Genomic DNA, 142,015 nt, shown 5'->3' on the forward strand with positions numbered 1-142,015 from the left:
ACACCCGGGGAGTTCGTTTGGCCACTTTCCCTTCTTGTCGGAGAGGGATTTCTTGAGGCAGTTGAGAATCATCCTGTTGGATGCTTCGGCCTACTTATTGCCTTGAGGATATCTAGGCATGGACATATGCTGCTTGATGCCATATTTTTAGAAGAACTTCGCCAATTCTTTGCCTACGAATTACAAGCCATTGTCAATGACAATGGATTGAGGGATGCCAAATCGGTAAATGATGTTCCTCTATATGAAGCGCTCTATGTCTGCCTGAGTCGTGGTTGTCATAGGCTCCGCTTCTACTTATTTGGTAAAGTAATCAGTTACCACGATCATCATGCCTCTGCCTCTAGTAGCAGGCGGCATTGGCCCTACCATGTTGATTGCCAACTGCATGAACGGTTAAGGACTCGTCTGTGGGTGTAGTTCGCTGACAGGCAGTATGGGTACCGGCTTGTAGCGTTGGCAGCAGTCGTACTTTTGTGCTAATTCTTTAGCATCTTGATGCATGGTAGGTCAGTAATAGCCTACATTAAAAGCTTCATGTGCTAAGGATCGGCCTCCAGAGTGATTTCCACAAACGCTTTCGTGGATTGAGCTTAGAACCTTTAGGTCATCGGGAGGCCCTAAGTAACGAAGATGTGGTCCAGTGTAGGATCTTCTGACTAGAATGCCGTTCCATATATAGTAGCATACTGCCTTTATTTGGAGCTTTCTAGACTCTAACTTTTTCGTGGGGAGTGTATCATTGACCAGGTAGTCTATAATAGAACTTTGCCAGTTAAGAGTTATACTAACCTGTGACACTTCGGCTGCCAGCTCCGCCTCTATGCTTGGCTTGTATAGTTAGTCCACCAGAATAGAGTGTTTGAGTTGGTGATCGAGGACGGAGCCTAGGCCGGCTAGTGCATCTGCATGGGCATTGTCTGCCCGCGGAACTTGAGTGAGGGTGTAAGTCTGAAATGCCTAAAGTTGCTTGCGTACCTTCTCTAGGTAATACACCATTTTTGGATGTTTTGCCATGTGACTTGTGAGCTTTTTCACCCCCAAGTCTCTTGCCATTTGAAGGCCTGCTATCAGGGCTTCGTACTCCACTTTGTTGTTGGATGCTTTGAAGCTTGGAGTGATCACCTGCTCAAGCATCGAACCGTCTAGGGTGACAAGGACCACGTCTACTCCTGAGCCTTTGTTGTTGGATGCGTCGTCGACATGCAAATGCCATAAGTTTACATTAGGTGGAGTAGGCGACGCTAAAGTGTGCTCGGCTACCTCCAGGGCGTTGTTGGGCCGCTCTGTTATGTTGCCTAGGCTATGCGTGAATTCTGCTAAGGTTTGAGCCTTTATCGCCGTGTAGGGTCAGAAAACTAAATCGTATTGGCCAAGTTCCAACACTCATTTCATCACTCGTTGAAAATTATCCAAACCATGTAAGATTGATAGTAGAAGATATTGAGTCATGAAGTATGGTCTGAGCTTCTGAGCCGCAACAACTAGCGCCAAAATTAATGTTTCAATCTTGAAATATATAATTTCCTCATCGAGAAGAGCTTTAGAAGTGTAGAATACTGACAACTGGGCCCTCAGCTCTTCTCATATGAGGACAGAGCTCACTACTACTTCTGAGATTGCCAAGTAGATGTATAAGTCCTCATCTGCTTCCGACTTGGATAATAAGAGATGTGATGTGAGATACTTCTTCAAGTCTTGGAAAGCTCTTTCACATTCATCATCCCATTTGTCTCATTGTGCCCTCTTGAATGCCTTGAAAAAGGGTTTACATCGATCGGTGGATCACGAGAGAAAACGATTGAGAGCGACTGCTTGTCCGGTCAAGCTTTGAATCTCCTTCAAGGTAGATGGAGATTTTATCTCTAATATCATTCTGATTTGCTTGAGATGTGCTTCTATTCCTCGTTGGGTTACTAGGTACCTTAAGAATCTGCCTGAAGATACTCCAAATGTGCATTTGGCAAGATTGATTTTCATCTTGTACTTTCTAAGGATGTCGAAAGTTTTCGCCAAATTACCGATGTGATTTGATCGCTGTTTGCCCTTCACCATGATGTTGTCGATATAGACCTCTATGGTTACTCAAATTTTCTTTTTGAACATTATGTTTACTAATCTTTGGTAACTGGACCTTACGTTCTTGAGGTCAAAGGGCATGACCTTGTAGCAGTAGGTGCCTTGCTCGATCACAAACACAATATTTTTCTTGTCGGGCTCGTACATGGCTATTTGGTTGTAGTCAGAGTAGGCGTCCAAGAAACTGAGCAGCTGGTTCCCAGAAGTCGAATCTACTAATTGATCGATTTGGGGAAGTAGATAAGGATCATTTGGGCATGCTTTGTTAAGGTTGATGTAGTCTACGCAAACTCTCCACTTGCCATTCTCTTTTTTCTTCACCAGCACGACGTTGGCAAGCCATGCTGAGTACGCTACCTCTTCTATGAATCCGGCCTCTAGTAGCTTGTCAATTTTCGCTTCGATGATTACCACTCGCTCGGGTGCAAAATGTCTTATCTTTTGGATCACCGATTTGGCAGCGGGGATCGACGTGCAGCTTGTGGTAAGCTAGCTTGGGGTTGATGTCGGGTACGTCGGAAGGTGACCACGTAAAGACGTCACGATTTTCCTTAAGGACTTCATTCTCTACTAGATTCAATCTTTCAGACGTAAGCCAATTCTAACTGTCTTTTTTGGCTGCTGGGTTTCCATTCTATCTCATATGCTGTCGCATTGGTTTGGACACCATCTTCTTGATCCGCTTGCTATAATTGTTATTGAGTAGCTTCGTCATCCTTTCAGACCTTGGTAGCCTCTATGGGGGTAAATATCTTCTTCTTTGATTTCTTCAATACTTGTCATCGAGATATGGCCTGGTCAGACTTGATTTCTCTGACTCCTCATCCCAGGATGCGGAATCAGATTTTTTGATACTTGACGGAAGTGATGACATCCAGCTTTATTAGCCAAGGTATTTCTAGAATCCTATTGTAAGGAGACAGGTTGGTTACTATTGTGAACGTCTGCTTTGAGACAACTAATGGTGTTTTCACATCAAGTGTGATGTGACCAATGACAGTCGAGATATGTCCGTTGAATCGGGTGAGTACCTCCGCTCAACGTATGATTGTGCTTTCCATGCGCATCTTCTGAATGAATGAGAGTTGAAGTAGGTTGACTGCATTTCCATTGTCAACCATCATTATGTCGACTATGGCATATGTTAGTTGGACAGATACCACCAACGTGTCGTCGTGCGCAAAGTCGACACCTTCGGCAGCTTGCTCGGTGAATCCAAAAATAGGTCCAGGTTGGGTATCGACTACTTGGACTTACGAGACTAGTAGAGCCTGCTGGATCTTCCGCTTCCTTGAATTGTTGGTAGCCCCCAAGTGTTCAGATTTGGCGAAGATGTCGTTAATCCGAATCGTCTTGTTGGGCGGTTCTTCGTCAGCATCTGCATTCCTTCTAGGCTGCGCAGTTGGCTTGTCCAAGTACCTGTCGACTTTGCCTTCTTTCATGAGCTTCTCTAGGTAGTTCTTCCAAGTGTAGCAATCGTCAGTTGTGTGATCAGAACCTTGGTGGAATACGCAGTACTTGGTGTGATCTAACTTGGAAGTATCTCCATTTGATTGTTTCGGCAACTTAAACCATGGCTCGTTCTTGATGTCACGAATGATTTGGTGGATCGAGATTGAGAACTTAGAGTAGTTCTTGATAGTCGGGCCTTCTTTGGTCATAGTTCAATCCCCACGCTTGGCCTCCTACCTACTTTTGTTATACTGTTTCCCTACCTTCTTCTTTTGAACCACTGCTGACTCTTTTCGAGGCTGCTCGGGCGCATTGTCTACTCGCTAAGCCTCGTCCCAAAGTGCGTGTTTCTCTGCCAGAGCGAAAGAGTCTGCCAGGGTTAAATTCATGATCAATTCTCCAAACAGTGAGTGGTCTATTAGGAGTTTTTTTTGGAAGGCTGTGTTTGCTATTAAGTCGCTGTATCCGACTATCTTCGCCTTGTCTGCTTTGAACCTCTTCACGAGTCACGAAGCCACTTATTTGAGATCTTCTTTACGTTAAACAAGTGGTCGGACTTTTCTTAATTGAGCGGTAGGACGAGTATTCTTTGGTGAAAACCAAGGAAAGATCATCAAAACTCCAGATAGATCATGGGGGTAGGGTGTGGAACCAATCTTGCGCATCGTCTTGTAAAGTGGTGGTGAATATCTTGCACATAAGAGCATCATTGTTCCGATAAAGGACCATCGTGCTTTGGTAATGCTTCAAGTGCCTTTCCGGATTTCCATCTCCTTTGAAAAATGTGAAATATAGTATGCTAAACTTACGTGTTCCGTCGAAATGCTTAGTTGGCGACTTCGTTACTTTGGAAATCACGCAATCGCTCGTTTAAGAACCTCTCTACCTCTTTCCGAATCTGCCTTTGTTGGGGTAATGAAGTTATCGGCTGCCCCCGGTCTTGACATGCTAGTCTGGCTACTATTCAATGTGTTCAGCTCGTATACACTGCGACTGCGGTGCATATGGTTTGTTCCTAGCAGGCGAGGGAATCCCTCGTAGGTTGCCGATTGAACTTGAGTCAGATTGAGTTACTGCTCTTCTCCGTCCGTTGTGTTGTCTACTCCGTTGTGAGGTAGAAGATACTTCTTGCGGGCTTAGCCACAAATGAACACTTCGCCTTGAAGGTTGCTCACGTTGATTATAGGAATATGGCCCCAATCATGAATGTATACTCGTCTGTGGGCCTAGTCGAGGGTGCACGCTTATCCGCAAGCTAACACGAGAGTATATGCTATCTCAAGGGCCCAGTCGGGAGTGTACACTGCCCAAACACTTGGTTGGTGGCTGGTCGAGTGGCTGCTTGTTGGGACGCCACTGGAGAGGTTCTTCATCTGCCCTTGTCTTACTTCGGGACACCTCGTATGGGGCACGTTGCATCTCGGTGCGTTACAAGAACTGATTCACCAAGGTCGTTTGCTGTGCGAGGGTACTTGTCAACTCTATGACTTGTCAAGACAAGTGTTGTTCTCCATTTGGGTTGAAAGCGCTTGGAAGGAATACGTCTGCTTAAGCAGTGGAAGTGTGGTAGACTCTGAGCATGAGATTTAAGTTGGGGAATGTCAAATCTGTGGAGAAATAAGGTGAAAATGCCCCCAGTTCAATTGTCGATCCAGAAATTTGGAGCTGGGATGGTTGAACTAGTCTTTGACTGATTTGGGTTGCTTAGAAGGCCACGAGAGTGGGTTGGGCCACGAGAGTGGGCTACTCGGCGTGCAGCGTATGTGGGTACGAGGCTAGGGCTCGGCTCGACAACATGTTAGCCTTGTGTTGGGCTTGAGTGGTTCGGGTTGGCTCGCCTTGAGCTTAGGCCCGTGTGGGCTTAAATGGCACGGCTTGGGCCGTGGTTGTGGCACTGTGGACCTTGCCAAGGGTGGCTACCATGGTGGCCATCATGGTGGTTGCCATGGTGAAGCCCCGTGGGGGTGGTGTCGCTCAAGTCATCGTCATGTTGAGTCTTGTGGATCACCATGGTCCTATTTCTTGAACATTGGAATTTCCATTTGTCGAGGCTTCTGAATCTCTTATCATTATACTTCTCTTTTATGTTTTATCTAAGAATTTTTATAAATGAAAATTCCAAGAATAACAACATACAAAAAATCTACAAATGAACAAGAAAACGAAAAACCTTGAATGTGAGAATCTTTTACGAGTGTGTGACTCAAACTCTCGATGAAAGCACCAATTTGTGGATGCAAATTTCCGCTTTCTTCTTCTTGGACAAAATTGCACCTACAAAACAATTAACACCTTAGGTCAAGGCCAAGAGCCTCATGAACCCACGATGAATTTTGGGGGGGGGGGGGGGGGGGGGGCTTTGGCCGAAGAACCTCCGATGCCAAAGTTAGAATTTGAGGGAAAAGTGTTTAGAGAAATTGGGGAATTTTGCAAGAGAGTTAGGATTAGGTTTTTGAAGAAATGAGCTGGTATTTATACGGGTGTGGCCGGCCCCTTTTGGAGAGATAAGAACCGGCCACATTTGGTGGTTTTTGGGTGTAATTGCAAGATATTATGTCAAAATAATATCTTACAATCAATTAGAAAATTAATTAATTAATTAATTAGGAAATTAAGCAATTAATTTAGGTAATTAATCCTATTTTGAATAAATAATTTGAAGGTTACCTTGTGGGGAGGATTTGATGAGGATTGATGAAATATGTTTTGAATAAATACCTATTTTGACCACTTTTGACATTTATTGAGTCGTGATTGTCTGCTGCTTGTGCGTAGGAGTTCATGTATGCCTCAAGGGTAATTTTATATTTTTCACCCAAGAATCCATGTGTTGTCTTCATATTTTTCTTGATTATTTTATGCTCCACATGGTAGAGATTTCAATAATAAATATATAAAATATATATATATATATATATGACTTGGCTGCGTTGTGCAGCATGTGTGTGTGCGCGCAGAAAGGGCAGCAACCTTCCAAAAGGTTCTGTTTTATTCAACCTTTTAGGGTTGTACATTTTTTGAATGGTTGCAAGTTTTGGTTAAAAGACATGATGCTTACTCAAATTATATGAATAGAATTAAAAGATATAATTAGTCAATATTTATTTTCTGAAAATTCTAAATAGAAAACATGTCTTTTGGATCAACACTTTTAAGAAGAGTTGTATATCTTCAACTAAAATGAAAGGACTCGATGAACGGGTGCCTTAATGCCTATAAATACTTATTGTGGCATAATGTTTCACACACAATTTCAGAAATTTGTTTCTACATTCCTTGCTCTCTTTTCTCTCCGTCACATTCATACAATTTCTTTCTAGTTATTTCTAAGGGAATACAATTTGGTTTTGCTAATCGAATATTCTATACTTTGTTGTATCCTGAAAGTGATTTGCCAATAACCCTTTAGCAAACTCATTCAAGTGGGGACAAATAACACTTTAAGGAAACAATTCAAGTCGTACCTCAAAGTCATCATTCGAATTATTCTCTATATTTCTACATTTACTCTAACACCACAATATACTACTAATTGATTAATGTACAATGAAATCTCAGCTTTCTTCTTTAAAATTATATATTCGAATATCAACATTCTGTGGTCAAGGGCAAACAAATTTCCATGGCCTTTAGCTCATGTGGGATAAAACAAAACGACAACTTCCTTCCATGTTGCCAGGGCCGAGAGCAGACAAATTTTCCATTGCCAATATTTATCAATGTACGTAATTAAATACAAGATGCAGCAATCGATCAAACGTGGTTTATTCTCTTTTTATTTGTATTAATCATTAATTTAATATTGATTAGAAATGGTAAACAATGGCGCACATACGAGGGCTAGCAAGAAAGCCTGCAGGCAGCTCAGCTGCTGAACGTGTTCAACATATATATGTTCTTCTAGATCTTTTTCAGAATCTGAGAGAGTCAGATCAAAGATTATGCTATTTTTAGAAGCTTAAATATTCAGATTAAAGATACAAAATTTTATTTTATGTGCACATTCTAGTTTATGTGATTAATTTCTATATTTGCCCACGTATTTATAAGGTAACCACCACGACTTCCTTATGTGTAATGATCTATACATCTGCTGAGGAATATTGAGAAGGGTTATATAAAACCAAGTTCTGTTTAAATAAGAACTACAAAGGGGGTCACCTTGTCGAATACCCCCTTTCTAGTTTCTGTTTGTGTTATGTGCGGAAGGTTTTTCGGCTCTTTTTTATGCTTGGGAGAAGCAGGGACGGATTAGAGTGGTCAAAGTGTGTAAGGGCGCTCCGGCTTAAATCATCTATTGTTTGCAGATGATAGTTTCATTTTCGCCCGGGGCACAATTCAGGAATGCCTACAGGTGAAACATTTGTTGAAAACAATGAAGATGTATCAGGACAAGCTATTAATTATGCGAAGAGTTGTGTAGCTTTCAGTGGAAACTTGACCGAGTATGATGGACAGTTGTTGGCAGATTGCTTGGGTATGCCGCGGGTAATATTCCATGATCGCTATCTTGGTCTACCAGTTCTTGTGGGAAAATTGAAGAAGAATATGTTCGCATACATTAAAGATCAATTGTGGAAAAATTGAATGGTTGGAAATGAAGCCTTCTGAGTAGCGCCAGGAAAGAGATATTGATAAAAACTGTAGCCCAAGCTATACCACTATACACCATGCAAACCTTCATGGTACCAAAAAACTTTTTGTGATGAGTTGAATCAAATGGTGGCACAATTTTGGTGGGGAAAGGAACAAGGGAAGCGACAGATACATTGAATTCGGTGGAAAATTTTATGTAAACTAAAGGGAGAGGGTGGTCTTGGCTTTAAGGATATCTATGCCTTTAATCTAGCTTTGTTGGCAAAGCAAGGGTGGTGGTTGATACATGAACAATCCTCTTTGGCATCCCAAATTTTTAAAGCCAAGTATTATCCATGAACTGATTTTCTTTCGGCACCGATGAAGACATATTCATCTTATGGTTGGAGAAGTATAGTGGAAGCCTGCAAAGTAATTAGGGCTGGAGCTCGATGGAAAGTGGGGGATGGTGCATCCATTAAAATATGAGGGGATAGTTGGCTACCGAGGAAAAGTTTCTTCAAAGTGCTCAGTCCTATACCCGTGGGGATGGGTCGGTCAGACACGGTGTCTAAGTTGATCTCACAAGAGGAGAGCGTTAGTTGGAATCTGGACATTATAAATGAGTTATTTTGGGAAGTGAAGCTCTCTTGATTCAAAGTATTCCCCTTAGTACACGGAAACCACCGGACCGGTTGATTTGGAATGCAGAGCCGAATGGGAAATTTACAACAAATGCGGACCGGTTGTTCATGGATGAGGTGCATGGTCAAGTAAGTAGTGGATCCTCAATTACCGTAGAAATTAATTTTCTATGAAAGGCCTTGTGGAAGGCTCAATTACCTGAGAAAGTGAAGATTTGTATTTGGAGGATTTGTTGGAATGCTTTACCAACCTGTGATAACCTAAGAAAAAAAGAAAATCACCATGGACGATGTGCACATGTTTTGTAATAGAGAAAATGAAACTTTGGTGCATTTGATGCGAAATTGTCCAAGAGCGGCGTCGGTGTGGTTGTCTTGTCCGTTGGGGCTATGGAGTCGGACGAACACAACAGAGCATATGATGGATTGGATAGGTAAACTTGCAGGTAAGTTGTCAAGAGATAGTTTCGATCTATTCCTTATTCTTCTTTGGAGTATGTGGAAAAGAAAAAAAAAAAAAAAAAAGAAAAAGAAAAAGGAACTCTTTTTTGTGGTAAGAAAAGGCACTCGAACCGACAGAACTAATTTGTCGGGCAATTAGTTGGATGAAAGAATTCCAAAATTGGCATGGGAAAAATATGAAAAACGCAGCTGTAAAGTTTCTCAAAAATGGACGAAGCTGGGAGAAGGATAGTACAAGTGTAATTTTGATGCGGCTTGGGATGAAAATAGAACTATTGGTGGCGTTGGGGTGGTGATTCGGAACGATATGGGTGATTTTGTGGTACCCTTGGCAAAGAGGCATGATGCTATTCTTTCCCCTCTGCTGGCCGAGACTGTGGCAACTAGGGATACGTTACTTGTGATGGCAACTCTTCAACAGGATGGTCAACATGATCACTCGCCATTTGGAAATATTCTAAATGATACTCGCTCGATGATTCAGGCATTGCCCAATGGAAAGTTGTTTTTAGTGGTAGGGAGACGAATAAAGTGACGTACATATTAGCACGAATGAGTCTGAGTTGTGATAATCCTATTCTTTGGTTTAAAGAACCTCTTGATGTAATTGTGAATCTTCTCTTTGAGGATAGTAATTCCTAATTTGTTTGGTGCTGGACACTCTTTTTCCTTTCGATCGGTTTGAAATTGCCGGCAAGGTTTTATCGAGGCCCATTGTATGCACCCTATCCCCATTGATTGTATGTATTTCTATTGTTAATGAATATCGTACATTTTCTCAAGACAAAAAACAAAAAAATTTAAGAACTAGGAATCAGCTGAGGCAAAAAGTACTATTATTCAAATTTAAAAAAAAATAAAAAATGATCTAGGGTTCTCCTTTCGGTTGAATATGTACAATATTATTAAGGGAACTTTAACGAAAAACTCCCGGTACTGTTCACTTTAATGAAAAATCATATTTTTACATTAAAAAGTCATTCCTAGTACTATTCACTTTACCCTTTATTTTATCCTTATCGTTAAAACTCAAAGTTTTCATGTCATTTTCATTAGTTTTCCTTATTAAGAACCCATATTACAAGTTGTTATTAAATATATATATATATATATATATATATATTATAAATTAATTATAATTAGGGAATGAATGATTTTGCATTCATTCTTTTTTGCTCTTCTTGTAGATAAGTTTCTCAAACTGTATTTCGTAATAAACAAAAAAGGTTTAAAATAAAAAACCAGTTCGTATAGAAAGCCCCCATTTCCAACAGTTGTTAGATGAGGGTTATTTTTGTCTGTAATTTGATCCTGAAATGGTTAAGTGCTTAAAAGCAACAGATTTCTGCTGTGTTGCAGAACTAGAGAATTATGTTAAGATCATTTAATCATTCATACGTAGCATCATAAGATGGTAATAAAGAGAATAACTAGTTCTGATTATAATTTTTAGACGGTGACAATTTATTAATCGTAAAGGGGGACAAATAAGTTCTCCAATAAAAGACACAAACATTATCCTTTTAGATTGTCACAGATCTAGCTACTTTTTTCATGTAGCTAAAGCTGAGGGAAGACAAACGTCGCTTGGCATTGATCCACATATATATACTTACATGCAAGATCAGAAATATATACCAAGTTTAAATTCCCATCTCATAAATATAGTGAAAGAGAAAAAACACAAATGCCTTGCTCTTTTCATCTTCTCACAGCAAATGATAACCCTAGATTTATTCTTTTTTGTAATTGATAACCCTAGATCGATTCTATTTTGAATTAATTAATTACATTATTTTCTTTATTAATCATTATCGTTGACTGTCAATACTAAACAATGTCGCACGAAGCTAGAAATCCATCTGCCAACTTCCAATGAACTGTGCACTTTCACATATGTTTTGGATCTTCATCATCAGCATCTGACATCAAAGATTCTATTCTCAATATTTATGCAAATTAGAACCATTAACGTGAAGATAGTTATTAAATATAATTTTATTGTGTATCCAAGGGGTCGCATGTCTTAACGTTCAGTACATCCGAGATTTTTCATTGTGCCACGAACATGGTTCGGTACATAAATTGTAATAATATAATATGTTGAAAACTTGATTAAATAACCAACTATATTATGATACTTAGTGTATCGGCTGTATTCTCGACACATTGAACAATTTTTCCACCCTATAATGCTGAGGATCAACTGAGTCCATACATGGTCATAAAAATCTGATCAGAGGATTTTCCTCGTGATCGAAACTGGAATTTATTTAACTTAAAAACCCCCATTACAAAGTTAGGGAATTAAATTAATTAGTATACATTCATTATGTTCATATATATATATATATATATATATATATATGTCGATAATAATTAACAACTAGAAAAAAAATGAAAAGGGAAAAAAAGAGGTAGAACAGCTTCCTGCTGCTGCTGCTGCTGTGTCATAAAAGTGGAGAGAGCTTTTGCAGGTCGAGAGCAATATCCATTCCATTATAAGCAATGGGAGCATACATCCACATATCATCTGAGCTTAAAAGCTGCAATATACAACAAGACAATTAATTAATAATCAAAGCCATATGACGAAGAAATTTTACAATTTAGTAAAAGAGTAACGTTCAAAAATAAAATCGGTTACAAAATTTTTAATAAGAACTATAACCTAAATAGATCATAAACTGCATGTAAACGATGAATTAGTAGTGTTTTATTGCCTGTCTAGTATCCTCATCTAGTTCTATTTTTAATTAACAGTTTGTCACTTGTTCTGTTTGTGCATGAGTAATGTTATTCTTACCATAATTTTATATCATATTTCTTTACCATTTTAGGTGGCAAATGAGTTGGACAAGCTGCATCATTTAATTTCAATTTTTTATTAAATAAAACACTTAAATAATCTTAGGTGATAGAAGAAGATTCCCCGTATACCACAATCATCATTTAATTAACAATCTTTTTATTAATTATTGATTAACATTTTGAAATTAAATGCTAATTAATTTAGATGATGCGGCTGTCCACATCAGATGGCACCTAAGGTGGTCTACAATTGTGGTACAAAAATATGGTAAGAATAACATTATTGGTTTGTGCATGCTTCCGTAGTTAAAACATAGAATTGTAACAGTATTTTTTAATTATTACCTTGATTTGGAGCTGCAAAAACTTGACATAGTGAACTGCCTCTTCAAGCATTGTGCTAATGTCAACCTTTGTTCCATTAGGGACAAGATGCTGTAGGGTTCTTAGTCTCTCATTGATTCTCTCTCTTCTTTTCTGCAAGATCCAATCAAAACTTGACTCGTAAGAAACTGTATAGGCATGTTTGGTAAACATTTCGTTTTTTACTTTTGAAGATATTGCGTATTACTTACCCTAGCATAGAGGCTCTGGGGATCAGTTGCAGACCCTCTATTGGCTCTGGTCTTCCCATTCAAGTTAAGGGTAGATGAAGCTTTGGGGTCTGAAGTTTCTCCTCCATTGATCTCCAGAGAACCATTATCACCCTCAGAGGTGCAAGAACTTGTGCTCTGCAGCCTCTCTTCTTCATCTTTGAATTTCACATCTGAATTACCCTTTTGCCCCTTCTTTGACCTTACATTATTTTTCTTACTTTTTTCTACCTGCAATGTGTGGAATTCACAGTTAGAAAACTGCTTCACAAATACTAGCCAAGAAACAAGTTTTTATCAAAAGTTTGAATTTTTAAATGATGCTTACATCTTTCGATAGACGAGGCTTCTTCTTCGGATTGCTGTCGGATGTGTCGTTGCTGGATTTTTCCGGCGCATCATGCACCCTTTTGAGCTGCAATTCCTTTTCAGGAACCGGAACAATAGCCGGCTGGCTATCACTGCCCGAATCCTCTTTGTTGCACTCACTTCCATGCATCACAATGTCGGAAAAAGCCGGGACGAAGGAGGCGAAACTCTTCCCATCACGATTCATATAAACATCCATGGATTCAGAGACATCAATATTACCCACTGGGAAATTGCAAGAATTACTAAAGTAGCAATTTTCCTGGTTCAAAATGGTAGTAAAAATGCCATGATTATGGTCACCATAGTTACAACTTTCTTGAGAAGAAAGATAGTCCACATTAGAGTTGGGACTCTCTGAAGAAGGATGGTGAAAAAAGGTTTCAGGTCCAGGAATATTGGGGTAAAAAGATTCTCGGGTTTCAAATCCCATTCCCTCATTGTGCTGGAAAGGGAATGAATTTCCCTGGGAAAGAAAATGTGGTGTGAACTCAACCTCTTCGGAAGTAAACAACCTGCTCAAGGATTCCCATTCCCCATCAGCAAAAACACCAACAGATTCCATTTCTTTTCGGGAGAAAAGGAGGATCCCAACAAAATCGATGAAACGAAAAAAGAAAGAAAGAGTAGTGGACTTCTGTATATTTTTTTTGCTCAAATGTTTGCACTGAGGACAAGCAAAGGAGTGGAAACACTTATATACTCAACCCTAGAGGGGGGCCGTCACAAGAGAATTTGACTTGCAATTGTAAAATGTAATTGTTAATTCCCAATTATTGTTGTTTGGATGGGGGGTTGGTGCTATCAGGAGTTCACTGTGGGCCCACAACCAGGCAAATTACAGCTCATGAGAAAGCCAAGTTCATGCAATGATGTGATTAAAATAAGAAGATGGTTCAATGGGATTAAACCACATAAGACCACGAGAAAAACTCAAAACTAGCGTCATTAGGAACAAAAAACCAGTCCAAAGCAATGATTTGTTTAATTATTAGGTTAAGGGTTCTCTAAACTAATATAAATCATACATGTACACTAAGGGGTGAGGGATTTAGATTAAGCTACATAATGAGTCAATCACAATAATTTGGTTTTGAACTCATCATCTGCCGGAGTTTAACTTAAGACCTCTCACTTATAAATAGAGAGTAATATCGTTAGATTGTAATACGAAGTGGCCACATCAAACAATTAGGCTATCCAGTTTAGAGTTCTCTAAACTGAATTAAGTTGTGAGAATGCTTAAGACTGAATTGAGAAAGTAATTAAGAACAGCATGCGTAAAATAATTAAACAATCAGAACGTGGATGGTGTCTTGCTGAACATTATAATACAATAGAAACCATTGGATTGGCGGAATAAATTAAGAAAAATATGGAGGCAGAGGACGGCCGATTTTGGAGAAGGACATCGTGGGAGCTGAGTCGGACATTCTCTAAAGCATTCAAAATCCCGACAAGGGAACCGCCGAACTCGTTCTTTGTCTTCACCTCGTAAACCCTAAAAAACTCACAGTACTGTATGTATATATCTAATCTACCGCGTCAAGTTAGCATTATACAATTAATCTGTGAAGTTAAATATCTGGTTACAACTCATTATCATCTCTTCCATATCTCTAAGTACTTCAAAAGTCAGCATGTGTTTTTGGCCTGCCATTTGATCTACTGCTTTATATTAGCTAGGTCTTATCATTGTTCAAAATTAGTGGTGGCTTCAGAAATTTTTCTTTACGAGAAAAGATATAAAACCCTAGGAATGAGTGGCAAGGATCGTAGGACCATATATGAGGGTTATTAGCCACACTGCCTCCAATGTGGATTTGCCAATGATCACAACCTTCAAGATTTTGAACTTGGTTGCATTGTTTAAGAGCTTAATCAATCCTTGTTAATGTTGGTGGAAATTGGAAGCAGAATGATTTATTATGGAAGTATTCTTTTACTAAACTGTCTGACACATAAAAATGCTCTCTTCTCACAATCACAGCTTTTGTTTTCTTAATAGAATGTATGGCAACATAAGCATTTTACTTTAGGAAACCATATATGAATCAAAACTATCGACGAAGTTAAGTCTTATCTGAATGTGTACACATGACCAAGTTTGCTACATAAACAAAAGATACGATAAAATTAGCATGATGTTGATTGGGAAATTATCAGAGAGGTAGCCAACAACATATATAATCCAGTATAACTCGATCTATAGATGCATGGTTCTTTTGTATGTAGACATAGAGTTTTACTTTCAAGATTCGATTAAGCAGACAAATGCAAAGCCTCTAGGGTTTGGGGAATGAACAGAGAGCTCGTACCCACCTGTCCCTCACTAAAACTTTTGTCCAGCTGCGAGTCTTGCGCTCGAGTTCTCAAGTCTCACGCGTCAGAAAGAGACCATTTTTCTGCATATATTATTTGAAACTACATATCTGTTGTTGGGCGAAAGTTCGATAAGGTCTTCGTTATTCTTTGGAAATTTGGCACCGGCCATTGCACGACCTTCGAAGAAACAAAAATAAAAACTTTATACCCTAACACATAAGCAAAGCAATTGTTTTGGGGAATAAAATCTACACACCCATATTTTGAAAACACCCCAAAAATCTGATTTTATTCCTTAATCAGAGATCAATAAAACTCTGTCTGGCCAATGCATTCTCCTCCTCCCACGATTTCAAGGGTTGGAAGTTTACCTTCTCTATCGCATTAATCCAAGGAATGACAACTATATTATCTTGTTATGTTTCATCAACTACCAAACTAAACCTAATTCATTCATGGTTTTTGTCCTAAGCTCAAGCCACGTGACCCTTGCATGCCAATGATTTCATTTTTTTGGGAGTGCATTTTAGCTCACCCTCTTAAGTGGTGGTAACGTTCACCATCCTATTTATCATTATTTAATGAGTTTAAATTTTAAGAGTTGTGTTGATCCACTGCACAAATCTCGAAATTTATACTCATCTAATAATCATAAATATGTAAGCAAAAATATTTCCCTTTTTTTGGTTTTTTCTCTTTTCATTTTATGAGAGAGAATGATAAAATTGTAAACTTGCATTAGGATTTACCTAAAAAACAGGCATAACCATTAAGCATCTTGGCTTGGTCATATACTTCTATCAACATATGTTTTTAGAACGGATTAGTGATTTCTACACACCCTTATTTTCTTCCTACACATCTATTCTATATCGATTTCTCGTAGTTGGATTGAATAAATAAAAGAATGTGTTGAAGAATAAATATGACGTTTCCTTTTGGAAAATATATAGTAGGACTTCAGTTAAATGAGAGGAAATTGTCATCTATCTTCAATTAAACACATAGGGACTTTAAAATAAAAAATCTGTAGTGAGTAAGATATTTCTTGTAGTGGCTAAAAAATGGTTTCACTATAATATTTATTCTGTATATTATATATGTACACATGATGTTCGTGATGAATATATTTGTGTTCATGATTGATACCATTTTAATGCCAACATGGGAACACCACGTTGCTGTTTGTGAGGAATTTGTGTTCATTATTTGACACCATTTTAATGGTACTTATTCACTTATTATAATTTGAGAGAACCATGCATCGTATCGCATCATGTTATTACTTAATATTTATCATATTTAATGTTACTTATTCACCTTTTATAATTTGAAAGAACAATCGTATCGCATCACTTGATGGTACTATACTATTACTTAGTATTTATCATATTTAATGTTACTTATTCACTTATTATAATGTGAGAGAACGATCGTATCGTATCACTAATATTAATGACACTTAATATTCATGATTGTTTACAACAAATTGCAATTTGATTCATTGATTCAACATCATGAACTGTCATTTGATGGTTTCTGATTTAATTAGGTCATTATTTGCATGCATAATCCTTCAATCGGTAATTGAAACTAGATTAGTCAAATTATTAAATTACAATGAAAATGGATCCTATGTCTCATATTTTTAGTTACCACTTAAATGTATTACTTATAAGTGTGCCAAATGTTGAAATGAGTAGACATGGTAGTCCAAAAGAAAAAGTTACTCGGATCAAAAGACAACCAAGTGTCCCAAACAATGAGCATCTAGTATCTACACACACCCAATCGACTTGAACATGTATGATATAACCAATTTTCTTCCAAGGTACGTACCACTAAGTGACTTAGAAAATTAACGATTACATTTTTGCATAAAAGGATCTAATTGATCTTTACAAACAGTTAGATCTTGCATAAATTAAATTCGTACTATCGAAATCTAATTAATCTTTACATAGTTAGATCTTGCATAAATTAAACTCGTACTATTGAATAATACGCATCATTGTAACCAAACCCTAATATTACTTGACTTTGAGCATCAAATTTCATTAACTCTTGGTTGGAGAAAAACATGACTTTGAGCATCAAATTTCATTAACTCTTGGTTGGAAAAATTTAAAGTATATAGACGTATAATGTTTAAGTAGCTTGTATTTTTAATTCCTCTAACCAGTTAATTAAGAACCACACGTCCATTGCACTTTTAGCTTGATAGAGAGTTAGAGACCTAAAACAACTAATGGAGACTTAAATTAGGAGTAAAGATGCACTAATCCTTCCAAACTAATCACAAGGATAAACTTTTTTTCATAAGGAAATAAAAAGATGCGTCAAAGCTGCACTAATCTTTTGTTTTTTGTTGCTTCGCCTTCGTATATAGCACATCAATTAAGTATCAAGGTTAACAGTTAGTTTGACAAAATGCAGAGTCACGGAGATTCTGGAAATATGAAATGTCAAACTAGCTTAGTCATCGGTAAAATGATAATACTTAGATACTGACTAGCCAGTAATCATTATAATATAGAACCTTTATGGTAGGAATGTAGTGGAGCTTACATCATATCGAATTTTAACAATCTAAATCATTTATTTTTCAAGTTGAACCTCATAGATCATCCTTCCAAAATATTAGCCAAATCAAAAATATTTGAGGCATCCAATTAAGTTGAAAGAAATTGACGAACACTATTTTCTACGAAACACTGAAATTTCATCGTGACAATTAAATAGGCAAATGGTTTCAGATTGAATTGAATTTTTGCAAAGATAATCTATTAATTGAGACTTATTTAATAAGATATTTGGATCATTGAAGTTCAATGTGGTGTCAGCACCACAACTAATCATTTTCCTTAAAGCTCTGCATTATACTATATTCACTTTGTGATGTGGCCACATTCACCTTTTTGCATAATAGAATGGTGATTAAGAAACCGATTAAGAAACCTGAGACCTCAACAGCAATTAATGGAGACTAAAACCCACCACATAACTTAATACATATATAATTAAGTTTACAAACACTATAAACACTTCGAAGTCAAAGACTATTCACTTTCTTATTTTGTGTTTTTTTTTTTTTTTTCTGGAACTTTCTCGCCATATTTAATTTGTACAATTGAGTAACAATAATAATCAACTCGTAATTAGTCATCAATCTTAACATACGCCTAATCATCTCCAATTTTTAATTTAACTTTAGGCCTAATTGGATAAATGGTCCTTGTGGTGACAAGGTAATCGGAAGATAGTCCTCATCGTCAAAAAAATTAGGATTTAAACCCTTGTGGTGTTAGTCTGTTAGCAAATTTAGTTCAAAAGTAATTTTTTTCGTTTAATGTCTGTTAATTAAAGTGTAAGTACGTACTTTAACTTGTGCACCTTCTTCTTCCTCGCCTCTCTAGTCTGTCTGTTACATACACTCTACGATTAGGCCTTAACTTTATACCAAAGTTGTCGTGCGTTTAAAAGAAAACAAGAAAATAAAATTCATGGTATTTTGTTTTCTTTCTGAAAAGGCAATTTGGCTGCTGCAAAATGCTTTGATTGGTTTGAGGAGCCCCTAATATTATTCAAAATCTCTTAGATCGATGGTAATTGTAATAGTTGAGGCGTGTGTGGTATTCTTTTTCTTTCATCAAGCTTTTTTCGTTATTATTAACTTAGGAAAAGTTTTAATGAGGCCAATCTTTTTCTTTCATCGAACATTTTCTCGTCTCGGATAAAGTTTAATGTCGTCACCTCTTTTGTATATGTGAGGTTGTTGTTGTTTATATTAGTGACCATTTTTAAGTTGGGCTAACAATACTCTCAAACCTTTGAATATATTTTTTTCTCTTTTCTTTGGGAAGTTTCAAGCATTTTCTTTTGTTTCATGGAAAGCTAAAAATAATTTCATTTGGTTTCTGTAATTGAATTTTAAGAGAACAATGAAAGACCAGTTCCAACTTCTAGATGAGTAGCAAAAAGATAAAAATAAACTTCTAGGTCGGACATAATGTACGAAAAACAATATTTTTTAATAGTTATAGATGGGCACAAGAAAGAGAATCTTTACTAGAGAATGAAGTGGAACAAAATCAATTTATATTAGTTTTTTTTTTTTTTTTTTGATATTTTGTTGCGTGTATAATGATACAAACTCACCTCGTAATTGTAAACACCATGATTCCTACCCTTTTCATTTCATTGGTCTCACTTGTGGTCACGTCGTTGCCTATAATGATTGTCAAAAGAGGAGCTGATGTTTACTTCAAGAAAAGCAGCATTCACTTATGCCAATCCAGTTGGTCGAGATTGATGATTTTTCATCAAAAGCTCATTGTTGTGCTCAGCCACAAGGAGTACTAAGATCAATTGATTGTACTTTATAAAACCACGCTCTCTTATTGCTATTGCATGAGCACATTAATGGCATAAAAATATTGAATGTCTTTCCAGCATGTATACTTCAGTAACATTCTCCCCACAAAGATTTATTTGGGAGTCGATCCTAAACATTGCAAAATTATACTGAGCAGCTAACTTAAAATCCTTGATTCGTAGGTATGTCCAGTCATAACAAGCTTTTGGGAGAATCACCACCTTCTAGTGATTATATCTATTTGTCAAGGCATTCTAGAGAGCCAGTGGGTCATCAACCGTTAGGTATTTTCAATCCTTCATGGATGTGGTGACGAATGATCATGGCTTTGTCAAGGCATTCTCCCCACAAAGATTTATTTGGGAGTTGATCCTAAACATTGTAAAATTATACTGAGCGGCTAACTTAAAATCCTTGATTCGTAGGTATGTCTAGTCATAACAAGCTCTTGGGAGAATCACCACCTTCTAGTGATTATATCTATTTGTCAAGGCATTCTAGAGAGCCAGTGGGTCCTCAACCGTTAGGTATTTTCAATCCTTCATGGATGTGGTGACGAATGATCATGGCTTTCGCCCAACCTTGGGAGGATGTAGTGCTTCCTTCCTTGATAGTGTCCCAAGATTGTATGCCTCAAGATGGATCTAGGCATCTACAATCCAGGTAAGGTAGTTCTTTTCAATGATGTCAAGGGCAACAAAATCAAACTTTGCAAGTTCACCATTTTTTTTTCTAAAAAAAAAATAAAAATAAAAAATAAAAAGGAGATATGCAAGAACTTGCAGTAATTTGGATTCCGGGGAGCGTAATGTTTTTTTTTTTTTTTTTTTTTTTTTTTTTTTTAACTTCTGGTTCTTACAAAATTTTCATATTTGATCTTCAAGTGAAAATGACAAGCACTCGAAACTTCGCGCTCAAGGTTTACTTAACTAAGAGATAAATTAAAAATGTTAGGTAGCTAATGAACAAGAAGGGCAATTGTATCGCATCATTCTAAAGTTAGCATTAAAATTAAATATAAATCTTGGGTTAGTAGTTAAGACGGTCCATTCAAGTTAGCAATAAAATTAACATAAATAAGTACTGTGTTAGAAGTTAGGAATTGCACCAAATAAGAAATAAAAGATATAAGTGGTTATTAACATGAGGAATAGGAGAATGCATGGTAGTAACAGATCTTCATTGTAGTGGTGAGGGATCACAAAGCAAGTGATGAAGAGAAGAAGAGAAACAATAAAATCCTTATGGGAATCATTTTATTGTAAAGGAAATGAAAACTGGTTAGAGTTTAGAGTTTTGTATTGAAAACGTGTTATAAATTGGCAAAAGAGAGATAATTTTTGTTAGAGGATGAAGTGGAATAGGATCAATAAAATTATTCTGTTTTTTTTTTTTTTTCTGTTACGATATTATGTGTACAATACGAACGTCCCTCTTCATATACAGGTTTTTCATAGACAAAAATGTAGCAAAAGTTTGAAAGCTATTTTCTTTACACAAAGTCTTCAAATGAATAGTGAAATATGAATTTAACGTGAACCGTCTAATTTTTTCAACACATTTTGTGTTTCCTGAATTTAAAATCTTCATGTGGACCATCCACACATTTACAACATCAATAATATGCTAGGTTGAACAAATTTGTAAACTATATAATGTGTCTTTAATAAGGAATAAATACGTTAATCAACACTTAATTAATAATCAAATCATCGACAATCAAATTATTTAGTTTACAAAGTTTGATCTTCCTAGCATTACATTTACAACATTAATCTTAATTAAGAACTTAAAAAAAATGTTGTCTCAGCCAGATGGCCTAAACCTAATATGCTTAATTCCCGATTGATGATTTAGATAAAAAGAATCTACCGAGAATGGAGGGATGCAATTCGAGAATACTAATTTTTTATCAAGGGTAGAAGAATATTCGAACTTGAGGTCTCTTTATGTCGGAAGAGAGAAATACGAGATAACCAAGATAATTTCACTTTGGTGATTTGATGTTTAATTCATCCGTTAACAAATATTACCAGATTTATAAGTGAAGACAGGAAAACAACTTATTTCAGCAACTTATTTCTGCATAGTATATAGTACGTACATATACCAAGTTTGTTTAGCTCTTCAATCACCCAACGTAAACAAACCGATAACAACCGTACGCCGCTGCTACCAATCAAGTTGCTCTTCTGAAAATCTGCAGCCCAACAGAAACCATGCTCATGCGTCTCCGCTAACTAGAACAAACAATGGTTTCTCCCCCAGTCGTTCCCGACCCTGAAACAATCCATATAAGCACATCAGTAGTGCATTAAAGTACCAAAAAATGCAACGAAATCCAGATTCCATCTTCGGCACCAACTAATCAAGGGTGTTTTAATGTCATACCTTTAGTTCTGGTAATTCAATTACACAGGCACACTCAACGACATGCACCCCTACACGCTCTGCAACAAAAAAAGCAGACATGTGAGTTGTGCAAGCCATAAGCATTTAGACATGAAGTTTGTGGTTTGATAAACTACCAAGTAGCTTGATGGCAGCACCCAAGGTTCCCCCAGTTGCAATGAGGTCATCTATGATCAAGGCACGTTCACCCGCTTCTACAGCTCCCACGTGCATCTCCATAATATCTGTTCCATACTCCAAAGAGTACTCTTCAGAAATAACCTTCCCTGCAGAACCATAAACATATGAGATTACATGCCATCTTGAGAATTATATTTATTGAAAGCACATCATACTTGATGGGTAATAAAATGTAAAATAAACTTCACATCCAGAACCACACTGTTCATGATTTCTTAAATAATTGGTGGTTAGGAAAAGCCATTAGATACAATAACACTTCTTACCATGCAAAGGAGCAAACTTTCTGAAGTAAAAAAACATATATTTAACACAGCACTCGTTATTTATTCGTTGTGATATTTTTAAAGCAACAGTGAGTTTTGGCGTCTACTTATTTGTTACCAGATTAACTTTCACTCTTTCAACCATTTCCTAATCTAAAGTCAGAACAGCAAAATTAGTGTAACTAGACTGAAAATCATAATATGAATGTCTGCTTTTGATCTAATTTATGCGCGTTGAGAAGATTACTCTTGTATTATCGAGAGTGCTGCAAAATCACTATTCAAGGGCATAAACACTGATTACTGGTACTCAGAATTTCTCAACATAACTGGGTATAGCACTATGTCTAACATATGGCTAAGAAACTAGCCTGTAATTGGATCAGTTAACATTTGCATTGTAAGGAAAGATGTATAGATGATCAATCCATCCTGTGAATTAAATAACAATCATGTTTTGAATTACATCACGAAGACTCTCTATCGAGATGGGGTAAAATGTAAATTAAACTAAGAGTTAGTTTAGCATTGTTGTGCTTTTTGAAAAAACTGATTATGCTGGTGTGGTGAAAATAAACAGCTGTAAAATAAGTTGTTAAGAGTTTGGTAAAATTTTTTTTTTTTTTTTTTTTTTGGTAAAAGTGCTTTAAATAAAAAAAATAACATCTGAGTGTTTGGTAAACTTTTATATAAATTGTTTTGAATATATTAAAAGGAAAACTAATGAAAATGGCTTGAAAACTTTGAGTTTCAATGATAAGGACAAAATAAAGGGTAAAGTGAATAGTACTAGAATTGACTTTTTAGTGTAAAAATATAGTTTTTCGTTAAATTGAACAATACCGTGAGCTTTTCGTTAAAACTCCATATATGATTAAAAAGGATATAGTATTAATGTGATATAATAATTGTTAAAGACAATAATGTAGGGGTAAAGATTATAATTTTGTAAAACATGTAAACGTAGACTTACCATTTTTAAATTCATTAAATGAGCATTGATTACTATGCTTTGAAAAAAAAATCATTTTTTTTAGAAGCAGGGTAGACCCTACTTTTGCTTTTCTACTTTCATTAACAACAGGTTTTTATAAAAACACTTTTTTTGTTTTACCAAACATATTTAATGTTTCAAATTTTTTAATAAGCTGTTTTTTTTAAAAGCACCACAATCTCAAACCAACCCTAATTCTCCAAGTAAGCCAGTCACTCACCAATGATTCCCTCGAATCCTGCTACAGTGAAACTTCTCAAAGCTCGAAAATTTATGCAGTTTAAGAGGAGGTAAAAAAAGGTGTGATACATTACCAGGCAACTTGTTTGGTTTCCTCATGGGCACAAATTTTGCGCCAATGGCCAAGGCAATAGGAGGGCCAAATATAAACCCTCTAGCTTCAACACCTGCATTATGTCATAATAAAACTTCAAAATATAAACATAAGAGATTTTTCAGTGTGATTAGAACACGAAATTGTGCACCATGTGTCACTATACCAATGGTGAAATATGCGTATTAAAAAGTTAATAACTTAAAAAATACAATTTCTCACCACTTATATAAAAATATGTAGTATACTATCCATATTCTCATCACAGTAAAAAATTTCTCCATTAACATAACCCAACATTCAGTATATACAACACAACGAAACAGTCACTAAATCAGTAAGAATGCGCAACTGAGCTTCCGTTAAAATTTTGTGAACATACTAATTCAGGATAAACTGGCTAAAAGTGAGAGAGCATGTATTTAATTACCTGCAACAACAGAGATTTCTTTGTCTTTGTACCTCTCAACAAACAAATCAATGGTGTCCTTGAAAGCCTTGGTATCCAGGAGCAACGTGGTAATATCATAGAACAAAATCCCTGCCATAATAAGTGAAGCCAAGCACAACTCACACAATCGAACTCACAAAAACCTCCATTCGAGACCAGAAATCAAGTAAAACCCAAAATTAAACACTCCCCAAATGACAAATTGGACCCAACAGCAAGTAAAAATCTCGAAAAACCGATTGAATCGAACCCAACAAAGAAAAACACATTTCTACTAACTTATCAGAAAGCAAAAACTAAGATAATGAAAATCAATGCAAAAGAAATTGAATACAAACAGCATATATGTATATATATATATATATATATATATATAAAAAGTACCTGGCTTGGGGAAGTCGGGGATGACTCTGATAGCAGATGAAATTCTAGCAAGGCGAGGATCCTGACCGTCTTCCGCTGCCATTGCTTCAACTTTCAGCGCTTCACTCTTACGCATTTCGGTCATTCCCAAATTTGGCGCATGTCTTATAGGCGTTTTGGCACCAAAAAAAATGTTAGCAAGACTCTCAAAAAAGTGAACTCTCAATGGATTCTCTGCTACTTAATATTTTTAAGTACAATGTGTTGTAATGTTGACACATAAAATGACATTAAAGTATGAAGTGATAAAAAATTCATAAAGAATCATACTTTAAAAAAGTTTCCTTAGCATTTCTCTCATTATTGGGATGATTTCTTTTAAGTTAACTATGTATTCTCACAAGAGAAAGTTAAAAAGTCACAATGATCGTTTAGAAATTAGGATACAACAGTTGTAAGATAAAGCATTTATCTCATTGTATGTGAGGAAGATTTTTTGTGACGGTAACGCTATAATGTGGTGCTATTAATAAAATGTTATAATATAAGTATATAATTAAGGTTCGTTTGGAAAGTGTTTTTAAAATGATTGAAAACACTTTTAATGAAAATGTTATTAGAGCCAATCCTTAGTATAATGCAAATGAATCTTGAAAAAACACTTAAAATGCATAATGACTTCTTTCAAGAAGCACTTCAAGACATTTTTTTCTAAAAACATTTTCGATCATTTTAAAAGAACTTCCAAATAAGTAGTTCGACTATACGGTTGATATGATAAATTAGAAACATATGATACAATATCTATAAATAAATCCACCTATTAAAATATATGTAAATTCATATTAGCTGCTTGTATGCAAAATTTCTCTCGAGAGAAATAAATGAACAAAATAATTGAGTTTGAAATTAAAAATAAAAGCGCTATTGTTTTAGTATGTTGGTTAACATTTAAGGGGAATTTTTATTTACACTAATCTAATATTTTTCTACACTTAATTTAAATTTAAATGTTAATTGTCTATTTTACCTTATTCTATAATTACTATTAAGTACAAAATGAAATTAATAATAAAAATCAAATTTATCAATAGACCCACATACTATAATTAAACCCTAGCATCACCCTTTGTTTACCTTACGTTTATTCCGACTAAAACCCTAATAGTTTTGATAGAGAAAAACAAGTTTTTCTATTGATGGATGGTGATTTCGAAGTTTTTAATCGTCCAACTAAGGTATGACTCGATTTATGGTTATTTTGTTTGTTTGCTTCTTCTTTGTATTAAATTTCATACTACTTTTTATATTATATTGTATTTGTTTTTCTTTGCCGTCTGTATGCGCCCCAAAATACGAATGCAAGGACTTTTGATTTGTATTGCAAAGACATAAAACTTGATTCTTGGTGCAAATAAAGATTGCTCAACCTTAACCACGAACTAGCAGGTGGCATGTCTTGCACCTTTTTTATTCGAAATAGCTCCAATTTGTTTATTTGTTTATTAACATAGCAGCAAAACACTCAGCCCTATGTCACTTCAAAGTTTCTTAAATAGTACATGAAAATACTCAATTTAAAAATGATTGAACTAGAGCTTGCATAACATTCTCTTGGTAAATTCAAGTCTATGGAATGATCTCTTGGATCCCAAGTCCATGGATGGGTTGTGGTAGCAGAAAGAAAAAAGCAACCATGGAAATGCTAGTCCTATACTGCATATGTAATTATAGAGGGGCAAATGACGCCTCTTTGAAAAAAAAAAAAAAATCAATTAGAGATGTTATTTTATAAAGGGAATAGGTGTGAAGATAATTTTACATTTTGAATTGGGTTTAAGAGGGTAGTTTAAATAATAAATTTGGGTTTAAGAGGGTAGTTTAAATAATAAATTTGGGTTTAAAGAGATATTAATTCTTTAATAAAAAAATAATATAGACGAAGAGAGTAAGTTAAATGTAGAAAGAAGTTAATGTTTTCAAATAAAATTTTCTAAATTTAAATATTAAAAGGCTGCCGTAAGTAGAACCGATAAGTGATTTTTGTCCACTTACTAATAAAAATAAACGGAATCGTGCAGAAAGTACACAAAATTGCAATTATGATTTCCACTATTACAAATGCCACTTGTGTGTGCTAACACTCTGGGAGATGTGAAAGACATGCCATCTTTACGTCTCACTTTCGATAGGAAGTAGCAAAACTGATCGCATCTATATGCAAGTTGCCGATGGAAAATGGTCTTCATAATTTAACAATTGAGTGTGATTCTCTTCAGATCGTGAAAGTTTTGAACCAGAGTTTTCCTAACATATACGGTGGGGGCATATTGTGAAAGATTCAAAGGCTTTGCTTCTCAGGATCATTGGAGCTTTGATTGCCCATATGTGTTGCGAAGCTAATGGTTTTGCACATTGTCTAGCACGCTATGCTCCTCACAACGACTCTACCTTCTTTTACTGGTTTGAGGAACCGTCCGATTTCATTTCGAGTTTTTTTATTGATGTGAGATGTAAGTGCAATGGATTTCGATCAAGAAATTAGGACTTAATTGTAATTACCTCATAGTCAACCAACAAGTACAACTCAATAGGCCCACCATGCCCAACTTAAAGGCCCACTTATGCAAATGCAAGGTAAGGATGAAAAGGGTTCAGTGTATGTAGCCAATGTAAGTGTATTAAAACACGTCAACATATCTCAAAGCAACCCTCTTTCTTAACTTCTTCCACATGCAAATGCAAGGTAAGGATGAAAAGGGTTCAGTGTATGTAGCCAATGTAAGTGTATTAAAACACGTCAACATATCTCAAAGCAACCCTCTTTCTTAACTTCTTCCACATACAAACCCACTATCACATGCTTCCAAACACACCACTATAACCATCATGGAGTAGTTTAGTAGTTGGAAATGATTTCAGGCTCGTATTTTACATGGGATGTTTTGAGTTTGATTTCTATAGCTAATAAATCAAATAACACTGGTGAGAGAGAGATTGAAATGTCTCTGAGTCTTTCCAACCCTTATAAAAATGGATTGTTGTATAAAAGACAGCAACTGGTCTTCTATTTTATAGAAGAAAAAAAAAACCACCACCACTTTTCTCATCACATTTTCTATTTCCTTAGTAGTTTACACTAGTAAGAAATTTTTTAAACTCCCCAATTTGTTGTAGGATGCCTTATGTCAATCTGAAGTAAATAAAAATAACGATATATTTGTTATAACTTTGATATTTAATAGGTTTTTTAGTTAAAATAGTTACTAAGATTATCCATCATCCATTATTTTGATCATTCCATTAAAAACTCTGCTAAGTATCTCGCAGTTCTTGATTGGAAGTTTGGACAATTTTTAAAGCTTCATAACTCAATAGTTTATTAACCCAATTAGACCCATAATATATCAAAATGAAGATAGAAAAGTGTAAAACAAGTTTGGACAATTTTTAAAGTTTCATATCTCAGTGACCATTTCTATTGATTTTCAATATCAAAAATCAAAATGATTTGTTATTCAAATCTCATAAATCATTTCATCTAAAAAACTTATTTAATAATATCATAACGTATTGTGACACTATGAGCGCATCGTAGACCTTTTTGTAAATTTACTGTTTACAAAAATGACTTTTAAGCTTTTGACATGAAAAGATGTCTGCCGCCTGCTATGCCAAACAACATCGTATGTAAGCAGTGACTTCACCTTGCGAGTTCTACCTATTCACTAGTCTTAACGCTTATCTTTGCAGCCTAGCTGGCTGGCTCGAACGTAGGATTTGACATACTGATTCACTATTTGTACTATTGCGGCTGCTAAAACTTGTACATTGAATTGGAAGTGGTTTAGGGAAAAGGATATGGTGTTATCTCACTTGTTCATTGTATATCGTACGATCAGAAATTATTTTAAAGTTTAAAATTTAAAATTAAATATGAATAGTACATAACTAAAATTGAGATCATAAGATCGTTCGGATCCTTAGGAAAAAGATTTGTATCGTGCGGTCAAAAATTATTTCAAAATTTAAAATTAAATATAAATAGTATCTAATGAAAACTGACCGCACGATATACGATGAACGGATGAGATCATGAGATCCCTAGGATCCTTAGGAAAAAGATCCGGCGAGGATCCTTTTCTGTGGTTTAGGATAAGGTGTGTTATCCACACATTTTTTTTTATTTCTCATACATCTTTGTTAATTTCTATCTTTTGATCTTTTTTAATTCATCGTATCCAACAATAAAAATTTTAAAAATTGTGTAAAAAATAAAAATAAAAAGTATGTGAATATTACATCTCCTTAGGATATTGTGGCAGCTAAATTCCCGATGCATGATTTGGATAAAAAGCATCTACCGACAATGGAAGGATGCAATTCGAAAATATTATTTTTATGTCAAAGATTCAAACTTAAAGTCTCTTTTAATATTAGAAAAAAAAAATACGAGACAACTGAGATAGTTTCACTTTGATGTCTAATTAGGTATAGTCCAATTTTATTTAATTATTGAATTAAGTCCGATGGCTCATCGTCCACATCAATTTATTGTTAAATTTTTATCAAAACTACCCCTTAATGATTAGTAAAATAATTAATACTATTGCTTAATTTTAAGCTTACTTTTTTTCTTCCCACAATTTGAACTTACTGTATTGTGAATTAATAATAATTGATTATTTATCTTTAAAATAATTCCCTACTTGTAGAATTAGTTTTAAAGCATATCTCTTCTTCTATAACTCCGGTATACAATTTGTGTTGTGTTCTCCTCCCCTTCTTCAATCTCCTTCTTTCTTCTTTTAAGCTCTTATGATATCTTCGTCCTTTTTGAAATACAAGATCACAATATCTTTTAGTATTCTTGTCACATCCCGGCTCGGGGCGGATCACTTCTCAGGTCCACTCCACCACCGTAGCACGATATTGTCCGCTTTGGGCTTACCATTCCCTCACGGTTTTGTTTTTGGGAACTCACGAGCAACTTCCCAGTGGGTCACCCATCATGGGATTGCTCTAGCCCCCTTCTCGCTTAACTTCGGAGTTCCTACAGAACCCGAAGTCAGTGAGCTCCCAAAAGGCCTCGTGCTAGGTAGAGATGAGAATATACATTTAAGGATCACTTCCCTGGGAGATGTGGGATGTCACAATCCACCCCCCTTAGGGGCCCGACGTCCTCGTCGGCACATTTCCGGCCAGGGATTGGCTCTGATACCAATTTGTCACATCTCGGCCCGGGGCGGATCACTTCCCGGGTCCACTCCACCATCGTAGCACGATATTGTCCGCTTTGGGCTTACCATTCCCTCACGGTTTTGTTTTTGGGAACTCACGAGCAACTTCCCAGTGGGTCACCCATCATGGGATTGCTCTAGCCCCCTTCTCGCTTAACTTCAGAGTTCCTACAGAACCCGAAGCCAGTGAGCTCCCAAAAGGCCTCGTGCTAGGTAGAGATGGGAATATACATTTAAGGATCACTTCCCTGGGCGATGTGGGATGTCACAATTCTACTTGTATTATAGATTAATTTTATTTTATCTAACTATATATCACAAATTTTTCTATCTCGAAAATAATTGTGTTATCTATAACAGCCCGTCCCTAAAAATGATGATTTTATAATTTTAATACGTGATTTTACGAAAATACCCTTTGAGGTGAGGGTGTTTGACTTCTATTGACCGTTCAAAGTCACAATTAATGTTTCCGATTAGATTTTGAAGCTACGAACGCATAGGTGAAATCCGTTTGTGAGTCCGGATTATAACGGTTTAACCACGAACATTAGAAATTGTTTCACCAAACTTTGGATTTAAAGGAAAATTAAATCCCACCATGTGGGAAGTGTAACCAATTAGAAAATTAGGGAGGAAGGAGTGGACCAATCAGACAAAAAAGGGAAATGACCAATTAGGAGAAAGGGGTGGACAGCCAATCAGGAGAGGGGATTTCCCTCTTCTCGTCAGCCACACCCACGCCCACGACCAAAACCGGTTTCGATCCGGTTCTAATTTCGGGTGATTTCCACCAAGTAATCCGACAAAATTTACCCATTCTCCACCTGGAAATCATCCCTTGACCTCACTTCTTCCATTTTCACCCAAGATTAGGAGGAATTTGGTGGTAAATTGTTCTAAAAACCGGCGGTGGGTGCCGTGAGACATTACTCGGGATTTACTAATTGTGAATCAATCTCCTTCAATTACCGCTATCAAAACACTTCCCTGGAACCCAGGAACAAAGCCCATACAGTGGTGGAGGCGTCGGAGCAAGTTTGGAGGTCGAATCGAACACACCCAAGTATAGGGTTTCCGACAGATTTTAACAAAATTGAAGCTCTTCCCGGCCTAATTGGCCTTGGCCACAGGTATGAAAGTTACTCTACTCATTGAGATATTTATTCCTGTAAATTTTGGTAATTTTTGGAAATAGTTGAATTTTCCAGCGAGTCGGGGCGGCCGACTGCCATCGGTGGCGGCGCGTGGTCAATGGGCCGCCAATACTATTTTTAGGCTATATTAAATGTCTTGAATTCAGTTTTGATATTTGAATGACATAAGTTGATCATTGGAACCTAAATTCTCTACGATACGTTATTAGGTATTTATGTGAATCGACGATCCGACTGTTGGGTCGTCACCAACCTTTGTTAGGAACTTACAGATTGGGAATCCGACGTACGGATCTTCCTAAATTGGATTTGTAAGTTAATAAAATAAAACGTTAACCGCTAATCAGTTTTGAAAATTGGCAGAGATCCGACCGTTGGATCGTAATGAAATTTTAGTATGTTATTCTAGAAACATGATGTGGATCTTTGGAAGTTTCGGATTGGAAATTTGATATGCGGAACTTCCGGATCGAGTTATACAAGGTTGTAAACCCTATCGACGGTTGACTTGTGGTCAATGAGTCTCAAACTATTTTAGAATGTCCTTGAGGATGTGCCTTATGTGAATTATGTATTCTATTAATAAGAGTTATGAGATGTGATTCGATAATTGTTATAGGCGCCAATCGTTCGGGACGCTTCGATGTGTGGGCTAGTGAATCATAGCGTGGACTCCAGGTGAGTGGATCTTTTCCTTCTTATCATATGTATATAACTGATAGTTCCACAAACGTTTCTAAATTGATTTATGCATGTCACATGCAAATAATTAATGTGAACTACGAATGGCTTGATCCCTATTTAGGGTATATAGGTAGTCTAATGAAACATTGGATGCTGCTATATAATAAATGAGACTAAATAATTGGGACAATAGCCTTGTTGGGGAATTGAGCAATGTGAGGGAGATTGGTGCAAAATGGGAGATTTAACCTTATGTTTTAGTGGTTAAATGTTGGTTATAAATCAATGTATGAAGAATCGAGAAATTGAAGTAAGGAAACATAAGTAGTGATAGTTAATTAAACTAGTGTCTAGTTGAGCTTATCACCAATAATTATTCCCAAAACTAAGTAGTTTAGAAGTGGGGCTTACAGATTATGCATTTCACGCTATGTTATATTATATATATTTGGAAACACTATGAAATATTTGGGTTTAGATTGTATCATGGCATATTCATATATATATATTACTTGAATCTAATTATTATGAATGCTTTGAAGTGCCAAATGATGCTGCGGATGCTCAGGTGAGATTCAGGTAAGTACACTTTGATGATAATGATGGTAGTAAGTACGATTGTGTTGAGATATATTAGAGCTCATAAACTTGCACCCTGGTGTTAGTGTTGCCGCCCGTGGCCAGGGCTAGTCTTTACATGATCGTTCATCTCCCGCACCACACACTCGTAGATGATTTGCGATACTTCGCATAGCCTTCACGTGATCGTAGCACTTAAGCGTATTTATTTACACCCAGTCTGTCATACAGACCACTATAGGTGGTTCTGACTCATGTGCAGGGATATGTGATGAGCTATGGGTTTAGCCTTATAGGTGACAAGAGGTGGATCCGGCTGACATATTACTGAGATATGAATAAGTCGTACAGGTCACTATAGGTGACTCCGACTTATATGCTAGCCATGATTAATGAGATATGTGATGAGATATGAATAAGTCTATGCTAACCATGATTGATGAAATATGTGATGAGATATGAATAAGTCGTATAGGTCACTATAGGTGACTCCGACTTATATGCTAGCCTTGATTGATGAGATATGTGATGAGATATGAATAAGTCGTACAGGTCACTATAGGTGACTCCAGCTTGCGTGCTAATATGGTTTATTAAGCACATGATTATTTATATTGCTAATGAGATGCTGAGTAGTATTATACTTCTGAGGTTACTGTTAGTATACTTTTGATTTCATACTTCTACGTAGTATGATTTGCTGGAAACTATTCGAGTTTTACGGCGAGGGGTTACTACCTTTGATAATGGAAATGATTTTGAAAATCATTGTTTTGACCACTCACACTTTCTATTTTTACACCCCTCCAGGTTCTAGTAGCATGGTTCCGTATCGACGAGGACATGTGGCACTGCCAGTTCTGGTGGCTTATATTGATGGTATAATTATTATCTTTGTTCACTGTACTTGTCTTATGCTCTGTATCACGTGTGAAATGAGTCCATATACGCTCACCGCGTAGTTGTGTATATAGGCACTTTTAAGTTTAAATTTATTCACACTTTACACATTATCACATTCTATGGCTTCGTCACCTTCCGGGTGTCAGCCAGCACAGCTCGATTCGGAGTCCTAGTGGACTTTCCGGGTCGGGGTGTGTCATTATCTACCTATACGATATGTTTTTGCTCATAGTGTATATGTAATTATGTCTCACAGATCATTTTGTATTATCTATCTATACGATACGTTTTTTATTCAGAGTCTACCTCTATCGTAGATTAATTAATACTATCTACCTACTGCACAATTTTTTTTTTTTTAAATTTTTTATCTACCTTGACAATGTTTTTTTAATTTTGATTAGGGTTATTATACAAAAATGGTCCCTGAGATTGTCTACCATCCATGATTTTAGTCATTCCGTTAAAAACGATTTTGGGCAATTTTCAAAACTTTGTAACTCAATCGTTTCTTAACTAAATTCGACTCATAATATATCAAAATGAAGATAGGAAAGTGTAAAATAAGATTATACCTATTTGGAAGCCCAATGGTTACTGGAGATGGTCGGAAAATAGCCTGAAATGTGACTGGAAAACTCGCCGAAAACTGGGTAAACTTTAAACGTTCATAACTTCTTCAATACTTAACCAAATCGAGTGATTCAAAAACGAAAATAATACTTCTTGACGAGACGAAGAGAATGGTACATTTTTCGAAGGCTAACTCACAGTGGTTTGGTCGGACAACGGCTCAAAAATGGCTAACCATTTTTGAGTTAGCCATTTTCAAGCAATTTTCCGGCCAAACCACGGCGAGTTAGCAGTAAAGAAAGATAATATTCTCTTCGTCTCGTCGAGAAGTATGATTTTCGTTTTTGAATCACTCGATTTCGTTGAGTATTGAATAAGTTTTGAACGTTTAAAATTTACCTAGTTTCCAGTGAGTTTTCCAGTTTTCCCGCAGATCAGTCACCTTTCAAGGTATTTTCCGGCTATCTCCGACAATCATTAGGCTTCCAAATAGGTATAATCTTGTTCTACACTTTCTTATCTTCATTTTGATATATTATGAGTCGAATTTGGTGATATATTATGAGTCGAATTTGATTAAAAATCAATTGAATTACGAAGTTTTGAAAATTGCCCAAAGAGGTTTTAACAGAAGGACCAAAATCATAGATAGTGAACAATCTCAGGGACCATTTATATTGATTTTCAATCTCGGGACCATTTCTATTCATCATGCAAATCTCAGAGATCATTTTGGATAATAACCCTTTTGATTAACTTATAAGATTTGTTGTAATGTATTTTTAAAATGTTATTAATTAGATAATGGGTAGATAAAGGTATTTGAAGATTAAAATTAAAATTTAAATATTTTAAATATTTTTTATTTTCAAGGAGCAAAACAGGTGTAATAACAAATCAAATAAAACTGGACCCAATCCAAAAACGGCTGAATTTTTTGGACATAAATCAAACTGAATCAATATTACCAGATTTATAAGTGAAAAGAGAAAAACTACTTATTTCTACATAGTACGCGGTACATACATCTACCAAGTTTGTTTAGCTCTTCAATCACCCAATGTAAACAAACCGATAATCAACCGTACGCCCCTGCTAACAATCAAGTTGCTTTTCTGAAAATCTGCAAGCCCCAACAGAAACCATGCTCATGCGTCTCCGCTAACTAGAACAAACAATGGTTTCTCCGCCAATCGTTCCCGACCCTGAAACAATCCATATAAGCACATCAGTAGTGCATTAAATGTACCAAAAAATGCAACAAAATCCAGATTCCGTCTTCAACATCAACTAATCAAGGGAGTTTTAATGTCATACCTTTAGTTCTGGTAATTCAATTACACAGGCACACTCAACGACATGCACCCCTACACGCTCTGCAATTAAAAAAAAATAAAAAAGCAAACATTTGAGTTGTGCAAGGCCATAAGCATTCAGACGTAAAGTTTGTGGTTTGACAAACTACCAAGTAGCCTGATGGCAGCACCCAAGGTTCCCCCAGTTGCAATGAGGTCATCTATGATCAAGGCACGTTCACCTGCTTCCACAGCTCCCACGTGCATCTCCATAGTATCTGTTCCATACTCCAAAGAGTACTCTTCAGAAATAACCTTCCCTGCAGAACCATAAACATATTAGATTACATGCCATCTTGAGAATTATATTTATCGAAAGCACATGATACTTGATGGGTGAATAAAATGTCAAATAATATTAGCACACCCAGAACCACACTGTTTATGATTTCTTAACCAATTGGTGGTTAGGAAAAGCCACAAGATACAATAACACTACTTACTCATGCAAAGGAGCAAACTTTCTGAAGGAATAAAGATATTTAACCCAGCACTCGTTATTTATTCGTTGTGATATATTTAAAGCAACAGTGAGTTTTGGCATCTATGTATTTGCTATCGGATTAACTTTCACTCTTTCTACCATTTCCTATTCCAAAGTCACAACAGCAAAATTAGTGTAATTAGACTGAAAATCATAATGTGAATGTCTGATTTTGACTTAATTTATGCGCCATGAGGGGATTAATCTTCTTGTATTATCAAGAGTGCAAAATCACAATTCAAGGGCAAAAACACTCATTCCTAGTACTCAGAATTCTCAACATAACTGGGTATAGCACTATGTCTAACATATGACTAAAAAAACTAGACTGTAATTGGACGAGTTAACATTTGCATTGTAACGAAAGATGTACAGATGATCAATCCATCCTGTGAGTAAAATAACATTCAAGTTGTATTTAACGAGATTGGGTAAAAAGTAAATTATCCTAATTCTCCCAGTAAGCCAGTCACTAACCAATGATTCCCTCGAATCCCACCTACGGAGAAACTTCTCAAAGCTCAAAATTTTATGTAGTATAAGAGGAGGAAAAGAAAAAAGGTGTGATATATTACCAGGCAACTTCTTTGGTTTCCTCATGGGCACAAATTTTGCCCCAATGGCCAAGGCAATAGGAGGGCCAAATATAAACCCTCTAGCTTCAACACCTGCATTATGTCATAATAAAACTTCAGACCATAAACATACCCCCAATGTTTAGTATATACAACTAAACAGCCACTGAATCAGTAAGAACGCCAGAATGCTGAAGACTATGCTCTGGATACGGTTTGATTCCAAAAACCGACTAAATTTGCAGATATATGACATACTTATCCATAAAAGTTTATCTCATAAGTGACCAACATAGGTGGCGCGCAACTAAACAGCCGTTAAAATTTCGTGAACAAACGAATTCAGGATAAACTGGCTAAAAGTGAGAGCATGTATTGAATTACCTGCAACAACAGAGATTTCTTTGTCCTTGTACCTCTCAACAAACAAATCAATGGTGTCCTTGAAAGCCTTGGTATCCAGGAGCAATGTAGTAATATCTTGGAACAAAATCCCTGCCATAAAAAGTAAAGCCAAGCACAACTCACAAAACCTCCATTCGAGACCAGAAATCAAGTAAAACCCAAAATCACAAATCGAATCGAACCCAACAAGGAAAAAACACATTGTGTGTGTGTATGTATATATATATATATATAAAGTACCTGGCTTGGGGAAGTCTGGTATGACCCTGATAGCAGATGAAATTCTAGCAAGGCGAGGATCCCTACTGTCTTCCGCTGCCATTGCTTCAACTTTCAGCGCTTCACTCTTACTCACTAACCACACAAGGGAAAAAACAGAGGCCCAGAAACTATAGTCACAATCTTGCATTTTTTTTGTTTTATATGAGAAAAATAAATAAAAATATCCACCAACCCCATAAAATTTATTTTTCAGATGACCAAATTACTCATTGCTTGACGTAAAAAGGAAAAAAAATTGGAAAATTTCTGAAATTTCTGAGAAATTACGATGCTTTAAAGCTTAGCGATCTACCCTTCATCACAACAAGACCGACAATTAACATGCAAAAATGTACATTTTATAATTCATCGACAGATTCAGGGCTGAGGATTTGCAGGGTTTATAACTTTACCAGAGCAGCGCGCGGGAGGGCGAGCGGATCTGTAATTTGGGAAACGAATGGAGGGCAGCGCGGCGGCGGAGGACGAAGTTCTAGCTGCGGGAGGGCGGAAGGCGACTGCGTGTGAGAAAGTGAAGGAATTTGACGAGAAAAGAAATGAGGTGCTTTGAAACATCATTACAATTTGGGGTGGTTCGGTATGGGATAGCAAACCAAAACTTAATGTCGATTCTCAAACCGAAATTTTTGGTATTTTCAATTTCAAGATCAATTTCAAATCAAATTTTTTGGAATCCCGAAATAGTTTCGGTATTTCGAGACAATCGGGAATCCCGAAATATTTATGGGCTTTTCGGCTATAATATTTGGCTGGGAAGTGAGCATTATATGAACTCCACAGGAATTGAAATAACATACATGAGGACCTAATCAAAGAAAATAATTGTTCTGAAATGCAATATGCCACAAGAAATGCAACTTTGTAAGGATTGTGAAAGCAGCAAAGCACCACCTACTAGAGGAATGACAACTTCATTGTATTAGTGTAGTCTTCTTCCATCCCCAACATAATCGACCCATAGACTTCAAATTTTATACGTTCATAGACAAGCAACCACTTATAACTCAAGAGGCTTAAATACAGAAGGTTCACAAGGACCAATAAGCGCAAACCATACACTATTTGACAACTCTGCCAACATCTTCTACAACATTCTAAAAGTTCAGGTCACTCTTTTCCAGTCTAGCCCATTGGCATCACAAATGTAGGAGACAAACAATTCTAATCCATATGCCTATATCAATGTTTCCTGATTACTTTATCCCAAGCAATGAACAAAATATATTACGACTAGGTTAAAAGAACAGACATCGAACATAAGTTCTAATCCATAAGTTCCTGATTACTTCATCTGAGAAATTTACCTGTTGGTAAATAAAACTCCTGCACAAAAGCTGCAGAAGCAAAGCAAAAAAGCCCAGTTCTTTCGGACCTTCACCAATCTATAAAAACCCAAGAACCATTAAATCAGTTAAATAGAATTTGTGAAACCAAACAAACCCTAATTGAAAATTAAATTTCAAAAACCCTAAAATTACAAACCCTAATCTAGAATTCATAAATTAAATTTCACAAACCCTAAATTAATTCCCTTATTTATTTACCTGTGTCTGAATCTGAGAGAGAAAATCACACGAGAAAGTCAGAGACTTCTGAGAAAGAGAATCGCGAGAAAGAGTCAAGATAGAGAGAATCGCGAGAAAGAGTAAAGATAGAGAGAATCGCGAGAGAGAGACCGATGGTGGCTGTGGCTTTGTGTCGTGAAGGAAGGGTCCACCGTCGGAGAGAGAGTGGTGGTGGGCCGGTGATTAGCTGGCCGAAATTGGATTTGAGACAGAGAGAAGGAGGAGAGGGCTCTCTCGGTGGCTGAGGCGCTGAGCTGAGAGATTGCGTCTGAGTGAGTAAGAAATGAAATCGAAAGTTCGAAACGACACTCGAGTCCTCGACGGGGAGAAGGCATAACAAGGAATGGACGACATAGATTAATTTGAAACAATCCAACAGTTCAAATTAACTCTAACTATAATTAAAAATAATAATATATATTATTATCTGTGTAAATATATATAATAATAATAATTAAAAATATATATTTTCGATTCAGTATGGGAATACCGAGATATTGGGAAGACAATCCTGATTCCCATACCGAAATTTCGGTATTTTTTCAGGATAGCATACCGAAAATTTTGGGAAATTCGATTTGGGACATTTTTGGTTTAGGATCGGTATTTTTTTCGGTTTGGTTAGGGATTTTTGGGAATTTTTTCACCACTAATAACAACACAGCAATGGGCCCATCAACTCTCTCAGGTCAGAAACCCAAGAGGCAGTCGCGAGCTTTTCGGTTGGACTCCCAAATTTGACACAAGTCCTATGGGCATATTGATATTAAGAGAAATGCTAAGAAAAGAAAGTGAAATTTTCTATAAATTTTATGTTATTTCGTATTTTTAACATAATATTTTATAATGTTGATATGGAAATTGACATTAAACTATGAGATGACAAATAGTATATAACGAGCCTCACTTTTAAAGTTATTGGAACCAGCCTCACTTTTAAAGTTATTAGAACCAATCCTTAGTAAAACTTTGAAGGAGAGTTCTCCTAACATGTCCGTTGGTGGCATATTGAGGAAGATTCGAAGGCTTTGCTTCTCAAGATCAATGAAACTTTGGTTGCCCACACGCGTTGCCAAGATAATGGTATTGCATGATGTCTGACATGCTATACTCTTCGCAACGACTCTAAATTATGTTCCTGATTCGAGGAACCACCCGATTTCCTTTTGAATTTGTTATTATCTGAATGTAATTGATTATGGCAATAGGTGAGATGCAGATGCAATGGGTTTCGATCAACAAATTTTGGATTGAATTGTAATTACATCATAGCCAACCCACAAGTACAACTGAGTAGGCCCATATGGCCCAACTTAAGGGACGACTGGCGTAAATGAAAGATAAGGATGAAAGGGCTCAGTATATGCCGCCTATGTAAGTACTGATTTGCTATTGAGTTGCTTTTATAAAAAGTGAGTATCAAAAAAGGCTAAATTTAAAAATGTGTTTGGTAAACACTTAAAAACAGCTTATTTTCACAATTCTGGGTGAAAAAAAAAAGTTGAAAACATGAAACAGCAAAAATGAGCTTATTCTCATAGCATAGCAAAAGCAGTTTTTTTTTTTTTTTTCAAAACACAGCAATACCAAACTAGCCCTAAGTGTATTAAAACACGTCAACATATCTCAAAAAAGCCCCTTCCTAACTTCTTCCACATATAAACCCACTATCACATGCTTCCAAACACACCACCAAAACCATCACAAAGTGGGCCAGTATTTGAAAACGAGTTTCAGGCTCGTATTTCAAATTACACGTTTTGGGTTTAGTTTCTAGCACAGGTAGATTAAACGACTGTAGTTAGGAGAAGGCTGAAATGTATCTGAGTCTTTCTAATCCCCTACAAGAGTGGATTGTTGTAACAAAGCCACCAGCTATGCCTCATTTAAAGGGAATAAAAAGCATCCCACCACTTTTCTCATCACATTTTCTGTTTTCTTCTACTGGTGATCACTAGAAGTTTCCCCTATTAAGATTTTTTTTAAACCACTCAGTTTGTTGTAGGAGGTTTTCTGTCGATCTCAAGTACATAACAGTAACGATGTATATATTTGTGATAACTTCACTATTTAGCAATATCGTAACTTATTGCGGCGCTATGAGTGCATCGTAGACGTTTTTGTAAATTTAGTCTGTTTACCAATAAAACTTCAAGCTTTTGACATGAAAATATATGGGCTGCGTGCTATGCCAAACGACATCGTAGGTAAGCAGTGACTTCACCTTGCGACATGGACCTATTCACTACTTAAACACTTATCTTTTCATGCCCAGCTGGCTCTATTCGTTTCTTCTTCTTTTTTTTTCCGTTTTTTCTGTTTTGTTTTAGATAATTGTTTAAACAAGTGATTAACCACATATTAACTGATGTTCTTATGTCTGGCTTTAAAAAAATAAATATAATTAATAATTCTTAAATAATTGCTAAACAACATCTACTTTTGGGGTGTCCCTGTATGTATGGTAGCTTAGCAACATCCGAAATGCAAAACACGATTTGAATGACATATGTCATCGTCCCCAACTCCGGAGAAATATGTATTTAACACCGGAAATTATTATTAATCTCATTTATATTATAACACGTGATTATAGTTTTATATATTAGAAAACTCTTTTTTCATCTCTATTGTAACAGACCAATTAGTTATACCGCACTTCAGGACGGTGCTCAACGGTTTCTTCCTAACTCATGGGTGTCAAGGGACTCTTTACTTGTACGTGTACTTTTATCTTTTTTTATAATGCCAAACTCTACGTCTTTGGTCTACTCTTACTCATCATTCTACTCACCTTAATCGTTAATCTAATCCTAGTAACTAATCCCACTTCTTGTTAGCCACAAAGCAACTTATTAATCATTTTGTTTTAATTAGACTTAAGAGGAAATTTAGATAAACTCAAAGGGTAGGCCAGTCCTCTCTCTGTTGAGTGTCCTCATTTTTTAAGAAAAATTAACGAAAATAACAAAATAAAGGTGTAAGTGTTCTTATTTTTTAAGAAAAACTAACGAAAATGAAAAAATAAAGGTATAAGTGAATAGTATATGAAGTGACTTTTCAAAATAAAAATATCATTTTCGTTAAAAGTGAACAATGCAATGCCGAAAGTATTTCATTAAGATTCTCTATTTTTTAGTGCAGTTGGCAAAAGGCAGCAACCTTCCGGGTCTTTAAGTATTAGGCCACATGGCAGACTGAATCCTACACACCTCCACCTAAAACTCTTAGGCGATAAGGCATTTATTTCTTTTAAGGCTGATGCTATCTATACCTTTATTTTACTTCTTTCATATTTTTTTGTTAATTTCTGTTGTTTGATTTTTTTTAATTCATTCGATCAACACAGTCAAAAGTGTGAATAACACCACCCTTCCTTCAAGTAAGAAATTCACACTACTCTTAACGTTTGATTATTCACGTATTCATCAAAATATAACCCCACATAACAAGACCAAAATAACTAACATCTCTTGACCATGTTGTTCTAAATTATAGTATCTGTGACGAATTGTTCTAGCGATGCGATATTTCCTTTAGCACACTCTGTTTCAAGTACAAATGATCTCCGCTTCTCCATTTAGTTTAATGTAATATTAATTGTGATATTAACCCTTCACTAGGTCAGTAATCCAGATGCTTTGCAGATGTTCTTGTTGCTTTCTAGCAAGCGCGAGAGCCAACCATCCCAGAAAAGCCGTCTAAATGGAGGAGTCAAATTCAAACATAATCAAAAGGTCCTTCCACAAAGTACAAGTGGGCGACACAAAATATATTCCAGGTCAACATAAAATTTGTGATACGAACGACGAATTAGAAAACTGTTGAGTGTTGAGTTAGTACACGACAATTTATGGGTCTTTTGTGCAATTAACTTAGCAAGTAGTTTAGGATATTGTGGCTGCTAAAACGTGTACATTGAATTAGAAAGCAGGATTTGACATACAGATTTACTAGTTTGTACTTTAAAATAGAGGCCGATGAAGTTGAAACACACAAACAAGAGAGTAAGTGATATATACGATGAAGTACCTTAACAACGTATAAAATTAAATGTGACGAGTCACTTAAATTTACATGATCGTTAGTAAAATTGTTTTTTATTTTATTCAAGATTGCTAAGTGGAATATCACACTATCAAACTATATCGGACAATCATGCCACGCCATCTAGTTATTCTTACATCCAAGACATAAAAGAACTTACAAATGATACTAACACTACGTATTCGGGCGCCATTCACTCACTTACGATCCAACTTAATGACTCTCGGCTTGACAACTACGTGGTACCGACGTCCAATTAAGAAGGCCTCTCATAAAGTGAACCAAATTTAACTTAATTCTTGAACCAAAATAATGCGGTAGTAATTAGAGACTGTCTCAAAGTGGACTAACCGTCACCTCATAGTTTAACGTCAATTCTCGTGCCAACATTATAAAACGAGAAATACCAAGGATACTCTCTAAAAGTGAGATTCCCATGAACTCTATGCCACCTCATGGTTTTTGACATAATATTTTATAATATTAGCATGAGAAGGGACGTTAAACTGTGAGATGGCAGAGAATCCATGTAGAGCCCAACTTTGAAAGAGTGTCTTAAGCATTTCTCTTAGAAAACAATGTGCCAAAAATATAAGATGATAAATATTTTATGTTAATGCGCACATGAGAGAATTTCATTTATATGATTCTAGTGTGCTCATTAGGTGATTGAGAAAATTAATGCGCACATGAAATACCAATCAAAGTTTAATGCTTCACAAACCACAGGCTAATTAAAGTAATGTGATATAAGAATTTTTGTAGTAATCAGATTACAAACCCCAATTAAAGGCAAAGATTTCCCCAACATTTACAAATGGGGTGCCTAAAATTAGGCATGCACAAAAGACCCCTCATCCGCAGTCTCTGTGCACCACTAGTTAAACACAGTCAATCTCCACCACACTAACTAAACACCCCACGGGATTAGGCCTTAATCACCCCTAATTAAGCAATGACGGTGGTGCTTTGACTGAGATTTCAAGTTGCCAACTTCCAATTTGACAAACCCATCTCTGAAGTTATCAACTAATACAGCGTGTGAAGGAATCGAAAGTACCAGGAAATGTCGCTGCGGTTCCTTGAATGTGGGGAGCAAATACAACGTCGGCTGCTTTCTGATTGGAAGTTGGAAATTAGATTGGACCCGACCGCGTTTACTCATCTTTTCCAATCTTATAAAGTAACAAAGTAACAAAATTTAAATTATCCTAATTTATGCTACAGGGATTCGAAATTGAGTGCGGTGTATATTTATAATGTTCTAATCGACCGCTTAGTGTTTTTTTTTTTTTTTTTTTTTTTTTTTTCCTAACAAACAATGTCTACATTAAGAGAGTAAGGAAGTAGACTAAGTCCCACAATAGACTAACAATAATATGGTTTAAATGTAAGGAAAACCAAAAAAAATGACTTGAAAATTTTAAATTTTAATGATAAGAACAAAATAAAGGGTAAGGTGAATAGTACCATAATTGACTTTTTAGTGTAAAAATGTGATTTTTTATTAAAGTGAACAGTACCAAGAACTTTTCCTTAAAGTTCCCTTAAATTTATGCTACAATGATTTGAAATTGAGTGCGAGTGTATATTTATAATGTTCTAATCGATTGGCTTAGTTTTTTTTTTTTTTTTTTTTTAACACACGACGTCTACATTAAATTCGCCTTCAGCGAGAAATCTCATACTTACAAATAAAAATGAATACCACTAAATTGTAGTATTAAGTGACATTGACTGACTTGGTTATATTTATTAATTTGTGAATTGCATATGTTATAAGACAATCGAAACAACTAAAGGAACCAAAACTAAAACAGATAAAAGTCGCAAAAATGTTTATACATCCCAAAATAAGGAAAGGGATCATCTTCGGATCTCTTCCTCCGAATCCACCAAGTTTAAGAATCCATACCATTGAAATTTGATTCAACGACTAAAGTTATTATAACTTTTAAAGTGAACCCCTATTTGTAATCGTTGGATCAAATTTCAACGGTCTGAATTTTCAAATTTGATGAATTAAGAGAAAAAGATCTGAAAATGATCCCTTCTCTGAAAATAAAGCATGAAATCGTACTAAGGCTTGGTTTGTTACTGAGGTGATTCTGAAAAAAGCTGGTATAAAAAAAAGCTGAGAGTTGTTTTTGTGTTTGGTAAACATTCAGCTTCAACTTTTTTTCACAGTTTTGGGTGAAAAAAAACAAAAACAAGAAGCTGCAAAACCCAACTTTGAAAAACCGGCTTTTTTTCACGTTTTACATAAGAGTTTACCAAACACTATAATACTGCTCTTTTTTTTCAAAAGCACTTTTACAAAAAAGTTTACCAAACACTCTGCTACTTTATTTCACAGCTGCTTATTCTCACAACACAGCAGAAGCAGTTTTTTTTTAAAGCACAGTAATACCAAACCAGCCCTAAGACATTATACTCGGTACAACTAAAACCCCAAAACAACACGTAAACCCGGACCGCGTTTGTTTGAGAAATTATAAAGAAGATTTAGAAAGTGTCCACTCTCTCTAGACCCTTGACTTTGAAACCGTCTTCGGTATTTGGGCCCCAAGTCTTCTGTAGTTAAAAAGTTAAATAAAAACCGAGTCCAGTTGTGGGCCCACACACCCAGGCGGTAGGCACCCCTTCCGTTCTTTGACCCACTCCAGTCCTCCTTGGCCATCAAGAAAACTCAACCCCCCACCCCACCCAAATATAAACGTGGTAAATTTCGTTGCCCTCAAGTCTCTCTTTTATTTCCCAAATAATTAAAATAAAATAAAAAGGAGGATATTTAATTTTAAACGGACACTACTACTTCCTCCCACTTGGACCGCAACTTCCCCTCCCTTCCTCATCGCTTTATATACCCCCTTCCCCTACTTCTCACTCTCACTTCCAACTCTCAAGTCTTTCACCTCTCCATCCTCTCTCTCTCTCTCTCAAAACAAAACAAAAACAGAATCTCTCAAATTTTCATTAGCAAGCATCAGATGGCTCTGCAAGCTCTCAACTCGCCAACACTCGCCGGATCGTCTCCTTTCCAGCTCGAGACCAAAGCCTCGAGCTTCAGCTATGTCGAGCCGTGGACCAAACGCAAGCGTTCCAAGCGTCCACGCCTTGACACCTCTCATACCGAGGAGGAGGAGTACCTCGCCCTCTGCCTCATCATGCTCGCCCGCGGTAATAGAGATGGAGACCTCGCCGATACCATGGCCACTAAAGCAACAACCTCCGCCGCCTCACACCAGATCATCACTCAATCCCCTTCTATGGAGCCCTCCACGTCAGCAGCGCCGCCGGCTAACCTGAGCTACAAGTGCTCTGTTTGCGACAAGAGCTTCTCTTCTTACCAGGCCCTCGGAGGACACAAGGCCAGCCACCGAAAAGGCTCTGCTGCCGGATCGGCCGTCGAAGGCCCGTCCACGTCCTCAACCACCACAACCTCCGCCACCACCACCGCCACCCCTTCGGGAAGGTCCCACGAGTGCTCCATATGCCACAAGTCTTTCCCGACCGGTCAAGCCTTGGGCGGCCACAAGCGCTGCCACTACGATGGCGGCGCCGCAGGATCCACCGCTACCACAAGCGCTATAACTTCCTCTGAGGGAGTCGGGTCAACTTCTCACGCGGTCAGCCACGGCCACCCCCGAGAGACGTTTGACCTGAACCTGCCGGCGCTGCCCGACTTCTCCCGCGACTTCTTCGTATCCGGCGAGGACGAGGTGGAGAGCCCACACCCGACGAAGAAGCCCAGGCTCCTGCTGATGGTGAAGCCCAAAATGGAGATTTCACAGGACCAACAAAATTAGGACGACGATTCAGACCGACTCCGCGAATCAGTTCCCGTAGGCATTAAATTAGGAAATTAAATATTTGAATTAATATTCGGCGTGTAATTTTCTTTTGTGGATTTGGATTATTTTATTTATGTATAAACATGCTGTGGAAGTAATTGGAATATTCAATTAATTATTTTTCCCAAAATTCTATCAGCTCTGCGGATGTTATTCATTTTTTTTTTTAATTTTGTGGCGCGTTATATACGTTTTTGAATGGGCGGCGCAACCGAGTCAAAACCGAGTCGGCGTGAGTTGGTGGCGGCAGAGAGCCAGAGAAGACCCACTTGCGCACATTGGTTTTGCATGTGGAGAGAAATGGCAGAGTGCGTGTTTCTGTGACGGTTTTTAACTGTAAAATATTCTACACGCATTTCACACTCAATCGTAGTGCTCACTGCTCACTATCCAGCTACAGTAGTTCACGCGCAAATTCTAATTCATCCCTCTGAATTTCTAACACGAGCTAATTTACTCACGTCATTAAATTTACCTTATTTTTGTGATTTCGATTCGCCCCTCTGAGTTTCTAACACGAGCTAATTTACTCTCGTCACTAAATTTACTTATTGGGATGTTAATAACTCTCCATTTGTCAAAAAACTTGTCAAATTTGAACTAACCGACACGTTTTGAAAGACTAACAAACGCGAAATGAGATGGAACGTTCATGAGCGAATTAGAAGAAGGTTCGATATCAAGTGGATGAGTCAAAAAAGTAAATGTCAACTGGCGGTACCAAAATTTTCCTTTTCTTCAATTCCTTATTATCAATGGTATTTTACTCCGGGGACACAAAAAGGACGAAGTTGTACATAGTCATAAAAATTAGGTAATGATTCTACCAAATATGTTATTTGTGAATCAAACTCAAAACGTAGCTGTTTCATTTTTCTAAGAAAAATATTAGAAAAAATATTTTTTTAGACCATATTTTATGAATTACATAATGTTGTAGTTGATGGCTAAAATTCCATCAAAAAAGATATTCTTACTATTTATTTGTACTATTTTTTTAATAAAGCTGAGACTCACATATGTTGATGAACTTTAACAACGTTAAGATTAGAAAAATGGTAAAAATAATGATACAACTTAGATAATAAACTTAACATTACTCGATTTTCATTTTCATTTTAAAAAAAAATTAAAATAAATTCACTCATCAACCGTCATATCATATAATCTGCTAAATATGATGTACAGAAATGACTAATACCCTTTTCAAATTATTATGAATGTTAAGGTTGCGAGTGGGGACTGACAGGGAAGAGATCAACAAAGGAAAAAACTAAGGATTGGATAAGAAGAAGGATAGAAGTTGGGGGAAGGTGGGGGCTTCGGATGTGCTCGCGTGTGGAACTCGTGGAATAGATTTGGATGCCAGGTGGACCTTACCTTACCTTACCTAAAATGCTTCTCTACATATTGTATTTTTCGAATCAGGCTTCTCCTCGTTCTTCGTTTCGAAGATTTCAGATATTCGTAAATTATATTTGTTTATTGAATATCATATGGTCAGAAATTATTTTAAATATTTTTATTTAAAATTAAATATAAATAGCATTTGATAAAAATAAACTGTATAATGTATAATAAACGTACACAATTTTCGAATTTTTAAGATCCTCATTAAGAAGGATCCAGGAAATATGCTGTTGGTTATTTTTCTTCCCAAATTTTCAGATAATACATCACAGAGTGACACCTGTTACGGTAAATGCCAGCAGAACTGCCACGACCACCGCCACATATACCTACATACCTCTTGACGCGTTTACCATGTGTTTAAAAAAGTAAACATTCTGTGCCGCGTTGCCATGCTTAAATCAATCTTTTATATTTCTGGTAATTAAAAAATATATATTTATAAATGGTGGAATGTTTCTTGATGTAATTGCAAACAGCAAGTGACCAATTGGCCACATTCATCTGTATATTTTACATGTTTATTTATTATGTTATATTTAGTTAGTTGCCAACTTCCCCTTGCTGTGGCGCGATCTGGCGCTTCCTAGTTGTGCCCATAAACATACGGGTATGCCTTGCCTAGGTGCAATGCAACTTTGGGCGTATCTGACTTTCTCTACGTTCAAAGCTACCAAAAGTCATATAACCCAATTGTCAACGGGAAACAGAGTGTAAGTAGCCATTTTTTATGGTTCTCTCTCCATTTTTTTCCTCTTCTTTTATCTTCTCATTTGTTTGAACTATTACGATTAAACCACATCAATATCAAAATGTTAACTTTTTTATAAAATGAAAAGTAGGTGATCGTGCAAAGACAAAGTGGAAAGTGTGGAAGAAAGGTAGAGAAGGGGAGGAAAATGAATTGAAGGGAAGAGAATTCTACTTCGTTTCTTATTGTGATTGCAATGAGATACATTTACACTGATATGGAAATACGCCTAATTGTCAAGAGGCGTGACTTTAAGAAACATGACAGAAGTTCTTGTGTGATCATCAGTCTAATAGAAGGCATTGTTAGGAACCTTATTTTCTATGTACATATGTGTCAGACAGTAATTTACACATAAAGATTAATGACGCTTTATTGGTTTTCTGAATTCTCTCTTTTTGAAAGGAAGAACGTGACATTCTTCACGACGAACGTCCCTGCTGATCGATGCAATTGGAGAAGAGCATATACAATGAATGTACCTAAGATAAAAAGATAAAATACCACTTGCGTACAGTGTTGGCCTAATTAAGCCAAAACTTTTTCAACCCAACTTTAAATTATACGTTGCTTAACTTGAGGAACTAACCGACCAAGGCAAATAACCGTAGCTTTGAACATGTTCTCTGCTCAACAGAGGGGAATAAGATGGAGAATAATCCGGAGTATGGGTTATATACGACAAGTAGCATTTGCGTGTGGGAGGAGAAGATATATTTGGATATTAATTTACAACATTATTTCAGTACTCATAATCTAATTATATATAATAACTGATATCGCATACTACTATTAAGGAATAATGTATGAAGGTCTCAGTCAACTTGCTAGTCACTAGTAAGTAAATATAATACTAGTGGCGGATCCATGCATGGGCCCGAGTAGTTTTGGACTACCTCGAAGTCTGAATAAGCACTTGTGAGGACATACAAGGACCACCTAATGGTCTGGACAAGTGATAAAAGAAAGAATACCATGATTGTGCAAATATTGTGCAATAGAAGCTCTGAATTAAGAAAAAAGATTTATTTTCAGATGAAGAGGAACGTAAATGATAAGTGCCTAGAGTACCTTAATTAAGACCACACAATGTTAGAATCCTGATCCGTCGCGGTATAATACTACACTTGTATATCTCCCTTTATTAAAAAAAAAGGGTCCGATTCGATTTAATTTACATCTCAAAATGCAACCGAACCAATGCTAACTTACTGTTGAAACTAGTAAAAGCCAACTTACTTGTTTGGATAGGTTTAATTTGGCCGGTTTGACAATTTAGATATTTTACATGTCTAATAAGTTTTCTAACTTATGATAATGGGGATTGCAAATAAATTATATAAAAAGTTAAAATATTGATCCATCAACTAGGATTTAAATCCCATCCGAATTCAAATTGCGAAGATCCTCATATTTTAGGTATTCATCATACATTGTGTGGTAAGAAGTTATTTGATATTTTTTATTTAAAATTAAACACAAATAATACCTAATAAAAACTGACCTCAAGATGTACAATGAACGATTTGAATATAGAAATTTCTAAGATCTCCACAAATTAGATCTAGAGATAATCCTCTTCCCATCAACTAACTCGGCAAAGGCCCCACTCCACTTCTAAAAAGCCCTAAACTCCTTGTGGCTCTTATCTCTTGCTCATGCAGTGTGTAGAGTTCAACTTCAACAGAACATGTCCACTTCATCACGCGAGAGGTGGTGAATTAATAATTTGCTAGCTAGCTCAGCTAATTGCTATCCCAATGATTTATTAGTTGGTCGGCTAACCTACTAGGCAACTAAACCGAAGTAGACCCCCTTTAGCTATTCTTCAATCTCGAATGGAAGACTCTCTTAAAAGTGAGACTATCTAACATTTCATATTTTTTATCCAATATTTTAAAATGTTGGTATAGAAGTTGACGTTAAAATATGAGGTGGTGGAGAATCCATGAAAAATTTCACTTTTAATAGAATCTCATTAGCATTTCTTTTAGGATATAACATTGAAGTTTACTATGCCAACCTAATAATAATGCTTTTTTTTTTTTAAACAGATAATAATAATGCTTTCAAATGTGCTGGCTGTGGAGTGGAGCTCACTAATTGTCAATTTTTCATGAAGTCCAAGACTAAGTTTTTCTCTTTTTCTAGACAATTTAACGACAGGTCGTTATACACAATAATAAGTCACAAACACTCTTAACTTAATACATAACTCACTACAATTATACATATACATGGACAATACTTCGCGTGTTTTCTTGAATGTAGGCATTCTTACATTCCTGTCATTCACAGTTTGACATGTAGGACTCAAAAGTCAAACAATGTGAAATTATCACAATGATCTCTCAATTTTAACCTAATTGAAGCAATGATCCTTCAACTAAAAATTTGTGACCATTGTCCCTTAATTCATCAAAACGTGCAACTATGGTCCTTTTCGTTAGTTTTGTAAGAACATTTGTAAAAATGAGTCATGTTAAAAGAACCATTGTTATAATTAGGTTAAAAATGATGGATCATTGCGCCTATTAAGTTAAAAATGAGACACCATTTCTCCAATTAGGCTAAAGTTGAGAGACTATTGCTACAATTTTCTTATTTAGTTTTTCATATTGCCTCTTAATTCAGCCTCACGCACGTGACACATGACTTATTTTTATAAAAGTTCTAACGGAGTTGACGAAAAATATCATAACTACACGGGATAAGTTAAGGGACCATTAGTCACAAATTTCCAGTTGGGAATTATTTCTTTAATTAGATTAAAGTTAAGGAACTATTGCTATAATTTTTTCTTTTATATATTACCCTCACATTATTGTGCGTTGAATTTAAATTTTTTTCTTTCTAAAAAAATCGAACGTCGTTAGACTAAATGGTCATGTATGTTAAAAAAAAAGTATTTTGGTTTGCCCGCTTGATGGCTTTGACTTTTGTTTTCTATACGTATGTAGACATGAGCAGATGACCTAATTTTTGACGTGTCATGGGACTGGATTCATGGGTTGTGCGTGTTGATGGTAATTAATAATCTTGTTGGTGTTGTGGTGTGCTGGGTCAAATTTTAGGAAAGAAAATTAGCCCAGTTCGTACACCTAAGCGTGTACGTTCAAACCGCCAAACGTTGGATTCTTCCAAGAAGCTTCATCGGGTCAAGTTCTTTGTATTATTTGATGACTGTAAGGGTAGACTTTTGAAGGTGAACGGCGTTCTTGTTTGGTAGGCGGATCACAGCAGTATCCAAACACCCCTCAACCCAGCTCCGTCGTCTCTTGTATGTGTAAGTAGGGTTACTGTCACAATAAACAATTACTCCGTCTCGCGTCAACGCGATATATTTATAAATTGAGAAACGGAAATATTTCATAATTTATCAAGAGTTTTTAACTTCTCACCGACGTAGGAAAAGTATTTATTTATAACGGATACACCATTGTAATGAAATCTCAAATTATTAAAATAAATGATATGTGAAAAAAAAAGAGTTAAAATTTAATTAGGTAACATTACGTTGTTAATTTAAAATATTAGCACAACCACGTACATTTAAGTATTTAGAACATCTCCAGTGAGGGGCTCTATATGGGGCTGGAAAAGTGACGGATATAGCCCATTTTAGAGCTCCGAGGAATCTTTAGGGCTTTATAAAAGAATCTCTCCCAATGAGGGGCTATATCTTTTGGGCTCTATATGGGGCTATATATATTTATTTATATTGTAATTTGATTAAGCGATGATTTTTTTTTTGTGTTAGCTTTTCTTAAATTGATTTTTGGACATGTTATCTTAAATTCTTTTTTTTGTGAACCCTTCAAGCTAAAAAGTTCAAATTGTGACAAAGTTAGATTTCATCACTTATGAATCGTTCGTTGAACTAGATTCCCTTGTCTCAATCTCATCCGTTGAAAGAAACAAGCCCCCACTTCGCCCTTTGAAATAATTTGATTTTCATGTATAACACAACAATTTACTTAGCACCAATTGGTAAATTGGTATCATACAATTTTGAAAAAAATTATTTGAAAATTTCACACATCAATGCCCATGAACGTTAAATCAATTTGAAATTTTAATTCTTATGGAATTTAAAACAATCATTAATTAGCCAAATTGCAAGAAAAATAAGTAAGAAAAAAGAATTTAAAAAATAATAAAAGGAGAGTATATGTGTATTGCAAGTGGAGGGAGAGTGATAGAATTTTGCTCACATGGGTTGCTACTTTGTTTGTGGAACCCACTGTTTTTTGGGACTAGATGTTGCCCGATTTTATACTACTCAATAAAGGAAGTTGCTAGCCCCAATGGTGGATCTAGCCCCATTTTTCAGCTCATTAAAGATGAAATTTCTTGCTAAAGCTAAAAATATGGTAACCTAATAATGATAAAATCTGGATTGGAGATGCTCTTAGTAACATGTCTTCGGAGCAGGACCACTATGTAGTGGGTTGTGACTCTTTTGGCACAGGGGAGAAAGTTCTATTGTTGCCCTTGCCCACATAGGATGGAACTAGAGATCTTTTCATCTCTGAGATGACACGTGGCTTCTGTATCCACCACCAAAACTGCTTCCCCACTTAGGAATTACCTCCAACAACCAAAATCCATATTTTATATTTTTATTTTTAGTAATCTGTGTGGGGTGAGGTGGATTTACCATGTAAGACTAATTTTTGGTATATAAAGTAGTCAAGAATGAAAGCAAAGTAATTTGAAATAAAAAGATCAATGGAAAATGATATTTTGATTTAAATATGGACAAAGAAATTATATTCCTTTTCTCGTTTGTTTCAGTGTTTTGGCGTGGGATGTTTGTTCATGATAAGGAGAGCTTTCGGGTGGACTTGATTCTTTTATTTGACTTGTAATTGTAGTATGTGCGATGCTCTTTTTATTTTTAACTATTGCTCTAAAGCGTATTGTCATATGTTTTCTTCGAAAAAGTTTTTTGTTGAAGCCTATTGGAGTAGTGGTTTGATGTTTATGACTGTTATAAATACTTACTTTCGGTATACTAAAGTAAAAGTGCATTCTAATACAAAAGTAAAATAAGGAAACAAGCACTAAAAGTGAGCCATAACAATGTCTAAGCCAAAAATCCAAGATATGGAAACGAGAACCAACCTTCTCCACCAAAATAGCCGCACCACCGGGATGAAGAACCAACGAACTCAAAGGAAGAATGAAAAATGGGGGTGGGCAAGCCACACATGCTAAAAGTGCTCCATAATCCTAACAAATGGTGCAAAGTGCACTTTAGCATCATCAAAACCCAAAACACGCCTCCAATCGAAGTCCATGCAGCAAGAACTCGAAGAGTTGAATAGCCGAACTAGATAGACCGTAGCTCGCGGCTACAAAAACATACAAAGAAAACATCTTTTAAAAAAAAAAGAAAAAAAAAAGAAGATTTTTTAGGGGTAAACATCACGATTATGATTTGATTAAAAGACAAAGAACACAACGATTGTGATTGTGTAGCCCAGTCTGACCCAACAATTGGATTGAACCGCGGGCCAACTTATTTCCCATCTTAGACCAGTCAAATGGACCAAACCTTTCCATTGTGATTGATGAATAAAGTTCTAAGCTCAGCCCATTTGCAGCTAAAACTTTGCATGCAAATTTCTACAAGGCCGTGCTGGTAAACTGAAGCTTCAAAATTGTACAAAAAAAACTCGATCTTCTAATCTTGAAGCCAGTAATTCTGTAGTCGCAACAAAAAACTTTAGACACCATTTTCGCTTGCCACCAAGAACAAAATGAGGAGGTGTACCTGTAAAAGACATTTTGACGTTCAAGTTAGTGAGCGTTTGTGATGATTGTTATAGAATTTTGAACACTTTTGTACCTCTTTTCTCTATCTTCCTACGCGAGTTGATTAAACCACAAGCTTATTCCGCCATGGCATGATAGTGGGATATTGTAGCATCTTGCTTGCATGATCGAGGCTCTACTTTCCCGAATTTAATTGATTTCTTGAGGAATAAATTTTGCTCCCACATTCATTTGCTTTTATTAGTTAGCACGACATTTATTTGAATTTTCTTTGTCAACAACCACCTCTTTCTAGTATAAACAAAAATTTATGTCGCTAAATCAAATAATTATTCGCAATATTACTATTGATTAGCCTATGGATTGTTCAAGTTTTTTCTTTTCATCATACCATAAAATAACCAATTGAATAATTATTAAAACGATTTCAAACCCGTAACTTGACGTTTGTGAGTTACACGATGATGGTTAGAAAATGCTGAAATACGTTTGTGAGTCATTTCGACTTCCGAAATAATGAATTGTTGTGACAAAGACACCTAGTTTCCTTTTAAAAAAATAAATTAGTCACGAGGCAAAAATTGAGGGAGTAAAATATAGGAAGGTGCGATTAGAATTTAGTTTAGTCATGTAAAGGGAGCGGGGGAAGGAATAAGGAAGGGTGTCATTGACCGTCTACGCATCGGAACTCGAAGCGTCTTGTGTTTCTCTCTGCCTTCAAAGCTGCTTGCGCCGAGTTTGCAGTTGGGCACCCACCCCAACACTTCTTCCTCAACCCACTTTAACAATAATTAAAAAGCGTCCGTGATGCTAATCCAACGGCAAAAGCCCTATCAAACCCCGCGATCCGACGGTCAGATCGGGTCAGAAATAGTCGCGGAAACACGGAGCCGCTCTGTCTCGCCCAGAGTTTGGAAGATATCGCCTCGACAGGACCCTCGTGGGTCCCCACCCAATGTCCACCGTCATATACAAAACGTTCGAGAATACCAAACGCACGATGTTTCGGTTTCAGAAATATTATAATTTGATATAAAAAACACACTTGATGTATGTTATATTATTAAATTTGGACATTACGATAACTAAGAGATGGAGCTAGAAACATTTTTAGCAAGGGCGACCAAACCTCCAATTATACTTGAGAGTTGTTTTTTATGACAGTAGAATATCTTCTGTACTTTTTTAAGTTTCATTAAGTTAAATTGTAGACATTTTATCATAATAATTGATTATTATTATTATACTGAATAATATAGCAAATACGTACCCTGCCCCTTCTATAAGCATGATGATCTTTAACTTGCACAAAATTTTAAGTGGGACATCAGTGGGCCTTAGCTGACTTCGTCATGAACAGTAATGGTGGTACGGGCGGAGCCAACCACAAGGCTAAGGTGGACTGTAGTTTAGAGAGTTTTTTTGTAAGTATAGTGCTATTTACAGTCATTTATATTTCTCACACATCCCTCTCAGTTTTCTACCTTTAGATTGAGTGAATTGACAAAGATCAACACAAAAAATTAATAAAGGTGTGTGAATAACACTATCATTTTTTAAACTCATGCTTTAATGGCTTATGTTAATGCATGTAGCCTATATAGCCCACTCAATTCCAATATAGGTTATTATTTAATGTATATTTATTTGAGGATATGTAACAAATAATATTTTTTATGCTACAAGTAATAAATTAGTTCTATCTTCCCTCCCCCTTCTCGCTAAAGAAAACGATCATTTACCCTATGCGATTTAGCCTCTGTACTTCTTACTCAAGAAAAGAAAAATAATTTTCTTTTAGTTCACAATTAAATCCCTATCTTTGCAATTGTTTACATTTCGTTGCGATTTTCTAATGAATGCAACCTTTGATATGTTCTTAATCGCTTTATTTACTTATTCTTGATTCATTTAGTAGGTTAATTATTCATATGGTCCTTGAAGTTGTCAGTTAGGATTATGATTTTAAGAATTGATTATATTCTATTGTTGTTCTTTTATATTGATTGTTATATAATTTTATATAACAAAAAATAAACATATGATTTTATGATACTAATTTCAGCTAGCCCATCCAAGAAAAAAGTCCTAGCTCCTCCCTTGAATGGTGGGTCCATTTTATACAAGTCATTTTTTAAAACATATTATATCTACTAATTAATAAAACACTCATTGTCAATCAAAATCCTATAAAATTACCAGTTTAACCCTTTAATTAAAACAGAACATAAATAAGCAATATGGGGCAAAAATGTAATTTCACACAATCAAATTTTACTTTTTTTTTTTTTCAAAAACCTCACCTACATGTAATCCTAACATATCTCTAATTAATAAAAAATAAAAAATAAAAAAAACTTCCAACTCCCACATTCTCTATCACTCTCTTCCTCTCTCCTAGTTCAAAAATAAAAAAAATTTCTTACACTCTTTGTGTGTGCCGGCATGCTAATTTATATTAGAGTAAGACATTTAGGCTAAGCCACATACTAGAATGAATTACTATAATTTTAGTGTCGAACTTATAATTCAGAAGAGAAAAAAATATCACGTATACTACATAATTTTGATATCAAACTAGTCAATCAGGAAAGAAAATAAATATGGTTAACTACTACAATTTGTTTTCATATTCTTGTTATATTATTTATTCATTTCAAAGACAAAATAAAGAGGAGGATGATGAAAAGCGAATGCGGAAAACATTCACTAAACTCCTAAACTCAACCACAGTTTCTTCTCTCTCCTCTCTCTCTCTCTCTCTCTCTCTCTCTCTCTCTCTCTCTCTATCTTCTAGTCTCTCTCTAGTTTCTTCTTCCTGCTTCTCTAAATACCAAAGCGCAGCTTCAAGACCCACACTCTCACTCCCTCCCCTCAACAAACTCAACAAACCAAACAACTTTCAACTCAGAGAGAGATTTCATCACTCACCTTTGATTTGATTTGTTTTGGAGGGAGGCCGATCGGGCGGTGGAGATGAGCTGCAACGGCTGCCGAGTGCTCCGGAAGGGATGCAGCGACACATGCATACTGAGGTCGTGCCTGTACTGGATCGACTCTCCCGAAGCCCAAGGCCACGCCACCCTGTTCCTTGCCAAGTTCTTTGGCCGCAGCGATCTACTCTCCTTCGTCTCCGCCGTACCGGAAAACCAACGCCCCGGTAAACAATCAATTAATTAATTAAACAATATTGCAATAATTTTACACGATTAATATTTGCCATCAATTAATCCATATTTTTCCTTTTTCTCGATCAGCTCTGTTTCAGTCTCTGCTGTTCGAAGCGTGCGGCCGCACGGTGAACCCGGTGAACGGAGCGGTGGGGCTTCTGTCGAGCGGGAACTGGCACGTGTGCCAGTCGGCGGTCGAAACGGTGCTCTGCGGCGGCGCTTTGAGGCCGTTACAGGCTTTCACTACGCCTACCCTCGACGAGTCTTCGGACGCGTTCAGCAGAGGCGCATGCACGCCGAAAAACTGCTACTATCCGTCGGCGTCGGCATACTACGACGCGGAGCGAATCCAGCCGTTCGAGGCGGCGGGGCTCTCTCTGAAGCCGAATCTCGTGGCGGCAGAGAGAGGAAGAGGGAGGGGAATGTGGATCTGCGTAAGTGCCGCGATGGATCAGCGGCGGAGGGATACGGTGTCGTTTGATTCGGAGGAGTCGGTGATGACTACGACAACGACGAGGACCTTTGAAAGCGGTGGCGGCGATCTGAAGGATCGCAAGCTTCTGAACCTTTTTGTCTAAGTACTATTAACCTATGAGAGAGAAATCTATGAGAAAGAGAGAGAGAGATTTTGTTCAACTAATAGCAAATGAGTACTCGTAATTAGAAGTGATAAGTGAATAATGTATTCCGAGAGGAAACACGATAATCGGAGCCGATCAGTTTTGCGTTGAATATTCCGGTGTTCTTCCTTCTTTTTTTATTTTTATTTTTAAATTTAAATTTTCAGTTTTCAATTATTTGTTTTATTTTTGGAGGAGTTGTCGATAATGGCAAGGGTGACGTGTCGGTGATTGCCGCCTCTCGACGCAGGTTTCCATGGGATTGTCCTGGCCGTACATCATCTGAGAATTACACCTGTATGATGTGCATGCACCCCCTGTCTATTATGATCCGTCTGATTAAATCACGATGATGACGACACGTGGAAATTTAAATAGTGTTTTAACTACATCATCTACAACAATAGTGTATTTGATTTCACACAACTTCATATTAGTCTAATTCGACATGAGATTGTCTTATTGAAGCTTGGATAAATTTCACAAAATTACTTTAATTATAGACTGAACTATATTTTATTCCTTGTATTTTAAATATTGTAATGTTATACATCAATTTATAAATTCATTGCAATATCAGATATCAATTAAAAAAATCTGTCAATTTTTCTATTAACCACTTACGTGGTAGCTAATAGGTCGCCTCACTCAATAAACTAGATGGATAAATTAATTCAATATTAAAAATTAAGAATTTTTTTAACAAAAAAATTAAAATATTGAATAGGGTCCCACCACTGAGCTTAGCACCTCATTCACCATCACCACCACCGTGCATTCTCCTTCTCCCACACCAGACGCCACCCTCGCCTTCGTAACTCCGGCGAAGTCCTCTTCCTTCTCCGGCCACCGGATTGTCCTCGCTGGCGTTTGATTATTTCTAAAATTCTTTTCACCCTCCACTGATTTTTTTCGTCCAGGATTTTTTATTTTTGAAGTTTCTCTTCTACCTCTCATTATCTCCGGCCTAATCCTCTCCCTCATTTCCCCTCAGAACACCCGTCGTCCCCCTCCGACTCCTCCCACAGCCCCGATGGGTCGAATAATAACCTCTTTTCTTTCCTTCCTCCTGGGTCTCTTCAATTCGAGCAAAAAAGCAGCAATCAAACTCATCAAATCCATCCCCGCCGCACCCGCATCTCGTCTGCAACCAACCACAACATCCACATTCGTTTGTCCCGTCAACCCAATTCTGCTCCTGCTTCATCCTCTCAACCGAGGCAAAAATTACGAAAAATGATAAAACCCATGAACCCGCAAAACCCAATTTTGATTTCCCCAAATGACAAGTCCCTCTGCCATCATTGTCGAATCGGTTTAATCTGGAAGAAACTCGAGCAATCCGAATTGGAGCTCGAATGAAATAGCTGCAATTATGCAACTCCGTGATTTGGTGGAGACCCGTTCGGCCACGACTCCGAGGAAGACGAGCGGGTATCAGAGCGAATTGGCGGAGACCCGGTTGAGAGGCGGAGTCGGGGTCGTTCTGGTTTCCAACGAAGCAGTGGAGGTGGAGGGTTCGGCGGAAATCTCGAGGTTTCCTGGGAATTGGTTTCCAGCGAATGGGGAAATGGATACGGGGGAGAGCAAAAGGGATAAGGGTTTTGGGGAAACCCTAGGAAATCGAAATTAGAAGGGATAAGGGTTTTGGGGAAACCCTAGGAAATCGAAATTAGAAGGAGGGGATTGGGTGAATCTGATCGCCGACTCTAATCTTCGGTAAGGTCGAGGTATTGAGGTTGGGGAGGTCGGGGAGGGTGGCGGGGAAGCGTTGATGAGGATGTTCTGGGAAGCACGATGGAAGGAAAAGAAGGTTCCGCGCCAACCTTTTTCATTTTTTAATTTTTAATTTTTAGTTTTTTTTTTTAATTTTTTTTTTTAAATTTGAATGTCAGTCCATGTGCTGATGAATAGAGAAGACAAACTAGAACGAATATGCGACGTCAGCAATTGACAGATTTTTTAACAGAGGTTTGATATTGTAATGAATTCATAAGTTGAGGTATAACATTGCAACGTTTAAAACATAAGGTATGAAATTGTGGTTCGGTCTATAATTAAGATAATTTTATGTAATTTACTCTTGAAATTTCTATTATTATCGTGGACTAAAACTTATCAATATTCTCAATACACTGTCGTGAATTACTAACAACGCAAACGTATTTTCATTTTTTGCCATAGTGCGTTGGTAGCGTTTGCACATGATATTGCGTGTTGAGTGGTATTTCAACGTGTGATAATGGCGTATCGAGATGTAAGAAAGTTTTTCTCGTTACCACAGTTTTTCAACATGTGACATGATGGCAATACTTTATGCGTAACTATGGGTTGATGGCATTCTACCACCTGGAAAACATGTGCAGCAACAAGCATATAAATAAAAACTTGAACTTGAAACAAAGGGAAACAATAATGGAAAAAATGATCTCAACCTGAAAAAATGCTTACGTAACAGGTGATAACATGTGGTCTATAATTTAGTCGACGTCAGATGTGCTTCTGATTTTGTTCGAGTAGAAATGTTAGGGGAGCACTCTCAGGACCGGTTTAGCATTGCAGATTTTTTTTTTTAAAGCCGCTTTTTAAAAGGGTTGAGATTAAAATTGTGTTTGGTAAATAAAAAAAAATATCTTTTTCAAAAGTATGGGTTCAAAACAGCAGAAACAACTCTATCCATACTTTAAAAAACAATGCTTTTTTCTTTTTCACAGCATATCAACCCCAAATTAGCTTTCAAAGCGGGACTCTACATGTAGTCTCTGTCATCTCACTGTTTACATCAATTTTCATGCCAACATTATAAAACATTGTGCCACAAGAATGAGGTGGTAAAGAGTTCCACTTTTGAGAAAATCTCCTTAACATTTCTCTTGTTTGAGATAACACAAAGATTGGGGAAATGCAAATGCCATGCCATTTGCTTTATCTTGTGCGTATTGATAGAGTAAATTATACTTTGCATCTTCAAGTTTGAGTTCAATTGTAACCATATACATATCTTTAAAATATTGCAATTTTATATACAGAGTTATTATTTAGCTGCAATGTCATATATCATTATATAATTTTTAAATTTGACGTTAAATCACATGTTAAGTGATAATGTAACGAGCCAACTTAGTACTACGTACGATCTACTGATATTCCTCTTATAAGTGAGAGGTCTTAAGTTCGATTCGCACCAAAAGCGAAGTTAAACAACATTATTATGATAAAATATTGTAAGGTTTATCCCACTCCCTCACCCCTTGATGTAGATACTATTGGTTATTAAAAAAAAATGATAATGTGACGAATATACAACTGCCCACCCGTCCCCAACAAGATTAATAAAAAGTCTTATATTCATCATAACTGATAAGCATCAACCTGATTTTTCTCTTCTTTTTTTTTTGGGTATTTTAAGATTTTCCATACAAAAAGATCTTTTTGCAAAGCGATAGCATTATATTGATAATTAGACAATTAATATAATCTTTCAAAAGAACAACTTGGATGAGATTAGGAGGTTCTCCAAAATAATAAAAAATCAAGTTTAAATATAAAGTAAACTTAGCTAATCTGTGGACCACAACATTAACTGAGTGTCGAGTTGAAAAACTTGAGAGCTAACATCGGTTGCGAAGTCATCAGCTGGTCCCATTTTAGATGCATTAAAAAGTGGAGAATGAGTCACAACGTTTTATAATAAGCTATTTTTTCAACAAGTTGTTAACACATCTATAACATGACAATTCAACTCCCTAGAAATATGTATCATCTTTGCATTCATGTAGTCAATCTCAAACCTTCTCTAACTAAGTAGAGACTGAATATCGCTAAATCAACAATTCGTATGTATACACTTCAACTTCATTGAACCATTCTCATCAAGAAAAAAACAAAGGTGAAGTTCACTCAATTTGAAAACGGTGATTTGTGAGTTGCATCGTTTTTCTATTATGATAGTGGTATATTTAGGTACAAAGAGTAGAAGATCAGAAAACTAACACGTGCCATCTAAACAAAAGGGTGGAGGTATTGTATCAGAGGCTGGCGAGGCAGGGATGGATAAATGGAAGAGAGGACCGCAACCGAAAGGAGAATCAACGGATGGATTTGAAGTGGGGGAGAAGTGGGACCCTGAAAAGCAAGAAATTTTTGACCAAAAGAAAAAAGAAAGCGAGAAATGGTGCGGTGCACGTCAGCCCCCATCCACGGGCAAAAACCTCCGCCGTTGGAAGTGGGTTCCTCGGCGTCACCACCTATAGTTTTTTTTTGTTTTTTTATTTTTATTTTTGTTTTTTTCGAAAATAAAAAAGGTAGACGTAGGAAAAGGACACACATCAACTATTTGTTCTAATCCATTCGCTTCGCCGCGTCTCTCAAAGATGCTGTGTGGGTCCCCCACCTACACTTCTCTCCATTCTTTTCTCTCGTGATTGGCATTGCGTTGTTCATACAACACGCGGGCACTTTCAGTTTTACAGATCATTGTTAATTTTTTATCATTGATTTTTTTTTTCAATTTTTTTGATCTAACGATCTAAAATTATGAAGTATTGGTGAGAAGTAAGTGTGGATAACACTAATTTTTTTGTCAAAGTCCTCCCTTTACTTCTAATTCATTTGTAAAATTTTTCTCATAAACTTTAGAGGAGTATAGTCAAATTAAGATTTGATAAGATTTCACAAGATTTTAATACAGATTTTAATAGACTTTCAGATCAGAGTATAGTCGATCAAGATTTTGAAAGAGTATTTTAAAAGACTTTGAAATCATAGTGTAGTCAAATTAGGATTTGAGATGATTTTAAAAATACATCTAAATCTATGGGTAGTCAATATAGATTTTGATAGGGATTTTTAAAATGATTATAAATCTAGGGGTATTAAAAAAATCAAGGATTTGACAGTATTTCATGAAGTTGTGGATTTTGTTGGATTTGTGATCACAAATATACATAACCAAGAGAAAAAAAACCCCACCTCAACCCCTAGGATTCTCAATCCAGCTTATTCACATTTTATCACTCCTTTCTTTCCTCTCCAACTTCTCTCCCAAACCCTAGCGGGTCGTAATATAATCTCATAGAACTCTTGCCATCCATAGATTTGATTTTTATGACTTGGGTTATGGGAATTGGATGAAGAGGTGTGTTTAGTTGGTGGGTGATGGGTATTTGAAAAAAGAGCAGCGGGGTTTGTTTAGTTGTGGTGAATTGGGTCCTCCAGGTGTTTGATAAAAAGCGCAAGAGGGTTTTTGGGGTTTTTGGAGTGGGAGAATGGGATAGAATAAGTTGAAGCGTGGAGAAGGAGGGAGTGAGAAGAACAAGAAGGCCTTGAAAGACCATGGGGCATGTGTTGGAGATGATGATAATTAATTTCTTTATGAAATATCTCAAAGAAATTCAATTTATGTTGATTTGGTCTGTTTGTATTGGTTTGATGATGCTTAAAAATCTTATGAAATCCATAATCAAAATCTACCCAAACCATTGAAATCTATAATGAAAATCCATATAAATCTGTCAAAATCGATATAGGATTGAAAAGTCTATTAAAATCCTTTGAAATCTATCACTTAATAAAGTCTATTAAAATCATCTGAAATCCAAATTGACTACACCCTTCTTAATCTCAGCTAATCATCCCGTACACTTTATAAAATATTGTTAGATTCAAACCTTATCGATGTTATCTTCAAAAGCTATTAAATTAAACAAAAATTAAAAGCATCACTGCACATATTTACACATATTTTCCTCTTTGGAATTTGGATCCTCTCCAGACCTTAGTGTCCAAAGCCTAAGAACCCGGAAATCCGAGGCATTGGTTTATGTGAGGTGGCCAACGGAATGAGTTAATGGAGACCGTCGGATTCAATTTGAGTGGTTCGGATTGCCTGATCCGAGATCCGGAGTAGATCTCTATACTTCCTCTTTACTTATGGATAAAGTAAAGGTGTATACAAATTAATTTGGTATTGACAACACAAATTTCTTGCTATCTATGCACGTAAACATCTCAATTCCGCGTAGTACCTTAAACACAGCAACAGGCATATTAGAGTCTTCTTCTCTTGTTTTCGCTTCGGCTTCACGGATTCGAAGGTAAAATTTGTGCAAAAGGAAAAAGAATCTGATGTTGATGTTAGCTGTTTAGGCAGTCATAATACGGTTTAGCTTTACACTTCCGCCGCGAGGCTGTCAGGTACGCGTTTCTGTTGTAAAATATGCGTCCTGAGGCTACATTCCTCCACCTGAGTATTAAAAACAGAAATTTTTGCAGATAAGATAAACAATGAGAAAGAGAGGACAGGAATGTTAAAAGGTATTGGAGAATAGAAAGCTGCACCACTCATATTCTACCCCTAAAATGATTGGTTACACTGCCTCCCAAAATTAGGCGAAGTTTTCGGGACCTTTGAGTTTCTAGAAATTAAACTGAGGTAGGAGTTTCCGTTATGAACAAAGTTTCATGATTGGTTTTGGATCGGAATAAAATTTGAGGTTGTAGAAGTACAGGGAATAATGCAATCGATCCGGATCATATTCTTCTACGTGATACTTTATGTCAAGTGGATAGAAATAAGGCACGAGGAATCTGAAAGAAGGCCAGTGTGCATTATTATAAACCACAAAATGTATCAGCACCGATAACGTCATATATTGTTGTCACATCTATCATTCTACCTTTACACAAAAACAATGGTACAGATTATAGAGCAGAATTGTTCAGGAATAACTTACGAGGGTCGGGTTTATCTCATGGTAAAATAATGGGAAAATTCACATCAATAACTACTAAACTGGTGTCTACTTCCTATCCAATGGGTGATTAGATATTGAAACCGAAACCAAATTCGAATCTTACCTGCATGGCTGCAACTGTTGACAATAGATCTCTGCACTGACCAAGCAAAGCATGCTCCTTCGCAGTTATATTTGCAAGTTCAGCCACCAAAAAGTTCACATCCCCAACCTATCAATTACATGTGGTTTCAGACCAATTGGAAAAAAAAAAAAATCAAAATTTTAAACAGGAAGTTAGATAGTTACTCGGTTAGGGCCAAATGCATTGTTATTGGACATGATTATTGGCTGCTCCACATCCAAAGAGAGCTAGAGCTAAATGCTTTGCGAGTGATATAAAACATTTTACATACATATCGCTCCATGTTTATAAGATCTTTCTAACCACTCGTATTGATAAGTGAAAACCCACGGAACCCTTTTGTTATACCCATTAGATTTCATAGTTGTCACGTGTGATTTATACTGTATTCTGCTCAAAAAGCCAGCACAGGTAGCAGCAATAATTCTGAATTTCTAAACTACATCGTTTATATCTACAACCATAGTAGGTCAACTATCACACTCTAGAATCCACATGGATTATGTCACAACCTCTATTTGCCGTCCTGGAAGGACTCTAAGCATAGGTTTTTAGAAGGCATGCACAATGAATAAAATTGAGGATAACAACAATCAACTCACCCTTCATCATGGTCCTGAACTAATTATAGATGCAAAAAACAAACATAGATTGCAAGGATTCCAATGATAAAAATAAAAGAAAGTCACCTTCGATAACAATAAGCATATTGATGATGCCATCGCTTGCATCACATCAACTGCTGAAGAAATAGCATCCTTCACATTGTGGACATCAGCCTGTAGCAATGAAGAGCCAAAAAAATGATAAATTGTTAGGCAATGAGCTGTCAGGGTATATAAGGAACTAACTAAAGAAGAGATATATGAGAGGTACATACCCTTGCTCCAACAACTGGAAGACGGAGTGTGCTAGCTTTCAAAGCTTCGATGGCCCCTGACAAAGAATCCGAGTAATCCCGATCCATAAGTGACAACTCTTCCAGATATGTCATCTGCACTCATCAAGATAGGGGATTAAACTCAACACAATGCATGCATCGAGGAGTACAAAACGGCCATTAAGACAAAGACGTAATTCTTTCCTCTAAAGAATAAGTAATTTTTCAGATTTCAGTCGATCTCTGTGCATGTGTGTAACTGAAAATTGAGCACTAGATGACCTTTAGAAGCAGAACTAACATGGACATGAACTGAAAATCATGAATAACCAGGCCAAAGATTGATAAGAAATAAAAGCAAAATGTAGTCAGAGGTCTTACTTGCCCCTTTAGGATGGATGTTATCTTCAAATGTTGCCTCAGCAGATGTAACTCAATCCGTTTTTGTCTTACAGATTCACAAAGTCTTGAACTCGTTACCCATGCATTATAGAGGCTTCCCTGATGGAAGGAATTTGAGACAACTAAAATTAGAGTTAAGAATTAAGTATAACACATATAACAAAGCAAGGAGAAGCAGTTAATCCTGAATTCATGCATCCTTCACTCATTCAATATTTATTCATGGTACTTTAGATTCCTTTTTAAAACAATAAGTTTTAATCAGTGGTAACTATCCACATCTATCTACAAATCACTTTCATCCCAAGTTCTGAAAACAAAATTTATAGAATACTATTCCTGCACAACAACGAGTTCCACTTTGATAGTCAAAACAGGAAAATAATTAATCTAGTATGTGTTTGGAAGAAGATTCCCAAACAAAAGCCTATTGATCTCATATGGCAATAATAATTCAATACAGCATTTTGCCACCAAGCTGCATGTTAAACTTCAATCATCATGCTTTTGCGGCAAGAAGCTATCAAGCTAACCACCCTAAAGGTTCTCATCAATACACAAATATGCATGACATGACAAGTAACTCCAAATGAATTAAAAGAATCCATTTTTTCGCTTTCCCACAAGTCACAACTTACAACTTAGCACCCCTGTTTTACGTCATTCATCCTCCCCAAACATGTTTTTAGATCAGAACACACAACACAGAATACCTTAGCTTACTTCAACATTGACTGCAAATACAAGTCTCCTTTCAATTTACGCATCAATATCCAACTTGGAACATTCGAGGGGATAACCGACAATATATTATGAACAAAACTGAAAGGGATGCCATATAATATTAAGAGACTCGAAACCTGAATCACAACTTAAATTTATGATGATAAATTCTACAACCAAGAAATGTAAAGGTGGTCAATTAAGAAAAAGAAACCCAAAAGCAGTCAAATTCCCCTATAAAAACAAAGGTCCCATATACAAGAAAATAGTTAACAAAACAAATCTATTCAATATGTGGAACCAAACAATAAGCCAGACATTAAGGATAAAGTTCAGAAGCTATACCTCTGCATTGGACCTCTGTGCAGCTAGGGCGGCATCAGCTCTTGCATTTACAAAACGCCACTGCAAGAGCCGGTTATGTAATAGCCTCACCACATATGCATCAACCATCCGGTTCTCTCCAACTTTTCCTCTTCGAACATCAGCAGCGAAACTTAAAACTGAAGGCACGCTCAAATTACTACTTGGAGTAGCCAACACTCCATTCCTCATCCGAGAAGGGCTCAATCCCCTCATAGGCGAAGATGGCACCAACGACCTGCTGAGCTTACTAGGCGAAGCAGGCCCAGCAGCTCCACGAATAGGGGATAACTGCCCCCTGCTATTCATAACACCTCGAGGAGATGACACTGGACTATCCATAGATAACCTGTTGCTCTCAATATGTTTAGGAGAACCCATATTTTTGGTTGCATTACCCTTATTAGACTCTGATTGGCGGCGCAATCTATTGTTAGTCTCTTGCCAAAACCTCGCAGGCACAACTATCCCTCTAGGCCGTGGTGCTTGTCCAACGCCAACGTAGCCATTGGTGCCGCCACCACCGCCACTACCAAGCTCGTGCGGTCCTGAAGTAGAACTGCCAAAAGACACACTATCAAAATTCGAACAAGCCTCGGTCTCAGACTCTGTATTACCTGAATTGCCCCCATCAACAGCCTTAGTAGCTTTCACTGAGCCTAAATTGCAGGAATTCAACCTCAATCTCCCATCAACATCATCCCCCATTGAGGTTTGTAATGCTCTAACCACATTGGCGCCAGATCCACTCATCCTCTTCCTCTCATCCGTGCAATCCAAGCTCCTATTCATACTATTCGGTTGTCGCAACCTCGCAGGCCACCGCTGCTGCTCTGTCGGCTTGGAATTCTCACTCTGATCTGTTCTAAACGGCGTCGTCGCCTTCCTCCTCTCCGGCGTGCCCTTCCTTGTACTCGGAGACGGCGCCGGTTTCGCTTTACTCACCTGGAGAGAGTACGACTCGCCCTGAAACGACACCGATAAGCTCCTCGTTGAAGTGAACAGTAGCTTCTGAGCCGCGGACATTTCACCGCCGCCAGCACCACCATTCCCGGTCCTCAAATTCAAAGAATTAGGGCGAGGAGTGACAACTCTCCTCCTCTCCACCGATTGCGAGCGCTTCACAGACTGCGACAACGGCGTCGCCGCCGTCGAACCGCCGGTTCTGGACGGCAACGGAGAGGGACAACGCCTCGAATTCGAACAAGTAGAGGAAGAAGTAGAAGATGAGGAGGACATGTACCGGGAAGTGACCTCCCGAGCTTTGAGGCGGCGAGGAACGGGGACGCCATTGTCGGGTTCAGAAGGCAGAAGAGGAGGCCTTACGGTGCCGTTTTGGGGACGACCTCCTCCTTGGGACGCGGCCTTGTGGTTCAATGTCGTCGACACAGCAGCTACCATCGCAGAAACACAAAATCCCATTCAAATCTCATCCTCCAAAAACCCTAACCCCTCGCAAATTAACAAAACTCCAGGGACCTAAAAGCAAAACCTCCGACTATCCCTGCGAGTTCCGCGGCTCTGAGAAAAGTAAACAATCGCGAAAAAAATGAAAAATAAAATTAGGAAAGCAGAGAGAGAGAGAGAGGGAGAGTGAGAAATCACAGAGTATGAAGGAAGGCGGCTTCACAAAAGTGCTTTTTCGGGGAGTGATCGGACAGTTGGGAATGTGGGAATATATGATGAAATATGACCGTTACGATTAAATCGGCGACAGAAGAAGTTGAATAGGCGAGATTTGGGAGTATAACTGTCGTGCTACGGTGGCTGTGGCTCAATTCAATTCCCTTTTAAATAAATATTTTTCTATCCTGGTTTTTTATTTTGGTCGCACGCTGGGTTTTAGGCAACGGGATCTTTTCTAATTACTAATCAACTTTAAATAGTAGGTTGGGACGTGACTGAGAAGTTGTTCAGTCTTAACCGCCTCGTATTATTTTTAATTCAATCATATTATAATAGGTAATTATTTTAGAGAAGTATTATCGGCACTCCAAAAATTTTATTCTACACTTCTCATTAACGTGTATTTTTCTTTCATAATATAAAATGTTTGGAGTGTAGAATGAAATATTTGAAACGTTAATAACAATTTCCTTATTTTAATTAATACTACATATGCAACAAATCAGTTATTTATTACATTATAACTTGTGAATTTTTATTACATTTTTTAGTTAAGATTATATTTTAAATATGCAACGTACTAATCATTTGTACTTTCTGTAGTTTTTTGTTGCTGTTTTGATTGATCTTGTTGGAGTCCCTTGGTCCAGAGCTGTTTCTTCCATCACTGCGAGTTTTATTTATTTTTATTAAACTAGCTCTGCAATTTAAGTTTCTTTCCTTTTCTTGTGGAGAAAAATTTAGGGGTATCGGCACTTGCGGCAGGTGATGTTCTCACAGTGAAAATTTCATAAGATATTTTTTACTTTCATTTTAATTAACTAAAATTAGGTGTTAAATTTTCACAGGTGAAGAACACCATTGGGGCACAAGTGACAGGAACACTTGAAAATTTCTCCTTCTTGTGTTGCGATCGTTAGGCATTGTGTCATGCTTTTAACCAAAATTATATTATTATAACATATAAACTAATAATGTGACATAGTTATATGGTCGCCGAGCTCAAAATATGTCGGATTTAACTTATAGCATGATATTATGCGCACTTGCATCATCGAAGATCATGTTTTATTTTCATGTTCTCATTTTTCACAATATTTTACCGATAAGCGAATTTGACGATGTTGTTACTTCAAGCATCGAAGTCGACATATCGTTATCGTGATTTAAGCTTATGAATTGCATCCACGAGGTGGTGCGTAATTTGTGTCGCCAGGAACAAAGGAGAGATGCGAATGAACGTAGAGGAGGAATGTGAATCTGTGAAGGAACGTTACGGTTACGCTATCCTTTCTTCAACGCGGGTACTAAAAATTAGGCCTTTTTTTGTCAATAAAAATTAGGCTATCAGTTGACCAAACGATTACAATATCTCGATTCTATCAATTTTCTTGTCATATACAAATAAAATAAAAACAGTTACAAATAAATGAAGAGACATCATTATTTTCAAAATATTTGTTTTCAAATTTATGATTTTGGTAATGATTTTTCATAATATTTACGGCTGACGTTCGATGAGATATGCAAACACAATTATGGAAAGGAAAATTGGTGTTTTCAATTCAATCACACGATAAGAAAATTAATTATTTGATATAATTCATATCTTCTTCTTTTTTTCCTTTCTTGGGTATAACGAATTAATATCCCAAAAACCTTGCCACTCCTTGAAGTTTTCTTTTTCATTTTATAGGGTTCCAGGTGGGTGTGTTATCATAAGCTAGCTCCATTTTTAGTTGTTAATTATATTTTGATTATAATCGATATTAAAGAGAGTGGAAGAAATTTTTCAGTATGTTGGAAATATGATCTGGTATACAATGCTGTATAATTTAAGTAGTTGAAATTTATTTTTTCAAGTATATAATCACTTGTATAATAACGTGTGGTATACAACTCTATGTTCCAGACACACTGAAAAATCTCTAAAAAAGGGGGTTGTGTTCTATCCCGATAGCTTTGAGCTAAACTTACAGTGAATACTTATAGCGGATTAAAGAAAAAAACTCTATCCACTATAATGATTCATTACTTGCTCAATTATGAAGAGTAAGTTACTATTATGGACTAATTGGTTTTCTAGTATTAGTATTGGATGGCTTAGCTAACTTTGAATCATACAAAAGTGAGAAGACAATCACATTCCTTCATGCTTTGTAACTCCACTTTCCTTAATCTTTCTCTTTTCTTTAAGTTAATTTTAAGTCATTCTAAATCTTGCCCTTTTAATGCAATGATATTAGAGCAAACCAACTCCCTTTCTTATCACAATCTTAACTATTTCTCGATTGTATGCGCATATGTATAGGTTGTTTAGAGCACTTATCACATGCTTTTTGTCTAAAACACTCATCCTGTAACTACTAACTATCTTTCTGTAATGAATGATGGGTGTAGTAGATATAAGAATGCTTATACCGTAGTTTGAAGACATATCCTTTTCCAGCCAACTTAAATCCCTACTTTTTATATAATAAAGTAATTACGATTACTCATCTGTCACTAAACAAACTTTTAGTGATGTGATTATCAATCGTTATTCACCAATAAATTGCATCGTTTTAGTCCACAACTTATATATGATATAATATTTTATACATCTTTTAAAGCTAACCTATGACAAAAGCACTTCATACGTTAATGACTCAAAAGGAATTAAGCATAATTAAAGACTTGTAGTTTTTAAAACAAACAAGTCAGCTGCAGCCAACTTTTTATATTATTTGCATGATGCCACTTAATTAACTAACAAACTTAATTATGCTAATTTTTGTTAATTAAATTATTAAAACCTACCAAGCCATACTTGTAAAGGAAAGGCCTGAAATATGGAGCGATACGTCACATGTTATTATACAATTGGAAAGACACTTGAAAACTAAACTTTTCTTCAATTGTATAATGACATGTGGTGTACCGTCTCGTGTTTCAGACACACTGAAAATTTTCTCTAAAGGAAGAGGGAGGTCTCTTCCAAGACTTAGCTTGCATTTTATCTCAAAAAAATTGCATCTTATTCAAACTTGGACTTCACTTCCATTATTAAACCTAGTTTGGAAGTTACTGCATATTTCACTGCTGTAAATTGCAGTAACTTCTATTTTCAACTTGTTATATCTCCTTTGTTCAAGGAACTAGCTCTATCACCCTTTCCTTTTTCTCCTTTTTCTCCTTTCTTTCTATCCCTTCTTCAACACTCTATGTGTTCGGATTTTTCTAAAGAAGAACAAATGCTGAGACCACTCAATTTTACGAGAAGAAATAACTTATATCTGGAAGATTCCGATCACTTTATTATAAACTAACAACGTATTGTCGTGTGAAAAAGTAAAAAAAAAAACACATGAAAATGTGTGATTGAAATGAGAACTGTCATTGTGATTGTTGATAAGTTTCCCTCCAAACTCATAGAATTTTTCTGCTTATGTCTTTTACGTTTAATAGGGTATCTCGTGCAAATTCAATCAAGTGTCGAGAGAAACTTAAAATACAAAAAAAATAAATGCAGAGGCAGAATGATGAACTAGTAGGTATAGAATACTAGTTGTGGGAAGCAATGCATTTGATTAGAGAGGAGAGAAATAAATACCTGCCTAAATTCGATGAAGAAACAAAAGCTAAATCGGATGCCCTACATTCCATTTCGTTTGTTGCTAAAGGACCACTCATGATCACTGTTTTATTGCCTAATCCAGATCAAACCCCTATTAGTTAAGGCCATCCCCACTTCTCAACATAAAGAGGGACAATCTTAGAGAAGAAAAAAAGGCGTCTTTGTAGGATGCTCCGTCCCCTCTTGCCTCTATCTTTCCTCCACTTTGCTTCGTATGCCTGTCTTTTCAGGGTCCCACTTCTCTCCACGCGAGTTTTATAGGAGGAGAAGAGAGACTTGCATAGACCCCAGTGCAGTGGCGGATCCAAAAAATAATATTAAGGGGCGTGCATAATTTTTTTTAACAGAAATAGCATGCATATTGTCATTTCATCGAGTCTTGGTAGGCTTAAAGTCATTTGGAAAGACATACTGCACACTTATTAATGTCTCATTTGCGTGGGTAACTAACATGTTCCAAGGCTGCTCCCATATGAATGCTTAACAAAAATAGCATGCATGTCGTCATTTCATCGAGTTTTGGTAGACTTAAAGTCATTTGGAAAGACATAATGTACACCTGTTAATGCCTCATTTGCGTGGGTAACTAACATGTTCCAAGGCTGCTCTCATATGAATGCTTAACAAAGAAACACACTTACCTTGAACACACTAACATTGTTTGATATCATTACATCTCATTAATATGTTTGTCCAAGAATGATGATGTTTTGTTATTCTCTAATATCACAATTTCATTTACTTTGCATTTTTAGATAATTTTTTACTTTGTTCTTTTTTTTGCCTACAATTGTAATCACAACCAACAAACAAGTCAGAGGTAAATAATATTAGGACTAGTCTGTAAATGGGCAACACCTCTCTAATGCATTTTATCAAGCAATTGAAGGGCATATATGAAGGGCAACTCCAACCTTTAAAGGGGCAGCATCCAAGTCATCCATGGACATTTACCAAAATTCGGAGAAGTTATCCTTGGACATTCACTGAGTTCGGGAAGTCAACTGACCTCCTGCCCCTCAATGCATCCGCCCCTGCCCGAGTGTAAATTTTTGTTGTTTATATAACATTCATCGTGGAATTTAATTGTATGATTGTTTTTCAGACGCAATTCGGTTAGACTGATTATTTGTAACATTCACCATTCATACATATTAGGCACAAATTTGAATAAATTAGCTCCCAATTGTTGGATTAAGACACCAAATTTGTTCACTAAGTTATACATAATAGAAGACGAGAGATTCTATGAGCCAAGACGTTTGAAGAAACATGATAAGTTGATAAATCCGAGATTAATACCTTAGGGCTTGTTTGAAACTGTTTTTAAAACGGTTGGAGTTTTTTATGAAAATATTTTTGGAATCAATATTTAGTAAAAATGCAAGTGAATTTTGGAAAAATACTTGAAGTGTTTTCTGCAAGAAGGACATAACTAGTGGAACTCAAAAACATTTTCTCTAAAAGCGGTTTTAGTCATTTTAAAAGCACTTCATGTCACTAAATAAGAAAAAGTCGAAGAAAATTAAATACAAGTGAGACATTAACGCATACGTTTTTAAGAAAGACAAAACATCATACAAAAATCTAAAAAAAACAAAACGTCGTACACAAAGCTAAAAAATACAAAACGTCGTACACAAAGCCAAATTGATTAAAACTATCTACAATTTATCATCATTTTGGACTTTTACTTAGGCTGGATGCACATGAATTTTGGTCTACTAGATAATTTTGGTCCATCATAGCGTAAAAATAGGATTTAGGACAAAAGATGGTGGTGCTCATCAATGTGTGGACAATGACTGAATATCCCACACTAAAAAGCCAAACTTTAATCTTCTGTTAAGTTTCCATCAAGCATATAAAGGGACTAAGGGCTGCAAATTTATGACGGATTGATGTCGTTTCAGTCGTTATTATGACACAAAATAATCTGTCACAAAAGACTAGCAACTAACGTAGACAAAACCTACTAATCTTGATCCACAATTTAGTCGCAAAAAGGATAGAAACAGAAACAATTTAGATGGAACAAAATTCTCATCTATGGAAACCTAATATCAATGTTTAACCAAACCCTACCAAATTTTCGGACATACGCCCACCGTACATACCAATTTATGCAACTAGTGGACATACATACCATCAGAAACCTACCATAGGCGGACTACCGGGGTACGATTTCGTTGATATATGATGGGTTTCGGAGATCGAAAGCAAAATGACTTGGGAAATACTACTTAATCCACATCATATAATTGATGTTAATTAAAGGAACTAAATGTGATTAGGTTAGGTAAACCTTCCATCCAAAACATGAGCTATATCTCACGTTGAAAGCTATATATATGTGGTTTTTTAGCTAAAATAGTATCTGAGAATGACATAACTCGTACTTAGTCATTGAGATTTAAAATCAATATAAATGATTCATGAGTTTGTCTACTGTCAATCATTTTGATTCTTCAGTGAAAAATCCCCTTTAAAAAAGGGAAAATGATAAAAACATCCTCAATTTTTGTCAAATCATTTGATCTCATTGTGTATTAAATTGAGGATTTTTATTTATTATTATTTTTTTTATCATTTTGGTCCTTATTTAACAAATATTTTTCATGAAAAGAACAAAATGATTGACAGTGAACAAATTCGGGGACAACTTTTATTGATTTCAAATCTTAAAGACCAAAATGAAGAGTTATACCAATCTGAGCAACCATTATGGCTAAAATTCTTATATATTTATGTACTCAAATGCTTAGGAGAAGTGATAATATTTTTCATGGTCCCATTAGCTTTAATCAATAAGATGCTCCTTTAATCTTTCCGCTCCCAAAGCCGGAAAAAGAGCTTGACAGTAAGGACAGCAATGGCTTAGTTTTCTTTTGCCTAACTCTTATTATTATGATACTCAATATTTTCTGCAACTTGCCTGCCATTATAAAATCACATAATTTCTCACCCAAATGATGTTTTAATTTTCGGCCCAATTCTTATCATTAGTTAATTAAGGACCCTAATTACCATTACAAGGACTAATCATTCTGTTTATTGAATCAGGGACAAGTGAAAGGTAGGAAGTAGAAATGAGGTAGGACCCAACAGGGAGAAAAAGAAAACAGTACAGATGGACCATCAAAAGCTTGAGAGAAAAGGTCGGCGGACATCTTTTATGTATTCTATTTTTCACTTATCATATGATGACAGAGATAATCATTATAAATATATAACCTAAGATAGCAATAGCATGTGACACGAAGATAAATAAAATGAAAGAGCGATAAATACGATTATCTCTCTTGTTTTGCAATGAATTTGTCTGCTGCCAACTAACATGTATTTAGTAACCAAAAGCTCTCACTTTACCCTCTTTTTTTTTTTTTTTTTTTTTTTTTTTAAATGAGACCAGCAGGTAGCTTTGTTAAGGTAATTCACTATTTTGAGGGGTCGGGAAGACTTATAGAAGCATTTTAATCTCCTTCTGGTCACTATCGTATGATTCACCAACGTTAGAAATCAAACCCAAAATATACCTTTTGAAATACGGGCTTGAAATCTGTTTACAACCACTATACCACCTTGTGGTGTTTAACCAAATGTTATTACTTGACCACCCTAATCTTTAACTAACATGATACTATTAGTTTATCTAAATGTCAACCCTTTTCCAACAAGACCTGACCTTAAGTTCTTAACTACCATACTATTAAACTTTCCTGAGCCAACCCCACTTATATTATAACAATTTGCAAATTAAAGCTTAGGAATGTCAAATCGTCCGAAAAAGTTAGGCTCTAAAGTCTAAAGCAGGTTCCTATGTATAAAATTTCAACAAAAATAGTAAGGCCTAGTTTTGTCCAACTAATACTTATTTATATAGTAGTTCTTTTATGATACAAACGACAATCTAAACTAAATAAATCTAAAGTACGGAAAGAGTGATTGAACTTACAGATTTTGAATTAGAGTATCTGAATTAGGGATTTTGAAATAGGGTCCCAAACCGTACCAAAATACCGAATTTTTGGTTCGGTTTTGATTTTCAAAATCCCATCCCGAAAAGAATCGATTCATTATTTGGTTTGTGTTTTTCGGTTCGGGATTCCAATCCGAACCACCCCTAGTTATTTCTGTTATAAGACACAATATATTCATATCATGATAAAACGACACAAGTAGTCTGAATTCTGAAATGTGCAAGAGCGTTACACACAAAATATGCATGGAAGGTTTGTTTAAACAACTTCGGAGTCGCAGATAACATCAAGATTCTAGTAATGAAAGGAACAGGTCTAAAGCTGGCTAAGGAGTACCGCCGGGATTGGGACGAGCAGGAGGCGAAGGCTTCGGAATGTACGGGATTATAGGCGCACCGTGCTCGATCGGACCATGTTTGATGGAAGCTTTCGAATTCGGAGAAGGATCAATGGGGCGGTAATCATCCAGATTCACATTGCCAGCACTGCCCTTCTTCTGTGTCCTTGGAGTGTAGCCATTCCCCTGCAGTTTGAGAAACAAAAGACAAATCCCAACATCACGAAGAACTCCTATTAGTAAGATGATTAAACAGGCAATAACGTCCTCTGAGCTAGCTTGTGAATAGTGTTTGACACGAGGACTTCCATGCAACGAAGATGCTATTGTGCACATAATATCTTCGGACTGACTTTCGGACGAGGGTGATGCATGCTTTTTTCAAAAGGTTTGTGCATGTACCTTGAGCTTTCTGTTTGTAACAATCATTTTTGGCCCAACAGCATGGAGGTTGAAGAGACTATCTGTAACAAGAAATTAGGATAAATAGTTGGTAACCAGAAATTAGGATAAATAGTTGGTAACTTTAGTCTTATTTAGAACAAAAATATGGTGATTTTCACTCCCATTAAGCAATGTTTAAAATATCCACGAAATTGTCGATATTTCCGTCCAAATATTCAAAAAGTCAAGAATCGATAAGAGAGGGGTCAAATTCAAACTTCACCCTATGTTGGTAAGATATAGGAAAATTAATGAATATCAATGCTATTTACCGACTTATTATTGAAATTTTGCCGAAACTCATTCCAAATTTCGAACTTTTGATTTTTTTGAGATATTTTCTCTAATTTCGATTTAATCTGAATGAGTTGATACACCCACCCCATAGTGAATTCCCATAATTTTCGTCGAAGGCAATAACCGATATCAATTGATACATCCATCGATATTTTCAGAAATTTGCATATCGATATTTCCATCTATATTGATATTTTAAACCTTGCTATTAAGCCATTAACAATTCATAATTAACTAATTACAAAATTATCACTACTTACATAATTCAAATCAGAAAATATAAAACATGGTAGCTCAACACATGAAAGTAAAGAATTTTCAAGGGGATTATGTATGAATTTTCTGCCCGCCATGCAATTATATAACAAAATGGTTAGTAGTGAAAAGCACTGGCCCTACAAATTACATAAGATTACCTCAAATGAGTGAGTAAACCAACTTATACTCAAAAGCCAAAAGCCAAAAGCCACTCTTTTTTACTACTATTTATAGATTTGAGAACACCATTAAAAAAGCATAACCAAATTCAACCCCAAAAAAGATTAAACTTTACCCGGAAATAAGGAGCCATTTCTGCTGCTGGAGACACTGAGGAAGAACACTACAACTATTCGGAGCACAAAAGGCAAAACCCAGAAACCAGAAGCCTTCATGGAGCTTTTTTACTTCTTTTTTGGTCTCTCAAACACCCGGCCTGCCGTCGCGCCAAGGATTTTAAGACAAGAACGAAGTCCACCACCAGGAATTCCGGCGCTAAGAAGAACAACTCATGTCTTTCTTTCTGTACTGCTTTTTGTTTTGTGGCGGTGACTGAGTGATAAAAAATATCATTTTTGCTTACCACTAGTCATCATATTTATCACCGTTAGATGAATTTAAATTTCAAGATTCATGTGGTGAATAAATATAAATTTCAAAATTCAAACTCATCTAACAGTGATAAATAGGATAATGATCATACATTATATAAATAATGGTGAATAAAAATGCATTCAAAATATAATGTGGGTGTCACTGACGTTTCATTTACTGCGTTTTCTTTCTAATAAGTAATAACAGAGAGTTCTTCAAAAAAAAAAGTAATAACAGAGCAGAGCATTTAAGAGCTTCATTTACTGTGTTTTTGCAGACACAGAAAGAGAGCAGTCTCGGGTGGGGGAATTGAAAGGCTTTGGTGTTCAAGGGTTGCCGTGGAATGTGAGCTTTTGGGCACGTCTGCTGCATTTGGCTGAGCCAATTTGCACGGTATAAAACACCCTTAAACAGTTATTTTAAATTAAAAGAATACTTAGCTATTCAAAGATGAATAGAAACTTCTACTCAAAATTTCTCAAAATTATTCGTTGTAAATTTATAGAACTTCGTGTTTATAATCAAAACCATTCATATTATAAATAACCCTATAAAGATCGCGTCCGCAAAAAAACAATTAAAACTAAAATCATTTAATCATCAAATTGTTTAAAAACAAATGAACGGTATTGGTAAAAATATTGCGAACCGTCTATGTATTTATCACGATAGATTGACTAAACGACCTTAGTTTTAATTTATTTTTTGTAAAGATAACTTTTACAATGTGATTCGTAGTATGAACGATTCTGATCATAAGTACAAAGCCCTGTGATTAAAACATTAAAAATTTTGAGTAGGATTTGCTACTCATATTTGACTAGCCAAATATTGTTCATAGGTTGATAAATACAGAATTACCGTTAATTGGTTAATTTCTTGTTTGGTCGCCGAGAAAACAAAGGAAAATGATCGGAAAAACGTAGCTTTTGAAAGATGTGAAAGTAAATTCCATGAATTTTCTTAAGAAACAAACAGAAAGTGAGTTGCATGACCATGAATTGACGGTTTATGGGCGTAACCTTTGCACATGACTCATCTTGTTTTAAATTCTTCTTCACCAAAAAGATGAGAGAACAAGAGTATGGACTAAAGCCAACTTCCGTATGTGCGTGACGACATCATTCGCTAATGACTAGCATCAAATCTAATCAAAACCTGTGAAGCAAGTTAGAAGATAAATGAAATCTCAGACTAAGAAGGAATGATAAAACCAAAGAGAGAGAGAAATACCCACTGGATAACAAGATTTCGATTCAACGAATAGTTTCAACAATGGCTCAGTCAACAACTAATTGTCAAAACTTTAAGATTATACTACATTATGGTCTTGGATAAGAAAATGAAAAGGTACAGAAACAATGAAAACGATCCTGAGCTCCATACTTCAGACAACTTGATGGCCAATCTGAATCAAGCGGTGTCTCCATTTAGCGGTACTGCAATGAAGATACAACGCAGCATAAGTACCCATCCAAATTCAAGACATGGACACGCACACACAAATTTATAACAAGCAAGATAGCTGTAGAGAAGAGGGGATAATTCTAAATATCAAAAAATTCTCAGACATCCAAGGAAGGATAAAGCAGCATTAGCTCTCAAGCCTGCCGAAAGGCGAAAGCTCTTAGGCGGCCACTGCGAATGTTCTTGAGAAACAAGCCTCAGTTTTTGTCATCATCGATATTTGTAAGATAACGATTTGATTTATAACAGTTGGTAATAAGATCTCGAATCACATCCACATCAACAAAACTCAAAGTAAAAGAATTTCAAAATATCAACAAACAAAAGGGAAAGTTCGACAAAAATAACCTATTCCATCCAACAATGATCAGCAAGTCACAAAAACAAAAACAGCTGACAAAGTGAAAGGATGGAGGTAGGTTGCTTTCATGGACTTGTACATTCCCAAATCAATCAACCGCTGCTAAGGGGATAACGTAAAGTCCGAAAACTATATAGTATATTGTCTCAGTCCGTTAACAAAATGAAGATACAGAACAGAAGTACCGAAATCAAATACAAAAACTGCAACACACACTAAAGAAGAATAATCAAGCTGCTTCACAATGTATTAAAGGTCTTTTCAATCGAGGCAGGGAACCAGGGAACCAAATGCAGATTATACAATCAAAACAGAAACAAAAAAAAAAAAGACAATAGAAATTGAATTCATACCTTGATGAAGCCAATCTCCTTGGCGTTGCTGCGGAAGCACTGCCTGCAGCACATCAGCGCGTACTTCCGGATCAACCCATGAGGGTTTCCACACACTCGGCTGTTCATATTAACAAAAAAATCACACCCAAAAAAATACATAACAAAACCACTAGCAGCACATAAGTATAAAAATATGCAATACACAATAGATCCAGACCCGTGATTAAGATTCTTGAAAGTGATTAATTAAGCTAATACAAACTCAAAAACTCCGGTAATACAGATAATATTTTACACATAAATCGGACAACACAGATATAATACCAAAAAAGTAATTGTTCATACATAATCCAAATCTCAGGAAAAGAAATGGTGATTAATTGCAGATCAACATAAACGCAGAATTTAAGAAAAATAAGTGAGATTTGGGGATTAAAATTCATACCAAGTGCGGGAACCAGGGCCGTAGTTCTTGGGGTGAGAGTTCCAGACGTTCGAGTGCCCCATCTTGAATCACGCTAGGGTTTTCTTTCTGCGTCGCCTCGGCAGCTGCGGGAATACGATGGAGATCTAAAACCCTAATCCTTGTGGCTCGCATTTGCGAACCGTCGTTGCTTATATAGTACCAGGTACAACGCTGCGTTTTGGTCGTTCTTGCCGCCACCGTGCAACGCTGCGCTTCTTCCTCCAACCGGCACGTGCTGTTGCCAACCAGGCCTTCATTTGGGCTTTAGGAACCAATCCTTCGAGGCTCTGTTTAGAATTTGAGTCCATATGTTATGTTGGGCCGAATAAGAAGAGAATTTTTAGTAGTGCTCGTGCCACATCATCTATCCACCCAAGAATTGAAGGCACACAAAAGACGATCACTTAGTATTACGAATTTACAATTTAGTGGTATTCTTCTTTACTTATAAGAAATGTTTTAGGTTTGAATCCATCTGAAGGAGAATTTGAACTACTTTATTGCTAGCCAATTGTCACATCCCAGCCCGGGGGGGACCACTTCCCAGGCCCGCTCCACCACCGTAGCACGATATTGTCTGCTTTGGGCCCCGACCATGTCCTCACGGTTTTGTTTCTGGGAACTCACACGAGAACTTCCCGATGGGTCACCCATGCTAGGAATGCTCTCGCGCGCTACTCGCTTAACTTCAGAATTCTTACGGAACCTGAAGCCAGTGAACTCCCAAAAGGCCTCGTGCTAGGTAGGGATAGAAATATACATATAAGGATCACTCCCTGGGCGATGTGGGATGTCACAATCCACCCCCCTTAAGGCCTCGACGTCCTCGTCGGCACACCACGGCCAGGGTTAGACTCTGATACCCATTCCTTTTAGCCCAACTTAGCTCACTCAATAAGAGGCCCATGTTTTGAAGCCCAAGATAGGCCCACCACAAGAATGTGTGACCCAATTCGCTGATTCCTTGAGTCTGAAAATGAAGTTGAAATAGTGAATCGAAAAAACCTGATTCTTTGAGTGAGTGGCTGACCTGACCACGACGTGAAAAGATTATTTTATGGGTCCGATATACGGGGTGATATATCATTTATTATTACATAAGCGATTAGATTTTTGTGTTAAAAATTAATAACATAAAAAATAAAAGTTTTTACTATTTATATAATAACACATTGTATACCTTTGTGATATGAAAACAACAAAAAATTTCTCCACGAGGTGTGCAGAAAATAAAAAACGGTAGCAACAATGCACATGACGCCACCAACTATTATTAAATCTACAAACACCCACGAATCGCTGACCGCCGTCACCGATTTGTCTGGACAGGATAAGAATGAAAACGCATCACAAAATGAAAAATTTAACTTCCAAGAAAGCTTAACCAGCTCCACTATAGATTTTTAGATTAGACTGATTGCACGATAGCCATTAGTTGGGCGGTTGACTGAAATTTAATACTTAGGCAGTTAGACAAAGTTTAGGAGAATTTAAGTAAATTTATTATACACAGTACAAATTAGTTTTTATTTATAGTTAAAAAAATATACATGTACTCAAAAGAAAAAAAATATACATAATTGTATTGAAAGATATAAGTTACAAAATAAAATGAACTATAAATATAATGAGCGTTTATTCGAGCATTAACAAATATCTTATATTTTATTGAAAAAATAAAATGAAAAATGAAAGTATAACTTTTCTGTATATGTGAGAGTTGCGACTTATGTGAGACTAGGAGGTGCATAAGTAGGTCTTAACGTCATTTCTAAATTTTCAAATGCATAGGAATTTAATTCGGACTGTGACTAGCGGCCTAGCATCTAGGCAGATATTTTTAGAACATGCTTACATGAAATACGAATGTAGAAATAGTTATGTAGCATACTATTAATGCAAAGAAAATCTCAATTGAGTTATATTATTTGTTTGAAATGTGACGAAATTTCAATTGCGTAAAAATGTATTATATTATTAGTTTGAAACGTAATGTGTTGGTTGGGGGAGGGATCAAATTTTCTACTGCTACACACTTATTTTAAATGCAGAATATTTGATCTTGTCTGAGGGTCGAGGTCTTCGAGCGGGGGACTGTAAAATGTAAATGCATGGACCATTTGAGGACGTCCAATAGGAAACGGAAGTGTGTCCGTCAGAAAAAGTGACGCAAGGGCAAGGCAGCAGAAACAGCATTAATAAAACATCAGAATATGCTTCGCTCTGCTCTGCAAATATCCCTTTCTCTTTGCTCACCTTTGATTATTATTTTTAATTAACTTTTAAATTCATCGCCCAATCGCTTTTAATCTCCCCTTGTTTTCATCCTTCGATTTCAATTCGCTGTCCGCAGAATTTTGGCCTCTAGGAAATTAAACACCATGGACCTCTTTCAGGACCTGTTTCTGACGGCGTCGCTGGCTCTGATCCTCTCTTTTCTCGTCGCCAAGCTCGTCGCCGTGGCGGTTGCTGGCCGCGAGTCGGAGGCGGAGCTCGGGGAGGGTGGGAATGGCGGCGGTGAAGGAGTTGGTGTGGAGGAGGTGAGCTTCGAGGAGAGGAGGCTGAAAGTGGAAGGGCCTTTCCGCGGTCAGAGTCAGAGGAGGGTAGAGCTTGAAGGAGAAGTGAAGGATGTCGTTCGTTTCGAAGGAGAAGCGGTTCATCAGGCTGAGGAGATTGCGGAGCCGCTGCAGCAGCATCGACAAGGTCGTGGATTGACGGAGGAGATGTTGGAGGAAGAGTCGGTGGCGGTTGTATTGCCGGAGAAGTGGTCAGCGGCGGTAGGATTGCTGGAGAAATGGTCGGATGGCGGGGAATTCGAAGGGGAAGCGGTTCATCGGGCTCAGGAGGTTGCGGAGCCGCTGCAGCAGCATCGAGAAGGTCGTGGATTGACGGAGGAGGAGTCGGTGGCGGTTGTATTGCCGGAGAAGTCGTCAGTGGCGGTTGGATTGCCGGAGAAGTGGTCAGATGGCGGGGAATTTGAAGAGGAAGCGGTTCATCGGGGTGAGGTGATTGTGGAGCCGCTGCAGCAGCATCGAGAAGGTTGTAGATTGACGGAGGAAGAGTTGGTGGCGGTTGTATTGCCTGAGAAGTCGTCTGTGGCTGTAGGATGGCCGGAGAAGTGGTCGGATGGCGGGGAATTCGAAGATGAAGCGGTTCATCGGGCTGAGGTGATTGTGGAGCCGCTGCAGCAGCATCGAGAAGGTCGTAGATTGACGGAGGAAGAGTCAGTGGTGGTTTTATTGCCGGAGAAGTCGTCAGTGGCGGTTGGATTGCCGGGGAAGCGGTCGGATGGCGGGGAAATGGAGAAAGCGAGCGAGTTCGATCGCGGAAGCTCGGAAAACAGAGAAGCGGAAGAAATTGGCGCGAAGTCAACAGGAAACGACGTCGTTGCCGAACAGTCGGAGGAGGTTAGGGTTGTGGATTACGAGGAAACTAAGGAGAAGACACACGTGGCGCCAAGTGAGGTTAAATCGGGAGATTTCAGTGACGAGGATGATTGGGAGGGGATCGAGAAGAGTGAGTTGGATGATGAATACGCTGCGGCGGTGAAATCTGACGGACACGATTGATGGGTCGGCGAATGTCGGTGGCCATGTGCAGGTATCCAACGGCTCTCAACACTTGAGAGCGTGCCAAGTGGTATTAGACTTCCTATTATCTCTCTGTTAATATAATTAATTTGTGTAGCTATCCATATCTCTGTGCTTGTTTTTACTTGGTCTCAACTCTGAAAAAATGTGAAAAATGTGGAAATACAAGGTGTTGAAAACAGAAAAAAAGTAGGTAAATGCGAAGCAAGATATCCAACACTAACCAAGCTGGAAAAATGTGAAAAATGTGGAAATACAAGCTGGAAATTCCAGACTTGTATTCATATAGTACATTCTAGGTTCAATTTCTGTCAGTAGTGAATCTCAAAATAAAGGCTGAAACGATTTTGTGAGTCTTTACGACACTCAAAAAAGTGAGCTGCTTTGCCACCAATTGGCCCTTTTTAAAAATAAAAAATCAAGATATCTAACACCATTACCATACACACACACACACACAAATGGAATTTATAGATGGGAAATTTGAAAAGAAATCTAAGGGTGTATTCAGGTAAAGTTATATTAGAAGCAGAGGGCCTAGTCATTGTTATTTCTTATATTTTGTTGGGGGTAATGCTTAGGGGTGTAACTTGGGTTGGGCCAATCCGAACCTGCTCATGTCCAATTTGACTTTAAATCCAAACAAGCGGGGTTTTTTTTAGTTATAACCTACCCGAATCCAACCCAATTTTAACCCGTTCATTGATTGAGTTGAGTTGGGTTGATCATTTGCCCATCCATCCCCAACCCAACCCAACTCGACTAACCAAACCCAATCTAACCATATTGTAACCCATATCAATTAATGCTCATACTACACCCAAGTGAGCCAAGTCCAAAAACCAACGCCCTTTCTAATATTTTTTTTTAATAAATTACCATTTATAATTACTTAAACTTTTAGGGAATAAGAGGTTTTGATTAGTCAGCTCATACTGTAGTCTCTAAATCCTAAAGCTTTATGGTAGATTGATTTATGAAATTAAAGTTAGCTAGCTTTGATGCTACTTGGCATAATTCTTTTAGGAATTCTTGGAAACTAAGATGGTACAAGATTAAACTTGAAAAAGTTGAGCAACTCGAACCCAACCCAATTAAACCTGAGCCCAAATGAACCCGAGTGAAACCCAACTCGAACCAGACCCCGAATTGTAAAAGTTGGGCTAGGATTAGGTTGACCTTCCAACCCGCCCAACTCGCCCGAGTTACACCCCTAATGCTAGGATATCAGCTACTTAGACTAAATTTTGTAAACTATATGACGTGGTTGATGATTGGATTATTACTTGAGTGTTTGTCTATCTACCATTACTCTTTGTGACCGTCTAAATACATTTTATTGGTCTGCAATGTTTGCATTGTTCTGTTTTATTTCTTTCCCACTAAGTACTCTACCTTATGAGCAAGGGATTCGTTTGCCAACGGTCTGAGAAAACTACCTACTAACTCTGCTATCCCTCTCCATCTATGGGAAATCTCTCTCTCTCTGAGTCGGGCAAGTGATTAGGTCAAACAGCGTCATTTCTTAGTTCCCAGTACAAATTCTGTTCTGCATATATGCATGCATAGATGTGATTTACTCGACACTTTCATTTCCTTGTGATTGAAGTTAAAATTGTTGACATATATTTTTTGCAACGCGTAGTTGACTGTTTTCCGCAATCTTTCCTCTTTATATCAGGCTTCTAATTTTTCAATTTCTCATTGATCCATAGCATTACAGAACGGGATGTGTTACAATCGATCTAGAATTATTTCAGGCTTCTAACTTTATTACTTGTAACCGTAATACTAGGGGTGCAAGGGGAAGAGACTTTGATTTGTTTCCTAACAGAGTTGCAGCTTCGAAGACGGCAAAGTAAAGAGCTACAGAACAGAAGTAAGACATTTTATTTGGTTTTTCTTGCTTCTTGTCCCCATTGGCATGCTACATTGGAAAATAGTTATTCATCTTGCTCTAGTAAGATTAGGGAAGATTCATGGACCTAGTTCATCTTCTCATCATGACCATATTCTCCACCGCCCGCACCCATCCCACCACCATAACCTGGGCCTGTGCCTGCCCCAAATCCACCATCTCCTCCACCACCATTACCAAATCCACCGCCATTATGAAATCCACCACCATTCCCAAATCCGCCACCATGGTGAAACCCACCACCATTACCACCATATCCCTTGCCACCGCCATTTTCACCACCAAAGCCTCCGCCACCACCAGAGCCTCCGCCGCCACCAGAGCCTGAGCCATAACCTCCGTAACCATCAGCTGTCAGCCCTTGAGAAGCAGCAGCCTCTTCACCGTGCCAATTCTTTATCCCATTGTCCAAACCAAGTCTCTTGTCTATCAGATCCCTCCCTTGAATCCCTTCTCTGGTGGCTTCAACTGCTACATAACTAAAAATCCCCATAGCCAAGAACATTAGACTCCATGAAACTGCATTGCTCCTCGCCATGACTTTTCGTATTACCGTTGTACCTTCAGTAGAGGAGATGAACCTATGTTAGTATTCCAAAAGGAGAGAGAGAGAGAGAGAGAGAGAGAGAGAGAGAGAGAGAGAGAGAGAGGGATAGAAGAGCGCTGACCGTTAAGTTATGTGACGTCGTTAGTCTTCCGCTTTACTAGCTTTGAAGGGCCTTGATGATCACTGGAGCTGAGAGATTTAAACCGAATTTAAGATAGAGAGTGAGAGCTTTAGTCAATGACCCTAACGAAATAAGGTAGGTTCCTTACATTTATAAGGCCGTCTGTCATAGGTTATGAGTTTCTAAGAGCTGCATGGCAGATTGGCCGGGGGAGGAAGGTAAGGTTGCAGGTCTGCGTGATGACGATGACTCGTGCCAGCTTGATTCTGGTGGTGATGTCGATTTGCATGACCACAAGGCTTCAAAGTTGCTGCATTATAATTCTACTTCTGGAATTTTATGCTTCCTACTTTTATTGGGCTTAGTAGTCCATGGGCTGTTCCCTTTCTTTCCTAGAGGTCCAAAACGAACAAGAGCACAGAAACTGGGTTTTTCTTCAAAAAAACCGAGATGGATGGGCTTGAAAGATGCGAACTAAGAGGGCATTGGGTCGGGTTGAGGCGATAAATTAGATACTTGTTTTAAAAACTAATGTCGAAACATGCAGCTCGTCATATTGGTAGAAGCAGACGTGCTCCTCTTTGTGCACTTTGAGTCGAATCCCATTCATGTTAGTTTAAATATTTAAAAGTGAATTATCGTTTGTTTTAGAAAAGGTTGAACAAGTTTTATTGTCCATATAGGTTCCACACAGTGTCATTTTCGTCCACGTATTTGTAACTGGGCTTCTTGTTGCAAAATGTTCCTAATCCAAAACACTAAGACATGGAGAAGTCCGATAACGTTATTAGTACGATACCTCTCACTTATATAACGTTCACACTTGATTTCACTTTAGTCTACTCATAATGTAAAGGATTTGCAACACCTTTAAACATAAATATGACATTGTATTATTAGTATGAACGTTGTAGTACTCATACTCGTAATCATGTAAGTTTGCCTTTCTCACCTAAGACACGGTCACGCGAGTCGGACGATGGTCGTGTAGCGTTGAAAGAAGGGTGGTACGGACTGTTGCGAGTGATGTCGAGTGTTGAAAACTCCTGCAGTCCGACCCAGACCAGCCACATAATGGTGGACCCCACCGTTAGGGTTTCTGTAATGTTTCTACCTTAAGAAATAAAACTGGGATTATTATTTTTTTAGATAATTTGTTGAGCTAATAGACAAAAGAAAGTTGGGTTATTTCCAATTTGTCTTTACCTGGCTGCCAGGCCGGTTTTAAAACCCAGAAGAAAAAGAGTGTCAATCAACGAGGTGATGGTCCCATAATGTTGAGGCTGAGGCTGTGCCGCCCTACATAGTGACACCAATAAGAGAGCTGTATATTCTAAAGCTTACCACTAATCACACATCCTGTTTTGTTTTCTTACATTTTTCATACATTATATGATGGGGATGGACGTATGATTAACACGAGTATCCGTTATAATGAATGTAATCAGAAGAATTACAGCTTGTCTGGCAGTGCTTTTAAAATGACTGAAAGCGATTTTGATGACAGTGCCGTTGAAATCAATTCTTAATAAATATGCAAGTGAATCATAAAAAAAACACTTGAAATACTCCTTGTAAGAAACACACTTCTAGTGCAGGAAGCATGAAGCATTTCAAGTGCTTTTGAAACCCAAAAATATTTTGACCAAAATTGATTTCAGTGATTTAAAAATCACTTCCAAACGAATCCTTAACTAGTTTTTGGTTTAATGATACTTATCATCTCGATGTTGAAAGATGTCACAAGTTCGTTTTTTTTTTTTTTCGAGTTATAAAAAGCGTTGTGAACGCAAGGTCGTTTTAGACATTAAAAACGTTGTAACACAAGTTGGATTTTTCTTCTTATCATGTGATGGTTGTGTGTAGTAATCAGAAAAGACAATTCAACATACATAAGCATTCAAACAAAAATTGACTAATTAAGACCACCTTCAAATCTTCTAATTAATTATTTGGAGACATTGAGTGGGGGAGAAAATGACATTTCAACTACGATTTACATAATTGTTAATTATGCATGCCATGTGGCAGTTGCTTCCAGCACACGTCGCCCACCCGATTTCCAGTGAAGCTTTTCGCAGTTGGATTATCATATGTGATTAAGATTTTAATTACGTTTATATAATGCATGTAGATGGTTTTATATTTTATGGGAATTTGGAAGCAGTCCATTAAACTTAATTTTAGGGTTTATATCGCAATGGAAATGTTGTTTTTTTGTGACAAAAAAATCACGAGTTTTAATCGTGAAAACAATCTCTTTGCAAAGTATAAGGTGAGATTTCGTACGTACGATAGACGTTTTTTTTCCAATCCTCGCATAACGAAAAACTTTTTGGTTTCCGGTTGCCTTTTATATCGCAAATTAGAAGAAACTAGATGCCAATTTACTGGTAAAGATTTGATGGGACAATTATAAGGAGGCAAAAACAATGGAGTGGGCCGCAAAAGTAAGATTCCTTGAACAACCTAGCTAGATTAGTGATTCTTTAAGAACTCAATAGTACCATTGCTTGCTTTATCATGATATCATTGTTGAACATTATTGTATTATAACAATCTTACATTGGAAATATGACAAAATTAAAAACAATCGATACATTAGCTCTCGGATGGCCACATTCTTGTTGTTCTATTAGGTAATTAAATGCAAGCTGAAACAATATTGGTGTAATTAATATTGAGCCGTTCTGTTTCTTTGAAAATCTTGACAATCATCGCTAATTATCAACTTCAAAATTGATTAAACAAAGTTCACAATCACATTGCCTTCACATGTTGTCAATCATTTTGGCCAAAATGTGGACTCCATCGAATGCAATAAGAAATGATATAAACTCAATTAGATGCTTATGATCCAAACATATCTTCCTTGAAATCTGAATAAATTTCACATAATTCTCTATTAGCTTCAACTGGAAGTTAGCTTAATTAATTTAGAATACATCTATAGTCCTTAATTTTCGATTGGTAAAGAGAAGTAATTATATAGATAATCCAACCCTTAATCCATGTTTTATCGCTTAGAAAACTACTTACAAATGTGAAATTTTCCATCTCCAAACTTTGTTTTTTGGTGAACAAAAAGTTTAGAAATAGATCGGCTACTCTGATCACCAACGCGAAAACATACCCGAAACCTCAAGTCGAAAGAACACTTCACTATCACTCGTACACTAAACAGTATAAGGAGGAATCCAATGGGAGCTTCCACTCATGAATTATTAGTGGTAGGGTCCCTCTTCCAGCTAATGGACTAGGAGGTAGTCCAATCTAGCATATAAATACACAACGTGCATGTCTTTTTCTTCTATGATTAAATAATATAATAACAATTACCAATATTTAAATTAGATTCTTATGAAGTATGATCAAGTAATAGTATCAACTAGTGCATAATTTACACAAGATAAACTTTGATTCATATACGCTTTCTATCTCTAATCTTTACCACTACCATGCAGTACGCACGCAGGGTCACGTTTGACGGCCAATTTCAATATCTGATCATTATTGTGCTCATTTTCATGACACAGATTTACAAGTAACATGTATCATATCGTTTTTAGAGATTATTTTTTTAATGCCACTACAAACACCAACGTTACTATGTATACTAAATTTTAGTTATTAATTGATGTTTCATGATATGGGTATAGCGGCAGAGGGGAAGCTACGAAGGGACCAGGATGGTTCCAGACTTATCCTAACATTTTTTTTTACGTATAAATATTTAGTTTTATGCTTATGATTTTCAAAGTTATTCTGTAGGCTCAAGGCCTAAATCCAACGTTTTTACTTTATTTATTTATTTTTTTATCGGATTTACTTTACTTTACTTCTATGGAGCTCAACCAATCCGTTGCTTGTGCACTTTGAGGAGGACTCTATTTTGGAAACTAGTGGAGCAAAGAGGAAGAAAGTCCTAAAGGCTTGGGATTTAGGTTTAAGGAAGAGGATGATGAAGATGTCACCATATCAAGCCCAAACAATGGTACTTGGTTGCTCACCATATGACAGAGTAATTTTTGTAAGATCAAGAAAGTGTTTTAGATTGAGACATTTGGACTCCTCCTAAACTAAAATCCTGGCTTGCTACTATCTACTGATGAACTTTATATATTCGTATCAAATGAAACATCGCAATATTTCGGTTACCAAAAATTGTATAAGGAGTTTATATCTTAGTGCTATTAACACAAGATTGTAATGTTTTTTTTAATATCAATATGATGGTGAGATTGAAAGTTGGTTGAAGGCACATGATAATCATCACCCTCAGCAGCAGTCCACATTAGCCTAATCAATGTTAATGCTAATTTAAGTGAGATTTCCACTAAAACCATCGGATGAGGGATGATGATTGCTCTAATGTGGAAGGGATATATATCAGGATCAAAATCAGACAAACAACAAAAAGGTGCCTTACTATTTCACGTCCAAAATTAATTACCGAAAGGTCGTAGACCAATATAATTGTTTTCCCTTGTGAAACAGATTGAAACAAAAAATGTGATGTCCAAAAATTCAATTTCACAATTCAATATATATCAAAATTGTTTTCCCACGACCCTGGTGATGGTGTCGATGGAGAGAATATAGGAAAACGATGTTGGACTCATAACCTATGTTAACCGACAAGTTATGAAACCCGCACTATTCTGGTTGGACTTGTAACTAAAGTAGGAATCCGATGCATGATTGTCCATTATTCGTATAAAAAAAGACGCAATAGACTCAAGTTAATTTTAATGGTTCAAAGCATATCTCATCCGACTTATCAAACGGATCCTAAAGACATATAAAAGTAAATGCATGGTGCCAACCAAATTTAGTGAATTTTACCCATTCATCTGAAATTGTTATTTGGTAGAGTAGGCTTATGCAGCACCTTACCCTCTAAGCTTTTATACTATGTTCACAAGACATTGCTACACGAAGTTAACAAAGAAAACCAGAAAAATAATTGAGTCCTACCATAATGATTAAATCAAACCAAATAACTTAATTACTTTTTTCGTTTTCTTGACTTTAGGTATTTAGGCTGCCCCACTAAACACCACCAATTATGTAGGGACAAATCACTTTTCAAACCCTAGGAGCCTAGGAGGCGCATAAGTATCAAATTTGCAATCACAAAAGTTGGTTGGAAAAGAGAAAAAGCAATAACAACAAAATAAATAAATAAATAATCCAAAAAAAAAAAAATAATGCTACAATTATCATATTTTTACATTACATTTGTAACATCTTTTCGATAAAGTTGAGGCCTACCAACACATATTCTGCCTTTATCAAAAATAAAAATTTGATATTAAAAATGGGACAAGAGTAGTATTTTGTAATTTTAATTTCCCTCCATCAGTTTTCTAGTTGAGAACAGCCATTTAAATGGAGGAGAAGGATCAAACAAAATCTCTCAGTGCTATGTGAAATTGCACTTCCACTTCCATCGGCCTTTGTAATTTTCCAATATAAAAAAAATAAAACCTCCCCTGTTCCCTGAAAACTCAGAAAATCTCAGAGCTTGCACAAAACTGAGAGGATGAAGATATCCAGTTTCATGCTTCTGCTACCAGTCATGCTTCTTGCTCTCTCTCGCATCTCCGCTATCGTCGCGGAAGACGCGAGAGAGCAGCAGGTGAAAAAGACTTACATCATTCACATGGACAAGTCCGAAATGCCGGCGAGTTTTGAAGATGATCATTTCCGATGGTATGATTCTTCTTTGAAATCCGTGTCGAGTTCAGCCGACATGCTTTACACTTACAAGACCATAATCCACGGCTTCGCCACCAAGCTAACCGCCGAGGAAGCTGAGCTGCTTGAGAAGCAGTCGGGAATTCTGTCCGTTCTGCCCGAAAGGAGATACGAGCTGCATACAACTCGGTCGCCCGAGTTTCTTGGATTGGGAAAGAGTGAAGCCCTCTTGCCGGCGTCGGGTACAGTGAGTGACGTGATTGTCGGAGTGGTGGACACTGGCGTGTGGCCTGAGCTCAAAAGCTACGATGACACAGGTCTCGCGGCAGTACCAAGTGGCTGGAAAGGGGTGTGTGAGGCGGGAACAAACTTCAGCTCCTCAAACTGCAACCGGAAACTCATAGGCGCGAGGTTTTTCTCGAAAGGGTATGAAGCTACAGTTGGACCAATCGATGTGAAAGCAGAATCGAAATCACCACGAGATGATGATGGTCACGGAACTCACACCTCATCCACTGCAACCGGTTCAGCAGTTTCAGGAGCAAGCCTCTTTGGTTATGCTTCGGGGACAGCGCGAGGGATGGCGCCACAAGCTAGATTGGCCACGTACAAGGCGTGCTGGCTTGGTGGGTGTTTCGGCTCTGATATCACAGCCGCGATGGAGAAGGCCGTGGAAGACGGTGTCAATGTTTTATCTTTGTCTATTGGGGGATCACAGTCTGAATATTACAGAGACACTGTTGCTATTGGAGCTTTCTCTGCCGCGGCGCAGGGGATCCTTGTGTCTTGTTCAGCTGGTAATGGAGGACCGGACGCAGGGAGTCTGTCCAACGTTGCGCCTTGGATAACTACAGTGGGTGCTGGAACATTAGACAGGGATTTCCCGGCTTTTGTTAGCCTCGGAAGTGCAAAGAAATACAGAGGTATATCGCTCTATAGGGGAACATCCTTATCTAGTGGATTGCTTCCGCTTGTATATGCTGGCAACGCAAGTGAGTCCTCCATGGGCGGGCTATGCGCTCCAGAAAGTCTGATTCCCGGAAAGGTTGCAGGGAAAATTGTGGTATGTGATCGAGGGGGAACCCCTAGGGTCCAAAAGAGTTTGGTGGTGAAAAAGGCCGGCGGTTTAGGGATGATTTTGACGAACACGGATGCTTACGGAGAAGAACTTGTTGCGGATGCATATCTACTGCCTACAGCAGCAGTTGGTGCGAAAGCTGGGGCTGCAATAAAAAGCTATATTGCCTCGCAATCTAATCCTACCGCCACAATTGCGCTTGGAGACACGGAGTTAGATGTGCAGCCCTCGCCCGTGGTGGCATCATTCAGCTCAAGAGGACCGAACCTATTCACCCCGGAATTACTCAAACCAGACCTAATAGCACCGGGAGTAAATATCCTTGCTGGGTGGACTGGTGCGATTGGACCAACCGGACTAGCCGAAGACAAGAGGCATGTCACCTTCAACATCATTTCAGGTACTTCCATGTCATGCCCGCATGTGAGTGGTTTGGCCGCCCTTGTCAAGGCGGCTCATCCAGGATGGAGCCCTGCAGCCATTAAGTCTGCACTCATGACTACATCCTACACAGCATACAAAACTGGAGAAACCATCATAGATGTAGCAACTGGAAATCCTGCAACGCCGTTTGATTATGGTGCTGGGCATGTGGATCCGGTGGCAGCCCTCGACCCTGGCCTTGTTTATGATAATGCGGTCGAGGACTACTTCAGCTTCCTCTGCGCCTTGAATTATAGCTCAACTGAGATCAAACTAACCACTCACAGAGATTTCACTTGCGATACAAGAAAAAAATACAGCGTCGGAGATTTCAACTACCCGTCTTTTGCTGTTCCTCTAGAAACATCTTCTGGCAGAGGGGGTGGAACAGGTGCTTCAACAACTGTAAAACACACAAGGACACTGACCAATGTGGGTTCCCCAGGAACATACAAGGTCACGATATCTTCACAGGCGCCATCAGTGAAGATCTCGGTTGAGCCACAATCACTGACTTTCAGTCAAGCATACGAGAAGAAAACATATACCGTGACTTTTGTTGCTGGTTCTTCGCCATCCGGTACAAGCAGCTTTGCTCGGTTGGTATGGTCCGATGGGAAACGCACAGTAGGTAGTCCAATTGCTTTCACCTGGATATAATTTTGAACAGCAGCATTGAAGAACTGATCTAACTCAGATCAGGGGTTTTAATGTTCCTGCAAAAATAACTCAGATCAGGGGTTTTAATGTTCCTGCAAAAAACCCAATTGTATATTTCGTAGTATGTTGTGAAATTATCATGTACCTCTCTTGTATCGTAACAACTGCGCGAACGTAGCTGGTTGATGTGTGTTTTTTTTTTCACAGTTGAAGTTAAAAGGGGAAAGAAGAACAGATGGAAAATAATTGTACAGGAAACTGTATTAAGGAATTGTAATGGAGTTATTGAAAAGAATTACCAATTTGTATTCATATATATGTAGCTAAAATATATAGATGAGCTAATCTTCCATTTTCTCAATTCTGGGCCTCTTTTTTTTCACACCAAAAGAAAGAACACCTGGGATCATATTGTAATCATCACAGGACAGGCTACCAATTTCGGGTACGACAAGTTACATGACTCGAAACCTGAACGAATACAGTTTCCGATGTGATAAACGCCCACAGGCATCTCTTTCGTACCGCTGACCAGAAGATGGTTAATTTAGCACGATTCACTTCTTCCTTTATCCTTTCATGCTTGAATTGGACCACTTATCCAAATCCATTCATGAAGTCCAATCAATGAAACAAATCATCAAATGTGAATGGAATCCCGACTTTTTCCGCCAACGCCGACACTAGTTATGTATTTCTGACATTTGTAAAGTTGTGAATGACAATGAATGATGTATTGAATTATTTGTGCTGACATTTGTAAAGTTGTGAATGACAATAAATGATGTATTGAATTATTTGTGCTGTAAGCCACTTGTTTGTCGAGATGTTAACGACATAAGTAATCTGATAGTCCTAATGAAATAAAGATTATGGAGTCTTAACCTTTGTAATTGACCTCAAAGAAACTAATAGGTTTCGCTACAAAGATACAGAATCATGGTAGGATTCAATCACTTAAGTGATAGGGTTTGATTTTCACGACTTGTAATAGGCCGGCTGTGATTAAACCCTAATGATATAAATACTATGGTTAAGTACTTGCTTTCATACGCTCAATCTCTCAGATATGTTGAACCTTATTCATATAGTAAAGATATATTATTGAAGTACTGGAAGTAGAAGATAATCTAGAACTCTGCAATGTCTTCCGTATTCTCATGCATATTAGATGAACAATGAATATTTGATGAATTTGTAATCTCAAGTCTGTACTGAACATTTTCTGCAGCTCCTCTCTTTTAGAATTCATTTTTGGCTCGCTTATAATTTTTTTTGAAATAGTAGCCATATATGTCTAGTTCATACTTGAAAATTTTCATGACAACCTAACAAGAATTGAGTTTTCAGTGAATTTACAAAAGAATTTAGTACTACTGAATTGTGGGACTTCAAACAACTGGTTGTGTTCTGGGATATTGTTTCACTGATTTGTGCACATCTATTGGTACCGATTATTATACTAGTTGATAGTTCCAATATGTCTTTATTTTATGCAAATTCTCAATACTAGTGTCTTTTATTAGACAACACTAATTAAATTTTGATTGAAGATGTATAAGTTTATTTTGCTTAAACCAATGTTTTATTTGGTCATCAATTCTGATTAAGATGATAATCGTCTTTTGAGACAAATTTGAAAAGTGGCATCAGTTTACTAATTGATCATTTTGGTACCTATTGAATAACCAAATAACCATGTTTCCTATTTCGAGAACTCTATTGTTCAATGTCAATAACAACATACTTTTATGTCTGATTTAATCTTTGAGAATCATTGAATATCCAACAATCGGTTATTTAACACTGTTCTAAAGAATTATTTTGAAAAAAAATCAGAATTCTAATTTATATGGTGAATACTTTTGGCCCAAAGGGAATTTCAGGAAATCATTTACCAACTATAAATTAATATTATAGCAACATAAAATACTTCTAACATATTTTCATCTGGCCAAAGCTGTTGAAACTATATGTATTTTGTTTATTTTATGTTTTAGCTAGCTATGCAAGTATTTTCTTTGCATGATTAGTTTCTGCCTAAATGTGTAACAATCATGCAATTTGTAGTTGGTTCGCTTCTCCATAACTCGACTACTTCCATGATGAATCTTGCAGAGCAGGTAAATTTGCCAATCTTTTGCCTTAATTTTCTTTGAGTTCTAAATTGGATTAAAATTAATGTTGAAAATTTGATGTTATTGAGATATCTAAGTGTTTATTTTAATCGACTTGGTTTTAGAATTAAAACATAAATATTGAGTTTGGATTCTCTTATTAGGTTTCATTTTAATTTATGACCTAATCTTTAACACACATGTGAGTCTTCTCTTATACACTAAAATAAAATTTGTAGTCCTTGTTTTGTCTAATCACTTGTCACTTTTAGATCGATTAATAATGTTGAGATATTGTTCCTTATATAAGCCTAATTTTGATACATATAGATTGGTTTATTTTGTTCAAACCAACTATTTTGTGACACAACAAATTTATTTAAAGAAACTGTAATGTTTTTGGCACATTAAAGGTTATTTATCTAATGAAATGAACATTTAATTTATTTAAGAAATTTTCATATTTTGAGCATATTAAAGATTGTAAATTGGTTTTATTTAAATTATGAATAAATCTGAAATTTTGGTAGAGCTTGGGAAATACTGATGGAGTTTTGCATACCTTGCAACGTGTCATATTTGATTATGATTTTGATAGATTTTCCTAACTCCAAACTTTGTGAAAATTTGCCATGTTATATTATACAGTGGATTGTATACACTATCTTTATTGATTCTACTAGCCTATATTTTGTTATATGAAAACCACTTTCTCTAGTGTTTAATCTTGCAATTTTGAGTGTTTGCCCAAGTGGGAGAAATAATGTATCATGGGCTTCACGCTCATCAATTTTGCATGCTTTTAATGGTCATAGTTTTGGTAGATAAAGCGGACAATATCATACTTGTTTATATTTTATTTGTTATATATGCAACTAATCTTGCAGGAAATTCGAGAAGGGTTAATGTGTCACATCCCGGTCCGGGCCCCCACCACATCCCGGGATCGACTCCACCGTAGCACGATATTGTCCGCTTTGGGCCTCGATCATGCCCTCACAGTTTTGTTTCTGGGAACTCACATGAGAACTTCTCAGGGGGGTCACCCATCTTGGGAATACTCTCGCCCAAACTCGCTTAACTTCGGACTTCCAATAGAACGCGAAGCCAGTGAGCTCCCAAAAGGCCTCGTGCTAGGTAGAGATGAGAATATACATATAAGGCTTACAGGATCCACTCTCCTGGGCGATGTAGGATGTTACAATCCATCCCCCTTAGGGGCTCGACGTCCTTGTCGGCACACTTCCGACCAAGGATTGGTGTCACATCCTGGGCTCGACTCCACCGTAGCACGATATTGTTCACTTTGGGCCCTGACCACGCCCTCACCGTTTTCTTTCTGGGAACTCAAATGAGAACTTCCCAGTGGGTCACCCATCCTGGGATTGCTCTTGCGCAATCTTGCTTAACTTCGGAGTTCCTATGGAATCCGAAGCCAGTGAGCTCCCAAAAGGCCTCGTGCTACAGGATCCACTTCCCTGGGTGATGTGGGATGTTACAATCCACCCCCCTTAGGGGCCTGACATCCTCGTCGGCATACTTTCGGCCAGGGATTGGCTTTGATACCAAATTGTCACATCCCGGCCCGGGCCCCCCCACCACATCCTAGGCTCGACTCCACCGTAGCACGATATTGTCTACTTTGGGCCCTGACCACGCCCTCACGGTTTTGTTTCTGGGAACTCACACGAGAACTTCCCAGTGGGTCACCCATCCTAAAATTGCTCTCGCGCGAACTAGCTTAACTTCGAAGTTCCGATGGAACCCAAAGCCAGTGAGCTCCCAAAAGGCCTCGTGCTAGGTAGAGATAGGAATATACATACAAGGCTTACATGATCCACTCCCTTGGGCTATGTGGGATGGAATCCTGACTTTTTCCGCCTTTGCGGACACTAGTTATGTGTTTCTGACATTTGTAAAGTTGTGAATGACAATGAATGATGTATTGGATTACTTGTGTTGTAAGCCACTTGTTTGTCGAGATGTTAATGACATAAGTAATTTGATGGTCCTAGTGAAATAAGGATTATGGAGTCTTAACCATTGCAATTGACCTCAAAGAAACTAATAGGTTTCGCTACAAAGATATAGAATCATGGTAGGACTCAATCACTTAAGTGATAAGGTTTGATTTTCACAACCAATAATAGGCTGGCTGTGATTAAATCCTAATGATATAAATACTATGGTTAAGTCCTTGCTTCCATACGCTCAATCTCTCTGATACGTTGAACCCTATTCATATAGCAAAGAGATTTATTGAAGTACTGGAAGTAGAAGACAACTTAGAACTCTGCAATGTCTTCCGTATTCTACAGATAAGTTTAATATAATTTGTTAATCCCTATTTTATATTGATTTGATTTATTCGTAATCTTAATGTCTTGTTTGTGTGATTTCAAAATATGTCTTACATAATTTAGATTGAATAAATTAAAAGAAAACTCAATGGACATAAATTAACAAGATGTGCAGAAAAAGAAAAATCACGTGCGGATTTTAATTCCAAAAGGAAAATAATACGAGTACTAGTGGGTTTCTAATAGAGGGAATCTCTGGCACTCTCGTGTGCAGAACAAAGTACAAAGAGAGTAACTGGAGAGAAACTCCCATATTTGCCAGAAACTCGGATGCTCTCAGACTTGCAAAGATTGAGAAGATGAGAACGTCGGTTTTCATACCTGCCGTGGCACTTGCGCTTCTGCTTCTCTCTCACATCTCCGCAATCACAGAAGACGAGAGAGAGCAGCAAATGAAGAAGACGTACATCATTCACATGGACAAGTCCAATATGCCAGCAAGTTTTGAAGATGACCATTTCCGATGGTATGGCTCGTCTTTGAAGCTGGTGTCGGATTCGGCAGACATGCTTTACACATACACAAACGAAATCCACAGCTTTTCCGTGAGGCTGAGTCTTGCGGAAGCTGTGCTGCTTGAGAAACAACCGGGAACTGTTTCTGTTCTGCCTGAATTGAGATATGAACTTCAAACAACTTGGACGCCTGAGTTCCTTGGAATATCAGGAAAACATGCAGCTGTCTTCCCTGGATCCGATAAAGTGAGTGATGTGGTTATCGGAGTTGTAGATTCAGGCGTGTGGCCTGAGAGCAAAAGCTACGATGACAAAAGTCTCGGCCCTGTGCCGAGAAGCTGGAAAGGAAAGTACGAGGAGGGAAAGAACTTCAACTCCTCAAGCTGCAACCAAAAACTCATTGGTGCGAGGTTTTTCTCGAGAGGGTATGAAGCAGGACTTGGACATCCCATGAATGAAACCAAAGAATCGAGATCACCAAGAGATGATGATGGCCATGGAACTCACACCTCGACCACTGCAGCCGGGTCCCCTGTTCCAGGAGCTAGCCTCTTTGGCTATGCTTCAGGGACAGCAAAGGGAATGGCTACGCAAGCTCAAGTAGCCACATACAAGGCTTGCTGGCTTGGTGGGTGCGCCAGCTCCGATATATTGGCCGCAATGGACAAGGCTGTTGAAGATGGCGTCGACATTTTATCTTTGTCTATTGGGAGAATAGGGTACGAAGATTGTTACACAGACAGTATTGCCATTGGAGCTTTCTCTGTTGTGGCGAAGGGAATCTTCGTGTCCTGCGCAGCCGGAAATCAGGGGCCATCTAAGGTCAGCTCGGGCAATAATGCACCTTGGATAGCCACCGTGGGTGCTGGAACATTAGACCGGGATTTCCCTGCATATGTTAGCCTTGGAAATCGAAAAAAATACAGAGGTATATCAGTCTACGGCGGAACATCCTTACCTAGTGGATTACTTCCACTTGCTTATGGAAGCAATCTATGCATTCCTGACAGTTTAGTTCCTGCAAAAGTTGCTGGGAAAATTGTGGTTATGTGATCAAGGGGAAAACCCTGCGGTTGAAAAGAGTGCGGTGGTCAAAAAGGCTGGTGGTGTAGGGATGATTTTGGAGGACGCTGAAATTAAGGGGGAAGAACTAATTGCCGGCGTGCATCTACTGGCTTTAATAATGGTTGGCCATAAAGCTGGTAAGGCAATAAAAAGATATATTGCCTCCCAGGCAGATCCGAAAGCTCACTTTGCTTTCGGGAAGACACAGTTAGGCGTGGAACCCTCACCAGTGGTGGCAGCATTCAGCTCTAGAGGACCAAATCCAGTCTCTCCGAGCGAACTCAAACCAGACCTAATAGCACCAGGAGTGAACATCCTAGCTGGGTGGACTGGTGCAGTTGGACCAACAAGACTAGATGACGACAACATGCGGGTGAGCTTCAACATCCTCTCAGGTACATCCATGTCATGCCCACATGTGAGCGGGTTGGCCGCCATTCTCAAGGCTGCTCACCCAAAATGGAGCCCTGCAGCCATTAAGTCTGCTCTCATGACCACATCCTATACAACATACAAAAATGGAAAAACAACCAAGGATATTGCTACTGGAAATGCTGCAACACCATATGATTACGGTGCTGGGCATGTAGATCCAGTGCCAGCCATTGACCCTGGCCTTGTTTACGATCTTACGGTCGAGGACTACCTAAGCTTTCTCTGTGCCTTGCATTATACAACAACAGATATCAAGAAATTGACTCACAGAGTCTTCACCTGCGATTCAAGCAAGAATTACAGCGTTGGAGACCTTAATTATCCATCTTTTGCTGTAGGCCTATACACAAATTCAGACAACGGTGGAGCAGGTACCCAAAAATACACGAGGACTCTGACCAATGTTGGTCCACCAGCAAGATACAATGTCTCTGTGTCCATAGACTCTACACTCGCAACGTCAGTGAAGATCTTGGTTGAACCAAAATCACTGAGTTTCAGTCAAGCATATGAGAAGAAGACTTATACTGTGACTTTTGTTACTGGTGCCGTGCCATCTGGTACAGACATATTTGCCCGCCTGGTCTGGTCCGGTGGGAAACACATAGTGAGTAGTCCCATTGCTATCAGCTGGTTTTAACTTTAGCAACAATCATTTCCCCACTTTGTGGGAAAAGGCTTTGTTGTTGTTGTCCAAGTTATTGGCCACAACACATCAATTTTCTATTTTTTGGAAATCCATATTGAGAATTACACTGAATTAGCAGTTGAAAAGAGACAAACAAGAACAAAGCCTTTAGCAGTTGAAAAGAGACATTCAGAAATTCAACATATCACTATAAAACTGGAAATTCAAAGAGCTGTCTACAATGCAATCATCATGAAATCAATCACAATGAAATATCTTGAAGTTACAATAAGAAAAAAAAGCTAAAATATAAACTAAAGCGAAGTCCAACTATCATTCCGTATCATCTACAGACTGACAAACAGGGAGGTAATAAGTATCGAGCTGCCAATACTTTTGTTTGACACCTTCCCAAACTTCGTCTCCTAAACAATCCTTGACAGGCAATGGAATGAACTGTGTAGAGTACCCCAAATTCTGAAGCTCTAGAGAGACCAAATGACAGTACACAACATGGAAGAACGCATTACCTCCGCAAAGGCCATTGAAGAACGAGTAGATTCCCCCAGGCTTCAACAACACGGGAAGATGCTGGTGGAACTCTCTCAGGTCTTCGTAGTACTCTCCGTAGGTGTCAAAGAAAATCCCTGCACAAACGAACCCAAAATTTCATAAATTTACATAAATTGAAGCTTAAACCGTCAATTGAATTAGCTCATTTCTATTTCACCTACCATCATATGATTTAAGCTGAGGTAGCACATCCTGCCATCGACCGAATATTATGTTCACATTATCCTTCTGAGCCCAACCGGTTCGAATCATACGCTGATAAACCTCCGGGTGAGCCTCAACGATGGTGTGCGAAGCAGGGGAGTATTTCTGAATGGCTGTATCCACAAGCCCCATTCCAAATCCAATGTTCAATATATGCCCACCTGCGGAACAAACCGCTTTCGCGTGTGCCTCCATTAACGGATGCTCCCACGCCATCATCACCGCCTTACAATTCGAGTCCATAAGCTTATCCTCACTAAAGCTCACTCTGTCTTCCAAATAATCACCATCGCTATCCCCGTCCTTCTTCTCCCTCCGCGCAATCGTTCCGAGTACCAATTCAGCTTGAATCCCTAATATTCAACTCACATCAATCAAACACTTGCATTTCTGATTCATAAGAAAAAATTCAAATTACAATCATTTTCTAATTTATATGCTAAATTACGTACCGGCATTGAGGAGGATGTCGTAGGCGTCCTCGTGGCCTGCTTCCATCGCGAAATCGCCGGCGGAGAGATTGGAGGGGGATAAGGCGTTCCAGGGCGCGCCAGCTTCTAGAAGGGCAGTGACGGCGTCGGCGTGGCCCAGCTTGGCGGCGTGCATCAGCGGATTGAGGCCTTCACCGTCGAAGTACGTAACGTCAGCTCCGGCGAGTATTAGAGCCTTCAGCTTCTCGGTGTCGCCGTTCCTCGCCGCCTCACATAGTTGCGCGCCTTCTTCCATGTCTGTCTCAGTGTACAGTGCTGGTCAAAACCCTGGTCAAGGTTTATAAAGGGTGTGCTCTTCTATTTGCACCCAGCATTGCGCTCTTATTACCCAACAAAATATGAACTTCCAATTTTACCCCTAGACGTTCCAAATTATTTTAAAGAATATATTGGCTTAAAATTGATAAAAAAAAAATAAAAATAAAAAAATCAATCTTTGTCGCACAAGTGTTCAAACACTCTTTTAAACTCATCAGGCCCACCCCAAGTCCAGTGCAGGCAAGATGACCGTCCAGGGCCTAAAAAAATTGAGGCACCAAAATTTTGAGAGTGATATATTTATATATGTTTTTATAAGAGTATAAATTTATAAAATTTGGTGGTTTTGTTGTTTAAAATGAATGAGGAGGTCTTAGGTTCAAAACACTATGTGTGCTTATTTACATTCTAACTTTTACAAAAAAAATTTCATAATAGTATAAATTTATAAAATTTGGCTAAATAATTAAGAAGTTTAATTAGAAGCAATGGTTTTTGTTGTTTAAAATTAATGAGAGCTCCTAAGTTCGAAATGCTATGTGCATGTTTATTTTTTTCAATTTTTACAAATTTTTGTTTGGTTGTTAATTTATTTACCAGCTAGTAGCTATGTGGATTGCTATTTTTAAATATCCGTTCCAATTCAAGTCTAATCTTCAGCAAAGAGTAATGCGTAGACTAAATTTTTGACCAAATTTGCAAATAATATTACATGTCATCAAAAGGTTTAATTTAGTGTTCATTCATTACTTATACATATCCTTAAAGACTCAAAAACATTAATATTTTTTTAGTCTTATATTGACGAGGTTAGTAAATAAGAAAAAAAAAAAACTCACGATTTATACAAAAACATTTTAAAAGTTTCAGATGGAAAACAAAACTCATAATCTATCTGCTTGTAAGACCGAAGCTTTTTCGTTTCCTTCTCTTGATACAAAATAAATTAATTATTTTGTGTTTCTAAATTATTGAGTTTGAAGTGTTTTTCTAAATATAATTTAATCGATGTCTTACGTGAAAACAAATATTTTTTTATATGAAATAATGGCATATATTTTTATTTCGCCCTGAACCTCAAAAATCTCTAGACCGACCCTGAAACTCATTGTATCACTTTTGTATAACTCATTTTATCTTTGTAGTTCAACAATATTTTGGTTAATTCAGCATTTAGATGTATTTATTAGAATAACCAGTTTTGGTTAATTTTGGTTAATTCAGCATTTAGATGTATTTATTAGAATAACCAGTTTTGGTTAATTCAACACTTAAAGGTTGTAATCATTATAAAATTCTCGTGCGTGTATTTGATGAATAAAATTGAGGGGTACAATTGGAAGTTTGTTGGGTAAAGAGACCATAAATGGTGGATGGAAAATTAAGTACAATGTAATACTGTATAATAAATGTTGGGTGAAAATAGATGCATACTAAATGGGACAAGGATTGTTTCCATTTCTGGTGTTTATGTGGTCACGATTAAGTCACGTCAATATTTTATATTACTATTTATTTTTGTCTTATTATCTCTATAAAAAAAACAATATAAAATGTTGATGTAGCTTAACCTTGACCACGCAAAACAGGAAAGCACGGGAGGACACCGGAAATAAAAGGGCATACAATCATTGTCCTACTAAACGTGGGCAAGGAAAGACCATGCCCAAAGCTAATTTTTAATTTTGAAAAACGATATATAGCTTATAGCTTGCATTAAGAGAAGAAAAAGAGGAGTTGAGATCCTCTCTAGATCTCTTATGTCCAGAGCCGTTGGACACTAAAATTTCAACTGTAAAATTTAAATATTATAATCCTCATTAGCTTATCTCACTAATCTATCTCATAGAAAATGAAGTCTTTAAACGGCCTAAATCTCTCTTGAACGACTTCAATTTATGAGTCCGACTACTCCAGACACAGAGATTCAGAGATCCTCAATTTGAAAAAGAGCTACACCTATATACGTTGCAGCCTAGTAGAATAAAAACATCGCTAAGATTAATAATTTATATCCTGTGAAGAATCATGTTCACTGATGCGTGTGAAGTTCACAATTCATCAATAGTTATAAATTAGAATCAACGTACTCAAACGTGAACAACTCTTCGTTATATCTTAAGTATAATAAACTCAATTCAAGTGACTAAAATCACGGTTGTATCTTAGGAAAAATAGAGGTTTAACAAAACACTTTTGGTACTGTTCATGACTGAGGAAAACGGTTGAGAGAAAAAGGAAATAGCCAAGAAAATTGTTAAACAATTAAAGTAGCAATTAAAAGCCAAGGAAGTTGTCAGTGGACCACAATCATCCACGCGCTGGCGCATCACCATCACCATCCAATCCACCAATTTTGACCCCTCTCCAAACTCTCAACTTTAGCAGACGACATCGTTCTGGGCTTTTTAGAAACTCCCAGTTATTTACGCCTCTCTCTCTCTTCCCCAACCCAAATCTTCTGTCGCCTGCAAATCCAAATTGCATCGCTGAAATAACGAAATCTCTCCTCACCCAACTTCCCCTTTTACCCTCTTTGTCTATTTCTAATTTCTATTTGCTTCCACTGTCAATTTTTACTCAAATTAATTTCGGAATTAAATCAATTTTCGAGCTAGGGTTCTTTTTTTTATTTTTATTTTTTTGGAATAAAACAAGATTGGTTGCTAATTCATATATAAACTTGGGCTGATTAATTAATGGCGTCAAGTTTTGATCGATGGGAGAGAGATCCATTTTTTCCGGCGGCCGAAGAAGTTCAAGAATCCGCGGACAGGTAGCATTTCTCATTCTGTTATTTCTGGCGCTCCAATGCCAAATATGTTCATCAATTTGTAGTTTTTTCCAATAAATTTGTAGCTTTAATCCGCGGACAGGTAGCATTTCTCATTCTGTTATTTCTGGCGCTCCAATGCCAAATATGTTCATCAATTTGTAGTTTTTTCCAATAAATTTGTAGCTTTTCGAAGTTTTATTGCAATTTTGAATGGCATCTTTAATTTGATAGCTTCCAGCACATTTGAATCAAATCTCAGCTTTAGGCGACGTTCAGCAGAAACGAAATTTGGCCCCAATTAATTAAAATTCATGATTTACGATTTAATGTTCTATTTGTTTCCCTATACAATCTGTTTATAAACCCATTGAGTAATCGGTGTTTATCCGTGACGTGTTTATATGAAAACCGGAAGTGGGGTTTTTGTCTGCACTTGTTCTTCAAATGCAATGTGCATTGACTGCTAAGGATGATATATGGTTTTTGTTGTAAATTGTATGTTAATTTTGTTTTTTTATGTGGTTCTGAAGGATGGAATCTACATATCGAACATGGATCCACGCCAGGAAAGACGCTTCCAGTATGTGGGATTCCGAGGAACTTCGCAGGGATCTTTGTACAACTCTTGGAACTACCAAATGGCAGGTCCTCTGCCTTCTTTCACTCTTCAGCTATGGCTGTTGCCGTTTAGACAGACCAACATTAGGAATTGGTGTTATGCCCCGTATCAGTGTTGTGAATAGTTGATTGAATTTTTTTGTGGCAATGCAGTTAGAGGAGTTTACACGAGCAGTCAGGTCAAGTTATGCAAGAAGCTCATGTGAAGACGCAAGAGAGAGGCACCGTGCATTCATTGTTGCCATCGAGGAGCAGGTTTCCAAAATTGAAAAATCGTTAAAGGAAGCTGCCCTTTCTGAGGGCAAGGCTTCTCAGCCTTGGGTGCGTTTGGATGAAGGGGAGTGCAACGAACTTGCATTTTTTCTTTCTGGACCATCTGCTTCCGAAGAGACAGTTGTTGCCAAAAATAACGACAAGGATGTTGAAAAACCACGAGTCACAGATGGAGATACAGCGCCAGGTTGTTCGAAGAACTCATGTGGTTCGAACGAGTTGGGCTCCCAGAAGACTAGGGAGGAGAAGTCACATGGGCATAGGAGGACAGCTAGTGATAGTGCTGACATTGGTGCCTGGAAAATTGCTGTTTTTGACGATGGATACGTACCAAGTTCTTCTGCTATGATGGTTGAGCATCCTGTACGAAAGATTCCTAGTATGTCTGGGTTTCTTAGTTCCATGGAAACCGCGTCAAAGTTGAAGTGGTCAAAGAATGGTTTTAGAAAGTGGAAGGCAGTCGACCGTCATGAAGACGCTGATACTGCATTGTTGCCACCTACTCAGTTGACTAGGGTATGTACGCTTTACTCTGATTTAATTTACTACGATACCTTACATTCTTGGCATTGTGTTACTAGTGATTAAAATTCTTGTTTTCCGTTTAGGGCATCAATGCTTGCTTGGAAAAAAATAAGAGTTGTTTGGATAGTTGCGATGAATGTTACGATAAACCATTGTATGGCTGGTACGGAGCTATCCAGAGACAACTTCAACGGTCTCAGTACTATATGCAATATAGTTGGCCTGCACGCGTAGCACTTTGGATCGGTGTACTCCTTTTCTTGATTGGTAAGCTTCACTGAACCCTGCCAGATCTTTGTTTTGCACATAGACACAATGTTGAGATCCAATTTGGACATGAATGTTGTCTGAATAGCTTATATGTGTTGCTTATCCAGCAAATGATATTATTTTAAATGTTTGTCATGCTAACCGAGTCTGTTTCTTTCTGTTACTTCTTGTTGAAAGGTAGTTTTGTATTCATGAGTTCGGCATTTTCGTTCTTTGCAGTCTTTGCGTTGCGTGCGATCTGAGCTGTGGCCTTTGTCCACAGTTTTTGGTAGATCGTGACAGAACGAGGAGAAACTATCAATCGATGGACCTAGAAGTAGGAAAACGCAATACTATTTTCACACATTGTTGAAGTGCCAAGCAATGAGCACAACCTAAGAGAACCTTCAAAGGATTCCACTTTTGTTTTGATGTTTTCCTCCTCCAATTTTGATTCCTTTGGCGGAGGAAAACTTCTGTTGTATTATACTACAAGCGATATCAGCGAAAGTTGTAAGCCGAAAGATATGTGCTACCGCATCTTGTAATATAAATTTTCTTTCCTTTTCCGTGAAGCTTCGCGTTATGTACTGTGACTGTTTCTGTAGTATATAAAATTCAGATTTCTTACGTTTACTTACGATATGAAACAAATTTTCGTTTCCATCCTCAATATTATATAACTCGAATTGAAATGTATTCTACAAACTAAATTGAAGTACTGCATGCATAAAAAAATCTCCCATTTTCTCTACATTGGCACCTAAGTCGACTTGCATAGCGACATAAGCTGCGTCTGCGCTTATGGATTCGGTTCACAGCAATGATGAGGAAATGCTGTAACGAGAAGCTATCGCGAGGCACGAATGTCCTGGTTGCTTTTCTGTAAAGCACCATCTTGATCCTTCTTGCCGAAGTCTATGCCCTGGAATGTGACCCCAGATGAATGATACTGACTACCAAAGGCAGTGCCGAAGCCCCATCCAAGACCTAGTCCAACTCCACAGCCTCCGCCTACGAAACAATATACCGGTTAATGACAGATGCATCGTGATCTACTTGATATAGATCCAACACATTCCAAAAATATAAACATGAGATTCCGGTTTGATTAAAAGGGAAAGGTTATACCTACACCAAGGCCCAAGAAGTTCAAAGGTGTGCCTGTAGCAGAAAAACGTCGTAAATCAGCAAACAAGATGTATCACAGTACATCAGTACGAATAACAAACAGTGTTTAAGTAAAAAGGATAATTCCTTAATGCTAGTTGATAATCCTATGGTAAAATTACGGCTAACAAATACTAAGCACATCATATGATAATCTGTATGAAGCTTAAATGCAGCTGCAATGTCGACTCGAGAGACACAACCAGTCCAACACTTCTGCATTGACTAATGATCAAGTAATCACTAATTGATCCAAATGCATAACCAGACTCGCAAGGTATCAAAATTTTGGCCACGCTAGAGAGGAGACAGATCAAGGGATTTTTGCACTGGTGGAAAAGAAGAGGGGAGGAGGATATCTCGTTTTCAGTCGCATATACATGCCGAACAGAAAAACCCTCCCAATAATCCACCAGGTACAGATGCTTTAAGTTCAAACCAATCGTTAGTGCACCAACATGATGAAAAAGGATCTCAACTGGCCATCAGATGGTCCAAATATTAACATGTTTCTGAGGTTCCTAAATTGGCCCGTGGGGAAGAACCAATTCCTACTATTCCTTTCAGTTAAAACTACCCTCCCTCCAAGAAAAGCGGATTCCATTGACATCACATCTGTCTTGAAAAGCGGATTCCATTGACGTCACATCCGTCTTGAATAAATCTCTAGTATTCAAAGAGCCTACTTCTCCTCTGAGAAAGTATCAACAAATGTTTACCCCACTACATTTTGACAGTGAAGAGCCAAGTAGAGCTTACAGTCCTTTCACGAGTTGCTGCAAATTTCCTTTTTCTTAAAAGATAGGACAGAGACACCATCAAATGACCATAAGAACACAAGATTTACGAAGATGCCAAGGTGATCAGAACAACTTCATCTCCTCAACAGCTCAACCATTGAGAATTGGTGTTTATTTGTCAACCATTATTCTAAGAAACGGTGCTAAAAAACAGATTCACAATTCACAGACTTTGCACTTCGAAAGTTCGTTTCTTCATTGCTCATAAACAGCACAGAAATCATTTCGAAACCATTCGCCTTGTGGATCCACAATATCTACCTAGATGATATGCTGTAAACACTTCTTTTATTGCACAATTTGTGGAAATGCCTAATTAATAGAGAATTATGCTATGAAATTAAGCACCAAAAACTGTTTTAGTTCTTCTGATTAACAATTCTAATTGTTACAAAGATTAAACATTTTTCAGGCAAATGAATTAAAAAAGCAATCAAAATTCAACCGGGAGAAGGAACCAACCTCCGAAACCCCATCCAACGCCGAATCCGCAGCCAACACCAAATCCTGAAGAAAACAAACTGAATTGGTCACGGCCTCATCGCACCACATAGATTATAACAAAAGAAGCTTTATGAAATCGTACCGAATCCAACGCCAGTTCCATTGAAGTTGGTAAGAACCATCGCTGCAGCTATGGCGGTTTGCAGGCCGGAACTAGCGATCGAGCTTCAGCATTTATATATTCAGTATAAATTTAGGTTAAAAATGTTTAAATTAAAAGGGAATTTGAGTGGACGAAGTTCATAAGAAATCACGGAAAAGGGAAACACAAATACCTATGAAGCTCCAACAATGGCGACTGGGTCCGAGTCCGACGGCTATACGGTGTGCTCAACCAGTCTCCTCTCTTCGATTATCAAACCAGCTAGCTAACTGAAGACTGGATCTTTACGGGAATACCCATGGACCATGGACCAGTCGGCTCTCAAATAAAGCCCTTCACGAAATGGCTGTACCCATTGCAGGCTTGGGCCAGCCCAGGAAAAAGTTTGCTACGTGTTTACATGATTTTGGGCTACTTCCTATATTGTCAATTAGTTTTATGGTGGAACCCAATGTCATCATGGTATCAGAGTAGGTTGTCCCACGTGTGAAGCCTAATGGTCATCCTGTTATGTTGTCCATGTGTTAGGCTTGAACATCGGCCACACGTGCGAGAGCGCGTTGAGAGTTGTCCCACATCGGTGACGGGACAAGTTTGCTATGTGCTTATATGGTATTGGACTACTCCTTATATTGCCAATTGGTTTTATGATGAAACCCCAATCTCATTACCTTTCAATAGAACATACGTAATTGCTTTTCCTGCCACCAAGACCAGAAAACTTGAAATTATTACATTTTCCATATTTTTCTATAACGAGATGAAGGAAGTTGCATTTTACTATAAAACTAATTGGTAATGTAAAAAATGGCTAATTTCTCATAAGGTCTTGGAATATTTGGTTGGTTCACCACTGACATGGGACTCTGTTCTTCACTTTCTCACACACGATATTTATTGATACTAAACTCATCAATTATGGGAGTTGAGTATTATTACTTCTCATTTACACGTTGAGAATAATATCACTAAATTATAGTGCTAATTTAAAAAAAAAATTGCAATTATTGACATACAAATGCTTTAGTTACTAACTCATTCCGAAAATAAGAAGTATGAGCATGAACCATGGACAATATATTGGTCCTACTAGTATCATCTATTATCAGTAGAGTAATATGATAGGGGAGACTAAATTTGTAGAATTAATTTTTAAACTAAATGACATGGAAGTTGATAATTGAGATATTACTTAAGCGTTAATAAATGTGCTTATTTCCTATTGGTGACATATCATTTAGTTTGCAAATATTTTCTACAAATTTAGTCTCCCTAGCATTATCCTTATCAATACTATACAAGATTCGTTAATCCATTTTATATCACTTGGATCAGTAACATCATGTAAAAGTGTCACCACTACACTAAAAAATTTATCATACATGGTTTCAATACCATACAATAATTTCTTCGAAACCTTTATCTATACTAATGTAAACTATTTACTCTCACTCTTGGTCAGGAATTTAGAAAAGATTTTTAATGTGTTCGGAACACCGGCACATAAGTCATATTTCTTTATACAATCAAAGAGACACTTGAAAGATCTTTTAGAAGAAATAGGAACTACTATTATTGATCGCATGATTATGTAATATTATTTTGGATCATGATTCACATGTAGTGTTATTTAATTCCAATAAGCAGATAAACAGACAAATATATGACAAAGATCCACGTTGGAAACTATGTCACGGCTCATGCAGGCTGCTACCGCTGCAAACAAAAAGAGTGGCAGTTAGATTTCACCCAATATTTGACTGATAACTGCCCTTCTCAACTTCTACATGTCACCTCCACCGTCCACTCCCCAAACTATTTCTATTTATTGATATTGGTTTTTTCTCAGTTTTATTTACCACCCCGGCGGCTCTAAAGTATGAGCTGGTGGTGGGCCGAAGCTATTAGCGCTGCTAATAGTTTTTGGAAGGTTTGGTTCATCATCGAGTGGGATTTTGTTTCTCACATTCTCGTATAATAATTAGTGATATTAAATTCATCAATTATGAGAGTTGAATCTTATTACTTGTCAGTTCTGTGTAACATGTAGATAATAATATTTTAGATTATAGTGTTAATGTAGAAAAAGATTACAATTGTAAAATGATTGAAAAAGCTTTTAAAGTGATTGAAAGCTCTTTATATTGCATTTCTATGGCCATAAAATTTCTTCCGTGTTTGTCATGGCTTTTGTTGGAACACCAAAAATAGTCTCATTCTGTGCTTCATGGATAGAAGAGTTAATGTTCTTTGTCCAAAAAAAAAAAAAAAAAAAAAAAAGGTTAATGTTGCAACGATTTGTAATTTTGGAAATGCTGTTTGCTAATAATAAAAAATAAAAAATAAAACTTCAAGGACCAATTGTTACATATATTAGAACTCCAGGGCGCAAATTTGAATTTACCCTAAACCGAATTTGTTAGATTATTGGGCTTGGACTTGGAGCTGGGCCCTAAAAGAAAAGAAAATTTTAATTATGATAAAAATACGGATGATATATTACTTGTTTTTATTTAAGTGGTGAGATTTTTTTTTTAAATTATTAACTTTTATTTAACGACATGTGATGTAGTATTTATTGTGACGGTCACACTGAAAAATTTCTCCTAAAAAAATATAAAGCATCCACGTCACCGTTAATGACGTGGCACAATCAATCATCCCGCACAAAAAGACAATTCCACCCCGCTACTCCATGTGAGTAGTTGGCGCAGAAATGTTGAAAAGTCGAAGACGCGAAGGTGCAAATCCGATCAAAATTTTGTGAAATTAACTTGTAATTTCTCAGAGAGTTCCAAATCCGAGAACATGAGCTGGTGGTGGGCCGGAGCTGTTGGCGCTGCCAAGGCAATCACAATTCTTCCGCCATCGATCCTTTCCAATTTTTTTTTTTTTCCAATTTTTTTCCTAATTAACGTTTTTAATTCTGATTTTTGCAGAAAAAATTAGATGAAGACGAACACCTGCGCGGCCCCCAGAGCGTGGGTCTCGTGATCGGCGTCACCGGCATAGTCGGCAACAGCCTCGCCGAGATCCTCCCCCTCTCCGACACCCCCGGCGGCCCATGGAAGGTCTACGGCGTCGCGCGCCGTCCCCGCCCCATCTGGAACGCCGACCACCTCGTCGAGTACATCCAGTGTGACATCTCCGATCCCGACGACGCCAAAGCCAAGCTCTCTCCGTTAACCGATGTTACTCACATCTTCTACGTCACCTGGACCAACCGATCCACCGAGGCGGAGAACTGCGAGGTTAACGGTAAAATGCTGCGCAACGTTTTGGACTCCGTCATCCCGAACGCGCCGAAGCTCAGCCACATCTGCCTCCAGACCGGCGCCAAACACTACGTTGGACCGTTCGAGTCCTTCGGTAAGATCCAGCCGCACGATCCGCCGTTTACGGAGGACTTGCCCCGATTGGACGCCCCAAATTTCTACTACACCCAGGAAGACTTGTTGTTTGCTGAGGTGGAGAAGAAAGAGGATCTGACTTGGTCGGTGCACCGACCGGAGACGATTTTCGGGTTTTCCCCGTCCAGCTTGATGAACATCCTGGGCACGCTCTGCGTCTACGCCGCGATATGCAAGCACGAGGGGCTGCCGCTGAAGTTTCCGGGAAGCAGTGCGGCGTGGAATTGTTACTCGGTGGCTTCCGATGCTGATCTCATTGCCGAGCAGCAGATATGGGCGGCGGTGGACCCGTATGCGAAAAACGAAGCATTTAATATAAACAACGGGGATGTGTTCAAGTGGAAGCATTTCTGGAAGGTGCTGGCGGAGCAGTTCGGGATAGAGGAGTATGGGATTGAGGAGGGAGGCGGGAGGCTGAGCTTGGCGGAGCGGATGAAGGGGAAGGAGGGGGTGTGGGAGGAGATAGTGAGGGAGAACGAGCTGCAGGCGACGAGGTTGGAGGAGGTGGGGGTGTGGTGGTTTGTGGATGCTATGCTGGGTGGGGAGAGTATGATTTGTAGCATGAACAAGAGCAAGGAGCATGGGTTCGTCGGGTTTCGAAACTCGAGGAATTCGTTTGTTACTTGGATTGACAAGATGAAATCTTTCAAGATTGTGCCTTGATCGATCGATGATTGCATTGGTGGATTGGTGATGTTCGTTGTGGGTGTCTTGTCCTTGTTCTATATGTAGCACACAAACTATTGTTGTGATGTTTACCAAAAAAGCTATTGTTATGATTTTATAGTTTGAAATTTGATGAACTTTATTGTGTTTGTCTTGGATAAGGAAGAAAGTTGTCATTTTCTCTACTGTGGTATTATTTCATCCTAAAAACATTATAATCGCAATTGTTTCTTCGTAAAAATGTTATAATCGAAATTGTCCTTATTATTTAGGCCGGTGATATGGTGAAATTATGTCATGTTATTTGAAATTAAAACCTTTTGCTTTAATGACGTATATGAGTTTGTGGGAGATTGAAAGGCTTTTTTGGTAACACGGATGATTTGTGTAATTGAGCGTTATCAAATTGGAAACATTGTCCAATATCGCCAACTTTTTGGTCTGATACCGAAGGCCCATTGAGCTCATTCACTCAACAGGAGAGTTTGATAATACTTGTTTTGTTCGGAAGTGTTAATAAAATGAAAGAAAACGTTTTTAATGAAATTAATTTTTTATTTTAAAAGCATTTCAAGTACTTTTTTAGAATCTATTTGACTTTTACTAAATATTTGTTTCAAAATATTTTTACAAAAATATTTTTAATCATTTAAAAACATTTCTAAACGAGCTCTATATAATAATAATAATAATAATAATAATAATAATAATAATAATAAAACGTTTTAAACGCAAGCTATGAGCTTTCTCAATAAATATCTCAAATTCATACCCAAAAAAGAAAGAAATTATGTTAGTCGGTGTGTTTGCGTGCGAAACTTCTTGAATAGTATGTGACATGGCCCTATATGAGGTAATTAACCTTTTGGGCCTTATCCTAATGGGCTTTAAGCCCAACTAATCAAGCAAAATAGTACAGTTTCAATCTTTTTGCTAGGCCCACATTCTTTTGCGATCTCAGTTTCAGTGTCTAGGTTAAATAGTTCATGTGCTATATAGAAGCTCATCGGTTGATGGGATGTTGAAATTTTAGTGTGACATGCAAATAGATGCGTGATGCTACAGATCGAATTCCAATGGTGTTTACTGATCATGGGAGTCACTGTGGTGAATGCATCAGCAAACTGATTTTTCGTTCTCAATTGATAAATTGAAGGTAATTCGTCTTGAATTTTAGGGGCATGTCTTAAAAAGTGGTTAAAGATATTGGCACTATTTGTAATTTAAATGTTTTGTATAGATTAAATGAAAGCTACCCTGAATTGCAGAAGGGTTTTGAGTTCTACTGTTCTGGAAACAAGATTGTAATTTGCATTATGTGGTTGAAGTTGAGTTGATATGTAAATTCAGGGTTCATTTGGAAGTGCTTTTACAAATATCTGAAAATATTTTTAGAGAAATGTTTTTGGATTCTAGAAGCACTTCAAGTGCTTTTCCAGGATTCACTAGTTTTTTTTTACTAAGATTAGTTCCAAAAACATTTTCACCAAAAACAGTTTTAGTCGCTTTAAAAACACTTTCAAATGAGTCCTCAAACTGCATAATAAATTGCAAAAAAGATGTTTTTTTTTTCCTTAGATAGTGTGATAGTAGTAGTAATGTGAGATTGTTCTACTACAATATGTGTATCTATTGGTTAGTATTATATGTGAGAACTTTGAGTATATTGGTTATATGGTATACCATCATGTAGTGTTATTAAGTCATATTAACCAATGATATATGGTTGTGACATGTGGCATGATCATACGTGTCAAGGTGGTTATAAGAGGTTAAGGTAGTTAGAAGGATATAATTGTAATTGTGTGAGTTAGTTAGAGGGATATTCTTGTAAATGTGGGCTATGGATGTTTACCATATGAGAGGTGTTATTCCCACCCCAATGTTTTATCTTCCCATCCACATTTTTATAAATTTTTTAATTAAAAATTTGTCCATTTGTAAACTGACTAATAAGGACCTTAGTTACCCCTTTTTGCATTACTTTTTTAATTTTTAATTTTTTTTATTTATTTATAGTTTTTTTTTAATTTTATAAAAAAGAAAAAAAATGTTTGGGAGTGATAACTCTCACGCTATGTTTAGAAAATTTGTCTCCCTTAAGCCCTAACTCATCATTCTCATCTCCTTTCATTAAGAGAAAGCAAAATCATTTAGAGAAAGCAAAAAGAATGAACTTAGAAGATGACGTTTCTATGGAAGAAAATGATTATGTCTCCATCAAAGAGGTAAAAGATAATTTTATGTGGGTCATCTTGAATTGTTGACATGTATAGCTCTGTGACTTTTTATTTGAATTTGCATTAGGTTAGGGTGCAATTTGTTTCACGTTTTCCTATGAGAATTCCTGGAAAACTGGAATTCGTTTTCATTAGGTTAGGGTAAATTTGTTTACGGAAGCTAATTCCCACATAGAACGGAGGGTCCAGCGAGGCAATAGTGAGGGTGGGGAAGGTTCCACCAGCGGTGTCACAATCTTGTTTGTGCTGCTGCATTGCAGCGATGACCACGATTCGTCTCTCTGCTGTTGGAACTGTTGCTATATCCGAGCAGCAGCGTGTAGGTTGTAGGCGCGGGAGAGGCGGTTGCTCCTAGACAAGAAAGGCGTGGGGCCGGGGCTGATGCCTTGTTGTCATTCTGAAATGGTTGTTCTTGCTGCTGGGGCTCCAACGAGGATCGGACGGTTGGGATCGGAGGAAGTAAAGATTCCAAAGACATGGTTTTGGGGAGATCGAGAAGAGAAAGAGGGTTTAGGATGAGATTTCATGTAGAGGAACAGCAACATTGGGGGTTGTGGTTTATGGTTAATTTCGTTTTTGGTATTTTAGAGTGAGAAACATAGAAGATAGAAGAGAAAGAAGAAGAAGGGCATGGAGAAAAAGGAGGAGGGACCATAAGCTCCAAATCACCATTCACATATCACTAGGTTTATTATTTTCTGAGTTAATTGGGAGTAGCTTCATTAAATTTTACGAGACATATCTCAATTTACGTTCAACATACATTCATCTGGTGCCAGTGACTAAATTTTTTCATTTTATGTTGTGCGGACTGTTGTCTTCTGTTTAGTCAATATATACATCATGCTCGGAAAAGCATTCTTGCTATACATGGGGTTTATTATTGTCTGAGTTAATTGGCACTATTTTCAACTTGATGTAATGCCCATTTATTTACGTATAGTGGAATTCGTTTGCAGCTGGTAGACGAATCTGGTAATAATTCAGCATCTACACATATGGTGGACTGTACTAGTGAATTTACCACAAATATGGTAATATTTGCTTAACTTCGCAATTGATTCACTTATACTCTTGTATGTTTATTCATAATATGCAATTTTGGTACATAGTTATTCAAGAGTAGAGAAGAATTAATACAATGGGCTCAAGAAATTGGGAAGGTCAATGGTTTTGTTATTATAATGTTATGATCTGATCAAGTTGGAAAAGATCACAGGAGCCCTAGATTTACATTGGGTTGTGAAAGGAGTGGACAATATGTAAGTCAAATTCACAAAAAAGACATAAAGGATAAGGATAGAAGGAATTCTGGAATGAAAAAATATGGATGCCCATTTCAATTAAAAGGTAAAAAGCTAGCAACTGATGATGATTGGATATTGATGGTAGTTATTGGAGTGCATAATCACACAGCAGCATGCCATTTGGAGGGTCATTCATTTGCAGGTAGATTATCGTCTGAAGAGACTTCGTTATTGACTGATATGTCTAAAAGTTTGGTGCAACCAAAGGAGATTTTAACTACACTAAAATGAAGAGACAAATGAAACGTATCTACACTGAGGACAATTTATAATGCACGTCAACGTTTGAGGCTTTTGGAGAAATGTGGGAGGTCCCAGATGCAACAATTGATGAGTAAGCTATTTGAGCATAAGTACACTGAGTGGCATAGAAGTTGCCCAAAGACTAATACTATTTTGAACTTGTTTTGGACACACCCGACATGTTTGGAATTGTTACATGCATTTCCACATATTTTGATTATGGATTGTACGTACAAGACCAATAGGTATTGTATGTCATTGTTAGAAATTGTTGGAGTTACGCCAACAAATATGACATTTTCTGTTGGTTTTGTTTATCTTTCTGAAGAACGAGAAGATAATTACGTATGCGCCTTGAGTATATTGCGAGGACTCATGGATGGTATTGTTATGCCTGATGTTATTGTGACAGATAGAGAAATGGCTTTGATGAGGCCCATTGAACTTATATTTGGTACAAGTAACATTTATTATGTAGATTGCACATCAATAAGAATGTGCTAGCCAAGTTCAAAAAATTATTTAAGTCCAAGGAAGATTTGAATAGATTTTTGGAGAAATGGAATACAATGGTTGCATCTTCTACTGAAGTCAATTTCATAAGGCAGACAAGACAACTATGCAATGAGTTTCGTATGTATCAAAAGATGCTTCAATATGTTATAGATACTTGGTTGAATCTATATAAAGAAAGGTTTGTTGCAGCATGGATCGATAAATTTATGCACTTTGGGAATACAACCTCAAATAGGTAAGCATTTATCACTTGTTACTTTATTTTCATTTTCATTTTCTATTGAGATTGCTAAACCCTTGTTACTTTAACAGGGCCGAGTCTTCACATGCCAAATTAAAAAGATATCTTCGAAGTAGCCAAGGAACATTTAAGACATCATGGGAAAGTATACATGCTCTGCTTAGGTTGCAGCACACTAAAATCAAGGCTTCTTTTGAGAAAAGTTTGATAGTGGTGCATCATGATTTTAGACATTCAGATTTCATGGAGCTTCGAGGCTTTGTCTCAATTAGTGCACTATATATGGTCCTAAAAGAGTACGAGTTGTCCAAAATGAACGGTATTGACTCCGAGGCATGTGGTTGTGTTTTATGAGACACTCATGGATTACCATGTGCTCATGAGATTGTTAGATACATAAGAGATAGTCGACCTATTCTACTTGGGATCATTGATCCCTATTGGAGGAAACTTGACATGAAGTGTACACCTATAAGAAATGCAGCAGAGTACGATTATGATGCAGAGATGAAGTTGTTTCATAGGTGTTGGATAGAAACTGATGCAACTGCAAGAATGGTCCTTAAAAGGAAACTTATGGAGTTAGTATTACCATAAACTGCTTCACTTGTTGAACCATTTGTGACAACCAAGACTAGAGGTAGGCCAAGTAAAAAGGCGGATAAATCTACTTGTCGTGATTCGTCATTGTTTGAGATTGTGGAATCGGAGCAAGGAAATTATTCACTTGGTGATCTTTATCCTGAAATGAGTTCAAAACAAAAGAGGCGACCAAAGGACAAGGTGCATCGCGCTCATTAAGTTAAGCCAATTGAGTTAATTAATGCATTTCTAGTAGGTTTGAGGCCATACATTATTCTTGTAAAAGATGTGGCAACTAATGGACATTGCAGTTTTAGAGCAATTGCATCATTATTGGGTTATAATGAGGATGGATGGGTACAAGTGTGAAAAGATTTATTACAAGAGTTAGAGACTTACTCAGGTTGCTACTCCAAGCTATATGGGTCTGAAAATAGGGTCCATGAGTTGAAGCATGCATTGAGATATTTTGAAACTCATGTAAACATTGATCGGTGGATGACTATGTCTGACATGGGCCATATTATTGCATCATATTATGGTGTGGTACTTATCCACCTATCGGATCTTCGAACAGAACCTATACCACTAGCAACACGTAAGGAGATCGCCATTGGATTCACCAATCATCATTTTGTGCAGGTATGGATATAAGGATTTATTTTGGAAATTTTTGTAGGTGGTCTTATAAGGATTGAGTGCATTTACATTAAGTTATAAATTTCTTGTAGTCTAATTTAATTAAGTTGTACTTTTATGCAGGTGTTCTTGAAATCAGGTCATCCAATTCCTCTTATAACGACAAATTGGGAAAGATATTATGAACCATGGAGTTTAGAATGGGCTACTCCCTACATTGATCGTATACAACAGTTCAAACTCATTGTAGGGTCTACTATTATAACTAGAGAGATCATGGAGCTTGACGAAAATTGAAGCTAGTAAGCAGCGCCACCATGCTTATCCGTCGGACAATTCCAGATTCTATTCATAGTATTTTTTTTCCAGTAAACTCTCGTGTTTCAATGCTTTTCTGTATTTTTTTTACTAGATTGCTCTTGGTTTGTTCCTCAGGGAATATGAATTGGGATTTTCTATCTTGTTTTGCTTTAGAATTCGTGCTCTTCTTTTAGATCCAATTGATTATACACAAGAAAAATAGCTTATCAATAACAAAAATAAATAATCTGGCACAAATTAACCAATAACTTATAAAACTAGAATGAACCCAGAAAGTATAAAAATGTGTGATAAAGTAAGAGAATCTCCAACATATGTGGCAAAAATGAAAATTGCATATGAAAAAGAAAACAAAAGGGGAAAGGCAAAGAATGAAAACCCAAAATTCTTCATTCCCACCCCAATTGGAATTTGGAAAGGAATCAAGGTTTTTTTCTTTCTTTTTTTTTTCTTTCCGGTTTTTAGAAGTTTTGGTTATATTCTTTTTTTTTAAGAGAAATTTATCCCTAATTATATATAGGGTTATTTTAGGAATAATAGTGGATGGGAAAATGACATTTTATTTTTTTAACTATTTATAGTGGGTGTAAATATAACGTGGGTAGGGAAATAAAACAATGGGGTAGGTTTAACAGCTCTCTTACTATATATAGCCCTTAAGTCCTTACCATTGTAAGCAAGTATGATGTAATGCAATAGATATTTTCTCAATACACAATCATATTTCTCTTTCTGTTTTTTTGCATTTCTTCCTTCGAGTCTCATTTCTTAGTTTTATCAGAAGTGTTGTACACAAAACCACCAGAGTCGTTGAAGTCTCATTTCTTCCTTTGAGCAATAACCCTTCTTTTCTGTCCATGGTATCACTATATCTTAAGTTGTGCAAAAAATCACCAGAGTTGAAGTCTTTGAAAGTATTTGGGTGTGCAGTTTATCCATGGTTAAGGTCATACAACTCAAATAAGTTGCAGACAAAATCTGAGATAAGTATATTTCTAGGATACTTTATGGGATACAAGGGAGTTACTTGTTACAACTTAAAGTCTAGAAATGCAATTATTTCAAGACACATTATGTTTGATGAGATTGTATTCCCTTATAAAAGGATTCATAAATTAGTTCAAACACAGAAGTCAAACACTAGTGAGCCTAATGTAAGAACAGTAGTTATTCCCGTTCAAATCCCATCAAGGCATTCAGTTCATGACAACACAGCTACTCAAAGTCACTATGTGGAGACATTGTCTTATTTTCCTCAATTCCAAGACAGATTTGTGAATGACTCGGTTTCGTCTGGAACTCAAGATCAATCATCAGGTTCTATAGGTACTGCATCTAGATTACATGATCACACAATGGGATCTCTGGCTTCATCTCTCAGGTTTCAAGAATTTGAAACACATTCATCAACAAGCTATACTCTTTCCAGTCCAACTGATACATCTCCCTTGCTTCCTGTCCTTGATTCATCACTACTTACAGGTAATTCTTCCATTTCCTTCTGCTATTGAGAGCATTAATCAATCTAGTGCTTCAAATAACTGTATCCAGACAAGACTTAAGACAAGAGCTATATCCAGAAGAGCTTATTCCTCATTTTTAGCTACTATACCAGAACTGTCATCTTTACAAATTGACAATTCTGTTGAATCTACACATGATATCAATATATGTGGTTTTTCAATTTGGGTGATATAAGTGAAGTTGAAGAACCAAAGAGTTTCAAGGTTGCATCTAAAGTAAGCTCAGTGGCAACAAGTAATGCATGAGGAGTTTGATGCATTACAAGCTCAAGGTACATGGTAGTTAGTTCATCCTCCATCAAATAGAAGTATTGTAGGCAGCAAGTGGGTGTACAAAATAAAAAGAGAACCAAGATGGCAATGTGTCAAGATACAAGGCAAGGTTAGTTGCTCAAGGTTTCAGTCAACAAGAAAGATTGGATTACTCTGAGACCTTCAGTATTGTGGTTAGGTATACTACAGTAAGAATCATTCTTACATGGGTAGCTCAATTTAGTTGGGAATTGAGATGATTAGACATAAAAAATGCTTTTCTCCATTGTGACTTAGAAGAAGAGGTTTACATGCAGTAACCACATGGTTTTGTAGATCCTACTCATCCAACTCATGTGTGCAGACTTATCAAATCTTTATACGACCTCAAACAAGCACCAAGGGTATGGAATTCGAAATTTACCTGTTTTCTTCCTGCACTTGGTTTTAAAGCTGCATTATCAGATTCAAGTTTGTTTGTCCACAATGATGGGACAAATGTTACTTTACTTCTCCTCTATGTCGATGACATCATTTTAACTGGTTCTAGTTCTCTCAAGATTCAATATGTGATTACAGATCTTGTAGCTGTTTTTTATCTCAAAGATATAAGCAGATTGACATATTTTTTGGGTCTGCATATTCAATATCAACCTGATGGCTCATTACTTGTTAACCAGTCAAAATATGCAAAGAAGTTATTAAAGAAGGCATGAATGGAGACATGTAAACCAACAACCACACCCTCTAAACCTCATTCACAACTACTTATTGCAAAAGGAACTCCATTAGCTGAGCCAACTTAGTATAGAAATCTTGTGGGTGCACTTTAATACTTGACATTCACAAGACCTGATATTGCACATTCAATTAATTTGGTATATCAGTATATGACTTCACCAATATATTTGCATATGCATTTAGTGAAAATGATTATAAGGTATCTACAGGGAACACTACAATGTGGCTTAAAGTACACTAAATCTGATGAATATATTATTAAGGCATACTCATATTCTGATTGGGCAGCCGACATTAATACAAGAAGATCAATTACTGGTTTTGTTGTTTATCTGGGATCCAATCCAGTGTCATGGCAGTCTAAGAAACAATAAACTGTTTCAAGAAGTTCCACAGAGGTAAAGTATAAAGCTCTTGCTCATTGTGCAACTGATGTATATTAGATTCGATCTCTACTTAGAGATGTTAAATAGTTAATTTCAAATCCACCAAGATTGCATTGTGACAATCTCTCTGCCCTAGCACTATGTTCCAATCCAGTGTTTCACTCCAAAATCAAACATCTTGACACAGACTTCCATTTTATAAAGGAAAAAGTTCAAAATGGAGATGTTGTGGCGCAATATATACCTATTGAGGTGCAAGTTGCAGATGTGTTCACAAAGGGTCTCCAAAGTCCAACTTTTATGAAACACTATAACAATTTGAAGTTGGGAGTATTAGGGTCATCATTGCAACAATCATCTGTTCACAACTAAAGTTTGTGTTTCAGGTTAAGTACTTCTGCAAACCAAGCTTGACAACTCCCAGCTTCATTTGAAGATGAGTATTAATCAATGATATATGGTTGTGACATATGGCATGATCATATGTGTCAAGGTGGTTATAAGAGGTTAAGGTAGTTAGATAATGTTGTTAAGAAAGATATAATTGTAATTGTGTGTGTTAGTTACAGGGATATTCTTGTAAATGTGGGTTATGTATGTTTACTATATATAGCCCTTAAGTCCTTACCATTGTAAGCAATTTTGATGTAATGAAATAGATATTTTCTCAATACACAGTCTGTTATAAAATGTGGATAGCCCAGATGTGCACTAACCTATCTTTTTTATATATGGGAATCTTGCTTTGGACCTGTACATATTGGATGGCAACAAGGCAGCAAACACTATCATTCTCTTTACATTCCAAATCTGTATCTATGAAAGCATGAGATGGATGAGAGCAAATGCACATAATGATATGTGGCAGAGAGAGGAAGGAAGGAAGAGGAAGAAAGAAAAGAGAGGAAGAAGAGATGAGAGAATAGAGAGAGAAAGTTATCCTTGTACTCCTATTATTCTAGATTATAAATGAAAGCACCACTGCTGCCCCGATGACGTACTCTAGTCACATTGACTGTAAAGGAATGTTGTACATATTGTGTCTTGTTTCATTTATTCCATTGCACACACACCGCCGATTTTACAACACGTTATCAGCACGAGAAACTCTCGTGTCAATGCACAATGCCACAAATCCGATTCACATCTTTCAGCTGGAATCTCACAGATAAGAAAATCTTTTCATTTCATCTTCAAATCTCTGTACTACTGATTTTCTTGAAGCAGCTATATATATGTATATATATTATTGTATGATTGTATATCATCCTTTGCAGAAGCAAAAGGATACAGACTCAAAATTCATAGAGAATCTGACAGCCATGTAAACAGCCTCTGAACTCCAACTTACTGACCTTAGATTGAAATACTTTCTTCTTGAAAGTTGTTCGTCCACCCAGTATCTACAACATATCAGATTTTCAGAAAATTTCAAACGTGCGATCGTTGCAGATGTCTTAAATACCAAACCGGTTTCCAATTTCTGCAGAAAACTGGACAGCCACCTTATGAGTACCAAAACTCCATTTTCAGTAGCTTAGATCGAAATTATTTCTCCACAAAAGTTGTTTGGTATCCTCTTATCCATATCATACTAAAATTTGAGCTAAATCTAATGGTTTGATCTTCTCATAAGTTGCAAGCACTATGCTTGACTCCAAAACTAATGGGAACCGTTTCGACTCTTTCGAAACTCACCGGAGGAGGAACACAAATTGAGACTTATTGTTACTATCACTTCTTGGATAAATAAAGGGACTTAGAACTGTGAAACAAAAATAATAATAATAATAAAAGGGATGAAACAAAAGGAAGTGGCATACAAAGAACAAGAAAAGAAAAGAAAAAATGATGGAAACTTAATCATCACCATTTTCTATTATTGCTTTATTTATGTGAATGATGTTGGTTTAAAGCCCTTTCACAAGTTCCATTTACTTAAATGTAATTTATTTACAGTGGGTGGAATTATCTACCTTTGCTTGAAGTTTTGATTTATTTATATGAATGATGCTGAATTAAAACCCTTGTCACAAGCTTTATTTACTCAAAAGCAATTTATTTACCATGGCTGGAATTACCGCATATTGCTTTAATTTGTTTATTGTACTTCTTTTTGTTATGATGAGTATATATGGGACCCGAAGTTCCTTGATCTGATCAGAACCTGCAGTTTCTTGATTCTCATCATTTAAAATGATTGGACCTGAAGTTCCATCATGTAAAAAGATTGGGCATGAAGTCCCTTGATTCTCAAGATCGGACATGAAGTTCCTTGATGAGTACTGTAAGTTTGAAGTGCTGCAGTGCCATAATTTTATTGTAATAAAAGCCATAAGAGTCTTAGTCCACATACTATTAAATAAGGACCATAAGTTCATTGATTCATGTAAATGATGATATAATCCATGCATATTTGCTGGAGAGTTTACATCTCAAAATTTTGATGATTATTGCATGTCACTGGGGATATGTTTATTGCGTGGTTTGCTGACTGTCATTTTGATAAGACAATTTTCTCGTCGTTAGGGGGAGAAAAGATTGTTCCAGAAGAATGACGAGAAAATACCATTTCAGAAGAACGATGAGAAAATGCCATTCTAGAAGAATGACGAGAATCGTTGTGGGATGTACCCATTTTGTCTTATTTTGATTCACGAAGCAATCAATTTGAAAATGAAGTGAGAATAATTGAATGATGCAACGATGTGCCAATCAAATGCCAGATGCATTTAATAAAGCAACGAAAGTGATAAAATCACATATACTTGATGCAAATGTGCCTACATGAATTGATGTCCCTGTTGGACAAGATAATGTGGCAGCAAATGATTTATCTGTTGCACGCCTGAAGTGTGGCAGACCTTCAGACTCAAAAGATTCAATCATTCAAAAGAAGAAGAATATGGCACTATTGAACTATTGCATTCTCGAAGCATAACTGTTACATACCGGAAGCATGATAATTGCTGCATGGATACACATCCCAGAAAGGACAATCCGCGGACATGGAAATGTTGATGTCTCATGCATGCAGCATGATATATGTATATGTTCCAATGACTCAACTCTCGGAAGTGGAGATTAAAATCCAAGCTATATAACACTCGAGAGGAGATTATGAACCGCATTCTCTAAACCATGACTATCCTGGAAGAGATATTGTAATACCCTTGAAGAGGCAATGAATATCAAAAGAAATGAAAAGGTTTTATGCATACGCATGAACATGAGAATATGGGATCACAGATTGATAATAACCAATGGTAATTTTGGTTTTTACAAGCAGCCACTAAATTCATCAATGAGTTGTGTTAATATTGAGTCCCGTTCTTTTTTCGTCGGTGAAAGGAAAAATTATTGGCCAAAAAGGGAGAAAGGCAATTCCATTACAATTTTGTAAGAACGTGGGAAAAATGGACCTATATACATTTATATAATACAAATAGCCAAATGATGTTAAACCAAGAAGGTTACATATGTGCATTTGTAATACAGTGAAATACACTCACATGATATGACACAAGGTTACTAATTGAAAGCTGAAATTATACTCTAGTAAACGAGTTCATATGAATGGAGAATTATATACGAATGGTTGTGAGTCGCCCACATCATATCTCCATATGTAAATTCCCTCAAGTATACATGGGAGCAAATTGCTTTGTATAAGTTCTAAAAGGGTAATGTGTCATGAAGTGTAGAAAATCCATGAAGGATTCAAATTACTTGAAGTAAGCCCTGGAAGGGATAAAACATAAATTATGTATTAAATACCAATGGATGGTATAAATTGCCTTAGTGAGTACTTTCATTATGATATTGTTGCAACATACTAAAATCCCTTGCAAGAGTTGATGATATTAGATTGGAACTCTTGAAGGGTTTAGAAAAATTATAAAATGTTGAAAGGAATATAGTCTCGAGTTGCAGATTGAACAATATGCCAACACGAATCTTATCCACGATGTTTATGATATTAAAGAATCATATTGATTGAAGATTATAAGTTGAATACTCAAATGATTACCCAATATTTAGACACTAATCATTTATCTTCGTGAGAGTAAAAATGAATTGATATTTGATTAAGAAGTATCATATCTTAGTGAAGTATATGCTTTATTGTATTTAGCACAACATTATTCTTATCCGTTAAAAGGTTCATTGATTTTTATTCCTGGAACTAGAATATTTCATCGTTTCCTCATTTATTTATTGATTATGAAACTAGAAGTTTCCATGGGCTTATATATCTAATAGGCTGGAATAAAAGTTTTCAGGCATAGTGGAGGAAATTTTTATACATTCAAGTACTTGGCAGAACCCCAGAAGGAGGAGGCACTTGAGATTGATCATGTGATGCCTCAGTATTTGGCGGGACTCCAGAAAGAAGAATCATCAGAGGTTGATTATTTGGAGCCTCTGTACTTGGTAGATCTTCAGACGATGGAGGCAATGTGTGCCTTTGTAATAGGGCCATAAACATCTAATGGTCACTTTGAATTCGACTTTCAGATTCCTGCAGTTGTTCAAGCTTTCTTTTCATTCTTGTTGAGTAATTATTTGCAAGTATGTGCAATTCTCTATTTTCATGTTTAAGCTCTTTAATCTCTTGTCTAAGACTTGCCACCTTAGCCATTAATGATTTGACTTAGCGAGTTCGAGCTAGTAGACGTTGGCTCATATTAGATACAGAGCCCGCACACTGAGCACTGAAAGCCAAAGAGTCTTGAACAGCTAATTCATCAGACCATTTTGAAAGTATCTAGTTATCCTTGGGAGTGAGAAGATTCCCATCTATAACTATAGTGGTTATGTCATTCTTCATCACAGAGTCCCCAACTGTAAGATGACCATCAGCAGATAAGAAGAATGAGTGCCATATATTGTCTTGAGAAGACATGTCTACATCTTCCTCAATATTCAAATTAAAACGACAGTTAGATGGACAAGCCATTTTCAGAAATGATGAAGGAAAATGCAAAGGGGAAAATTTCTACAGGCAACAACTTTTCGAGCTTGCATTTTGAACACAATTGATGCATCTATAAAAGAAGAGGCAACATGGCCACTTGTTCAAAAACCAAAGAGGCACCACTCTGTGAATTTCAAAAGTCAGATTTTCCAGAATAAAGTTCGTTGACACTTTTCAGATGCAATCTCAGCTTTTTCGAATATCACGGACAACTTTGTCAAACATCTCTAATAAAGTTGAAATGTGTGAATTTTACAGTTCCAATTACACCACTATTACTGACAAGCATAAAGGAAATGATCCCAAATAGCACCATTACTTGCTATTGGAAAATCCTTATATATGTTGACCTTCGTCCTTCATGGCAAGGCAAACCTGCAAGAATGCCTAACTCTTCATCCTCTCCGAGAGTTCATTTTTCAACGAAGCATCTCGAAATACTCAGTTTTCTTCCTCTCCGAGAATACCTTTTCAACCAAGTTACTCAAAATGCTTAACTCATTTCCTAAGCAAGAAAATAGTTTTGATCCAGAAGTTTTGCATCAGTATGAAAACCTTCTACTATTTTCTTCAAGAGTAAAAGTATCTTATATCATGCTTTCCCCTTGTCCTTTTTCTTTGTCGTTGTTCTTACCTGCAAGACAAGGAGAAAGAAAGCAATCAGTCCGAATCTGAAATCAAACTTCTGATCTGGAACCGATTACCTAGGACCTTTCCCTAATTGCTTACCTAACATTGCTCTCAAGTAATCATCTTCAACTGTTGTTAGGTCTCGAATTTCCTTAGCAAATACCTCATAACACTTGATATGATGTTGGCTCTTTACACTGAAGATGTCAAGCATGGATGAGTCACTGAGAAGTGATGTTTTGAAGGATCATTCAAAGGCAAAGGTTGCGCACCACTTCTGCTATGCAAGAGATTGAAGTAGAAGGATCAATGATGAGCCCACAGAAGTTTAAGTATGGCGTAGATACGCATCAACCTAAAGAATTTGAAATCAGGGGAAGATACTCATCATGCGGAGCATCCAAAACAGATCAACATTTTAACGAGGTAGCCGATATTTACATATGGCCATCAAAGGGGGAGTGTTATAAAATGTGGATGGCCCAGATGAGCACTAACCTATCTTTTTTTATTTATGGGAATCTTGCTTTGGAGCTGTACATATTGGCTGGTAGCAAGGCAGCAAGCACTATCATTCTCTTGACATTCCAAATATGTGCCTATAAAAGCATGAGATGGATAAGAGCAAATGCACACAATGATACACGGCAGAGAGAGGAAGGAAGGAAGAGGAAGAAAGAAAAGAGAGGAACAAGAGAGGAGAGAATAGAGAGAGTTATTATTGTACTACTATTATTCCAGATTATAAATGAAAGCACCACTGCTGTCTCGAGGATGTACTCCAGTCACATTGACTGTAAAGGAACCTCATAAATATTGTGTCTTGTTTCATTTATCTACTGCACACACACCGCCGATTTTACAACATAGTCATATTTCTCTTTCTGTTTTTCTGCATTTCTTCTTTTGACTCTCATATCTCAATTTTATCAAAAGTGTTCATAAGTCATATATTATAATATGAATGGACGATAATATTTGACATTTCAAGAACTTTCACTCTTGAAGTATATGAATTAATAACAACGCATGATGGTATGCAACTTTCCGACCTAATTATTGAGGATGAGCCGATATATATATAAGTTAACCTAGGTTCCAATGAATTAAAAGTCAGAAATGTACAGCTTGCCTACCACGAAAAGAAATTAGAGTAGACAGCATATCATAAAGTAGAGATTTTGTGTCTAGCTAGTTGCATTGCCTGATCTGGGTGTAATTCTGCTGAACTTATTCAAATTGTAATATGTGACGATAGACTGAAGAAATTAAAAAAAATCATGACATCGCCTTTTTCTTTCTACCTAATTGATCATGAAAAGGACTTCTAGGGTTAAATTAAACTGGTTAATTTAGTTGATCATCTTTTGTAATTTGGAAACTTAGAGGCCTCTGAATGATGAATTATGTAATGCCTTTTTTCAGGTGGGGTCTTGGTTAGGTTTGGGTGCGGGTCTTGGTTAGGTTTGGGTGCTTGACGTCTTTCTTCTAGTCCAGATTAAAAAAAAAAAAAAAAAAAAAAAAAAAAACTAATGAAAATGATTTGAAAATTTTAAATTTTAATGATAAAGACAAAATAAAGAGTAAAGTAAATAGTACCAAAATTGACTTTTTAATGTAAAAATATAATTTTTCGTTAAATTGAACAGTATCGAAATCTTTTCGTTAAAGTTCTCTCTTAAAAAAACCTACCCTTCCGTCTAAAAGTAGATGCTTACTGCCACGTTCAAATTTTAAATATAACTTTTAAGACTTGTTTGATAATTATTTGAGTTGTTGTTTCTACTTTTTGGGTCTTAGATACGACGAATATATAAAGGAGAAATGAGGATGAAGAAGTGCGGTGAGAGGGAGGGAAAGAACAAAGATGAATTAACGAAAACAAATTCTTGAAAGTAAAAATGACTTGAAGTAGTTTTTGGTTTTTAGTCTCTATAATTTCTTCTACATCTCTCCCATCATTCTCTCTCCACTCTTCTTCATTAGTTATTTCCACCATAAACTTTCTCCATGTCTCAAGCACAACATGGGAAAACAAAAAATCGGTTATATAACATGTAGCTTTTTAGATTGAGTTTAATTGAAAATATTACGAAGAAATTTCAAAACGACTGCTTAAAATGAGTCATTTGAAAATCTTTCTTCTAGCGGCTTTGTAATCCTGAGAAACGCATTTTCAACCCTTCATTCTAATGTTTTATAGGACATTTTTGACTCCTACATTAATTTGTTTTTAGAAATCTCTCATCCAAAAACACACAATTATGATAAACACATTATATTCAAGATCATAAAATGGAGTAACTTCAGAAGACAAGGGCATGCATGTGCAACCAGAAAAGCCATGTTATGGAATTAGGTATACCTTTTAACCTTTTCATTTCGTCCTTCTCTTCATTTGAAATATACTTGTTTAATCAATATGCCCAAGTGGTCCTCTCCACCTTTGCCATATATATATTCGAACATATAAATATAGTTGAGTAATATTCTCTTAATTACCAGATGCAAAGTAAGTTTTTAGATCGTCAAATCAGATATTGTTAATTCTGATTGGCCAAGAAATTAAACACTACCTTATATATCGCTTAACCTAAAGATAACACTAATTAAGTGCTGATGGTGAAGGAAATTAACGTATGCAGTTGTATATATAGCTTCAAAGAAGGACAGACACTATCAACTGCATAAACCCTAACTTCAACAAAAACTTAACATCTTGTGGCCACAAGTTTCCATATCGCATTGAGACCCAATGACCCATCACAAAAACTTACACTGACTGGGCCACGACCAAAGCTTAATTACATCGTTTTCGTCCTTTCCATCTTTCTCCAACTCTCTTCCTTTAATTGAGTTAAAGGTTCTTCAAAAATGGTGGACAGACCTGAAAAAGAAATATAGTACAAAAGTGAATGATACTTTCCACATATATAAACCCTAAAAAGTTGCATAGACTTACGCACACCGCACGTTGGAAAAATGAAACAAATATATTAACCCAGTACTTGAATTTCAAACATCTACCACTGATCTTTTGTAATGTGAAAGAGCTCGTACACTGCCATTGTAGCATCCTGTGCTAATGTTACGACGCATTATAGAAAAAATTGATATATATCGTTGTATTATTAATACAGGATGCTATAATAATTATATATTAGCGTCATCATGTAAATTCTTATCATGCTAAGGATCTCATTATTATGATATTCGAGTGCTAATTTTAGTTCACATACCTTTCTTCTGCATCACAATTCTCATCATTTCATCATGGTAATCTTGCTTGTCACTGCTACTCTCGTGTAAGTTAACCCTACTTTCTGACTTTTGTACTTCTTTAATCTCTTGAAAGTCTTGATCATCAACAGTTGTCATCTTTGACCTGGCAGTGGCAAAAAGCCACGTGGCGTCCATCTGTTTGCTGATCATACGTGCGGCATAGTATGGAACCTTCACACGTTTGCTACTCTCAGACTTGATGCACCGATTGATGAACATCAAACAGTCCATCATGCTTTCCTTGGCCAACCCTTTCATGTCATATGCCTGTGATCTTCTCCAAAGACTTTTGCTGTGAGAATTCACTGGACTCGACAAGCAGAGAGCTCTTGTCGAGTCTCTAATGGCGGCATCTGCGTCTCCGATCAGCAATTCACACTGAGCTCTATTGCTATAGAGCACCATTCTTTCTTTTCTCAACCCTAATGGGCACATTTTTAATGCTTCCGAATACTTCATTATAGCTTCCTCTATTTCTCCTATACAAAACATATGATTTGCTTCTTGTTTCATTAAATCCACCAAAACCCTACTTTCCTCAATTTTGTCTTCAGACAAGAGTCTCTCCTTCTTCCTCCTCTGTACCTTCAAATTCCAAACCTCTTCCAAACATTTTTCAATTCTTCTGTTCTTGTTCAACTCGTTCAGAAGAAGTGCTTTTGTGATTGCCTCACCTAAGTTTGATCTATCTCCAAGGCTTTTGAGCTCAACCAAATCGACAAGAAACAAGGCGGCCATATCGATAACTTTGTACCTCGTATTGGGGTCTTTGAGAAGCAACAAGAGGCAGTCGATTCCCATGTACTGCCAGTCATCTGAAGACCTTGAGAGATTACACAGGCTCTCAATAACTACCTTTGATTCAGCAATTTTTTTCCTTCCATATTTACTATAGCACAAAATCCTAACAAGTCCAACCCCAGCTGGGGATGAGTGATTTGCCAATCCACCCCACATTCCACACAACTCTTTCAAAAAATTCCCCTTGCAAATGAGGTTCAAAGACCTCTCTTTGCAAGCAAAACAATTTAAGATATAGAGAGACCAACACTGAAGCTGACTAGCCCATTCCTCAGCCTTGCAATTCTCCATTTCAAATCCCCCAACACCTCTTGTGAGCAAATTACAGTGATATTTGTGTCTTTTTATCTCATCCTTCACCCCGACAAAACTAACATATACCACATCAAGACATGTAGAGGCTAACTTTATGACCAAATTCACCACCTCTTCTTCGTATTCCGCCACAGCTTCGAATGTCCTCTCGTAGCTTGCAAGGTGACCTAGTGCTCGAACCGCGACCCTTTGCTCGACCCAACTCATCTTCCCTCTCAGAAGCTCCAAAAGTGGTGGAATCACGCCCGATGCCACCGCCTTTTCGGCAAACGCAGCCTTGTTCATGGTATAAGAACCAATGACATGAGCTGCATAGTAAGGGATGTAGATGTTTTGGTCCCTCTGAATCCAACTAGTACTCTTATTGTTGATGCCTTTGTGGATAAACCTTGCCATGCACTCGAAGATTCCAAGGGATGGGAACTCCGGGTCGTCAGGGTGAGCCATAGCAAGATTCCATAGGCTGCTCAGCACCAGAACATTTCCTTGGTCTTCTCTGAGAGGTAGTTCCTTAAAACAGGCTGATATTCCAGCTCTTCTCTTGAAGGAGTTTGGCTCTTTCATGGTGCAGAAGAAGCAAAACGGTCGAGTGCAAGCCTGCTCCTTTGTAACATTGGTGGGCAAGGTCTTCTTCTCCTTTTTCTTCAGGTAATCCATGACTGAAGGACGAACGTTGAGTTTAGGGTTTTGGATTTGTGGAGAGCAATAGGGGGAACTGAAAGGAATAGGTTAAAATTGTTTAAGTGGGCAGAGTGGCCAGGTGTTGTAGCTTAGTGACATTAATGGCGCATGTATAGTGTTTAAAATCCTATTATATATTGTGAAGCATCCTTGTACTTCAGAATTATTTGTGCCTTTAGAATTTTTTCTACTTTAAATTATATGTACATATAGTTTGTCGTAAACAAAACTTCTCTTTCACTAATGTATACACTCGTGTGTATTTCTTTCTAGTATGCACTGGTATAAATTTATAGGGACATTTTGGATGCGGTCCCTGGCTATTAATATTCTTTGATTGAAATCTTGTTTGTTTTTAATTTTTTATCGAAGTCCCTGACATTAATGTGATAATGTAAGTTACTATATTTTTTAAATTAAAAATTAAAAATTGAAATTTCTATTTGTTTATATTAATGAGATTTTAAAACCCATAATTTGTGGAATTAAAAATAATAAAATATAAATTATACTCTCTATTATATTGTGTGTGTGTGTATTCTTAAATCAACGAAAAAAAGAATGCACCCATATAAATTTAAAAATGGATTAAAAAAATTTGAATGTATTTTATATTAAAAAATTGGGTTAATTTTATATAAAAAATTTGTACATTTTATATTAAAAAAAGGTACATTTTACATCTAACAAATTGGTATATTTAAGAATGGGTACATTTAAGATTAAAAAAAATTGAAAATTATATGAATGGGTACATTTAAGATTAAAAACTTAAGAATCTTTTTATAAAAAACTAAAGGGTACAAACTTATTCTAATCTAATTTTTTATTTATTTTGAAAATGTTTGAATTGAAAATTAATTAGGAGTTTAATAGAGGTGTGAGTATTAAAATCCTAAATCAATTACTAATTTTTATTTAAAAAAATATGTAATAAACATGTAAATTCATTATCAAATTAATGCTAGGCACTTCAAACAAAATTTGAAAACAAATAAGGTCTCAGTCAATGAACATTGATGGTGCATGCGTCGCGATTGAGGATCTGATTTCTAAGGTGGGTTTGCACTTTGTTAAATTCCTTTTACATGAAGCTTAATTAGTTCTTATATAATCTGTAATATTGAATCCAATTTTTGTATGGAATCATGTGGTGTTGGGTACATATTTTACAAATTCCTGGCCTAGTGACAGGCATAAAAGTAACAAAGAAACAGGCCTTCGCAATTGTCACCCGACATTGCAAAGCAAAGTGGTCCTCATTTCGGATGGAAGGCCTTTTAATTTCTTTGAATCAGGATTATTAGTTTTTAGTTTCTTCATTAATCTGCATTGTTTCTTGTAAATACTAGTTTGTCTTCATACAGCTATTTAAGGATCGCTTAAGCAAGATATATCGTAGATTCTCAAAATCTACCAAGTATAATTCCAACCAATAAACACTTGCTAGAACAAAAAACTTTCTGCTTTTCAATGCACATTTGACAGCATGTTGTCTGGAACCTTGATTTTCGTTTTAAGTTCCCTTGTCAACAGGTCTAATGCTACTCTACTAATAATCCTCCAAAAGCTGTTCTAAAAGCCAAAATCTAGGTCCTTCTATTCTACTTAACTTATAATAATGCAGCAAAATGGATTGTGATTACAGATGGGGTTTGTTGCTTGAGCGATCTGAGGGACCACAGCTTGAAAACGTGGTTTCAATTTCGGACTTAAATGGCAAGGATACACTACCATGGCGGTGTCCCGTATCATATAAATTACTCTCCTTTAGTCTGCTGTAGTAGAAGGTAGTTCATATGGTCCTCCTCAACTTAACCTAATTCAAACAAGTATTAAATCCCTAACTAGCAAAACTTTTAGAAAACAGAATTAGTAATTTAGTACATCTGGTGGAGGTCTCAAGAATATGCGGCTGTTACATACACATAGTATATATAGATTGGACAAACAAGAGAACATGAAAAGAGGCGATTTATTAGAGTATAATCTTCTCTACAAAGGTACTTAGGGTTTAAACAATACACTTCGAAAACTCGTGTGTGTAACATGACTCTCTGGTGATTGGTAACTAGGTATTGAGATGTGCAGACATGTTTGTGATGTTGTTTAGTTTATTGCTTGTTCGTACGACTGGCGTGGAGAATACCTACATTGGTTTCTAAAGCTCATGATGATTGGAATGCCTTTGTTTTCAATCTTCAAAAGATGTTAACATATCCTCACTTAAAAAAAAAAAAAAAAAACTCAAATTAAATAAAACTAATGAGAGATAATTAAGCTACAAGATTTTTTATTTATTTTTATTTATTTTTATTTTTTTTTAGGTTACAAACTGCATCCTCTCTCTTTGGTGTTATTGCAAGCCGCAAAAGCATGATGAAATATGAAGGATTATATCATGTTCAACGGATAATGTAATAATTCTGTAGGCCATAAGATTGCTGCAAACTGGTCATCTTCGAGCCTCCTCCTAGGTGCAAGGCATCGTATAATCGAGTGGTTATGTAGTTTTTTCTTGTTATGCTTTGGTGGGCCAATATTATACCATTGACCAAACGTGAAAATTTGAATGTCTGGCCAATGTTGGTTAGGCCAGTTGTTAAATTCAGTACAGCCAATGTGAGTATTGGTCAAATCTAAGTTGTAAAAATCTTATCATCAATCACAGACTCACAGTGGATCATAAAGAATATGTGGTGAGGAGTGAATTGATCAACTGCCCACAGATCAACACTTGTACAGTTACGTCGACCTTGAAGGTGTGGAAAGTGGTGCCACTGCACAGGGCCTCTTGTAGGAAATATGATGAAAATATTTGAAGAGCGCCCATGGTTTAGTGTGGGTTTGTGTTTTGTAACCTAGTGAAAGGGTGAGTTCGAATCCTGACATTGATGACATTCATTTTTGCTTAATTTCCAAAAATTGACATAAAGAAATCCTGCATAAATCAAATCATGGACAATTTGTACAAATCAAACTAGTAACCAGTGCACTGTTTGCTTTCAACTCAATTTTTGATGTTTTAGTTTATAAATTCTAAGTTATTATATTATTTAAATAACTCAAGAAAGCTAGTAACAAAATAGAGGGTTATAGTTTAATTTTGACACATGGTTCCCAAAATTTCAGGACCAGTCCTGTTACACATTATTAAGATAAAAAACATTTATTCTACTGGTGATAGACATTTTTCAATGCCACGGAGGCATCGGTGGAAATCCACACTTGACGAAACAAGTATTAGCACATTCCACTTCTTTAGGCAAATGGCAATCTTCCATGCATTTAGTGAAGCAACAATCGGTTGGATAAAAGGTCACCGCAGTTGGAGACAAGGAAGGTAGAACTGGACACCTTTGGAAGCATTGCTCATCGCATCCATCTTGTGTAACCAAATCCAAATGCAAGTACTATGGCAGTCCTGAAAGCAACGATCTTCTTGTCCAGCTACATGACCAGCAGTGATCAATAGGGTAATCGCGATCACCACAAAACCTGAACGGACAGCCTTCGACTCCATGTTTAAAACTGTGTTATGATTCAGTAGACACTCACTCCGCATCTAAAACACTCTTAATCTCCAATTATTATATAGGGGACTGCCCTACTAATATTTCCAATGTATCTGCGCCTTGGATTGGTTGCATCTTCTTAAGTACATCAGGATTTAATACATGAAATGAATCTTAAGATAAACATCAAGGATGTATGTTCGTTTTATCAGTAATTACACCTGGTTAAAAATAGCCCTTATTGAAATCAGGTCCACACTTCAATTTAACTACATTTTAGACACCATGCCATTAAAGGTACAATACCAAACATGGAAGGGGATCAGATATTAAGTACACACCAAATCAAAGTCTACAAAATACGAATTTTACATAAAATAAACTGATCTTAATAGGAATCGCTAATCAGTATTGATTCTAAATGAGCTCAGTTAGGCAGCTCAATCATCCACCAAAATCCCAAGCCCCAACTCCAAAATGATTTTACATTCGAGCACAACAATTTTCCATGCACCTGAGACAATCTACAATTTTCAACAATTTTCCATGCACCTGAGACAATCTACAATTTTCAACAATTGTAACGCAATTGTGCATTAAATTCCTCAACTTTTTAAAATTCTTTAAAATAAGTTCCCAATTGAATATCAAATTCCTCAACTTTTTATAACTTTTTATAATTCTAATTGAATACACCCGGATTTTTAAAGATTTTAATAAAATATTTTAAAATCATGATTAAATATACGAATTTCAGAAAATCATTAAAATTCTGATTGAATGCCTAGATTTGATTAAAAGTATCAAAATTCCTCAAAATCTTAATTGAATACACCGTAGAACGAGATTTTAATTTTCCATTAATTTTGTATGGGTGTGTGATTATTAAACTCTATTTTTAACCTAGTGCAAGTAGTGATACAATGAACATACATCACTCCCTTGATGTTTATTTTACGATGCATTTCATGTATTAATTCTGCGGTTCATTTCGTGTATTAAATCCTGATGTAATTAAGAAGATGCAACCAAACCAACATGAAGATACATTGGAAATATCAGTAGGCCAGTCCTATATAAAAGGATTGGAGATTAAGAGTGTTTCAGAAACGGAGTGAGTGCCTACTGAATCGTAAAAAACTTTTAAACATGGAGTCGAAGGCTGTCCTTTCAGGTTTTGCAGTAATCGCGATGATGCTATTGATCGCTGCTGGTCATGCAGTTGCAGAAGAAGAACGTTGCTTTCAGGATTGTCGTAATGCTTGTGATTTGGATTTGCTCACGCCAGATGAATGCGATGAACAATGCTTCCAAAAGTGTCCAGTTCTACCTTCCTTGGCTCCAACTGCTTTTACCTTTTATCCAACTGATCGTTGCTTCACTAAATGCATGGAAGATTGCCATTTGCCTAAAGAAGTGGAATGTGCTAATACATGTTTCCTCAAGTGTGGATTTCCACCGAAGCCTTCGTTGCATTGAAATATGTCTATCACCTGTAGAATAAATGTTTGTGATCTTTAATAATGTGTAACATGGCTCGTTCTGAAATTTGCCCTCCTTTCTATTTTGTTTCGAGTTATTTAAATAATTCATAATATTAAGTAAAACATAAAAAATTGAGTTGGAAACAAACACTGCATTGGTTACTGGTTTGGTTTTGTACAAATGGTGCATGATTTGAATTTTGTAGGAGTTCTTTATTGAATTTTTTTTGTAAAATCAAGCAAAATGAAAGTCATATGTTAGGATTTGAACTCACGCGCTTTCACTAGGTTGCAAAACACAAACCCACTAATCATAAGCGCTCCACATATTTTGATCATGTTTCCTAAAAACAAAGTAGAAAAGATAAGGTTATACAGTGGCACCACTTGCACACCTCAGGGTTGGCCCAATTGTACCTGCAGTGTTCAAAGTGGGGAGTTGATTAATTCCCTCTTCACCATATATTTTTTATGATCTACTGTGATTCGTGATAAGATTTTGCAACTTAGATTCTTTCAATACGCACATTGGTTGTACTAATTTTGTCAACTATCCTAACCAACATCGGCTAAATATTCAGAATTTTAGCATTTGATCAATGGTATATTGGACAGCCAAAACAAGAAAAAACTACATAATCACACGATGATACGATGCCTAGCACATGCAAATCATTCAAAAACCAACTGCCTAACACTCCAGCATGAGGAGACTCGAAACCATGTCCCATTTGACCTGCATTCAGAACAACGGAGGTGATGCTATTTACAGGGAGAACATAGTCAACTCATTCCTCAATGATTACGATTGCTCACTCAGGACATTCTGTAGTAACGTAATTCAGGTTTGGAGAAACTGCAATGAGCCACGAACCCTACAATTGCTCACTCAGGACATTCGGTGGTAACGTAATTTAGGTTTGGAGAAACTGCAATGAGCCACGGACCCTGAATGCCTCTTCCTCAACTGTCCAAGCTTCTTCCACCCTGGTCTTGGCTCATTGCAGTTTCTCCAAACTTGAATTGAGTTATTACCGAATGTCCTGAGTGAGCAATCACAATCCCCTCAACAGGTTTGTAATCATCGAGGAATGAGTTGACTGTGTTCTCCTTGTAAACAGCATCACCTCCGTTGTTCTGAATGCGAGTTAAATGGGACATGGTTTCGAGTCTCCTCATGCTGGATTGTTAGGCAGTTGGTTTTTGAATGATTTGCAGGTGCTAGGCATCGTATCATTGTGTGATTATCTAGTTTTTTCTTGTTTTGGCTTTCCAATACACCATTGATCAAATGTTAAAATTCTGAATATTTAGCCGATGTTGGTTAGTACAGTTGACAAAATTAGTACAACCAATGTGCATATTGAAAGAATCTAAGTTGCAAAATCTTATCACCAATCACAGTAGATCATAAAAAATATGTTGTGAAGAGGGAATTAATCAACTCCCCACTTAGAACACTGTAGGTACAACTAGGCCAATCTTGACGATGTGCAAGTGTTGTCACTGTATGACCTTATCTTTTCTACCTTGTTTTTAAGAAACATGATCAAAATATGTAAAGAGCGCTCATGGTTAGTGGGTTTGTGTTTGCAACCTAATGAAAGTGTGTGAGTTCAAATCCTAACATATGACTTTCATTTTGCTTGATTTTACAAAAAAATTCAATAAAGAACTCCTACAAAATTCAAATCATGCACCATTTGTACAAAACCAAACCAGTAACCAATGCAGTGTTTGTTTCCAACTCAATTTTTTATGTTTTACTTTATAAATTATGAATTTTTTAAATAACTCGAAACAAAATAGAAAGTAGAGGGCAAATTTCAGAACAAGCCTTGTTACTCATTATTAAAGATCACAAACATTTATTCTACAGGTGATAGACATATTTCAATGCAACGAAGGCTTCGGTGGAAATCCACACTTGAGGAAACATGTATTAGCACATTCCACTTCTTTAGGCAAATGGCAATCGTCCATGCATTTAGTGAAGCAACGATCAGTTGGATAAAAGGTAAAAGCAGTTGGAGCCAAGGAAGGTAGAACTGGACACTTTTGGAAGCATTGTTCATCGCATTCATCTGGCGTGAGCAAATCCAAATCACAAGCACTACGACAATCCTGAAAGCAACGTTCTTCTTCTGCAACTGCATGACCAGCAGCGATCAATAGCGTCATCGCGATTATTGCAAAACCTGAAAGGACAGCCTTCGACTCCATGTTTAAAAGTTTTTTACGATTCAGTAGGCACTCACTGCGTTTCTGAAACACTCTTAATCTCCAATCCTTATATATAGGACTGGCCTACTGATATTTCCAATGTATCTTCATGTTGGTTTGGTTGCATCTTCTTAAGTACATCAGGATTTAACACACGAAATGAACCGCAGAATTAATACATGAAATGCATCGTAAAATAAACATCAAGGGAGGGATGTATGTTCATTGTATCATTACTTGCACTAGGTTA

The 142,015-nt window shown here is 37.0% G+C and overlaps 15 protein-coding genes, 2 non-coding genes and 1 pseudogene across 20 annotated transcripts; 7 read left to right on the forward strand and 11 right to left on the reverse strand.

Annotated features, from left to right (window-relative positions):
- Positions 1-11,662: 11,662 nt before the first annotated feature.
- On the reverse strand, positions 11,663-13,550 carry LOC137716909 (transcription factor RSL2-like). The gene is made up of 4 exons (XM_068456261.1): positions 12,945-13,550; positions 12,599-12,847; positions 12,369-12,500; positions 11,663-11,758 (listed from the first exon to the last, which is right to left on the reverse strand). The coding sequence occupies exons 1-4, from the start codon at positions 13,548-13,550 to the stop codon at positions 11,663-11,665; spliced, it is 1,083 nt and encodes a 360-aa protein (XP_068312362.1).
- Positions 13,551-21,651: 8,101 nt separating this feature from the next.
- Positions 21,652-36,969, reverse strand: LOC137717271 (adenine phosphoribosyltransferase 1, chloroplastic-like). Of its 2 annotated transcripts, XM_068456580.1 has the most exons (7): positions 36,961-36,969; positions 24,707-24,790; positions 24,302-24,412; positions 23,852-23,944; positions 22,214-22,363; positions 22,077-22,135; positions 21,652-21,965 (listed from the first exon to the last, which is right to left on the reverse strand). In XM_068456580.1, the coding sequence occupies exons 2-7, from the start codon at positions 24,786-24,788 to the stop codon at positions 21,909-21,911; spliced, it is 552 nt and encodes a 183-aa protein (XP_068312681.1). In that variant the 5' UTR covers positions 24,789-24,790; positions 36,961-36,969; the 3' UTR covers positions 21,652-21,908. The 2 variants fall into 2 exon arrangements, with proteins under 2 accessions (XP_068312681.1, XP_068312680.1); XM_068456579.1 differs by lacking the exon at positions 36,961-36,969 and having other exon boundaries at positions 24,707-24,872.
- LOC137717270 (adenine phosphoribosyltransferase 1, chloroplastic) lies at positions 34,726-38,554 on the reverse strand. Of its 2 annotated transcripts, XM_068456578.1 has the most exons (8): positions 38,467-38,554; positions 38,227-38,304; positions 36,881-36,994; positions 36,620-36,730; positions 36,236-36,328; positions 35,287-35,436; positions 35,139-35,197; positions 34,726-35,026 (listed from the first exon to the last, which is right to left on the reverse strand). In XM_068456578.1, the coding sequence occupies exons 3-8, from the start codon at positions 36,960-36,962 to the stop codon at positions 34,970-34,972; spliced, it is 552 nt and encodes a 183-aa protein (XP_068312679.1). In that variant the 5' UTR covers positions 36,963-36,994; positions 38,227-38,304; positions 38,467-38,554; the 3' UTR covers positions 34,726-34,969. The 2 variants fall into 2 exon arrangements, with proteins under 2 accessions (XP_068312679.1, XP_068312678.1); XM_068456577.1 differs by lacking the exons at positions 38,227-38,304; positions 38,467-38,554 and adding an exon at positions 37,315-37,688.
- Positions 38,555-45,418: 6,864 nt separating this feature from the next.
- Positions 45,419-46,526, forward strand: LOC137717812 (zinc finger protein ZAT10-like). The gene has a single exon (XM_068457297.1). The coding sequence runs from the start codon at positions 45,525-45,527 to the stop codon at positions 46,341-46,343; it is 819 nt and encodes a 272-aa protein (XP_068313398.1). The 5' UTR covers positions 45,419-45,524; the 3' UTR covers positions 46,344-46,526.
- Positions 46,527-57,155: 10,629 nt separating this feature from the next.
- Positions 57,156-58,234, forward strand: LOC137718209 (LOB domain-containing protein 37-like). The gene is made up of 2 exons (XM_068457710.1): positions 57,156-57,490; positions 57,588-58,234. Exons 1-2 carry the CDS (start codon positions 57,307-57,309, stop codon positions 58,076-58,078), a joined length of 675 nt encoding a protein of 224 aa, XP_068313811.1. The 5' UTR covers positions 57,156-57,306; the 3' UTR covers positions 58,079-58,234.
- Positions 58,235-63,595: 5,361 nt separating this feature from the next.
- On the reverse strand, positions 63,596-69,206 carry LOC137717389 (QWRF motif-containing protein 2-like). The gene is made up of 6 exons (XM_068456751.1): positions 67,350-69,206; positions 66,261-66,380; positions 65,880-65,993; positions 65,689-65,778; positions 64,979-65,086; positions 63,596-64,364 (listed from the first exon to the last, which is right to left on the reverse strand). Exons 1-6 carry the CDS (start codon positions 68,787-68,789, stop codon positions 64,290-64,292), a joined length of 1,947 nt encoding a protein of 648 aa, XP_068312852.1. The 5' UTR covers positions 68,790-69,206; the 3' UTR covers positions 63,596-64,289.
- Positions 69,207-76,697: 7,491 nt separating this feature from the next.
- On the reverse strand, positions 76,698-78,461 carry LOC137716915 (uncharacterized). The gene is made up of 3 exons (XM_068456265.1): positions 78,221-78,461; positions 77,329-77,390; positions 76,698-77,112 (listed from the first exon to the last, which is right to left on the reverse strand). The coding sequence occupies exons 1-3, from the start codon at positions 78,318-78,320 to the stop codon at positions 76,915-76,917; spliced, it is 360 nt and encodes a 119-aa protein (XP_068312366.1). The 5' UTR covers positions 78,321-78,461; the 3' UTR covers positions 76,698-76,914.
- Positions 78,462-79,741: 1,280 nt separating this feature from the next.
- Positions 79,742-81,281, reverse strand: LOC137717549 (small ribosomal subunit protein uS14z/uS14y/uS14x-like). Its single transcript, XM_068456947.1, has 3 exons — positions 81,128-81,281; positions 80,701-80,800; positions 79,742-79,958 (listed from the first exon to the last, which is right to left on the reverse strand). Exons 1-3 carry the CDS (start codon positions 81,187-81,189, stop codon positions 79,950-79,952), a joined length of 171 nt encoding a protein of 56 aa, XP_068313048.1. The 5' UTR covers positions 81,190-81,281; the 3' UTR covers positions 79,742-79,949.
- On the reverse strand, positions 80,081-80,205 carry LOC137718882 (small nucleolar RNA SNORD14). The gene has a single exon (XR_011065965.1). It is a non-coding gene; the product is annotated as a small nucleolar RNA SNORD14 (small nucleolar RNA).
- Positions 80,333-80,439, reverse strand: LOC137718912 (small nucleolar RNA snoR99). The gene has a single exon (XR_011065991.1). It is a non-coding gene; the product is annotated as a small nucleolar RNA snoR99 (small nucleolar RNA).
- Positions 81,282-83,224: 1,943 nt separating the features above from the next.
- On the forward strand, positions 83,225-84,901 carry LOC137718550 (uncharacterized). The gene has a single exon (XM_068458103.1). It carries the CDS (start codon positions 83,530-83,532, stop codon positions 84,715-84,717), a length of 1,188 nt encoding a protein of 395 aa, XP_068314204.1. The 5' UTR covers positions 83,225-83,529; the 3' UTR covers positions 84,718-84,901.
- Positions 84,902-92,606: 7,705 nt separating this feature from the next.
- LOC137716904 (subtilisin-like protease SBT1.7) lies at positions 92,607-95,497 on the forward strand. Its single transcript, XM_068456256.1, has one exon. It carries the CDS (start codon positions 92,870-92,872, stop codon positions 95,183-95,185), a length of 2,316 nt encoding a protein of 771 aa, XP_068312357.1. The 5' UTR covers positions 92,607-92,869; the 3' UTR covers positions 95,186-95,497.
- Positions 95,498-99,840: 4,343 nt separating this feature from the next.
- On the forward strand, positions 99,841-102,302 carry LOC137717892 (subtilisin-like protease SBT1.7; annotated as a pseudogene).
- Positions 102,303-102,433: 131 nt separating this feature from the next.
- LOC137717893 (protein arginine N-methyltransferase 2-like) lies at positions 102,434-103,803 on the reverse strand. The gene is made up of 3 exons (XM_068457395.1): positions 103,475-103,803; positions 102,980-103,375; positions 102,434-102,892 (listed from the first exon to the last, which is right to left on the reverse strand). Exons 1-3 carry the CDS (start codon positions 103,746-103,748, stop codon positions 102,579-102,581), a joined length of 984 nt encoding a protein of 327 aa, XP_068313496.1. The 5' UTR covers positions 103,749-103,803; the 3' UTR covers positions 102,434-102,578.
- A 2,344-nt stretch (positions 103,804-106,147) lies between these two features.
- LOC137717678 (uncharacterized) lies at positions 106,148-108,848 on the forward strand. 2 transcript variants are annotated; one of them, XM_068457117.1, is made up of 5 exons: positions 106,148-106,547; positions 107,078-107,192; positions 107,323-107,954; positions 108,047-108,230; positions 108,453-108,848. In XM_068457117.1, exons 1-5 carry the CDS (start codon positions 106,491-106,493, stop codon positions 108,473-108,475), a joined length of 1,011 nt encoding a protein of 336 aa, XP_068313218.1. In that variant the 5' UTR covers positions 106,148-106,490; the 3' UTR covers positions 108,476-108,848. The 2 variants fall into 2 exon arrangements, with proteins under 2 accessions (XP_068313218.1, XP_068313217.1); XM_068457116.1 differs by having other exon boundaries at positions 106,149-106,547; positions 107,319-107,954.
- A 9-nt stretch (positions 108,849-108,857) lies between these two features.
- On the reverse strand, positions 108,858-111,085 carry LOC137717679 (protein TRIGALACTOSYLDIACYLGLYCEROL 5, chloroplastic-like). Its single transcript, XM_068457118.1, has 5 exons — positions 110,962-111,085; positions 110,769-110,851; positions 110,645-110,689; positions 109,344-109,376; positions 108,858-109,226 (listed from the first exon to the last, which is right to left on the reverse strand). Exons 2-5 carry the CDS (start codon positions 110,806-110,808, stop codon positions 109,063-109,065), a joined length of 282 nt encoding a protein of 93 aa, XP_068313219.1. The 5' UTR covers positions 110,809-110,851; positions 110,962-111,085; the 3' UTR covers positions 108,858-109,062.
- A 2,263-nt stretch (positions 111,086-113,348) lies between these two features.
- On the forward strand, positions 113,349-115,045 carry LOC137717648 (3-oxo-Delta(4,5)-steroid 5-beta-reductase-like). Its single transcript, XM_068457070.1, has 2 exons — positions 113,349-113,636; positions 113,729-115,045. Exons 1-2 carry the CDS (start codon positions 113,598-113,600, stop codon positions 114,860-114,862), a joined length of 1,173 nt encoding a protein of 390 aa, XP_068313171.1. The 5' UTR covers positions 113,349-113,597; the 3' UTR covers positions 114,863-115,045.
- A 16,803-nt stretch (positions 115,046-131,848) lies between these two features.
- On the reverse strand, positions 131,849-134,829 carry LOC137718559 (uncharacterized). The gene is made up of 2 exons (XM_068458111.1): positions 132,704-134,829; positions 131,849-132,351 (listed from the first exon to the last, which is right to left on the reverse strand). Exons 1-2 carry the CDS (start codon positions 134,517-134,519, stop codon positions 132,269-132,271), a joined length of 1,899 nt encoding a protein of 632 aa, XP_068314212.1. The 5' UTR covers positions 134,520-134,829; the 3' UTR covers positions 131,849-132,268.
- Positions 134,830-142,015: the final 7,186 nt, after the last annotated feature.

The sequence above is a fragment of the Pyrus communis genome, chromosome 15, assembly GCF_963583255.1.
Source record: "Pyrus communis chromosome 15, drPyrComm1.1, whole genome shotgun sequence".
NCBI lineage: Eukaryota > Viridiplantae > Streptophyta > Magnoliopsida > Rosales > Rosaceae > Pyrus > Pyrus communis.

Excerpts from the sequence above, each read along its gene's own strand:
- LOC137716909 (XM_068456261.1), bottom strand. The coding sequence starts at position 13,550 with ATGGAATCTGTTGGTGTTTTTGCTGATGGGGAATGGGAATCCTTGAGC. Across the intron at positions 12,848-12,944 it reads AGCCTCGTCTATCGAAAGAT|GTAGAAAAAAGTAAGAAAAA; the intron begins GTAAGCATCATT and ends CACACATTGCAG. Across the intron at positions 11,759-12,368 it reads TTTTGCAGCTCCAAATCAAG|CTTTTAAGCTCAGATGATAT; the intron begins GTAATAATTAAA and ends TGTATATTGCAG.
- LOC137717271 (XM_068456579.1), bottom strand. The coding sequence starts at position 24,830 with ATGACCGAAATGCGTAAGAGTGAAGCGCTGAAAGTTGAAGCAATGGCA. Across the intron at positions 23,945-24,301 it reads AGAAATCTCTGTTGTTGCAG|GTGTTGAAGCTAGAGGGTTT; the intron begins GTAATTAAATAC and ends GACATAATGCAG. Across the intron at positions 22,136-22,213 it reads TGCTGCCATCAAGCTACTTG|AGCGTGTAGGGGTGCATGTC; the intron begins GTAGTTTATCAA and ends TTTTTGTTGCAG.
- LOC137717270 (XM_068456577.1), bottom strand. The coding sequence starts at position 37,480 with ATGATGTTTCAAAGCACCTCATTTCTTTTCTCGTCAAATTCCTTCACT. Across the intron at positions 36,995-37,314 it reads CCCTCCCGCGCGCTGCTCTG|TGAGTAAGAGTGAAGCGCTG; the intron begins GTAAAGTTATAA and ends TTGTGTGGTTAG. Across the intron at positions 36,731-36,880 it reads ACCAGACTTCCCCAAGCCAG|GGATTTTGTTCCAAGATATT; the intron begins GTACTTTATATA and ends TTTTTATGGCAG.
- LOC137717812 (XM_068457297.1), top strand. The coding sequence starts at position 45,525 with ATGGCTCTGCAAGCTCTCAACTCGCCAACACTCGCCGGATCGTCTCCT.
- LOC137718209 (XM_068457710.1), top strand. The coding sequence starts at position 57,307 with ATGAGCTGCAACGGCTGCCGAGTGCTCCGGAAGGGATGCAGCGACACA. Across the intron at positions 57,491-57,587 it reads ACCGGAAAACCAACGCCCCG|CTCTGTTTCAGTCTCTGCTG; the intron begins GTAAACAATCAA and ends TTTCTCGATCAG.
- LOC137717389 (XM_068456751.1), bottom strand. The coding sequence starts at position 68,789 with ATGGGATTTTGTGTTTCTGCGATGGTAGCTGCTGTGTCGACGACATTG. Across the intron at positions 65,994-66,260 it reads CATCCATCCTAAAGGGGCAA|ATGACATATCTGGAAGAGTT; the intron begins GTAAGACCTCTG and ends TGATGAGTGCAG. Across the intron at positions 65,087-65,688 it reads TATGCTTATTGTTATCGAAG|GTTGGGGATGTGAACTTTTT; the intron begins GTGACTTTCTTT and ends TGTAATTGATAG.
- LOC137716915 (XM_068456265.1), bottom strand. The coding sequence starts at position 78,320 with ATGAAGGCTTCTGGTTTCTGGGTTTTGCCTTTTGTGCTCCGAATAGTT. Across the intron at positions 77,391-78,220 it reads AAATGGCTCCTTATTTCCGG|ATAGTCTCTTCAACCTCCAT; the intron begins GTAAAGTTTAAT and ends TTCTTGTTACAG. Across the intron at positions 77,113-77,328 it reads TTACAAACAGAAAGCTCAAG|GGGAATGGCTACACTCCAAG; the intron begins GTACATGCACAA and ends CTCAAACTGCAG.
- LOC137717549 (XM_068456947.1), bottom strand. The coding sequence starts at position 81,189 with ATGGGGCACTCGAACGTCTGGAACTCTCACCCCAAGAACTACGGCCCT. Across the intron at positions 80,801-81,127 it reads GGCCCTGGTTCCCGCACTTG|CCGAGTGTGTGGAAACCCTC; the intron begins GTATGAATTTTA and ends TAATATGAACAG.
- LOC137718550 (XM_068458103.1), top strand. The coding sequence starts at position 83,530 with ATGGACCTCTTTCAGGACCTGTTTCTGACGGCGTCGCTGGCTCTGATC.
- LOC137716904 (XM_068456256.1), top strand. The coding sequence starts at position 92,870 with ATGAAGATATCCAGTTTCATGCTTCTGCTACCAGTCATGCTTCTTGCT.
- LOC137717893 (XM_068457395.1), bottom strand. The coding sequence starts at position 103,748 with ATGGAAGAAGGCGCGCAACTATGTGAGGCGGCGAGGAACGGCGACACC. Across the intron at positions 103,376-103,474 it reads CGACATCCTCCTCAATGCCG|GGATTCAAGCTGAATTGGTA; the intron begins GTACGTAATTTA and ends GTTGAATATTAG. Across the intron at positions 102,893-102,979 it reads TCAGCTTAAATCATATGATG|GGATTTTCTTTGACACCTAC; the intron begins GTAGGTGAAATA and ends TCGTTTGTGCAG.
- LOC137717678 (XM_068457116.1), top strand. The coding sequence starts at position 106,471 with ATGGCGTCAAGTTTTGATCGATGGGAGAGAGATCCATTTTTTCCGGCG. Across the intron at positions 106,548-107,077 it reads GTTCAAGAATCCGCGGACAG|GATGGAATCTACATATCGAA; the intron begins GTAGCATTTCTC and ends GTGGTTCTGAAG. Across the intron at positions 107,955-108,046 it reads CACCTACTCAGTTGACTAGG|GGCATCAATGCTTGCTTGGA; the intron begins GTATGTACGCTT and ends TTTTCCGTTTAG.
- LOC137717679 (XM_068457118.1), bottom strand. The coding sequence starts at position 110,808 with ATGGTTCTTACCAACTTCAATGGAACTGGCGTTGGATTCG. Across the intron at positions 110,690-110,768 it reads TGGAACTGGCGTTGGATTCG|GATTTGGTGTTGGCTGCGGA; the intron begins GTACGATTTCAT and ends TGTTTTCTTCAG. Across the intron at positions 109,227-109,343 it reads CTTCTTGGGCCTTGGTGTAG|GCGGAGGCTGTGGAGTTGGA; the intron begins GTATAACCTTTC and ends ATTGTTTCGTAG.
- LOC137717648 (XM_068457070.1), top strand. The coding sequence starts at position 113,598 with ATGAGCTGGTGGTGGGCCGGAGCTGTTGGCGCTGCCAAG. Across the intron at positions 113,637-113,728 it reads GAGCTGTTGGCGCTGCCAAG|AAAAAATTAGATGAAGACGA; the intron begins GCAATCACAATT and ends TGATTTTTGCAG.
- LOC137718559 (XM_068458111.1), bottom strand. The coding sequence starts at position 134,519 with ATGGATTACCTGAAGAAAAAGGAGAAGAAGACCTTGCCCACCAATGTT. Across the intron at positions 132,352-132,703 it reads AATTGTGATGCAGAAGAAAG|GTCTGTCCACCATTTTTGAA; the intron begins GTATGTGAACTA and ends TTTCTTTTTCAG.